Source organism: Plecotus auritus, assembly GCF_963455305.1.
Source record: "Plecotus auritus genome assembly, chromosome: 4".
Lineage (NCBI taxonomy): Eukaryota > Metazoa > Chordata > Mammalia > Chiroptera > Vespertilionidae > Plecotus > Plecotus auritus.
In genome coordinates, this window is record NC_137775.1 from 23,007,047 (window position 1) to 23,151,225 (window position 144,179).

At 40.3% G+C, this 144,179-nt stretch overlaps 4 protein-coding genes across 10 annotated transcripts in view; 1 reads left to right on the forward strand and 3 right to left on the reverse strand.

The window, feature by feature from the left end:
* Positions 1–21,274, reverse strand: part of VNN1 (vanin 1) — a 21,765-nt gene extending 491 nt beyond the window's left edge. The window contains exons 1-8 of the mRNA XM_080663331.1: positions 21,175–21,274; positions 20,777–21,004; positions 18,376–18,506; positions 12,911–13,103; positions 8,555–8,846; positions 7,752–8,113; positions 2,625–2,795; positions 1–1,377 (exon numbers count right to left, since the gene is read on the reverse strand). The exon at positions 1–1,377 is cut by the window's left edge and continues 491 nt beyond it. Coding sequence (XP_080519457.1) covers positions 1,195–1,377; positions 2,625–2,795; positions 7,752–8,113; positions 8,555–8,846; positions 12,911–13,103; positions 18,376–18,506; positions 20,777–20,989 — 1,545 coding nt within the window. The 5' untranslated portion in view covers positions 20,990–21,004; positions 21,175–21,274 and the 3' untranslated portion in view covers positions 1–1,194. The remainder of the gene's footprint in view (positions 1,378–2,624; positions 2,796–7,751; positions 8,114–8,554; positions 8,847–12,910; positions 13,104–18,375; positions 18,507–20,776; positions 21,005–21,174) is intronic.
* A 7,282-nt stretch (positions 21,275–28,556) lies between these two features.
* VNN2 (vanin 2) lies at positions 28,557–69,521 on the reverse strand. Of its 3 annotated transcripts, XM_080663330.1 has the most exons (13): positions 69,373–69,481; positions 62,016–62,196; positions 61,789–61,843; positions 61,270–61,501; positions 61,015–61,145; positions 57,948–58,140; positions 56,058–56,346; positions 54,004–54,377; positions 52,936–53,106; positions 48,451–48,556; positions 31,946–32,319; positions 29,833–30,006; positions 28,557–29,035 (listed from the first exon to the last, which is right to left on the reverse strand). In XM_080663330.1, exons 4-13 carry the CDS (start codon positions 61,480–61,482, stop codon positions 28,907–28,909), a joined length of 2,154 nt encoding a protein of 717 aa, XP_080519456.1. In that variant the 5' UTR covers positions 61,483–61,501; positions 61,789–61,843; positions 62,016–62,196; positions 69,373–69,481; the 3' UTR covers positions 28,557–28,906. The 3 variants fall into 3 exon arrangements, with proteins under 3 accessions (XP_080519456.1, XP_080519455.1, XP_080519454.1); XM_080663328.1 differs by lacking the exons at positions 28,557–29,035; positions 29,833–30,006; positions 31,946–32,319; positions 61,789–61,843 and having other exon boundaries at positions 47,728–48,556; positions 69,373–69,521; XM_080663329.1 differs by lacking the exons at positions 48,451–48,556; positions 52,936–53,106; positions 54,004–54,377; ... (5 more) ...; positions 62,016–62,196; positions 69,373–69,481 and adding exons at positions 34,368–34,659; positions 35,987–36,179; positions 39,248–39,378; positions 39,490–39,822.
* Positions 69,522–71,008: 1,487 nt separating this feature from the next.
* SLC18B1 (solute carrier family 18 member B1) lies at positions 71,009–110,016 on the reverse strand. Of its 5 annotated transcripts, none has more exons than XM_080666665.1 (15): positions 109,374–110,016; positions 97,943–98,230; positions 96,648–96,787; positions 89,748–89,843; positions 89,340–89,413; positions 87,314–87,461; positions 84,306–84,462; positions 79,872–80,011; positions 77,864–77,965; positions 76,349–76,440; positions 75,482–75,577; positions 73,603–73,677; positions 72,812–72,905; positions 72,670–72,719; positions 71,009–72,048 (listed from the first exon to the last, which is right to left on the reverse strand). In XM_080666665.1, the coding sequence occupies exons 2-15, from the start codon at positions 97,983–97,985 to the stop codon at positions 71,976–71,978; spliced, it is 1,380 nt and encodes a 459-aa protein (XP_080522791.1). In that variant the 5' UTR covers positions 97,986–98,230; positions 109,374–110,016; the 3' UTR covers positions 71,009–71,975. The 5 variants fall into 5 exon arrangements, with proteins under 5 accessions (XP_080522791.1, XP_080522794.1, XP_080522792.1 ...); XM_080666668.1 differs by lacking the exon at positions 109,374–110,016 and having other exon boundaries at positions 71,010–72,048; positions 87,314–87,343; positions 87,434–87,461; positions 97,943–98,147; XM_080666666.1 differs by lacking the exon at positions 109,374–110,016 and having other exon boundaries at positions 71,010–72,048; positions 79,872–80,008; positions 97,943–98,147.
* A 323-nt stretch (positions 110,017–110,339) lies between these two features.
* Positions 110,340–114,014, forward strand: RPS12 (ribosomal protein S12). Its single transcript, XM_080664151.1, has 6 exons — positions 110,340–110,588; positions 110,736–110,786; positions 110,956–111,072; positions 112,940–113,042; positions 113,483–113,584; positions 113,923–114,014. The coding sequence occupies exons 2-6, from the start codon at positions 110,773–110,775 to the stop codon at positions 113,983–113,985; spliced, it is 399 nt and encodes a 132-aa protein (XP_080520277.1). The 5' UTR covers positions 110,340–110,588; positions 110,736–110,772; the 3' UTR covers positions 113,986–114,014.
* Positions 114,015–144,179: the final 30,165 nt, after the last annotated feature.

A 144,179-nucleotide genomic window follows, 5' to 3' on the forward strand; every position in this document is an offset into this window, starting at 1 on the left:
AAGTATATACCAATTATGCTTATAAAAATTATGTGCACTTGTTTGGGGTATTAGTTTATTTAGCATATTTGTTCATATGTTGATCAAGGTAATTTTTGTGATGATGGTTTAATACAAAGCAAATAAAAATATTTTAGTTCTCCTTGTGTGAAAGAATTGTAAGAAAGACGCTCGAGGGCAATTTCCCACTGACTTGTATTACAGGTTTTCAATACTAAAATCCATTGTTATTTAATGCTTTAGAGCAGGAGGCAGCAAACTTATTCTGTAAAGAACCAGGCAACAAATATTTTCAGTTTTTCTGGCTCTATGGCCTTTGTCACAACTATTCAACTCCACCATTGTAGCATGAAAACAACCATCAACAACACCTAAACAAATGAACAAGACTGTCTATAATAATAAAAACGTAATATGCTAATTAGACCAGACAGATGAACAGCCTTCCAGACGAAGCCCGGGGCTGCGGCTTCGAGGGCAGAGGCAAGGCACCGCAGCTGGGAGGGCTGAGCCGCTTGCACGAATTTCATGCATTGGGGCCTCTAGTGTTCAATAAAAGTTTAGCTATGGAAAATAAAATTAGAATTTTACATAATTATCACGTGTCACAAAATAGTCTTCTTCTTTTGATTTTCTTTTTCAACCAATTAGAAACATAAAAACCTTTCATAGCTTACAGGCCACACAAAAACAGGTAGCAGGTCAGATTTGGTAAATGTCTGTTTTGGTGCCACCCTATTAACATGCTTATGGGCTGACGAGATAAGCAGGGCACTAAATAGGCAGTAAGGCACCAATGAAAAACAAAAACATGAAGGCCCACTAGATGTAAGCTCAGCTGCCTTCTGGGATACTTCAGTGCTAGATACCAGGTCAAAGACTATTAGCTGATGTTGAATTCATTAATTTTTAATTGAAATATGCCGGGTGGCTGAACCATTGAAAAATATATGCACTTGGAACAATCTCACCAAAAAAAAACTAAAAGGTTGGTATAACTGTTATCCTCATTTTATATAATTTACCTTTCTAAAATGCTGTCATTATATATCTGATCTATATGGTCTGGAATGGATTTGGGGAGTATATAAATATATATATTTAGGTATACCAGACCCATCTTTCTTTTCTCATCCATCCATCCATCCATCATTTTTAAATTATTCAAGATAAAATAAAGAAAATGTAAAAATGCTACCAACTTAATGAGTATAGTATAGGTGTTATAACTATGAGCATTACTGTTAGTGTGTATGCCATGAAGTCTGATGAAGCACTGGATGTGTGGTCCTTCTCATACACCCTCCCAAACAGAGTTACTGTCAAGACAGGTCCAGATGGTGGCTTCAGGCTCAGCAAGCGTCCATCACTCAACACCTAATTAAAACACAAAGAAGTTGACTGGGTCTAACTTTAAGTTATACAATCCACAACACACTTTCAAAATTCAGTACAACTGGACAAGGAAACAATAAATATAATGGCCAGATTCTGTTCTATCAGAAATATTTGAAATGATACCGAAGGAAAATATAGCCATGGAATTGGCACTGATTCATTTATTATTGAAATGCTTGTAATCAATAGCTTATCATTTACTTACCTGAGGAAGCATCCCATAAGTTAGTAGACATAAAACAGTGCGTTTGGGAGTATATAAGAGAAATCTAGTCCTCTCAGACAAGATAAAGACTCCTTGAAGAATTAGAAGGGACTGAGTAAGGGATTTCAGCTGAATCTCTGTCAAGCCTGTCAATCACTCACCACAGCTCCCTAACCTGCCCATTTTCCCCAACTCCCCACAGTAGCTGTTTCTACCAGGAGAAAGGAGTGAGAACAAAACCTGCAAGAAAAGCCAGTAGAAAAATGGGGCTGGGCAGAGTGCTTTGGCAATATGGATTATTCCTAGCCTCTAAAAACACTTATAAAAAACACAACTCTTTACTTTCTTACCAACATCAGCCACTGAAATTCTCTCTCCTTGGCTTTTCATTCTCTCCTTTTCTCCTATGGTCACATGGAACCTTCACCCACATCATGAGAGGGATTCCTTTTAACTACCCTAGGCCATCGCTGCTCAGTGATGCCAAGGGGCTTTTTCTGGTGAGACTAGTCCTGAAACTCTTCAAATCTTCTTTCTACCTTAAACCGCCCAGCCTTGTCCCTACAGTTCCCACAACAGTATTTGTCTTTATTCTTAAGAACACACTAATTATTATATTAAGGCTTTCCAGATTAAAAAATGCAGCCTGGCCACTGTGGCTCAGTGGTTGAGCATCGACCTATGAACCAGGAGGTCACGGTTCAATTCCCAGTCAGGGCACATGCTTGGGTTGCAGGCTCAATCCCCAGTGTGAGGCGTGCAGGGGGCAGCCGATCAATGAATCTCTCTCATCTTTGATGTTTCTATCTTTCTCTCCCTCTCCCTTCCTCTCTGAAATCAATAAAAAAATTTTTTTTTTTTAAAATACAGCTGCTCAGTGTCTTTCCTTAGCCCTAAGGACAATTTTACCCTTTTCAAATGGAGATTTTTATGATGTTTGTAAGCACCTGGATAGGTTTTGTACTCAAAAAGTGCTTGTCTTACATGAAATGAGTTGGCAATCTTAAGCAAAGATTGTTACCTGAAATTCTCCAGGTGCAAGCTGAACTTCACTCAGCAGCACCTCAGGAAAGACATACTGGGTTCCAAATGTGCCACTGAGGGAGAACATTTCAAACCTGGTGGAAGCAGTTTCAACTGAGTGACCACAAGTGTGTAAGCTCGTTGTTTTACACTTCAACAGAGTGCAAATCTAGAAAGTAAAGGCAAACCATTAATTTCTAGGCAAACCAATTAAAACACTCTCCTGACCCTGAAAAAAATGCCCAGGTTCCTTTGTTTGTAAAAATAATGTTTTTTTCCTCAATTGATTAATCCAGATCATTGCTGAATAGCTAATGCAACTAGCAATGAAAAAAAAAAAAAGGACGTCTTCTTTTGAAGTTAAACAGAAAGCATTTAGGGCAAGTGTGTTAAAATGGGATACAAATAACTTTCAGATAAAGGTAGAATACACGCTTCTTTTTGTTCCCTTGAAATCCTATTAAAACTAACATTAATGTTTTTAAGATATAAGTCTAGAAGGATAGGGGTCCAAGAGGGTAGATAATGCCAGGGGTCTTAATCCAGCATCTTGAAGTGTTTCAGGAATCTGGAGAAGGCGCTGCATGTAAATTAATCAAGAGACCAGAGATGAAACATAATTTTGGAAGGCATTTTGAGGGGCCAGAGAGATTTAGCTAAAGAAACCAAGTTCTCCTTGTCTCAGGACCCCTTGCTTTTTATTAACACAAATTGTCCTAAGGCAAAGGTAGATATACATATCAAAGGATAAGGTTTGGTATACAGAATCCATTGTCAGATTGGAGGAATTGCCTTCGGCTGTTCAGGTGTTTGGCCAGCAGGAGGCAATAACATGTAGATTGAAATGCCCTCAGCTGTCTGGCAGCAAGCAATCATTTATGCATTCTTTTCAGGTTTGGGGAAATGCCCTTAGCCATTTCCAACAGGCAGTAACATATGTGATTCAGCCCTTACTGAGTCCCCAAGTTCCATCAACCTTTTGATGAAACTCTTGCATTTATGACATGCTGGAATTAGCTTCTGGCAGGTAGATCATGGCACAATTTTAGAAGCAGGGATGTTAATGCAAAAGTCATAACTGAGTTACCTGATCTAAGAAAGCCAAGTCCTAAATTGGTAGTGAGGAAAGCCAAGAATCAACCCTAACTACACTGCAGAATACTCCAGAGATTCCACTCCTGCTGCCTCGGTACCTCAGGAGCTGTGAAAGATGTGGTGGCTGAAGTAAGGAAAATTGGTGGGAAGTTGTTAAAGATGCCTCAAATACTGAGTCCCCATCATGGATGGGCAACTGCCCCTCCCCTATTCCAGTAAAAGACAGGCATTTATTTCCAGAGAGGGTAAAGCAGATGATGTTTAGATGGAGGTTTTAAATGATATGGTTGAAGGGGATTGCATGAATTAATCATGTGAAATGTTGGGATCATCTGACTTTACCACAACCTCACCCTGTGAGGTCATTTATCCCACTTGACTCTCTAAGTGCTGCCAGCAAGGCATTTACCCTTCAGGAAGAGAGATGCTAGACAGGAGTTCCAGTTCAATTAAGTTCAGATAAGCTAAAAATAGTTTTTAATATGAGAATGTCCCAAGTATCACAAGGGACATACTTATATTTTAAAAAACAGATTCCTTGCTTACCTGAACTTTACATTTACTTGGTCATCCTGCTTTAGAAGGATTTTGAAGCTTGAAAAACCTGACCAATCCAAGAAGAAGTCTCTAAAGAAACTCACCTGAGGGATTCCCCTAACCCAGTGGTCTGCAAACTCATTAGTCAACAGAGGCAAATATCAACAGTACAATGATTGAAATTTCTTTTGAGAGCCAAATTTTTTAAACTTAAACTTCTTTTAACGCCACTTCTTCAAAATAGATTCGCCCAGGCTATGGTATTTTGTGGAAGACCACACTCAAGGGGCCAAAGAACCACATGTGGCTCGCGAGCCGCAGTTTGCCGACCACGGCCCTAACCAAAGGCCGAATTAAATCACCCTACTGTGCAGCTTGGAAAGGCAAGGATTACCCACATGCTCAGAACTTTCAGTCAGTTTTTGGTAATCCTAACGTGTCACCCTATATCTGAAAAAACTACTAAATTGAGAATTTTAAATTCCAAAACTTGTCTGGCACCAGTGGTTTTGTCAAGGGTACACTGCCCAGCAAAATAACGGAGGGCTTTTTTACTTGACAGTCCTCACACCGAGAAGGGACTTACCACTGCTCTCTCCAGTGGAGCCAAGACTCTGGTGGAGGCAGAAAGGCAGGACAAGATTGAGGGGGGAAAGGAAAAAAGAGAGAGAGGAGAAGCCAATGTATGGCTATCTTGTTTTATAACCAACTTAAAATCCTATCACAAAAAAGAAAAATTATATCTCATAAGTTTTGAAATTTAAAAATATGACAATGTAATATTATATATGTCCCATATACATAGTGCAATTAATGTCAAACTGTCACAGACCATATGGTAATATTTATATGGCAATAAGTTTTTCTACAAAATAACTTGCTTAATTTTCAATTGTTGGGCATTTTCTCAATACCATTTTCCCTCCTTTCTCCAGCACCTTGTAACACTGATGTCCTACATTTTCAACCTTTTTTGTTGCTCTTTCCCTTAGGCCTAACAATAATCAAGGTTCTCTCATCTTTTGGAGAAACAAAAACCAAAAACAGCGTTTGTGGCCAGAGTATCTGTCTAGTTCTTGTCTCATTTCTCTTCCTCCTGTCTCAGACAGGAGTTTTGAAAAGGGCCCTGCCAGCATGGCTCAGTGGTTGAGCATTGACCTATGAACCAGGAGGTCATGGCACATGCCTGGGTTGCAGGCTTGATCCCCAGTAGGGGGCATGTAGGAGGCAGCCGATCAAAGTTTCTATCTCTCTCTCCCTTCCTCTCTGAAATCAATAAAAATATACTAGCATATACTTTTAAAAAGAGTTTTGAAGAGGAAACAGTCACTCATTCTTGCAAAATTTTTACTTCCCTTCAACTTTTCAACCTACTGTAATCTGTCTTTCACTGTGTCATTATAAACCCAGGAAATTCTACCAAAATTGCACTTATTCATGCCAGTAATGTTAAACATATTGCATTAATACACTTCACAATTTTCTCCTTCTAGGTCTCTACTTCCTTCCTGTCCATGATTGTTCTCTTTTTAAGTTTTCCTTTATTTTTAAATCGTATTTGCAGGTCCTATTTCTCTGTCCATTTTCTGCTCAAACACTGGAGCTCTGAAGGTTCCACCTCTAGACCACGGTTCTTTAGTCTATATAGTCACTTTTTCACACCATTCACTCTTGTGGATTTAATCAAGACCTTTATCCTGCTGATTCTCAAGACAATATTTCTAAATACAGTGTCTCCCATAAGCATCAGACCCACATATTCAACAACCTATTGGATGGTCCCAGCTGTATGTACCTTAAATACTCCAAAACCAGCACAGCCCAAGCAGAACTGAGCAGCGCCCACTGCTACCCAATCTGTTCCTCCCCATGCATTCTGTTCTGTCAGAGCATCGCATTCACCCAGCCAGTCTTGCCAGAACCTGGCACATTCTAGATCCTTTCTTCTGCTTTTCTCTTCCATACCAAATTAGCTAAGTTCAATTTCCTAAATATTTGTTGACTCCATACCCTGCTTTTATTCCTACTAATATAATCTTGGTCTAGGTCCTAATAGGACTATTTTAATAATCTAACCAGTCTTTGTGTCCTTAGTCCCATCATCCATGGTGCAGCCAAAATGATCTACGTAAAAGTTCCCTTGCTGAACAACTTCAACAGAAGAACATCACTGGCAGAATAAAGTCCAGATCTTAGGAATGACAGGTAAGATCCTACAAGATATGACCCTGCCTCTAGGTTCTTCTTCCATTGGTCCTGACTTGTTAGGTTATGCCTTAGTAACTCCAAACTGCTTGCTCTTCCTTGCATACCTTGTTCTCTCACATATTCACACCCTTGATCATGCTCTCCACTCCACCTAGAGTTCCCTCCCACACTTGTTTACCCAGACATGAACAGATAACTTCAGTACAGATTGGTATGTGATAGAACATAGAATGCACATTTTGCTATAGAAATACTAAGGAGCTGTACTTAGCTTGATTTGGGGATCCAGGGAAGATTCCTCACGAGGAGGGTCTAGACTTATTCATCCTCTATAATAAAAGGCTAATATGCAAATTGTCCCCTTGGGAGTTCAACTACTCTCTATGATGTGTGCTGACCACCAGGGGGCAGCACAGAACAAAGAAAGGCCCAGGCCAGCAGCTGGGGGAAGGAAGGTCCCAATTGGCCCTGATCACCGGCCAGGCCTAGGGACCCTACCCATGCACAAATTTCATGCACCAGGCCTCTAGTTTTCATGTAATAAACACAGAATATATACCTGGTATGTAGTAGGCACTTGATAATTGTTTGTTAAAATGAACAAACATTGGTAGAGTGCCTATCACACAGCAAACCAAATGTTACACAGTGGGGGCAGTTCTATCACTCAAAGGGCTTTTAGTCTCAGGATATTGCAATAATCTGGGTGAAAATGGATTGGAGACCAGGTCACGAAAGATAAGACCAGAATGGGAAGAACAAGAAGTCTGATTTTTTTTTTTAGAGTCCCATCACATAAGACTATTACAGTTCCTGCTTTATAGCTGAATCTTTTCAGCAATAAACTATTTTACTATACAGCTCAGAGATCAACTCCATATATCTCCAGGACACACTTACTATTAAGCTGTACACAACAAAATAGGCATTAGTGAACATATTGGGAAAATGGTTAACTTCGTTCAGGTAGGAAATATCAGATATTAATTACCCATCAAAATAGTCTCTAATGTGATTATTATATCATTTCAAACATTGGTACTGCAAAATAAATGTTCTGACTTTTTTCCAACCAGTTTAATATTAGACTGACATTGACAATTGCAAGTTAGCAATGCCTAACTAAATTTGAATTTCAGACAAACAACAAAATTTTTAGTATACATATCCCCCAATGTTGGACATACTTATACCAAAAACAATTCATTGTTTGCCTGAAATTTAAATTGAACTGGCTATCTTATATTTTATCTGGTAACTCCACTGCCACCCAAATAATCATTACCTGTAAATGATAGCTCCCTTCAACAGTATGTAGTCCATCAAATGCCCCTAGGGCATACACTTCATCTGCTCTCTTCTCAGACATCTTGTAGCTTAGATGACAACAGAGCTTTCTCTGACAAACTGTATAATTTCCTGTAACTCCTTTGAGCTCCAAGAAGGTGTATTCATCAAAAAAGACAGGGCCCTTAAACTCCTTGTTGCTTGTTGAGAGTGCTTCTATTCCACTAGCATAAGAAGTCCAATTCACCATGACTGGGTGCTTTGGGTGGGAATCCAGTTGTGAGAGAAGGAGTTTTCCCTTCTCTGTCTTCATATCATAATGAAATGCTCTTGGAGAATCAGGTGCATAGATGCCACTTCCTGGAAGCGATAAGTTAGAAATGACATTTGAAACAGAAAAGTGAAAATAATAACATAGTTGTTACTATTTTAAACTCACATTAACATTTTACTTCCTCTCAGGTATATATTTTATTAACTTCAGTGAAATATGCTAAGGACAACAGATGATAAAAATCCAATAGAGTCTGACACCAAGAAGCCAAGAAGAGTTGTCACATAAGAAGTGGTAAATTTGGGGTGGGGGGGGAGGAAGAAAAAGGGTGTTATTCAACTTGAATAAAACTAAATAAATCTGGAAACAATTTATATGAAGATTAATTCTACAACCTGTCACCAGCTAAACACACAAAAACTAAGAGTTGAAAAACATTGTGTTAAGGAGTACATATTAGTTAGAAAATAATTTTTTTCTCTTTTTGGATTCCATCAAGCTTGTAAATCTTAACAATTATACATTACCTGTCATTTTCTTTGAGGGGTGATGTATATTTGATGCAAGGAAATTGACCTTCATGCCCATAGCCCAAGCTGAATGGAATTCAATAGCTGACAAATGTGGCAAAACATTCATCCACGCTGTGGGAAACAGAATGGTGTCCACATGGAAGTCTTTCACCAGGGTCACAGCAGGATCGTGGAAGAGTATATCGAAGCATGTGAAAATGCCAAACCTTCCAAAGGCGGTGTCGAAAGTCACAACCTCAGGCTCCTTGGGTACATTGAATTGATCTTCACCCAAGAAAAGGTTTTGCTGCAATGAACAGAAGATGAAGATGGGAGAAATCTCTTTTTAGAAGCTGGCCTGGATGTCACTGTGTCTGAAAAAGTACAAGTGCACATTGATTCGGCAGTGCTAATTTAATCTATGACCATCGGCTTCATAGGGAAAGAGTGCAGAACTTGAGATTACTATGGCTAATAGGAGACTTTGGTTCAATCTCCACATTTTTAGATATGTACAAGGGAATCCTTATCTCTTAAGACCTTGTATCTTACAAGAGGTAGTAGTGAAATAGATAATGCATATTTGCCAAGAACACATCTATTTTCTGAGGATAAAGGATTTTCTTTGCTTCTTTCTCATTAAAACCAAGTCTACCTGGTAAGTGCTTTTTCATTCTAGCCTTGAGCCATTGCTAGAATATGTCTTTAAAAGGAGAAAGTACAAAAGGTGACATATAGTTCAATGCAGGTAGGTCCTAATGATTCTCATACACTCCCAACAACATACTCCTGTGTTCCTAAATGCACAGGAAACCTTTTGAGCCTTTTTATAGGAGCTTCCCACACCTAATCATCACTTTCTCTGCTTTGTCTCTACTCATCTTCTAAAGTATGCATTTCCTATCTAATAATCCTATCTAATAAAGAGGGAATATGCTACAACAGACCCCACCGAAATACAAAGGATTGTTAAAAAATACTATGAACAACTCTATTCCAACAAACTGGACAACCTGGAGGAAATGGACATATTCCTAGAAAAATATAACCTTCCAAAACTCAATCAGGAAGAATCTAAACATCTCAATAGGCCAATAACTATGAAAATTGAAGCAGTCATCAAAAAGCTTCCAGCAAACAAAAGCCTGGGGCCAGACAGCTTCACAGGGGAGTTTTACCAAACATTCAAGGAAGAACTAAAACCTATCCTCCTCAGACTATTCCAAAAAATTCGAGAGGAGGGAACATTTCCAAGCTCCTTCTATGAAGCCAGCATCATCCTAATACCAAAACCAGATAAAGACAACACAATGAAAGAGAATTACAGGCCAATATCCCTCATGAACATAGATGCCAAAATCCTCAACAAAATTCTAGCAAATCGGATCCAGCACTACATCAGAAAGATCATACACCATGACCAAGTAGGATTTATCCCAGGAATGCAAGGATGGTACAATATCCGCAAATCAATAAATGTGATACATCACATAAACAAATTGAGAGAGAAAACCCACATAGTCATATCAATTGATGCAGAAAAAGCATTTGACAAAATCCAACACCCTTTCTTGATAAAAACTCTCAACAAGGTGGAAATAGAAGGATCATACCTCAACATAATAAAAGCTATATATGATAAACCCACAGCTAACATCATACTCAATGGGCAAAAACTAAAACTATTTCCCCTAAGAACAGGAACAAGACAAGGATGCCCACTCTCACCACTCCTGTTCAACACAGTACTGGAAGTATTAGCCATTGCAATTAGACAAGAAGAAGAAATAAAAGGCATCCAAATTGGAAAAGAAGAAGTAAAGCTGTCCTTATTTGCAGATGACATGATATTGTACATAAAAAACCCGAAAGACTCCATCAAAAAACTAATATACTTAATAAATTAATTCGGCAATGTAGCAGGATACAAAATTAATGCCAAGAAATTTATGGCATTTCTATACACCAATAGTGAACTTACAGAAAGAGAGACTAAAACAGCAATCCCATTTACCATCGCACCAAAAAAATTAAGATACCTAGGAATAAACTTAACTAAGGAGGTAAAAGACCTATACACGGAAAACTACAGGACACTGAAAAAAGAGATAGAGGAAGACGTAAACAGATGGAAGAACATTCCATGTTCATGGATTGGGAGAATCAACATCATTAAAATGTCCATACTACCCAAAGCAATCTATAGATTCAATGCACTCCCCATTAAAATACCAACAGCATGTTTCACAGACCTAGAAAGAACTCTCCCAAAATTCATCTGGAATAAAAAAAAGACCCCAAATAGCCACAGCAATCCTGAGAAAGAAGAACAAAGTAGGTGGGATCTCAATACCAGATTTCAAGCTGTACTACAAAGCCACTGTTCTCAAAACAGCCTGGTCCTGGCACAAGAACAAACAATGGAATAGAATAGAGAATCCAGAAATCGACCCAAACCACTATGCTCAATTAATATTTGACAAAGGAGGCATGAACATACAATGGAGTCAAGACAGTCTCTTCAATAAATGGTGTTGGGAAAATTGGACAGATACATGCAAAAAGTGAAACTAGACCACCAACTTACACCATACACAAAAAAAACTCAAAATGGATACAGGACTTAAACATAAGACGGGAAACCATAAAAATACTAGAGGAATCCACAGGCAGAGAAATCTCAGACATATGCCGAAGCAATTTCTTCACTGATACTGCTCCTAGGGCAATAGAAACTAAAGAGAAAATATACAAATGGGACTACATCAAAATAAAAAGCTTTTGCACAGCAAAAGAAACCATCAACAAAACAACAAGAAACCCCACTGTATGGGAGAACATATTTGCAAATGTTATCACTGATAAAGGTTTAATCTCCAACATCTACAGGCAACTTATACAACTTAATAAAAGGAAGACAAACGATCCAATAAAAAAATGGGCAACTGACCTAAATAGAATCTTTTCGAAAGAAGACAGAAGGAAGGCCAAGAGACACATGAAAACATGCTCAAAGTCACTAATTATCCAAGAGGTGCAAATCAAAATGACAATGCGGTATCATCTCACACCTATCAGAATGGCAATCATCAACAAATCAACAAACGACAAGTGCTGGTGTGGATGTGGAGAAAAAGGAACCCTCGTGCACTGCTGGTGGGAATGCAGACTGGTGCAGCCACTGTGGAGAACAGTATGGAGTTTCCTCAAAAAACTAAAAATGGAGCTCCCATTTGACCCAGTAATCCCACTTCTAGGAATATATCCCAAGAAACTAGAAACACCAATCAGAAAGGATATATGCACCCCTATGTTCATAGCAGCACAATTCACCATAGCTAAGATTTGGAAACAGACTAAACGCCCATCAGCAGATGAGTGGATTAGAAAACTATGGTACATCTACACAATGGAATACTATGCTGCTATAAAAAAAAGAAGGAATTCCTACCATTTGCAGCAGCATGGATGGACCTGGAGAGCATTATGTTAAGTGAAATAAGCTAGGCAATGAAAGAAAAATACCACATGATCTCACTCATTTATGGAAAATAAAGAACATTATAACCTGATGAATAAAAAGATAGATACAGAGGCAGTAAAGCACCGAACAGACTGTCAAATTACAGCGGGAAGGCTGGGGAGTGTTGGGGAGGGAGGTTGGGGAGGGAGGAAAATAGATCAACCAGAGGACTTGTATGCATGCATATAAGCACACCAATGGACACAAGACACTGGGGGGTGGGATGAGGGCATGCGGCAGTGGGTAGGGGAGGCTGGGGGAAGGTCAATAGGGAAAAAAAAGGAGATATATGTACTAATATATGTAATACTTTAAACAATAAAAAAATTATTAAACAATAAGTACAATTTAAAAAATGCAAAAATAAGAAAAAGAAGAAAAAGGGGGGGATATGCTAATTGACTGCCATACCCTCAAAGATGGTGGCACCCACAGCCACAAGATGGCAGCGCCCAGTCCCCTCAGCCCTGCCAGGGCGGCAGGAGTGCGGCAAGGCCAGGCCCACTCTGCACACCTGCCTCCGGAGTCCCCCAGTCCCCTCAGCCCCTCCCGACACCCCATCACACCTCAGCTGCCCAGGGCTGGCCCAAGGCTCAGGTAACCAGGGCCAGCCGAGGCTTGCGCTGCCAGCAGCAGAGGTGTGATGGGGCGTCGCCTTCCCCTGATCGCCAGGTCACCTCCCACCCCTAGGGTTCCCGGACTGTGAGAGGGGCAGATCGGGCTGAGGGCCCCCCCCACTCCAGTGCATGAATTTTCATGCACCGGGCCTCTAGTTATCAATAAGGATTTCCCCCTCTTGTCCACTTTATTTTGTTATGCATTTAGTAATGATTTGCATTTAATTCTACCTTATGGTAGCGTGCCACCAGTTTTCCTTGAGAGTCAAACACCACATCAGTGTTGTATTGGTAACGGCCATCGGAAGGACACTGGGGGTCACTGGCATTGCATGGCTTCTTGTCCCCAATATTTGCCACGACGTAGATAGAGTTTTCCTTGGCCAGGCAGCTGAGCCTTTCTTGCACTGGGGTGTGGCCAAATCTGGAATGTGTTATTGGAAGAGGAAAACAAAAATCCACTTAGCTTTTAATAAAACTCAGGATGATAGCGGCCTGAACCTACCATGCAATATGCACATTAAAAAATAAATTCCAAGTAACATAGTAGAAGGGAAAGATTAAAACAAAATGAGACTTCAGAGGAAGTACCGCTCCTTTACTTTGAATTTATATTAGTTCACACAAACACTCCATCCATGCTTTTGTTCCGGCCCTCCGGTCCAGTTTAAGAACCCATTGTGGCCCTCGAGTCAAAAAGTTTGCCCACCCCTGTTCTAGAGTAACACTCCAGGCCATGTATTTTTTTCTTCATAGCATTTATCATCATCCATAATCATATATTCATTTATGTGTTGATCATATATTGTATGGTACATCTTATAGATGTTATGGGCCAAATACACACACATCTCCTATTCACTGAACCCATGCCTGACAGAAAACAGGCATTAAAAAAATATTTTGAATGAAAGAAGGTCAACTTAGAATGAGGATTCTAGGAAGATGGCAAAGTTGGAAGCACCAGGAATCTATTCCTCCACTTAGATAACAATTGCACTGGCAGAATCGGTCTGATATAATACTTCGGAACTCTGCAGTTTATTTGAAGGCTTGAAACTTCCAGGGGAGGGCTTGGAGGGTAAATGGAGTTAATTTCAGTCTATTTTAACACTTAGTTCAGCAGTGACTACCCATGACCCATCTTTGCCCCAGCCCCCAGGGCAGGCAGCCATGCAGGTGTTCCTGGAGCACCTTGCGGGCAGCTTGTGGGAGCAGGGTGAACAATAAGGCCCCATTTCCTCCAAATATTGGGAATCTGTGTTCTGAGCATGGATAACTGCTTCTGATCTCGGAGATGCAGACTCAGGGGTAGGCAACCTTTGTTGCACCCCTCACACACTGTTGCAAGTGACTTCTAGGGGATTTATAAGGTCTTTATTTTTTGTCCCCTTTTGGGTGCCAGACATCTAAGGACTAGGACATAAAAAAGCAATCGCATGTATAGAAGAATTTAGAAAGTCACCGCACATGCGCAGGGAAAGGCACAGGCTAACAAAAGACCTCAGAAGACCTTAAGTTACGCCTCAAGCTTATGCCCAGCACAGAAACAGCCTGTAACAATCAAAACAAACACACACACAAGAGATACAAAACCCCGCAGAAGGCAGAAGTTTTGATTTCCAGTTACCACATTGTAAGATTCAAATGTCCATTTATAAAAAAAAATCATAAGGCATACAAATAACCAGGAACCAATAAACCACCAGGTACCATCCTGGAGAAAGACCAAATGCCATACTTACTGGACATAAATTCTTCAGTTTGAGGTGTAGCAACAAAACTAGCACGTACTTCTGTTTCCCTGTTCACAGTTTCAGGGCTAGAAGTTTGGTTTTGCCGTATATCTCAGCAACCTTAGCATATGATTTTTCTTTATTAAGATGAGACCTTTCACTTTTTAACTTAAAGGATGTACTTCATAGCTTCTTTTTATCATGTCCAAATTGCCAGCATCACTACTCTTGTGCTTTGGGGCCATTATTAAGTAAAATAAGGGTGACCAGCACACAAGCACTGCGATACCGCATCAGTTGATCTGATAACAGATGGCTACTAAATGACTAATGGGTGGGTGTCCTGTACAGTGTGGATACACTGGACTCAGGGATGAATCACGTCCAGGATGGGAGAGTGGGACAGTGATAGATTTTATTATGTTACTCAGAATGGCGCACAATTTAAAGCTTATGAATTGTTTATTTCTGCGATTTTCCACTCAATATTTTTGGGCCACAGTTGACCACAGGTAGGTAACTGAAACCAGGAAATCAAAACCACAGATAAGGGAGGACTACTCTGTATACTACATTTTCTTAATCCATTTATTTGTTAATAGACACTTAAATTGCTTCCATGTCTTAGCTGTTGTAAATAATGCTGCAATGAACATGGGAGTGCAGATATCTTTTCAAGATATCTTGGAAACTTCCTTTGGAAACACCCAGAAGTGATATTGCTGGATCACATGGTAGTCCTATTTTTTAAGTTTTTGAGGAACTGTCATGTTGCTTTCCATAGTGGCTGCACCAATTTACATTCCCACGAGGGTTTTTTTCCTCCATGTTCCCTCCGGCATTTGTTATCTCATCTTTTTTATAATAGCCATTTTACGAGATGTGAAGTGATATCTCAGTGTGGTATTGATTTACATTTCCCTAATGATCAGTGATGTTGAGCATCTTTTCACATACCTCTTGGCCATTTGTATGTTTTCTTTGGAAAAGTGTCTGTTCAGCAGACTGATGAACCTTAGAGGGAAGGCAGGGTGGGTGGGTGGGAAGAGATCAACCAAAGAACTTATATGCATATATGCATAACCCATTGACATAGACAATAGTCTGGTAAAGGCCTGGCATTGGGGGAAGGAGTGAGTTAGAAGTGATGAATGGGGGCAAAAAGGGTATATCTGTATAACTTTCATTAATAAAGATAATTTCTTTTTTAAAAAAAAACTGTCTGTTTAGACCCTTTGCCTATTTGGAGTCATAAGGGCTAGAACTCTGCACAAGAGGCTAAGAAACTTGTTCCAAATTTAATAGACAAGGAGGTACCATTAAATGCTTTGAGGACAGAGGTAAGAGTATCTGAATTTTCTTTAATAGGACATCACAGTATAAAATGTACTAGAATGGTTAGAGACTAAGTGTAGGGAAACCATTAGGAAGTCATTTCAATAGTTGAGATTAGAGACAACACGAGTTGGGCTAGAATGGTGCCGCCAGCCAGTATGGAAAGATGGGAATACAAAAACATTTGTTAATGCTTAATTTCTTTACTTTTATCATATTACCAGTTGTCCCAGAAAAGGAATTAAAATGCAATTTTGAAAAGTGAGATCTCAGAATATGTAATATCTATCCATATTTTATTTTGTATTGGCACCACACAAAAATAATTTAAAAATGGTTACTACTAGGTTATTGAAGGATAGCTAAGAAGGAGAGCTGTTGAATGAATGAAAATGTGGTGCCATCTGCTGGCAATAGTAATGAAAGCTTTCTTTGAGTATCAAATCTAGACCATTAATTCTATAAATTGGTACAAAACTATAGCAATCACCTAAAAATATATCCTTGTAAAAGACCACAGGTAGAAGAACACATTTAAAAATTTATTATAATGCATTTATTTAAGTGACCATTTGATAGTTTTTCCCATCATTTGCTTCAATTCTATAGGAAATGCACAGAAGTAAATATAACACATTGAGCCACTTGAAAAATATTTATCAAGTCTTTCCAGGTCAATATTTTTAATCTATTTTGGTCACCCCATTTTCCAGAATAGTACCTGTACATCAAGCATGTCAAACTCAAGAACTAACACACGCCAAATAAACAAGGTTTAAGTTTATGTGGGCTGCAAAAAAACAAAAGCTTCAATTTTCATAGAAACGTAGCTTTATTTCAATAAAGACATGCTGAAAACAAAGGGCTGAAATAAATGAGTAATCGTTAACATAAAATAATAGAACATTTTAATAAAAATTAATATTTTTTCTTGAACATTAACTTACCAGACATTGAATAAACTGCACAAATTAATAAACATAATGCAAATAAATCTATTTTTCTTGTTCTCCAAAAGTGAAATATTTCCTGTTGCACACACCAAACAAGTCAGTACAAGACTAATGACGTGGCAATCGGCTGCTGAAATATTCACTGTTAGTATTAGTGGAGAGAAATGGTGCACCTGCGTGTAAGGTGTGTAAGGGAAATGGATGCAACACGATTATAATAATCAATCATTAGTGAATGTTGTAGTTCGTTATTAAAAATGATGTATAACAGGATATTGTAAAAATTAAGTTACAAAATTTTTATTAAAACGTTTCTTACATACCGTTATATTGGCTGGGCCACAAAAACATTTGTTGTGGGCCACATGTAGCCCGCAGGCCGTGTGTTTGACATGCTTGCTGTAAATAATAGGTTCTCAAAAAATTTGTTCAATAACTGAATGAAGGAAAGGAATGGAGATATAATTGGTGAAAAATATAAACAGAAAACAAGGCTCTTTGAAATGGGGATTTTCTGGAGGCTCTTGGAAATTTAGTTCTAGTGAAGAGCCATTAAAAACCAAGTGAAGCCCTCGCTGGTTTGGCTCAGTGGAGAGAGCATCTGCCTGAGGACCAAAGGGTCCCGGGTTCAATTCTGGTCAACGGCACATATCTCACTTGCAGTCTCCTCCCCGGCCTGAGCCCTGGTCAGGGCTCATGCAGAAGGCAACCAATCGATGTGTTTCTCTCACATCGATGTTTCTGTCTTTCCCTCTCTCTTCCACTCTCTCTAAAAATCAATGGAAAAAAATATCCTGGGGTGAGAATTTTTAAAAAGAACCAAATAATGTCACTTTATAATGGAAGTGATAACAGGCTTTTAGAAACTGAATTTCTACCATGAGAAATGGAAAAATAAGAAAGAGTTATGATACAATGAAATATGAGTAGATAATTACGATAAATAATATTAAACTTTGTCAAAATCAAGGTGGCTCTATAAGCAGTTACAGTAGTTTGTGTAGTTTTGAGAGCAATTCCAAAAGAGAAATTTCTAGAATTTTAGCCTTTGGAAATAAGTGAGTTAACTGACAGGAATCTCTTAGGTGTATCAGATATTGTTTTGCTTATATTAAAAGTAAGAGTGCTACTTTCATCATACTTCATATTTCTTTGGACTAGACTTGATTTAAACCACTTACACAGTTCTGCTATGTCACCTCCTAGATTAGCTTAGGATTTAAGGATTCTGTATACATTAACCTCATCAACTAACTATCTTATGGATGAGAAAGAAAAATTTGAAATTCTAAACTGACACATGACTATTTTGCTATTTACTCACACATTTTTCGAATTATAGACACAATAGGGGAAAAAATTTTCTGTTCGCTAGTAAGAAATCAGAAGACTAGAGTTTGGATCTGGTTCTCCCACTAACTAGCTACCCCAAGACCAGATTCAGCCCCTCAGTGGATTTGATGGTTTCTATGTTGCCTTCCAGCACTGATATCTGTGATTTTATAATACATATTTACTTTTCTATTAAATATTTCCAAATGAGATGAAAAATAATAAAGCTGTCTTGAAACTTAGAGTTGATAGTGGAACTTATGCAATGATCTTCTGCAAAATTTTCCCAAGTGAAGTAAGCTCATGTTCATGATTGAACTTGTTAAGTCTGTCTGTTTACCTGTTGGGATGATTACAAGGGATCCAGTTCACTTGAGGGTCTGGGATATCTTCCAGGTATGGGTAGATAGATTCCCTATTGAAGTTCCAGCCATAAAGACCATCTTCTGGAGTCACAATAATATGTGCACCCTGTTAAACATGTAGCTTAATTAAAATATTTCTCAAATAAGCAAACAACCAAAGAGGGGCCTGCCTGCAAGAGGACCTGAGGAATTGAATGGCTGACGAACAACCTTCAGGTGTATTTTTTTCCCTTTTGATCTTATTCCTTTGTTTTCTATACTCTTATAATTTATTTTCTTTGCCCAACCATTTGCATTTTCCAATCCTGACATCATCCTTTATTTATAACTAGAGGCCCAATGCACGAAATTCATGCAAGAGTAGGCCTTCCTTCCCCCAGCTGCTGGCACCGGCTTCTTTCCCTCTGGCACCCGGGGCCCAGCCTCCCTCCCAGCCCTGGCTTCTTCCAGAAGGACATCGGTCTAAAGCATATTATGCTTTTATCATTATAGATGTTTTCTTTTTTTTTTTTCTAAGCAGGAATAGCTTTCCAGGCTACTGACAAGTTGACACCCATTGCAGTTGTTAACTATAACATAGCTCTTCCCCAAATCACCCCCTCCCTGAACTTAGACCAACTCTTGTACCTGAGTGTGTGGAGTTGATTTATAACTCAAATTCTGTTTCACTTTACCTCTGCTCCAGCCTTCCCTGCTGTATACCCTGCAAACATGATTCCTTCTTCTCAGGAGGGGGCCTAGAGATACAACCTGGGCACCTTTGGGTGGGAGAGTCACCCCACCCTGGAAGCTGATTTTTGTATGTATAAGAATGTGTATTGATAGATATGTTATATGTATATACCCTTGACTTTCATGACATTTCACATATCGTCTATACCTGAGTTATGAATATCTTATTTAAACCACATACTTAACCTTAAACCTTTCATTTAACTCAAGGACTTACTTTTACTATGTAAAAGCATATATACTTTTTACAAATTGGTAGTTACAGAATAGTCTCAAAGATGTAAATTATAGCATGAGAATATAGTCAATGATATCTAATAACTATGTATGGGAACTTGAAATATTGGGGGGACCACTCTGTAAAGTACATGATTTCCTAACAACTATGCTGTACACCTGAAACTAATACAGAATAAAAAATAAAATAATAAAAAACACATATACTTTTATCTAATTAAAATGAAGTATGAAGTATATAATAGATAGCTTTATATGGATTGTATACATATATAAAACATACATTAGCATGTATTAATATTATGAAGTATCTTGTAATTAGAATGAAGTTTGAAGTATATAATACATACAGTTAAGAATTTTGCAACGTAAGCTTGTTTTGGTGTTATAAACTAACCTAAAACCCTGCACACTCTTAAGAGAACAAAGTGCACCAAGGCCACTAATACTCTAAAAATAGCACGTGGCCCTGACCCATTTATCCTCCACCCTCCATCTGCAGCAGAAAAGAGCAACAAAGTCGTTGAACTTACAGCAAGTTTCTCAAAGGAGTGCTGACCCTGAATGATAACCAAGCCGTTCTTTTCTTAAGTTTGTCTCACTATTAGGGAAGTAACAATGACCTTTTTCTAATAATTTGGGGAAAACAAAAGTTCTTGGCTACCCTGACGTATATGTCTTCACCTACCTTAATGTTAGGGGCAGAAATATTAATCATGCTCTGTTATCTGTGATTGTTCTGTTGGGATTAGAGAGAGCACATTCTAACCAGGCTGAGAGTAGTAAACCCTGGACATGGGAGTTAATTTAGGAATGCAGCCCATTTTCCTTTTACTAAGAACTGCCTGTCATCATGGGAAGATGAACAACCTTGTTGTAGAAACAATGGAATCCCAGAGGTATCTCACCCCCTAGTACACATTGCCAGTAATCTGTTACCATTTTACCCATTTTTATTCCATTTGCCTACTCCCCCATGCCTGTAATACCCAATTTCACTCCTTTTGCATACCCATTCTTATTCCTTTTGCCCACTTCCCCATGTAATCTTTGTCCTTCTACCCCATAAGCTGCTGGTTTATGGAAGGGTGCCAAGCAGGTTTTTGTGGATGACCTGCTGCTCTCCCATACTGCCGGCAGTATTGGAATAAACAGTCCTTTTCCGAACCTCTGAGTGCGTATGGTTTGTCGCTTCCCGCCCACCTGATTTCTGCCGTAACAAACCCTGTGTCTGCTTAATTGGCTCGAGTAGTGACAGGCAGCCGGGACCCATTAGTTGTCCGGTTTCATTAACACATATGCAAATACACACTCGGACACATATTTAATTGACCCTGGTAATTGACTCTGTCTCTTGGGACCCCACTCTCTCTCTACATAGAAGCCAGCACACTCAAGAGGAGGTACCTGTTTTGCTGCTGATGTGATTGCTCCCTCCAAAAGGTCCAGATTTCTGTTCATTAACCCCAATGCCAATTCACGGGGCACTGGTGTGAGGGTGGCATTCGGCAAAATCACTGCATGCTCATAAACAGCTGCAATAAAGGTGTCCAGGGAGCTGGCTTTTAAGACACAGAAAACTGAAATTGCCACACAAGCCAGCAGCTGAGAAGTAATCATGCTGAAGTCCAAGGACTGTTGAAAAACAGAGCAAGCCCTGGTGTTTATAGAGAGCAATTACAATGAAGCACGTGGTTCTCAGAACTTAGTGCTTTAAAGACAAATCACAACATCTAGCATTTAAAACACATGATGGCTTCACATCATAGCCACAATGTAAACACACTCTATATAACACTCCTTACTGCACTTCTGAGGGCTGCGAGGACAGGATTACTCAGGCTTCTCGCTGTGTAGACAGCTATCTTCTCCCCACGTGTGTGTGCACCGGAGTCCAAGTTTTCTGTTTGTAAAAACTCCGGTCATCGGATTTAGTGCCCAGCCTACTACAGAATGACTTCATCTTAACTAATTTCATCTAAAACTATCCTATTTCCAAATAAGGTCACATTCTAAAGTACAGGTGGTTAGGACTGCCACATAGGAATTCTTAGAATTCATGATTTAGAACTTTATAGGTGTAAATAATTTGAAGACTAAATAGCTTTGCAATTTTGATAGCAGTATCACTATCAGAATATGAATATCTAAATGCTATACTTTATTCACTTTAGTTTCCTCAAAATAGGGAAGCCAGGACAAAGAGGAATACAAAAGGGTCATTGCTATATAAAAACTGCCTTAAGATTTAGTGGCTTTGGACAGCAAACGTGTGATCTCCTGTTTCCTGTGGGTCCAGAATCTGGGGCGGGGTAGCTGGGTGCCTTTCACAAGACTGCCATCAGGCTGGTGCCTGGGCTGCAGTTATCTCAAAGCTTGGCTGGGAAGGATTCACTTCCAAGCTCCAGGCTCATATACAAGGCTGATGGCAAGCCGCAGGTCCCCATTGACTGTTGCCCAGAGATGTGAGTTCCTTGCTTCAGGTCTTGCTCACACTATTGTTTCTGGCTGCCCTAAGAGCCAGAGAGCAAGAGAATCCTCCCAGGATAGAAGCCGAAGTCTCTTAGTTAATCTAATGTGGGGTGTCACCTCATCACTTCAGTTGTATTCTATTCATTAAAAGCAAAAACAGATCTAGAGACAGAGAAGCATCAATCAGATGCTCAAACCTCAGAGGGAAGGTAGGGGAGGGTGGGGATAAGGGGGAGAGATCAACCAAAAGACTTGTATGCATGCATATAAGCCTAACCAGTGGACAGAGACAGCAGGGGGGTGAGGGCATGTACGGGAGTGGGGTGGGGGGGCAATGGGGGGATATGGACACATATGTAATACCTTAACCAATAAAACATTAAAAATTAAAAATTAAAAAAATTTTAAAAAGCAAGTCAGTAGGTCCAGCCCACACTTGACCCAAGGTCATGCATGAATGAGGCAGAGATCATTGGGGACCATCTTAGAGGCTGCTGACCATAGGGTTACTAGGGAAGGAGAAACAATGACAAGGAAAATAAGAGTAAGGACTAAAGAGAGAAATAGAAGTAGTTGGAAGAGAGCATAATAGAAAATGGGGGGGGGGGGGAGCTTAAAGATTTTGATATAGAATAAGTAGGCAAATTTTGTTTCAGTTGCAAATTAAGTATAATATTTTTATATTTACAGAACTATTTATGCTTATCCATTTTATTTTTATATTTTATTTTTGGATGGTGTTATTATAGTTCAATTTGCAGATGGATATGTCTGAGTTTTTTGCTTCCGTACTATAATAAATTTATTCTGTGACTACCAAGGTAACCAAGAGGCTGAGACTGCTCCGCCCTCCTCAGTCTATAGCAAACCCTAGCTCCCTCTACTTGCTGACCTCCTTTTGGTTGACCATTCCCAGGTGGTTGGGGATCCACATACTTCACAGTGAGATGTAATGTGTACATAACAATTTATAAAGGAAGTTCTGAAATAAAAGTTGAAACTGCAATGAGCTATAAAGAGGTTTAAAAAAGTACTTGTTTGATTTTATTAAGTTAAAAATTATAGTTAGAAGCTCCCATTGGTATCCAGTCTGACATATAAAGAGCTTGAAAGTTGCCTCTTCTATCTTCACAAGAAAAAAAGCTGAACTGAAAAATCAATCATTTTTCTTAGATCCAGCAGAAAACTGAGGTCACAAGACAAACTCTGCCCCAAAATTAGAGAGAGAGAGGCTTACCTGGAGCAGAAGTCCACTGTTGGAGCCGGCACTGATGTTGACATAAAAATGTCCAAACCTGTAGGGAATTTTTCTGGGTTTATTTAAGCCAAACCTGATGACAATTGCCAGGAAGCAAGATCTCAAATGCTTCAATGAATGACAGCTTTGTAGTATTCCTTTCATGCATTTAGAATTAAGGAGGGACTAAAAGGAAGATTATGTGAAGGCAGAAGAATGCAAGGCAGGGATTGGATTACAGGATAGTTAATAAAATCATGTACTCTCTGGAGGGTGGTTTTGCTTATGGCCTTCTGGGCACGTACTAGCCAAGTCTGAAAGGAGGCATTTCAAAGATGTGTTAACCTAGATTCACCAAAACAGTGGGCAGGTCTTGCTTAAGGTCAGGCATGACTACTCACCATGACCTGCCCAATTAGGAATTTAAGATCGTCCTGGGAGGTTACTTTCCATAGAACTCCTTTTTCATCCACACTGGTATGACCATTTCTGCTGTCCTTGATGAATTGCTAGAGGCTCAGTGTGGATAAACTTCAGAGTTAAAAAACAAGGGGAGTTTAGTGTTAGGAAAATGCTCACACTTTTGTGAGTTTTACCTCCAAGAACCCCAACAGATTCTCTGGGCAAACAATTGAGGGAAACAAAACAAAACACCTCTGGCCTCCTGCTTCCTAAAGAAGGAAGAGAAATAAACCCACTTTGAATTAAGCCCTGCGCATTTTGTTCTCCTTATCAAAAGCCTGCCCTCAAGGGAAACTATTTACTGAGCCTAATCTCGGGAAAAGAAATACCTTAAAATTTGAAACTTCCTAGCCTTCGGGTCTCAAAGGGGAAAGGGACTTGTGAAGGTCACAGCCAGGGGCACTGGCTCACTACAAAACAGCCTTAATCATTGGTCTATGTCCCCCCTCCCCCTTCCTCTCATCAGGAGGGGGATTAGGTGAGAAAATGGGTCTAAGCTGGGCTGCTTTGGCTCACTAAATCAGAGAAAGGGGAGCCTTGGGGACAGAATCAGGGGGTTTGCTTGGGATGAAATGCCACTGTCCATTGCTGCCCTGGTTGCAAGCCTCATGGGGTCCCTTAGAGTTTAGGAGATGCATGTCTGTGGGGGAAGGTGAGAGGGAGGGGTAAAATGCAGGTGCACTCATGGGAGGGATAGCAAACGCTGGGACCTTCATTTTGGGAGGTTTTAAAGGCTGGATGTTTAACCCAGCCGGCCTGGTTCAGTGGTTGAGCTTCAACCTATGAATTGAACCAGGTCACAGTTCGATTCCCAATCAGGGCACATGCCCCAGTTTCAGGCTCGACCCCCAGTGTGGGGTATGCAGGAGGCAGCCGGTCAGTGATTCTCTCTCATCATTGATGTTTCTATCTCTCTCTCTCTCTCCCTTCCTCTCTGAAATCAATAAAAATATATTTTTAAAAATAATTTTAAAAAGCTGGATGTTTAGGAGAGGATCTCAATAGAATATTCATCAGCTTTATGCTGATGTACCAAAATTAGCTTTATTCTCTTAACTTCATCTGTCCTTGGGTGTGGCTGGTAAAAGGCACTAACTGGATTTCTGCTCTCTCCCTTGAGTAGGGTGATTTAAGCTACTTACCTTCTGGTTGGGGAGTGCAAACCATTTACTCTTAAGTGTCTTTGGTTTAGGGGAGGTAGGATTTACTGGATGGGTGCAAACTGCTGCTTAACTGTCTGTCTCCATTTCCCTATTCCCCTTGTCCGGGTTTACTAGCCTATCTGGAAAGCAGCTGCTGCCTGGGAGACACAGACTCAGGGAGCAACCTAAATTGCATTCCCCAAGATGTAGGGGAGGACTCCTTTTACACATTCCAGCCCATGTTGCAATTACTTCTGTTTTATGTAAATGAGATATTCAAATTGTGCAGTTTTTATTGGACAGGGCAGGTCTTAACCTGTTGACAGAAAGATAAAACCAGGGTTTCCCTGCTGCAGTGGTTGACTCAGACAGTGTAAACAAGTGGGGATAGTGAGGGAAGCTGAGAGTTCAGTCTGAGGTTCTTCTGGGTATACAGAGTATGTGAGGTGCTCCTGTCAGCAAATCACTGGCTCTTTTTTTTTTTTTTAATTAAATCTTTATTGTTGAAAGTATTACATATATTCCCCCTTTTCCCCCCATTGACCTCTTCTATGTGCCCTCCCCCACCAAGTGCCCACCCCCACCCCAGGTCTTCATCACCCTATTGTCTGTGTCCATGGGTTATGCATATATGCATACAAGTTCTTTGGTTGATCACTTTCCACCCACTCTCCCCTGTCTTCCCTCTGGCTCTTATTATTTATAAAATTTGGGCCCTTGGCCTGGTCGGTGTTGCTCAGTGATTGAGGAACCAGGAGGTCATGGTTGGATTCCTTGTCAGGGCACATGCCTGGGTTTCCGGCTCAATTCCTAATAGGGGGCATTCATTAGGCAGCCAATCAATTATTGATGTCTCTATCTCTCTGTCCCTCTCCCTTCCTCTCTCTCTAAAAATCAATAAAGACATATTTTTTTAAAAATTGGGGCCCTCAGTTGACCAAGGGAAGTCCATCTCAGCAAATAAATTGCTTTCCAGGGTTCACATCAAACGAATGATAATTCTCTGGGTCCACAATGTTAATATTTAATGGCTAGAACAGTGTCAATTTTTTATTGAGATTAATCTACTTGATAGAGCTGTTTACATTATAACTGTATGGGTTCAGAATGAGTCACCCCAAGATGTGCCACTCTGGCACACAGATTATTTCAAGCTGAAAACTATTAAAACCCAGACAGCTCAGGAAAAGCTTTTGATCTTCCTGCTGTAGGCAATTAGACAGATAGGAGCAGAGCAAGGACGCTGGGCCAGGTACAGAAGGTCACGGGGTGGAAAGCCCCCTGTGCCTAGCAATGGACAGTCAATTGTACAGTGGGACCTTGCCCCCAGGGTGACCTTTCCTCCCCTAGCAGATCTCTGGTCATGTGGTTTGGACCCCCTGACCTTTCCTCTCTAGAGATAACATCTATGCCTCTGTATTTCTACTCCAGGCCAAGATAAGCAACAAAACCAGCCAAGGCTGACATTCGACCGGCTGCATTGAATAATGACCCCCTGCCCTGGTGCAGGCCAATCAGTCATTGTGATAAGCAGAACGGTGAGCCAAGGTGTTTTCCCTGGGTGGCGATGCTGAAGAATGACCTACGAGGACCGGAAAATTTATTACAAGCAGATTCAGACTTCCCGCAAGGGGAGGGCGAACCAATAATGGGCTTCCCATTAAAGCCTTGTAGTCCAGGGGTATATATTTGCCAAGTCTGCTCTATGTCTACCTGTGTTGTCACCTGATTGATTCCCTCAATTGTTCTTGCCCAGCAATTGACCTAAACTTTCTGTATGTGTTCTTTCTTTGTTCCTATGCTGAACTTTTTCTGTTTCTATGTGTTTGTACATCTTGTTTACTGCAGGCCCTCCCTTGGTTTCCCATGCCTCCCGCTTTGAGTCCATAAACATTTCATTATTTCTGCTTGGTTGGTTCCTGTGGTTAGGCTGGCTCAAACTGCCATGTCTGCCCCTGCCTATGTTCCACTGGACCCCTGCCCTATCTGCCTGCGTTTCAAGCTAACTCCTTTCCATTGGAGTCCACAATCCTGAAAGGACACACCTGGGAAACTGCTGAATAGCCCATTAAGATCTTTCCCTAGGATCTCCCCTAAAATCTCTGCCCTTAAAACCTTACAGTTTGGGCTGGACTTTGAAATCTTCCTAGCCAAGCCCAAGTACTAAGGTTGCTGAATCTAGTTTGATCTGACCCCATTTGTCAGACACATGGTGCCTTTCCTGCCACTTACAACACTCCTCCTTATTTCCTAAAATAATTTAGACCAAGGACTTGCTCCAGGAAGGGAGCTATCATCATAGATGACTATATCTATACTAATAATAGAGGAATATGCAAATTGTCCATGACACTGTCACAGTAACGGCTGAACAGCAGGTTGTGTGGGGTGATCAGGCCAGCAGGGGGGCAGTTGGGGGTGACCAGGCTGATGGGGGGACAGTTAGGGGCAACCAGACCAATGGGGGGATGTCAGTTGGGGGTGAACAGGCCAGCAGGGGGGGCAGTTAGGGGTGATCAGGCCGGCAGGCAGAGGTGGTTAGGGATGATCAGGCAGGCAGGCAGGTGAGCAGTTAGGAGCCAACAGTCCTGGATTGTGAGAAGGTTGTCCAACTGCTGGTTTAGGCCCCATCCCTGGGATCGGGCCTAAACCAGCAGTTGGACATCCCCTGAGGGGTCCCGGATTGGAGAGGATGCGGGCTGGGCTGAGCAAATTTCGTGTACTGGGCCTCTAGTTTTAATATAAACTAGATAGAATTGACTGGAGGAACCTAGCAAAGTCCATCTGCTCAATGTCCTCTTTGTGACCCACTGTTTCAAGATGGCTTAATAGTGTAAACAATAACTCTTTTCATATCCCTGTGAATTGCCTTACCTCTCCCTCCTTAGTTCTAAGTGGCATATATATCTCATTTTGCTTTATGTCTTTGGAGTTTTCATGCTTATGTAAATTTCCTATGTGCATTTATTAAAACTTGATTCTTGTCCGGCCCACATGGCTCAGTGGTTGAGTGTCAAACTATGAATCAGGAGGTCCTGGTTCGATTCCCAGTCAGGGCAAATGCCTGGGTTGTGGGCTCGATCCCTAGTGTAGGGTGTTCAGGAGGCATCTGATCAATGAATCTCTCTCATCATTGATGTTTCTATCTCTCCCTCTTCCTTCCTCTCTAAAGTCAATAAAAATAAATAAATAAATAAATACTTGATTCTCTCCTATTAATCTACTGTCTGTCTTAAATTATTTGAACAGTGTGAGGGCTCAGAAACCTCATTTCTTTAACATGATCCTTTCTCCTTTCTGTCCACATCCACTCCTTTCCTTACTCATTAAGCCCTTAGGACATCAGATTGTGGTCAGCATCAAACTATCTTAAGAACAAATCTGTAGGTCTGTTGACCACAGAAACAGTGTTGTCAAGCTAAAGATAACATCTTGACTTCAATTGTGTTTCAGCCACAGGCCTATGAAAGCTAACCAACCCTGCTGATCACATATTCACAAACCAGACAGAACCAGCCCTGGTTGACATGTACAGTCATCAACTACGCCCTACCCTGGCCCCAACCAATCAGTAGAGACTACACTCCAACTCCTTTAGCCACCATGATGAATGATTTCCCCCTATATAACCCATCCCCTGGAAGCCATCGGGAAGCCAGGCTTTTGAGCACTATTTTACTTGTGACTCCGGGCTTGGTGCCATTTCCTCAACTAATAAGCCCTTACTTCCTTGGCTGCAAACTCCTGTCCCTCTTTGATTGGACTTTGATACGTGTAGGCAAACAGAATCCTTTGGTCTGGTAACACCGGCCAGAAAAGCTAAGGGAGAAAGAGAAAAGTTTCCCTATCCCCAACATAAATAATACATACTTTTGGCATGGGACTCAATACAACTATTTTTATTTTGTTCTCTTTGGTTTTTAATATACAGTCTCTAATTATTATGGTGCAGCCTGAACTGTTTCTCATGAAAAAAAAATTATTTTGCACACCAATAAAATATACTCTATTGCCACAGAAATACTAGTTGAAGCTATAAAAATGAATGGCTTCACTTTTCAAAGAAAGATCTTTGTTCACACATCTATTGTTTTTTTAAAATTCCTTTGTTGTTTCAGCAAATTTATGACATCTCTTATAAACAGACACTAAGGGGTCCCCCCTTTTTTTTTCTTTTCCCTTTCTTTGCCAGGCTAATCCTGAAAGGGAGCCGGTAAAGGGGGGTCATTGTAATTTCCCTCGTCCCTGCCCTAAGCGTGGAGGGTCCTTCTCGAACACTCTTCCATACAGGGCCATGACTAAGATAGGCAAAGGGGCTCCACTTCTGCTCTGCAGACGTCCATCTCTTGAAACCTGATCAGAGAAAGCAAAGGATTAATCCCCAGGCAGAGCCTGGTTTCCAGCCCACATGTCTTTCTGACAATGCCACTCTAAAAGCAGCATAAAACAGCAAAATCACGCAGGATTCGGTGTCAGAAGACCCACGTTTCAGATCCAGAGGTCTAATAGCAAAGGAACCTTGGGTGAAAATGTAGCAAATAAATCTATTGTACAGGAGTTAAATAAGATAATGTATTAAAAAAAAGTTCTTTTAACTCATTAAACACTATAGAAAGTATTAATTATTACTATCATTATTACAACTTCTCAAAAGAACACACCCATGAGGTAAGTTGTGAAATTGGATGCAAAGAAATGTAGACTTGGAAAAGTCTGGGGCTAATTCCCACCCTGCAGGCTCAAGATCAACCATCTTACATAGGAAAAAAAGAAAAAAGAAAAAAGAAAGAAGTTATGGGTACCTTTTTTAATGTATTTATCTTGGACTTTCTACACCATGCAAATAAGGAGGACATTAGTTGCCAGCCATCATCCATAATCAATATTTTTATTTCTCCATAACCTTATGGTTGCCTTGAATCTCAAAATCATTTTTATGTAGAAAAATGAATGCCAAATTCTCCATCATAGCTTATAGACAATCTAGAACCACACTTGTCTTCCATATCATAGCGTCCACATGTTTTTAAAGCGTTGCTTGTATAATGGGAATGGCAATATTACAATAATGACCCATTATTTTAAAGATTTTCATTATGCCAGTCTACCCCATCTGTTCAAAGAAATTTATCATCCTGAAAACCTCCTACCTCATAATGTCTTTCAGGGGCAAGCTGACTCCCACTTAAAATGAGTTGTGGGAAAACATAACTCGTTCCAAATGTGCCACTTAGAGCGAATTCCTCAAACTTGGTAAAAGCTGAGCCCACGGGCTCCCCGCAAGTTCTCGGGTCAGTGGTTTGACACTTCAGTAATGTGCATATCTATGTAGGCAAAGAAAAAAGAAGTGGTTAGAAATCTTGGAAGTATTTTCTCATCAAAAAAGCACAATTTCAAGGGACAGAGGAATATATGTTAGGTTGTTTGCCTCTTATGCAATTTTTCAAATTACAGGTCATAATCTATTAGTGAATCCTAAAATCAAGGATTTAGTGGGTCAGAATTAGCTCTTTTTTTTTCAACGAAGCTGAATGAAATAGATTAGAATTTTAAAATTCAGAGTATTTAAAATTGCACATAAGTATAGCTTTTCTAATTTGAATTATTTCATAAATCTTTGTTTCAATTAAATATTTCATAGTTAGTAACAATTCCCATGTAGTTGCACATCTTGATTGCACTAGGTCAGGATGTGAAATGAACTTCTTACTCTGGGCTCTAGTTAAAGACAGTTTTAAAAATACTGCTTTAAAGTGGCCTGACAAAAAAAGAAAATGCATAAAATTTGCACCTTTAAAATTTGAACCTGGCCTGCTGAGAACTAATTCTTCTGCTCTTGAATGCAATGAAGGCCTAGAACAGTGGTCGGCAAACTGCGGCTTGAGAGACACATGTGGCTTGCGAGCCGCGGTTTGCCACTCTGTTGACTAATGAGTTTGCCATCCACTAGCCTAGAAGAAAAATGAATAAAGAAGCCATCCTATCTAATAAAAGAGTAATATGCAAACTGACTGTACCTCCAATACGCCCACAAGCCATGCCCACCAGCCAATCAGGAGGGAATATGTAAATAAACCCAACCAAAATGGCTGCAGCCACAGAGAGCAGGAGGGAGGCTTGGGTTTCCCTGGCAATGGAGGAAGTCAAGCTTTCCGCCTGCCCTTGTCAGCCCATGCCTCCACTCAATGCTACAAAGTTTCAGTTATAGAAGATAAATAAAGCCCAACAGAAATGGCGGCAGCCACGGAGCTGGAGAGAGCAGGAGGCTAGGGTTGCCCCCGGTGATGGAGGAAGCCAAGCTTCTGCAGCCCTGGCCTGCTTTGGCCTCTGCTTAAGGCTACAAAGTTTCAATTATAGAAGATACATAAATCCCCCCAAAAATGGCTGCCACCACAGAGCAAGCAGAAGGCTTGGCTCCACTCCAGGCTACAAAGTTTCAGTTGTAGAAGATAAGTAAATCCCAGATCCCAGAGCCTCTGCTTGGGTCGCCGGGGGGTGTGGCTGGCCTGCAAACCACCACAGGCCCCTCACCCAGGCCGCCCACACCCCAAGGGAACCCCCACCCTGATCTGGGACACCCTTTAGGGCAAACTAGCTGGCCCCCAACTGTGCACCAGGCCTCTATCTTATCTAATAAAAAAGTAATATGCAGATTGACCATCATTCCAACACACAAGATGGCTGCCCCCATGTGGTCAAAGATCCTGCCCCCATGTGGACACAAGATGACCAACACAAGATGGCCAGCAGGGGAGGGCAGTTGGGAGGGACCAGGCCTGCAAAGGAGGGCAGTTGGGGGCGATCAAGCCTACTGGGGAGGGCAGTTAGAGGTGACCCGGCCAGCAGAGGAGGGAAGTTGGGGGTACCAGGCCTGCAGGGGAGGGCAGTTAGGGGTGACCAGGCCTGCAGGGGAAGGCAGTTAGGGGCAAACAGGCTGGCAGGAGAGCAGTTAGGCATCAATCAGGCTGTCAGGGGAGTGGTTAGAGGGTGATCAGGCTGGCAGGCAGAAGCGGTTAGGGGCAATCAGGAAGGCAAGCAGGCAAGCAGTTGGGAGCCAGCAGTCCTGGATTGTGAGAGGGATGTCCGACTGCCCGTTTAGGCCCGATCCTACTGGGATCGGGCCTAAATGGGCAGTCGGACATCCCTCAAGGGGTCCCAGATTGGAGAGGGTGCAGGCTGGGCTGAGGAACAACCCCCCCCCTGCCCCGGGGCATGAATTTCATGCACCGGGCCTCTAGTTCTAACATATTTAAGCATCTCTACCTGTAAATAATATTTGCCTTCTACTGTGTGCAGTCCATCAAAAACTCCTAGTGCATACATCTCATCTGTTCGCTTCTCAGACATCTTGTAAGTTAAGTGACAACACAAGTCTTTCTGGCACACTGTGTAATTTCCTGCATTTCTCTTAAGCTCAGTGAAGGTGAACTCATCAAAATAAATCATCCCTGGAAAATCCAACTGCTCAGACAAGAATGGCTTGATGCCTTTGGCATAAGCACTCCAGTCAACAGGTGCAGGGTAGGTGGGTTCACTTCGAGGCCTGGACTTCAATTCTGAGAGCATCAGCTGGCCACTCTCTGTTTCCATGTCATAGTGATACACCTTGACTGCTTCCGGTGCATAGATTCCACTCCCTATGGGTGACATAAAGATACACAAATATTGTGTTCAAATTTTGCATTGTGACAAACTAATAGAATCATTCCCTTAGGAAATTAAATACAAACTTATGAAAGCAAAGGATTGTCAAGATAGGCAAGGAGATAGCTGTTGCATTGACATAATTTGACTCTGTGACTGCTTACACTGAAATTGTCATTTGACTTGTATGGATTCTGTTGTTTTTTTTTTAACTTAAGCTACTTTTTTTTTTTTAGCCAATTTAAAAATAAACTAGAAAATTCCCCAAACATGAAGAATAAGTTCAGCTTTCCACTGACCTATCTAATTTATTTGTTTGAAATTCTTTAGCTGGATCTAAGAGTAACAAACCTGCCTTACCTTAAACACAGATACTACAGGGTGGGGCAAAAGTAAGTTTACAATTGTGAGTATGTGAAACATTTTATTCTTGTGCTAGAGGCCAGATGCACGAAATTCGTACAAGAGTAGGCCTTCCTTCCCCTGGCTGCCGGCACCTACTTCCCTCTGGCACCTGGGACCTGGGCTTCCCTCACAGCCCAGGCTTTGTCCGGAAGGACATCTGGTCTAATTAGCATATTATGCTTTTATTATTATAGATTATCATTTATTAATTACTAGGGACCCAGTGCACAAATCTGTGCACCTTGAAAGCAACTGTGGACCTCAAGGCAGCAGGGGCGGGTCTCAGCCCATCCTCCATGCCCCCGCCCAGACACTCCCACTGCAGCCCTGGGTCCCTGTCTGCTGGCAGCCCCGCTCCTGCCGTTGCTGCTCCCACACACTGACGGTGCCAGCCCCACTCACACCCGCTGACAGCGTGGAGCAATTGGGGCCAGTGCCAGCAGCAGGTGTGAGTGGGGCTGGCACCGTCAGCGGGTGTGGGTGTGAGTGGCGGCTGCTACCCCAATCACCCCTCAGGAGCAGGGGGAGGTAGAGAAGCCCTCAGGGGTGATCAGGGTCGGCAGCCGCTGCTCACACCCACTGACAGCGCCAAGCAATCAGGACCAGCACCGGGCGCCAGCAGTGGGTGCGAGTGGCGGCTTTGGTGCTGGCAGTGGGCGCCAGTGGGGCCAGCACTGACAGCAGGTGCAAGCGGCAGCTCTGGTGCCTGCAGCAGGTGCGAGCGGGCCCAGCACTGGCAGCGGGTGTGAGCGGTGGCTGCCAGCCCGATCGCCCCTCAGGAGCAGGAAGAGGTGGAGAAGCCCTAAGGGGCAATCGGAGCCAGCAGCTGCCACTCACACCCGCTGACAGCGCTAAGAGATCAGGGCCAGCGCTGGGCACTGACAGTGGGTGCGAGCAGCGGCCCTGGCGCTGGCAGTGGGCATAAGCACCAGCTGGGACTGCGGTGTGCGGCAACAAAGAATTTTTAGTAACCACCAGAGACTCGCCCTGATGACAGCAACTGGCACCCCGCCTTGGTCTGGCGCCCCTGCTCACCTCCTCCACCATCCCACCATGGCTGATGCTCGCCATGTTCCGCACTCTGCCGCCTGCTGCCGACGCCTGCCATGTACCGCGTGCGTCCCCTGATGGTCAGCGCACATCATAGTGACCAGTTGTTCGGTTGTTCCACTGTTCAGTCTATTTGCATATTAGCCTTTTATTATATAGGACTGTATTATTTTCCATAGGAACAATTATAAACCTGTTTTTGCCCTGCCCCGTATAAAGGATAAACTCTAAAAGCCTGATCAAGTCTACAGTGAATTTTTTCACCTGAACAAGATTTATTTCAATATCACTAATGGACCCTGGCTGCAAAGTTCTTTAGATCTGGCTTTGATTTTTTTATGTGACTTGACTTCTCTGTAATTCCAATTTCCCCTCATGTGAAATTGAGATAATAATGTTTTCATCCTTCTTTACTCACAGAGATAATGTTCCATTTAAGGAATGTTGGTATAGAAAACCTGTGCAATTATGAATTTTATGACATTAGAGTTAATAAAACAACCATTAAAGAAAAGTGTGTCTTGAAAATCAATGAAGACCTCCTAAGACTGTCACTGCCACTTGGTGCATGACAGGTGTGAGTTACCTGTCATGTGCATGCTGGTGTTGTGGGTGTTTGCTGCAAGCAGGTTGACTCCCATGGCTCTGGCCCACGCTGAATGGAACGGAACAGCCGAGAGGAGGGGCAGAGTGTTGTACCACGCCGTGGGGTAGAGAATGCTGTCAACTTGAAATTCATTTACCACCACCACCGCTGGATCATGGGAAAAAATGTCAAAGCAAGTGAAAATGCCAAACTTCCCAAAAGGAGTGTCAAAGGTCACAAATTCGGAATCCTTCGGAAAATCAAATTGAATTTCAGGTGCAAAAAGATTGTACTATTATCAATAAAGAAACAAGGAGAAAATTAGTCAGAAAATTGCCAAATAGAGTTGATCAATATTCATAAAATCTTTCTCCCATGTATGCTGATGTACATATTTAAAACTATGACACATAAATATGTGTAAATCATAACAAGTACACCATGTCTATGAGTTTTCTCACTGTGGCATTAATAAAAAGCCCATTTTCCTACAACCAACAAATCAACCAATGAAAGTATAACAATGGTATTTAAAAGGTGAATATTTCTGTCTTAAAATCATAGGCTGGATTTTAAAATCTGACAAATTCCAGACTGTTGTTTTCCACTGTACGTACTCCTTGAATACCAACAGCACTGCCCATGCAAAGTCTGACACATGCCTCCCTGTGATACTGCTGGGTTTATGTAAGTGAGTAGGTTTAAAATTAATTTAGACCGTGTAATATTTAACCCTCCTTAGTTAGTAAGCCATTCATAATTTTTTCAGCCTGATTATTGCTCCAAAACTCCACCTCGCCTGGGCTCAGGAGCGCAGCACATGTTTTGCTCAGGTTTTGATGTGGCCTGATTGTGCACATGTGTGTTCTCTCGTTGAGGATCCTGTGCTCCGCCACCCTCCCTGCTGTGGCAGCCCGCCTTCTGTCTCGCAGGAAGGCACGTGGCCTAATTGGAGCCAAGGCATGATGGGGTTTTTGCAGGGTTTCTTAGTGAGAGAAATACATTCTCCTCTGGATGTTGTTGCTATAAGGATGAGAGCCTCACATTGAGCAGCTATGAAGCTTCTAAAAGACTGAAAAAATAAAACTGTAGCAAAGGACTAAGAGTGCTGGAGAGATGGATGACATCTTCTGTGCCTTTGCAGACAGTCTGCATCTGAAACGAGGTCTACCCTTCCCATGATTTCTGTTTTTTCAGGTACATAGCAAGGAAATTCTGTTTGTTTTTGTTTGTTTGTTTGTTTAAGAGGAATTAAGCCAATTTCAGTTGGGATTTTCTAGTATTGCAATAAAAAAAAAAGTTATAATGGAATGAATGGCTAAAGCTTAGTACTTAATGTTAACAAATTGGGCCAAAAAGCTAACTCTAGTAGTAAATCATGCATAAAACAGAGCATTTCTCCTTCTTTCTCACAGAATATTAAAAACTTTGTGAAGCTAATTTAAACACTGATCCCATATATAAAACCAAAGTAAATTAAACCTTTTTTCAACTAAAATGTAATAATTAAGAAATGTATTCATAGTAGTTCTCTCACCTACATTCAAAAGACAAGTATACATGCATGCCACAAACAAAAGAAGTGAATCAAGTTTTGCCGAGACACAAATAGTTCTCACCTTATGGTAGCGTGCCACCAGTTTTCCTTGCGAGTCAAACACCACATCAGTGTTGTATTGGTATCGCCCATCAGGGGGACACTTAGGGTCGCTGGCATTGCATGGCTTCTTGTCCCCGATATTTGCCACGACGTAGATAGAGTTGTCCTTGGCCAGGCAGCTGAGCCTTTCTTGCACTGGGGCATAGCCAAACCTAATTCAATAGATATCGCTTTAAACTTTCTATTATTTTAGCAATTTCTGAACTTTGAAAGTGATACTTTAGTTGCCTGTAACATATAACACAACAGCTCTAGGTTAAGAATCAACAGAAAAGATTAAGAAACTCACATGCAATATAAATTTCATCTTTATCAAAGCTAACCTATTTCATTGTGCCAAACTCCAGATTGCAGTGAGAGAGGGAAGCACAGAAAAGATGGTGGAGGAAAAAGAGAAGCACACTTTCTCTTATAACGTACTCCCAGGAAGGCAAACGAAGGGCTTGAAATTTAACACTCTTCTAATGGGGAGGACCTTTTCTATCATCTAAGCCATAGTCTTACTAGGAGGCTGTAAATAGCTGGCCCTATATAAATCATCTTCCGCAGACAAAAAGCACTTCACTATTCTGACTCAGTTTCTTCAATCTGTCAATGCAACACAAACCCTAAGATAAATAGACTGTAAAATTGCTTTTCAAAGTAATGTCAAAGCCATTCACATTGGCATTAAATATCTAGGATATTAATTCTAGAAATGAGAAGGAATTGAGATGATGAAATAGGTGGAGTGACAGCTGGCCTCATGTACTTGGAAGGCTCTAATTTGGAGATGAGTCATAGACATTAACATACTATAGAGGCGATACAAAGACCCAAAAAAGTTGTAGAGAGATTTCAGCAGAAAATAAAATACAAAATATTTAGCAATCAGAACACCCTGTCAAAGAGGTGGGTTCAGGCCTTCAGAGGACATTCAGTTAGCATGGACAATGGAAGTGACTGCGCTGAGTTCCAGCTATGCTAATTACCAGTTGTGAGATTGTAAGCCCCCCTTTATCCTCGTATTTTAAATGGGAATAGTTATTCCTGCTACCTAAATTGAATGAAATAATGTGCGTAGTGTACCAGGTACAGTTCCTGGGATCAAGTAGTTGCTCAATAAATGAGTAATGGCCATTACAGATTTTGTAACTACAAGAGACAGCCCAGGAAACTGAGACCTGATTCCTTTAGAGGCCGTTCAGCTTTCTCCATGATCTCTCAGTCCTTATGCATTAATGTTAAGCTAATCTTTTAATCAAAAGAACAGCTTTATGACTATTGTTTTAGACCATTTATTTTATTTTCAAAAAATAGGGCATATTGTCAACATTCATATTCATTAAGGCCTTTAATAAAATTATTATACAACTTGTTTAATTTTTATTTTCTTGGCTAAATAATTAGGGTACTTTAATATTTCCTATTAGCTCCTCATGAGAAAAGCCCAAGGAAGCATGGGACATATCAGTATTCTAATTGACAGTATTTCAACATGGAAAAAATGACAACATGTTCCCTTTATTATCTCTTTTAAGGATAAATATTACTAGGGAAGAAACAATATTTTTTTTACCAACATTACCATTTTATTAAGTACTAGATTTCTCCTTTTTACAACTAAGAACTGCAAACTTGTCATATGAATAAGTGTCTGCAAGACTCAATAATGTTAAAGCCTCATCAGTCACTTACCTTCTCAACTGAAAAATAATTTGTTAGATATTAATTAGGCTTCCAGACATCTTTCCCCTGGGAAAGTCCGTTAAATCAGTTCAGGCAAATAGGGTGTATTTTAGTATAAGCCTCTTGAATGACTGCAAATTATGAGTCCTTCCTGCTCTTGGAAAAGCCCCCTAATCAAGTAAACATTGAGTCATGGTTACTGGTTCCTGTAAACACAGACTGTGACATTCAGAGAACATTTTGCCAAAGGTAGAAATCCGAGGGCGAGATTTGGCTCACATAGTAGAGTTCCCACGTTGCAGCATTGGAGCATTCTAATCAATTTCCAATAGTCAAAATTATTTAAGTTCCTCTTTTTGTGCAATAGATATAGTTCTGAACAGATGCATGTAAATTTAAAATTAGCAAGTTAAATAACTTTAATGCATTGGTTTTGCCATTTAAAGGAATTATATATGAACTATTTTAAAAAATAAATACACCTAACATGATCTATTTCATACATCTTTCTTATGCTTTATATGGTTTTTAAAAAGATAGTTAAGTCTAAACTACCACTATAAATAATTACTAGAATTTCTCAAAGGACAAGAAAACAAAGACGTTTAGATTCTGTTCCTTCTGTTGGCAAGAGTAATAGTGATAGCTAAGTGGACTGGGCATGAGAGTGTACAGGTTCCATGTGTATTTCTTCACTTGACACTCTTGTCTACTCTTAAGGGAAGTAGGAGAAGAAATGTTATTATCCCTGTTTTATAGATAAAGAAACAGAGATGTCTAGCACTTAGGTGATTCGCCCCACATCACTCAGCTAGAAGGTGGTCGAATGTGGTCTCAGAAAAAGCACTTCCTTTTTCGAGACTGCAGTTTCCACTCACCATACATCTCAAATGATAACAATACCAGAGCTCTTCGAGCCCGGCCAGTGTGACTCAGTGACTGAGTGGCAACCTACTAGTATGAACCAGGAGGTCATGGTTCGATTCCTGGTCAGGGCACATGCCCGGGTTGCAGGCTCAATCCCCAGTATGGGGTGTGCAGGAGGCAGCTGATCAATGACTCTCTCTCATCATTGATGTTTCATCTCTCTCTCCCTCTCTCTTCCTCTCTGAAATCAATAAAAATATGTTTTTAAAAAGCTCTTTGAAAACATAGCCCATTCATCTTTTATACCACTCTTACAAAGGAGGCATGTGTTCATGGGTGAACCTATGTACTTAAATTTGGAACATAAATCCCACATGTCACAATTTCCCCACTTTGTTGAAACCCAGTTAAGCTCATCTATTGTAAAACCATGCATATACATACTATACTACTCATCAAAGGAAACTGCAATAAATAACCAACCAATCATCATCATCTCAAGTCATTTACCAAACGGGAAGCATGTGCCAAAAGGCTCATCTTATGAAGCATTAGAGGCATCTAAGTCCAATGTCATAGATTGATTATTTGTCAGCAAGAACACTAGGCAAGCTTACTGAATTTGCTATTAGTATTTTACAATATCACAATGTTTTGTTCAAAAATCAAAGAGTAATGACATTACCTCTGAGGGTCTATACATGGAATCCAGTTTACTTCTGGGTGTGGGATATCCTCCAGATAGGGATAAATGGTCTCCCTTGTGAAGACCCAGCCATAAATTCCATCTTCTGGGGTCACAATGATATGAGCACCCTACCCAAACCAGAGGGAACAAAGAACTTTCTCATCAATTCTGAACACTCACACTTCTTCAAGTTTCAAATTTCCTTTGCAATATCCCAGGCAGTATAAAAAGGGCAATACCTGTGTGGCTGCTAGTTTAACTGCTTTCTCCAAAACATCTATATTCTTGTTCATCAGGAGCAAAGCTTCTTCTTTTGAAGCAGGTGTTTCTGTTCTGTTTGGTAATATAACCGCATGCTCATACACTGCAGCAATAAACGTGTCCAGCGCACCAACACTCAGGACAAAGAGGGCAAAAATTGCCACATATTTTGGGAAATATGATGTAATCATAGCTACAATTTAGTGCTCTTTGATAAACTCAGATTCTTATATTGCGTATCACTGGAAAGAAATTTATGTTAAAGTCCTGCCTGCTACCAGCTATTTATATTTCCCACGAATGCATTACACAATTGCACAGAATACATTGCACAGCCTTGAGAAAGGATGTTGCGCAAGAAAACTGACTGCCAGGATTACACAATTGGATTGACTCAAGAGTGCAGCGCTGTTGTTGACAATGTTCAGAGGGCGATCCAGCGCTAAAGGAGGAGGAATTAAGGTGCCAATCAGATGAGTCCACCTCAGTCTAAAACTCTTTTCTTTTAGTAAAATATATTTTCCTGGTAGTTCAGTGTTTCCATTAATAGGGCTAATATTAGGACCATTGTAGTAGGCAAGCATCATAATAACAATATGTTGAAAACTTATGTTCATAACTGTGACAGACACTGAACAGAGTACAAAGCAAGTCCCAGTTTTAAAGAGCCCACAAAATGGCAAAAGGAATAAGAGTTCTATACATGCTAATGTCTGGGCTCACTTGTTCTTTTTGTAAAATATGTTTTTACTGATTTTAGAGAAGAAGGAGAGGGAGAGAGAGATAGAAACATCAATGATGAGAGAGAATCATTGATGGGCTGCTTCCTGCAAGCCCCACAATGGGGAATGAGCCGCAACCCAGGCATATGCCCTGACTGGGAATTGAACCGTGACCTCCTGGATCATGAGTGGATGCTCAACCACTGAGCCACACCGGCTGGGCTGGGCTCACTTGTTCTTGATCAATGGTCCTGAGATTTTGCATCATAAGAAGATATCAGCAGAAACCAGAGTTGCCAGTTTCTCTTGAAAAGACTGCCTAATAGTCTAGAATACTGGAATTTTATCGGAACAGTGTAAAATATAGATTATCACATGGTCAATGGTGGTGAGTGATCCCTGGGTTGATCTGATACTTAGATGGCTTTTAAGTGACTAGTGTGTGGGGAGTGTATACAGCATGGATACGCTAGTTAAAGGGAAGATTAATGTCTCCAGGGGGACACAGCGTGACATTTCCTCATGTTAGTCAGAACGGCACATAACTTAAAACTTATGAATTGCTGCCCTGGCCCATGTGGTTCAGTTGTTAGGAGTATTGTCCTGTGCACCAAAGGGTCACAGGTTCCATTCTTGGTCAGGGCACATACCCAGGTTGTGGATTTGATCCCTGGTCAGGGCTTGTGAAGGAGGCAACTGATTAATGTTTCTCACATCGATGTTTCTTTCTCCCTCTCCCTTCCTCTTTCTCTAAAAAGAAAAAAAATGTTTTTAAACTTATGAATTGTTTATTTTGGGAGTTTTTCATTTAATATTTTTGGATTGCAGTTAATTGTGTGCAACTGAAACCCCAGAAAACAAAACTGTGGGTACGGGGGGGACAACTGTATTCAAAATGCTAATTCTGAGATGTGGTCCCTGCTCCATGAGGGGTAAACAAGTTGACTTTGCAATATACAGATAAATACTTGTGTTTTTAAAAAATATTTTTATTGATTTCAGAGAGGAAAGGAGAGGGAGAGAGAAAGAAACATCCCTGATGAGAATCATGGATTAGCTGCCTCCTGCACACCCCCTACTGGGGATCAAGCCCGCAACCCAGGCATGTGCCCTGACATGGAATCGAACCCGGGACCCTTCAGTCTGCAGGCTGACACTCTATCCACTGAACAACACCAGCCAGGGCAATACTTGTTATTTTAACAGTTACAGATTAACACTCATGTTTACTAGAAAATGTATAACTCATCAAATCCAAATCATTCTTGATTTATTTCCACAATTTGCCCATTGGACATCTTTATTCAGTGATGTTGAATTATTCCCTGACCTCTGAACATTTCATGTAACTGCTCTACCTAGATGATTATATGCTCATTTTCCCCTGAAATGTCCTTTTCTCCATCTGCCTAAATTCCAGTTCCTTGTAGAGCTTTCTCAAATCTATTCCAATCCTAAGTGAGATTTCTGAAAGCTCTTAGCACTTTTTTCTTGTCCTGGTGAATGTCTCTCACTGCTTGCTGTTATCTTGACCCTTAATTTAAATCTTATACTCATATTTAGTTTTGCAGATGTATGTTATGTCTTCTTAAAGAGATTAAAAGAAATCTTGATGTATCATTCTGGAACATCCATGTAAAATAATCTTTGAGGAATGACACATCCTAGGGTGTGACCCCTGGAGGACAAGGAAGTGTCTTACTTATTTCTAAACCTCATCACCCCAGCACATGTGTGACAGGTTGTGAGCCCAATACATGAATAAATGTTGAATGAAGGATCCAGCTACCTGAAAGTCCCATCTATTCCATGTTTGAATGTTGCAAATTTTTAGAACTTTTTCTCTTTCACTGAGACGCAGTTTATTTTGTGTATCTTCTACAGTGTAAACCGATAGCTCCAACACTGCTTTCTGCTTCTGTTAGATAATTCAAAGAGAGTTATAAATTCTCTCTTAATTCTAATAAATTTCATCCTTATGAATTCCTTAAGTACAAAGGCCACATTATGATTCTCTGTTGCTCTTGTGGAATTTTGTACCATGCTAAGATCTGATGATGTCTTCTGATATGTCAAACTCAATTTTTTGCCTAGTTTTGGAATGAATCCCTTTGTTTGAATGTGAGTTCATTTAAAATGTAAAGCATTTCTTTCAAAATTTAAAATCCTGATTCTAAAGTCATTATTCCTCTCTCTCTCTCTCTCTCTCTCTCTCTCTCTCTCTCTCTCTCTCTCTCTATCTCTGTCTTTCATTCTCTCTCCTTTCTAATCCTCTTCTGATGTAGGGAAACTGTTAGGTTTTGGAGATTTTTGTCTTTGTTTGTCTGGTTTGGGTCAATAATTGAAAACCCTTAGATTCCAATAATCTTTTCCCACTAACTAAATGTTGCTTCCTTCTCCCAGGCCTGCCGGTGAGTTTCCATGTGTCCTTATATACTGCAATGATACCCATCAGAGGCAAATTCATTTTAGAAAAAATATCTAAGAACAAGATGGAAACTGTGTAAAACAGATGGATTGCTTTTAATAGTTCAGGTTGAAATTCTCACTCTTGTCTTAATCACCTGCCTTTCTGAATAGAATCAAAAGGAAACATATGGGAATTTCCCTTATTCTCCCAGTCCCCAATTCCAGGAAATGTAGCAACTTCTTACTATTTTGAAATCAATAGAAACTTGGATTAACTATTTTATTACCAGTGTGGCTACTAATGCCTTTGCTTCATATGTGTATCAGGAATAGGGATTGTGCACATTATTTAAATTAGGTATTTGTACATAACTTGAATGACAGTTTGAAATTATTGTGGGATTAAGAAGTTCAGAATCTAGCCCTGACTGGTTTGGCTCAGTGGATCCCAGGTTCGATTCTAGTCAAGGGCATGTACCTTGGTTGTGGGCACATCCCCAGTAGGGGGTATGAAGGAGGCAGCTGATCGATGTTTCTCTCTCATCCATCTTTCTAACTCTCTATTCCTCTCCCTTCCTCTCTGTAAAAAATCAATAAAATATATTAAACAAATAAAAAAAAAGAAGTTCAGAATCTAAAGTTTTACATTAAAATAAATACAATTCTACTTTAAAATGTTCAAGGCACACATTTTCAGGATAAGTGTTATAGCAGCAATATTCAGATGGCACCAGAGAACGAACACTCCAGTACTCAGAGGAATCAGAAAAAAAAAAACTTTTTTTTTTCAAATTTTATTATTTTTATTTTTTTAAATATATTTTATTGATTTCAGAAAGAAGGGAGATGGAGAGAGAGATTGAAACATCAATGATGGGAATCATTGATCGGCTGCCTCCTGTACACCCCCACTGGGGATCATTGGGCATCATAGCTACTGGGCAAACGGTCGAATGGTCGGATGGTTGCTAAGGCTTTTATATATATAAACTAGGGGCCCAGTGCATGAATTTATGCCCCTTGAAAGGAACTGTGGGCTGTGAGGCTGCGGTGGGCACAGGGGCAGGTCTCAGCCCATCCTTCACGCACCACCCAGCCCATCCCACCATGGCCTCCGGTCCCCTGTCTGCCCGCAGCCCTGCTCTCGCCGCCACCGCTCCCATGCGCTGATGGTGCAGAGCAATTGGGGCCAGTGCCAGCAGCAGGTGTGAGCTGCGGCTGCTGCCCCAAGCTCCTTCAGGAGCAGGGGGAGGTGGAGAAGCCCTCAGGGCTATCGGGGCCAGCAGCCTCCACTTGCACCGACAGCGCCATGTGATTGGGATCTACGCTGGGCGCCCGCCGGCAGCGGGTGTGAGTGGGGCCAGTGACGGCAGCAGGTGCGATTGCTGGGTGGGACCACAGCGCGCAGGAGCAAAGAATTTTCAGTAACCACCAGAGGCTTGCCCCGATGACAGTGACCATCACCCCGCCTTGGTCTGATGCCCCCGCTCACCTGTTCCACCATCCCACCGTGGCCAACATCTGCCATGTTTTGTGCTCTACCGCATACTGCTGACACCCGCCATGTTCCGCACGTGCCCCCTGGTGGTCAGCACACGTCATAGCGACTGGTTGTTCAGTTGTTCTGCCATTCGATCTATTTGCATATTAGCCTTTTATTATATAGGATATGCTTAGTACTGCTCTGATCCTGGAATGATTCCTCAATAACTCCTGACCCTCCAACTCAAATCCCCCATCTCTCCAATCCTTTTTGCTGCTCTCTTCTCTGAACTCTTTAAGCACTTGTGGTCAGTAGCCACATTGTTGTTCATTGGTTTTTGTTTCTTTTTCTACTGTCTCTCCTACATAAGGGATCCTTTTCTACTTCATACCTTCAACTACCTTCTATGAACTAAAAACTACTGTGTCTCTATCTTTAGCTCTAACTTCTCTCTTGAAATCCAAGCCTGTTTCTCCAACCAGATGGCTCCCACGAAGCATCAGCCTACCTGCTAGCATCTGTACCTATCAACTCTGCCGCCCCTCCTCTCATTATAATGACTGTACATGACCCTCTAAGTTCATCATCTGTCCTTATACACTGGATTCCCAAAGACATTATTCTCTCCTAATCTTTACCAGCAATTTATTTTTGTCTATTAGGTTATTATCATTAGCATACAAATATCTTGTTCTATCTTCTACCTTAAAAAATAAACAACTCTCTTGATCTGGCATCCCCTTCCATTTCCTGTACGATTTCTCTGCTCCATTTTATGCCAAAACTCCATTACAGGATTGTGTATACTCTCTGTCTTAATTCCTTTCCTCCCATCAGGATTTTGACACCATGATTTCACCACCCTGTAATGGTCACCAATGATTTCCACATTACTATATCCATTGTTCAATTTTCAGTCTCATCTTACTTAACATGTTGACAGCATTTGACATAGCCACTGCTGTCTCATTCTTGGGGTGCTTTCCTCCTTCACAGTCTCTTAGTATTCATCTTTCCTGCTTGGTTTTAGTAGTTGTGTGTGTGTGTGTGTGTGTGTGTGTGTCTGTGTGTGTGTGTGTGTCTGTGTGTGTGTGGGCTTTTATCCCCTGGTTTCTTCTTATCACCCATAACCTCTTAACATTGTTACACCCTGGAGCCCGATTCTTTGAAATATTTTCCTATCTACCTCGCTCCCTAGGTGATTTCATCCATTTCATGGCTTTAAATACCATCTACATAATAATGACTCACAGATTTGTACCTCTAGGTCAGACTCTCCTCCTGAACTTCAGACTATTTCCAACAACAGTCTGTTCAAAATCCCCACTTGGATATATAAAGGCAGAACAAATCAATATAAACAAAACTGAACTTTTGACCTTGCCCTCCCAGCACTCCCAGTCTTCCAGATCTAAGTTAATGGCTTATTTACTCTTCTAGCTTTTTATGTGAAAGCCCTTGGTAGTATCCTTACTTCTATCTTTGCCTTTCACTCTACATACAGTTAAGTCAGGTGATCTTTTGCCTGCAGCTCTTTGTGGCCTGCATTATTTCAATACCTTCTTGCTAGTTTTTGAATCACTACTTCTACTTTTGCTCAACAGCAGTCAGAGTGATCCTATTAAAATGTAAAATTAATTGTGTCACTGCTCAAAACTTTTCAATGGCATCCTACTTAGAATAAAAAGCCAAGTTCTTGCAATGCCTATAAGACTCACTATGATCCAGCCCCTGTTACTTCTAACATGAACCCTTGAGATTGAGGATATAAGTGGCCACAAAGCCCATGTTCTCACAGAGGTGCACCCAAAGATTGTGTTTTCAGCTGCCCTCATGGAGTGAAGAATGTGGCAGGTCAGAGAAAGCCAGACAATGGGACTGCTGCTTTTTTACTGATGACTGGGTGAGAGGTCATGACAACGTGCCTGGGACCGTCACTATTCAACAATGCTTCCACCTTTTGTTTATTAATTACATCATCAGGTTCACTCAAGATGATTTCAGTGCAGCAGGCTGGGCCATGTTCACCATATTCATCAATAAAAGAAAGGACAGATAAATATTGTTTTATCCATTGTATCAGGCAATGTGCAACCGGAAAAATAGAATTCACACTGGTTATTTTAAGAGAATTTAATATTGGGTTTTGGTTACACAGGTATTTGATGAATTAAGGAAAAAATAAAAGGAACACTGGGATAACACAGCAACACCAGAAAGCAGCTACCATTTCTGTTACTTGTAAACAAAAAGAAGAGGAGGGTGTTAGGAGCTAGCTTTCCAGAGGACCCTGGGGAGCTAAGGCTCAGTCCCCTGAGGAGAGGGCCCTCTCCAGCTGGGGCTGATGAACAAAGTCCTCAGAAGGGGCCCCATGTAGCTGGGACTCAAAATCTCTTGAGGAGGCACTTGCTGGTGCTGGTATGTTTGAAGGAGGGCAATGACTTTGGGCCTGAGAGTATGGGAAAAACAGAAAACTAGAACCAAGTGCTACTGGAATAAACTAGTGCTATCAGGTACAATAACTGTTGAGGAGACAACACTGATAGGTGAGCAGACAGAAAGGTGTAAGCCTCTTCTCTCTACTTCCAACCTTACATATTCCTCTAACACTCCCCTATTGGAGAACCTATCAGGGAGTCATCTGGCAAAGGAGAAGTATGTTTGCCTAAATCCAACCCCAGAATCACAAAGAATATAGAAGGGTAGGTTGGCTTCTTAATAGCTTAATAACTGATACATTCATATAATTGTATATCATATAGCAGTGAAAATGCATATGAAATAGAACAATGCTTATTTACATGGATTAAGCTTGCAATGACGAATATAAAAATAAAAACTATGCAGAATGTTATGTATAATTTGATACCATATATACACAAAAAAAAGCAAAATAGTAATAAGTAGGGCTATATACATATGTAATAAACTACCAAGGTATCCTGGGAATGATCTAGAAAATTATTAGGATGTTGATTTCCTCTGGTGGAAGAAAACAGGGAAAGGAGGAGAATGTGATCAGAGGACGATACAAAAGATGCCACTCTATTCATAAACTGTTATTGCATAACTGAGCAGTGGGTACATAGGTGACTAATATGCAATCCTTTACACATATCTGTGTGTGGGAAACATTTTCATAATAATTTAAATAATAATTTTGAACATGCATTTGTTTTTTAATAAGTGCTGTTTCATAAGGAAACTCCATAGGGCTTTGCAATTTCTAAGCCCCAGGCAGGCTCTCTCTTTGAGCCCAGCGTGGCTTGCCTCCTCTCTTTTTCTTCCACTTGGCATTGTCTTCGATGGAGCAACTGCCACCCACTGATTTTTAGGTTCATTGCCTACTTCATTTTAATAGAAGGTTCAAGTTTAATCTATAAGGAGTATATAGTATACAATATATAAAAACAAAACATAAATGCCTCAATTGTGATATTTTAATGTGAAAGTATTAGACTTAAATAATTTTGGAGATATGAAATCTAAAAAATTCTGAAAATTTATTTCCTTAATTTTAAGAATACTTGTATTAAATGATCCATAACAAATACACTGTATTTGGAATATATATATATATATATATATATATATAATTTTTTAAGCAGACTACCCAATGTTGAAAACAGTGTTACTATTAACAGTCATGACCTTTGTCTTATGGGATTTGGGGCCTATTAAATTATACCACAACCTTCAGGTGAGATAGTTCAAGGCTATGAATGCCCTGAGTCAGGTCTCCTTTGATATGAATCTGGACTAACTCTCATTGCTTCTAGAACATCTCAAAACAACTTTCATTGTGAAGATAAACTTCAACATTACCATCTGATTGGGAAGTAAATTTCCCCCTAATCATTAGCACAGAAAAGTAGGTGAATTCAAATTGTCTTTAATGTTAAATGGAATTCAGTCACAAGACTCTCAGTCTTCAAAGGCCACAACTATGCTTACAATGACCCTATAGCTCTCACTCTGCCCCTTATGCACACCAGCACACACAAGATCACAGCAAATAAGGTTAGAGCTAAGATTTGATCCTCATTTATCTGACCTAAGTACCAGGGGGCAAAATTACCATAATACTTAAAAATAATTCAAGATGAGAAATATACATATTTGGAAATCATTGGTCTATACCACTGAGATTGCCCTTCAAAGTTTCTTAGTAAACCTAGAAAGCCGATAAACACATTTAGCAAAATATATGCTGCAAAAATAAATGTGATAAAGTGATGTCCTATACCATCATAATATTTGCAAAACTATGATCATTAAAATAGTGGCTATTAGCAGATTAGTTGTTTCCAAATTGCTGATCCCTCCTGAGATGGAAGGTGAGTCCTTAGTGTACCATCTCCCAAAGAGTGACACTGTTAGAATAGGTTCAGATGGTCCATTCTTGTTTACCAAACGCCCATCTTTTAGTACCTACAGAAACAGTGGGAAAAGGATAGTCAGCTTCATTAAAATATGCATTACAAGCAGAATAATATTTTTTAAATAGTCTTATTTTGATTAAGTAGTTCTAGCTTTTCTATTGGTTTCTTATTAGACATTTTTCCTAAAATATGCTACACAATTCACTAGCCACTTAAGCACTATATATTAAATATATTTGATTAGTCCCTTAAACTGGTAGTTCTTACCCATCAAAATCACCTGTGGGAATCTGAAAAAGTACAGGTCCCACCTTCACAAGATTCTGAAAAGCATCCTGGCCTCCAGCCCATTGGCACATTGATCTATTCTTCCAATCCTGAGGCCTATTTCTGGCAAGCTTTTCCTCCCAGTGGTTAATGAACTTGGTTAACCAGATAAACCTTTAGTACTAAGGACTTAAAAATACACCCTGATATTTGTATAATGCTTCACTGTTCACTAAATGATTTCACATGAATTATCACATTTGAACTTCACCAAATCAGTGAGAAAGATATTCTATGCCTTTAATGGATAGGAAACTCAGAGATTAAATTTAACTGACTTGCATAAGGTTATATACTAGTAACTAGTCAGTTGCAGAGATCAAATTTCTGATAATATAAAAAAATTTTCTGATAATATACCAAAGTTGCCTAAAACATTACAGCAAGATATTTCCCACATTTGTGGTTATGGTCAATGACACTTCATGTTTTTAGCATAAAATTAGGGGTGGGGAAAGACACACAGCAAATGTGTTGAAATCCCTGCAGAAGTGATCCTGTAAGATAATGTGTAAATATTTTCTGAGGAGAGTTCATCAGGAAACGGTAGTACTCCAGCAGACATGGCCGGCGTGACTCATATAAAAAACGTGTCTTCTGCCTGGGCAGCATGGCTCAGTGCTTGAGCGTCAACCTATGAACCAGGAGGTCACAGTTTGATTCTCAGTCAGGGCATATGCCTGGGTTGTGGGCTCACTCCCCAGTGTGGGGCATGCAGGAGGCAGCTGATCAATGATTCTCTCTCATCATTGATGTTTCTATCTCTCTGTCCCTTTCTCTTCCTCTCTGAAATATATATATATGCAAACCTATCTTCTGATCACTCTAAAAACAATGTTAACAGAAGGGCCATGACTTGAAAGGTCTCTAGGAAAATATATATATTTTTGAATCAAGATTTGGTTTTGGTTTAGTTGGCCCTTTTTGAAGAAAGTAAGCAACCAGATTCAATGTGGTCTTAGATTACCAGCCGTAGAGAGGAGAAGCACATTATCTTAGGCTTTCATAGCTTTATGATAATCTGTTCCATGAATACCCAATCCCTTTTGTTTTAATCCTGTGCGCGCGCACACACACACACACACACACACACACACACACACACAAACACAAAAAACTTCTGATCCATAGCTTCAGTGTTTGAGAGGGCTTGCTAATGGATAGCCTTCTTGAGGAAAAAGTTATTTTTCTCCAGGTAAGTGAATCTATTTTTAAAAATAATAAATGGGTCCTCTCTGTTGTCATCTTGTGAGTTTGGCTAGTGTCTGCTCATTAGAATGTGATGAACTTCAGGGACAGTAATGCCACAGGGCATCTATACTTGAGAAATGAAGACCAGTACTCTGGCCATGGAGCTCCCTCCAAGCATTGTTACACCAAAACCCTGCTGGCAAGTGCATCTTTTATATCTTTTTAATGTAAACAATATCTTATTTCTTCTTTCAATAAATAAGCTGGAGAAGATGAGACATGATCCAAATGATAAATGTACCATAAAGTACCCAACTTAAAGGATAGGTGCAACCCTTTCCTTCCTTTCTTCCTTCCTCCCTTCCTCCCTTCCTTCCTTCCTTCCTTCCTTCCTTCCTTCCTTCCTTCCTTCCTTCCTTCCTCCCTCCCTCCCTCCCTTCCTCCCTCCCTCCCTTCTTTCCTTCCTTCCTTCCTTCCTTCCTTCCTTCCTTCCTTCCTTCCTCCCTCCCTCCCTCCCTCCCTCCCTCCCTTCCTTCCTTCCTTCCTTTCTTCCTTCCTTCCTTCCTTCCTTCCATGCAAGAATGAAGGGCCAGTGCCCAGGCATGGGAGATAGCGACAAGTTCTGAGAATTGTTGAGTTGAGAGACCTACAAATACTATACTGTTAAGCATTTAACTATTTGCTCTTTTGTATAATTCTCTAATTGTTGTTCCCAGCTACCTAAAACCATTTGGGATTTTAAAAAAAATGGTAAAACAAACAAAGGAAATAACTATGTCCTGGTTTCTTCATGCTCTCCAACTCCTCATCAACTATCATCATCCAACTTCTTCAAACACCAATGTGGTTCAGAGTGAGAGTAAAATGGCATTTCTGGCTCAGGACTTCTTTTAAAAATGATTTTTAGAGATAGGAAGGGAGGGAGGGAGGGATGTGAGAGAGAAACATCAATTGGTTGCCTCCCACACATGCTCTGACTGGGGATCGAACTCACAACCTGGGTATCAAATCCACCTACCACCTTTTGGTATACAAGACAATGCTCCAACCAATTGGACCACTGGCCAGGGCTCTGGCTCTGGACTTTTAATCTGGTCTGGAAAACTCCACACGTTTTTTGTCTTTCTCCATAAATGAGATGCTTTGTGACATAAGTGCTCAGTCTCACTCTAGGATAATTTCTTAATGAGACAGATACATTTCTATGAGTACATGACAAGAGGGGGAGGGGGATAATATCAAAGTACTACCCAGAAGATTAGAGATTAGATTGTGTGTTCAGTTTACATGGCAGGGATTATGAGAATACAGGGCACCAATACTACCTGACCCTTGATCTGTATGAACCCTGCTGTCCTTTCTCTCACTTACTTGAAGTGGCCTCACATATTTTCAATTCATCTATACTTATTTGTGCCAGCCTGGCCACCTTTGAACTACTAGATTATAGTTCCAGAGCCCTCACTTCATATCTGATTACGATTTTCTGTACTTGGCATTTAAGCTTTTATTCCAGCTTCAATTTGCTCATGAGATTCTACCTAATTAGGTTGTATGGCAGCCGAGGATTCCTGTTCTCTGGGTTTCTCAGCTTTAAGGCTGCACTACATGTTAAACTGCTGGTTTCACAGAATTAAATATTTTTATAAATATGATATATCCCAATCTGATAATACAGGCAGGCATGACTATCAGCAAGCTGCAATTTTAAAGACTTTCTTGCTTAATGCTTTAGGCAAATTAATGTAGATCCTGTTTTTCTTATAAAAAATGCGACTGTACCCTAGTTACTGCAATCCTGCCTCTGTTTGTCACAATTCAGAGAAGACATTAAGGTTCAAACTGTTTGAGTGCGTGTGGACTAGCAGATAAAAACCTACAGTCTTAATTCTAATTTGAGACCAGCTTAATTTATAAATTAACTTGGTTATAGCCACTATAATTTGTAAAATAAATATCTGATTTTCCATTTGTGTCTACATGTGACAAAAGGACATTGAAAATCTGTAAACAAATACTTTTCCACAAATGGGGCTTGAGCTCATAGGTTCTAGGTATCTTATCATGTCATTCCAACAAAGTGTCATCACTTTAGAATTACTTGCTATAAATGTAAAAATGGCCCAAATATTTCCTCCTCCTTTATTCATGCCCTTCTGCAATGTGATTTGACAGCTCTATCCATTGAGAGATCTGTATCATTTATTTCTCTAACCTTTGAAACTACTTTGGGCATGTGACTTGCTTTGGCTAATGAGACATTCACAAACATGGTGTAAGCAGAGACTTGAGAAAAACTTGCCCATTGTGGCTTTCCCTCTTGATACTCTTAGACTCCTTCAAGTCCAAGCTTGCTGGAAGAGGAGAGAGCACAGGGAGATAGTGGCCCCAACCATTCCAGCTGTCTAAGACAAGGCCATCACAAACCAGCCCAATCACCAGCTCGTGGCAGATGCATGAATGAGCCCAGCCAAGATCAGCTAAGCCTGTTCCAAACCAGAACAGCCTAGCTCCACTCAGTTCACAGTGTCAGTCACAAAGTACCAGCTAAAAAAATGGTTATTGTCTAAAGCAGTGATTGGCAAACTGCGGCTCGCGAGCCACATGCGGCTCTTTGGCCCCTTGAGTGTGGCTCTTCCACAAAATACCACGGCCTGGGTGAGTCTATTTTGAAGAAGTGGCATTAGAAGAAGTTTAAGTTTAAAAAATTTGGCTCTCAAAAGAAATTTCAATCATTGTACTGTTGATATTTGGCTCTGTTGACCAATGAGTTTGCCGACCACTGGTCTAAAGCCATTAAGGTATAGGAAGTTGGCTACACAGTAAAATTTAAGTAATACAGTTGCCATAACCTATTTTGCTTGGCTTCAGAGAACAGATAAAATAAAAATACTCTTAAAGTCCTCCTACCTCAAATTTTCCAGGTGACAGGTGAACTTTAGTAAGTAGCACTTCAGGAAAAACATACTCTGTTCCGAATGTACCACTTAGGGAGAATATGTCAAATCTTGTCAAAGCTGTTTCTACCGGTTGTCCACAAGTTGTCAAATTAGTCGTTTTGCATTTCAGCATGGTGCATACCTATGTAGAACAGATGTAGATAAAATGCAATTCCTTACATCTAAGTTACTTGTACTAGAATGGTTGACTCAGAACTATAGCAAAGTAACTATTTCCTCATTTGATAAAGGGATTTGGATCATGTCCCTTATCATTAACAGCTTTATTGGAAATGGCCAATGATTTGAGAACCAAGCCCACCTCCAGGGTAACAAATGGGTTGAAAGAAAAAAGTCAGCTTAGAATTAGACCTAAACCATTAGTTTGGCGCATCAGATTATTAGTTGGCCCAAGAGAGCAGAGGTTTCTCTGTAACAGTAGTACTGAAGCTAATATTATGATTAAAATTTTGGCCATCCCTTTTCTCCCATATCCTTTGTATAAGAGAGGGCGGTGGGACACAGAGTATAATAAGAAGATACAAATGCATAGGCAACACTATACGAAAGTTTGAGTTTTAAATATTTGTCATTGGAAGGAAATAAAATGAACAAAACACCTGATGACAAGAGAGACTAAGATCCAAGTGGTATCCCTACTCAGTGTTGACTTTAAAAGTTAAAACGAAACTGTTTATATTCAGATACATTGGAAAACTATGTAAGAAAGCTTTATTGAGGTTCACTATAATATGTAAACTAGTTCATTAGTTAAATAGAAAATCATCATGGTCAGGTTAATAAATATTCTCTTAAATGTGCTCAAAGCAAGCAATCTGATTATAGCTAACTCCTATTGCAAATATCATTATTACTCCGTGTGTGTGTGTGTGTGTGTGTGTGTGTGTGTGTGATATTGTATTGGCAATGCGTGGAGTCATGCAGGGAAAAAGCACTTGGCTCCCTGGGGCAAACATGGAAAGTTAACCCTATAACTTACTGATACCTAAGCAATCCCTTTCATCTGAGCTGAGATTACCTGCCAATACTCTCTTCTCCTTCGGCCGTGAAGTCCTGTGAAAGCTCCTAGAACATACACTTCATTCTCTTCTTTTCTTAACATTCTGTAGCTTAAATGACAGCAGAGATCTTTGTGACAGACTGTAAGATTGCCTGCATTTTCAAAAAGTTCTGTGAAGTTGAACGCATCTCGGGAAATAAACCCGCTGAAAGTATTTTTCCGGACTGGGAATGGTTTGATGGTTGTGGCATAGGCACTCCAGTCCACGGCTGTGGGGTAGGCAGGAGAGGTTCGAGGATGCGAATCCACTTCCGAAAGAAGGAGCTTTCCCAAGTCTGTTTCCATATCATAATGGTACACTCTGGGCGAATGCGGTGCATAAATACCACTGCCTGCGAAGGGAAAAGGAGTCTTCTTAACACAAAAACAACACTGCCAGTTTCCCCATCAGAACTGAGCACCTGGTCACGTCAGTCACCACGTTGGTCCCACGAGACAGCACACAGCTTCTAGTTACAGGGAACACCCAAGCGCTTCTCCTGCTCTCTCTTGAAGGAGCATCATAGACTTCGATGTCTGGTGTCAAATAAACTTTGACTATAACAGGAATGTTTATGAGCATTATGGAAAATTGAAACAAATATAAAAATCTTTGTATTTGGGAGTACATGAAAGGTAGGGAGCGGTAATATAAAATTCTCTTCTGTTCTCCACTACGTTGGTGTTTCCATATCGCTCCCAAGTTTTTCAACACTCTTCTCTCCAATGGGGAGGTCTAATTCCTTTCCCTTTGAGTGCAGGCTGGACTTTGCAACTCACTTCTAACCGATGGAACACGGTAGAAGTGACGGTGTGTGATTAATAAAAAAAAAGCAGTGCAGCTCTTTCTCTCTCCATCTATCTATTATCTATCTATCTATCTATCTATCTATCTATCTATCTATCTATCATCTATCTAAAGAAAGTCAGCTGCCATGTCATGAGGATACATCACACAGCCTATGGAGAGGCCCAAGTGGCAAGAAATGAAGGTCTCCTGCCCATAGCCCCTGCGGAACTAAGGGATCCTGCCCATACAGCCATGGAGGAAGCCCTCCAGGAAACAGGCCTGCCGGCCCCAGTCAAGGCTTCAGATGACTACTAGCCCAGCTAAGGGCTTGACGGAACCCGAGGAGACAGTCTGAGCCAGGATCACCCGCCAAGCTAGTCCCAAGTAGTGACAGAGAGAAAAAGTGAGATAATAAATGTTTGTTGTTTTAAGCTACTTTTTACTTTGAAGGTAAATTGTTCCAAATAACATATCAATTAATACGCTCCTTCTGTTCTTTGGCAATGTTTGAGCAAAGCATGTTTACTTCCATGCTTTGCCACTTACTAGCTGGTAGCCTTTGGCAAGTTACTTGCATGCTGTGCGTCTCAGGTTTCTAATCTGTAAAAATGGATGATAGTACTCATCTCTCAAAGTTGTTGTGAGGATAAATGAAATAATGCACAGAAAGGTCTTAATGCAACCATAGCTGCTCAAATCAGTCACTAGGGCCCTAGCTTAGTGGATAGAGCATCAGCCTGTGGACTGAAGGGTCCCGTGTTCGATTCTAGTCAAGCACACATGCCTGGGTTGTAAGGCTTGATCCCCAGTTGGAGGTGTTGGGGGTATTCAGGAGGCAGCCAATCAGTGATTCTCTCTCATCATTGATGTTTCTATATCTCTCTCTCCCTTCCCCTCTGAAATAAATTTAAAAAATATTCTTTTCTTCATTGGTTAAGGTATTACATATGTGTCCTTATCCCCCCATTACCCCCCAACCCCCCACTCATGCCTTCACCCCCCTGGTGTCTGTGTCCATTGGGTAGGCTTATATGCATGCATACAAGTCCTTTGAAGATGATCTCTCCCAAAAATATATTTTTTAAAAATCAGTCACTAGGCTTTGAGTGTGTGTGGGAATAGTTGAAAAATATAGTGGTTAGTCCCTATAAAGAAGCAAAAAGTTATGACAGCTCACATCTAAGGCATTAGCTTCTCTGCATTTACAAGTACTATCTGCAAACCTCATGTGGTCATAAATTACCGGTCATATTTTGTTGCACATGGTGTATATTTGCCGCAAGAAGATTAACTCTCATGCCCATAGCCCAAGCTGAGTGGAATTCAATAGCTGTCAGTAGGGGCAAAACATTCATCCACGCTGTGGGAAACAGAATGGTGTCCACATGGAAGTCTTTCACCAGGGTCACAGCAGGATCGTGGAAGAGTATATCGAAGCACGTGAAAATGCCAAACCTTCCAAAGGTGGTGTCGAAAGTCACCAGCTCCGGCTTTTCAGGGACATCAAACTGAGGCTCAGAGTAGAGGTGGTACTGTAACAAATGCATAAGACAAAACCAGGAAAAGCTTCTTTACCGAAGAGATGACTTATAAAAAATAAATAAAATACAAAACACCTCCAAAATTAGTACTGCTAGTAGATTTGGTTATGGTCAACAACAGAGACTCTACAGGCAGTGAATGAGACTGGTTATTGGAAGTAAAAGTCCAAGGAAAAGGAATACAGTATCTCTCTCTCCCGACTCCCCCACCCAGCCTGCCCAAATTAGAAGACAAATAACTTCCCATAAATTCTAGGTTAGGACTTTCTTAAAAGCTGAAGAAGCTTTTTTTAATGTTTCTAGGTGTCAGGGATGCAAATAAGAATGCTGTTATCAAATCCCTGACCCCTAGAAACATAATAGATGCACAATAAACATGTTAAGTGGATGAGGAATGCTACCTCCCTCTTTACAGTGTCCCATCCAAAATAATTTCACAGTTTTTAAAATCGCTGAAATTATAGATGAAAAGAAGTTGTCAAAACCTACAAAATCATGAAGGAAACTGTAAGGAAGCTGTTTGAAAGTTATGTGATTGTTTTATTTGTTTGTTTGTTTTTTAATCCTCACCCAAGGACATTTTTCCATTGATTTTTGGGGCTTATGGAAGAGAGTGGGAAAGAAAGAGTGAAATATCGATGTCAGACAAACACATCAATTGGTTGCCTCCTGCAGGAGCCCCCACCAGGGCCTGGGCCAGGGAGGATCCTGCAACCGAGGTACATGCCCTTGACCAGAATCGAACCTGGGACCCTTTGGTCTGCGGGCCAATGCTATCCACTGAGCCAAACCACTAGGACTGTGTTTTATTTAGAAATACAAAAATAAATATACAAAATTTTTTCTGTAGCAGTATGTGATCAAAAGCATTGAAAAAACAATTGGGTTAATATCACTCCTCTTGACTAATATTTACATTTCAACTGGGACTTCCAGCAGATTATTTCTCCACTCAAAAGATTCTGAGTGGAGAAATTGTTAAAAGATGCAATTTAAGATGCTTAGAAAGTGTGGGTGTGGAAGAGGACATATACACTGACATGCATATCACATATCCACTTAAAAGGCTGGCTCTCTCCCTGCCCAGTTTGGTATAAAATTATGGCTAAAGGTTATCTTGCTCTTTTAATTCAGAGTTTAAAGTAAAAATTTTCTGATCTAACCTTAAATTCATAAGAGGGTAATTCAGTTAACTGGTATGAAAAATAAAGGGAAAGATTGTAATTTGATAGAAAACAGGGAAATTAACTTCTGTAAAACTCATTCATACAATTTGGAAACATCCTTATATCATTTCAGTATTAAATGGTATCCAGACTACAGTCACCTTGGTATCCTTTGAATTAATATTAAAATTATGTTTTTATATACGGAATGATTTATCTCAATCATGGACTATTGCAACATCTTTCTAATAGCTCTTGACCTACATTTTTTCCCAGATTAGTTTTTTCTAAAATGTGATTTTCTTTAGTGTTTGCCTTAACAACAAATCTCTAATAACATCATATATAGGGAATAAAGCTCAAAATACTCAACACAGCATTCATCACTCATAACAGCCATCATTTTACATACCCACCCTCTCTTACCTTGTGGTAACGTGCCACCAATTGTCCCTTTGCATCATATACCACATTGGTATTGTATTGATAATAGCCATTAGGAGGACATGTGGAGTCATGAGAATTACAAGGCTTTTTGTCCCCAATATTTGCCAAGACATAGATAGAGTTGTTCTTGGCCAGGCAGCTGAGTCTTGCTTGTACTGGTGTGTGACCAAATCTAAATCAAATTTTAATGAAGACATTTCAATAAGTCAGAGAGAGAAAGACAAATACTGCATGATATCACTTATTTGTGGAATCTAAAAAGACTGAACTCACAGAAACAGAGTAGAATAGTGGTTAGCAGGGGCCAGAAGGTAGGGGAATTGAGAATATGTGGTTTAAGGGTACGAACTTGCAACTAGTAGGTAAATAAGTCTTGAAGGTCTAATGTACAGCATAAATATTATAGTAAACAATACTGTATTGTAGACTTCAAAGTTGCTTAGAGACTAGATCTTAATTGTCCTCACCACAACAAGAAATGATAGTTATATGACATGATAGAGGGATTAACTGGAGCTATGGTGGTAATCATATTGCAATATATAAATGTATCAATTTAACACATTATACACCTTATATTTGCACATGTTATATGCCAATTATCTATAATAATAAAAGCATAATATGCTAATTAGACCAGACGTCCTTCCAGACAAAGCCGGGGCTGGGAGGGAAACCTGGGTCCCGGGTGCCTGCCAGTGGCCAGAGGGAAGCAGGTGCCAGCAGCCAGGGAAAAAAGCCCTACTCTTGCATGAATTTCGTGCTTTGGGCCTCTAGTATCTCAACAATAAAAGAAATTTCAACTTTAAAAGGTATTTAGTTACTTTATATATAAACAATAATAACAATAGGACAGATAGATGGTCAATAGATACATTAAAAAATGTTCAAAATTGCCAAAACCGGTTTGGCTCAGTGGATAGAGCGTCGGCCTGTGGACTGAAAGGTCCCGGGTTCGATTCCGGTCAAGGGCATGTACCTTGGTTGCGGGCACATCCTCAGTGGGAGGTGTGCAGGAGGCAGCTGATCGATGTTACTCTCTCATCGATGTTTCTAACTCTCTGTCCCTCTCCCTTCCTCTCTGTGAAATATCAATAAAATATATTTTAAAAAAAATGTTCAACATCACTAATCACCAGAGAGATGCAAATTAAAACCACAATGAGATTCACCTCACCCCTGCCAGAATGGCTACCATCAATAAGTCAATAAACAATAAGTGCTGGCGAGCATATGGAGAAAGGGGAACCCTTGTACGCTGCTGGTGGGAATGCAGACTGGGGTAGCCAATGTGGGCAACAGTATGGAGTTTTCTCAAAAAATTAAAAATAAAACTGCCTTTTGACCCAGTGATCTCACTTCTGGGAATATATCCTAAAAATCCCAAAACATCAATTCTAAAGAATATGTGCACTCCTCTGTTTATAGCAGCATTGTTTATAATTGCCAAGATCCCATCAGTGGATGAGTGGATAAAAAAGCTAGGGTACATTTACACAATGGAATAGTACATGGCTGTAAAAAGAAGGAAATCTACCCTAGCTAGTTTGGCGCAGTAAATAGAGTGCAGGCCTGCAGACCCAAAGGGTCCTGTGTTCGATTCCGGGGGTTAAATTTCTGGATTTGATTCTGGTCAAGGGCACGTGCCCAGGTTGTGGGCTCAATCCCCGGAGGGAGATGGGCAGAAGGCAGCCAATGATCAATGATTCTCTCTCATCGTTGATGTTTCCATCTCTCTCTCCCTCTCCCTTCCTCTCTGAAGTCAATCAAAACTATTTTTAAAAAATGGTTGAATGAATGAAAAGATGAATTATTTAAATTTGACTATATTTTCTGTAAAAATGTTTTTCTTCTACTGTAGGGCTATGAAAGAGGCACTTACTAACCATATGGAAGAACCTGTCCCCCAAACTTTACTAGTTCCCATAGTTACTGTGACCTTTGACTCATCCATACATTTGCATCATATGTTGTTTTTAACAGGAAATCCAGAACTCAATCCTACTGTGAGATTAAAAACAAATGGGCCATCCCAATTCCCAAAACTTCTGTGCAGGAAGACTGTCCAGCTATTGGCCTCTTTTTTTTACACGAAATAAAATTTCTTACCAACACCATAGAGAAATCAGCTCAGGACAGGAAGGATGCGAAGAGGGAATTGCCCAAGGTCATGTAACCCAATATTCTCTTTTTTGTGTGCAGTTAATGTCTCTAAAGCCAAGAAGAGCCCTTTCCTGAAAGCCCTTATATAAATGTCAGAATAACCAGGAGTGCCTGAAGAAGTGTGGTCGCTATAATCCTCCAGCAAAAATACGGCAGAGGAATGTTAAATAAACTTCATTTGAGGTAAGAGAATGAGAGAGTATGAGAGGGTAACAGAGTGGGAGGATCTGAGCGGTGAGTAAGAATAAGTGTGACAGAGTGAGAGACCTTTCACTGAAAGGTTTGAAGTGTACGATCTGTACCTCAATAACCTCCGAGTCTTATTAGGAAGTAGGATTTATATATTAAACATACATTCATGCCTACTAAATATGTTACATTAGAACATTCCTAGATTACTTTTCTCTGGAAAATTACCTTTATGAGCCTAGGAGCATGCAAAGTTCCAAAGCATAAGTCTGATGATTCACTAGAGAGTACACAGTGAGGTCTTTCTGCCTGAGAAGCAGATTCCAATAAAATTGCAACATGGTACCTTTAAATAGAGACATGGAAATATTTTCCAAACACAATGCACTGTCTACTTCAGAAATTAATTTACTGCTTGTATCCATGAGATCCTCCTCCCCTTCATCACTAGTCCTACTTATAAATGTCCTGTTTACATATTTTCTCAAAATTGAATGAAGATATTAAATCATAAATGATTGTTCAATGGTATCTAATTGCAATTTTTTTAAATCTAACAAATGCCAAGATAAATATAACAATAACCTGCCACCAGGTACATGCTAATTCAGGATTTATCATTTTGCTGTGGTGAACATGCACATTTTAGAGAATTGCCATACTTTTGCACAAACAACTAGGACAGAGACAATACCTGTGGGGGTCTTGACATGGAATCCAGTCCACCTGAGGGTCTGGGATATCCTCCAGATAAGGGAAAATGGTTTCCCTGGTAAATTTCCATCCATAAAGTGCATCTTCTGGAGTCACGATAATTTGAGCACCCTATTCAAAACAAGTCCAATCAAAATTTTTTCTCCATGTGTAGCATAGACATTGCAACACTGCAACCTTCCACCAGATTTCATGTCCCTGCCATGAATTAAGATTAGTAGAAATAAAAGAATACCTGCTCAGCTGCCCGCTTTATCGCTTTCTCCAGAATATCTATATTCTTGTTCATAAGGAGCAAGGCATCGTCCTGAGAAACAGGTGTGTCTGTGGCCTTTGGCCGTAGGACAGCATGTTCATATACGGCAGCTATAAATGTATCCAGGGCACTGACATGCAGGATAACCAGGGCAAAAACTGCCACAGAGGCTTGAAAGGAGGAAGTGATCATGGCCAAGATCTAGAGATTTCTGAAAGTACAAGTAATATTCATGTAGCATTTATAAAGGGTGGTGCATGAGTTCTTATTTTATAATCTTATGAATATTATACCCAACCACTTTTGAGGGGAAAATACTGCCATTAAATGAATACAATAAAAAAGCATTACAAAGATTGTACAACACCTACTATGGATAAAATTTGATATCAAATTTCAATAAAAAACAAAATTCAAATGTAGTACAATTGCACCCTTTAATAGAGAGAAAACAGTAACTAAAGTAACTCTGATGTGAAAAATAATAATACAACATACCTGCTCTATCTCTTTCGCAAAGTTAGTCTGAGAGTCAAAGATACATGAAGGTTCTCTGTAAGATTAGGGTGGGACGACAATTATTAACTCAAACAGGTGACAATTTAGTCATGTAATGATCCCGACTGTTTCATGTGCTTTAGTTGTTAGGCCCACAGAACAACTCTTATTCGAGTAAACAAATCCAGTCTATTTGGGGTCCTGGGGATGAAATGGGGGCAGAGTACCTGAGATCAACTCCTGGATCTTGCCAAGCAGGACATGGCAGGTGCCCATCAACCACGAGGTGGAGATACAACAAAAACACCAAGGAACTCAAGATAGTGAGGAGCCGCTTCGAGCCCTGCCTCAGCCTGAAGGACGTCCTCGTCTGGCCTCTCTCCCAGGAATGAAATGACATTAAGTGAGCTGAGAAGTAAAGAGTTGGAAATAGCATGTACAATCACTAATAGCATTTCCTCATTGCAGCAAGGATGACACATCAGAATAAGAAGCAAGAAAAACAGTTTCTTCTTTACAAACTACTCTCTTGATAATTGTATTTAAAACAAAGGAAGAAAGAAAAGGAAGGAAGGAAGGAAGGAAGGAAGGAAGGAAGGAAGGAAGGAAGGAAGGAAGGAGAGAGAAAGAAGAAAGAAAGAAAGAAAGAAAGAAAGAAAGAAAGAAAGAAAGAAAGAAAGAAAGAAAGAAAGAAAGAAAGAGAAAGAGAAAAAGAAAAAAAGGAAGGAAGGAAGAAAGAGGATGATACTATATCTCCAAAAAGGGCATAGTGGTAAGAAACAATGTTTTTGTCCCTGTCCCCTGTGGAGGCTTTCCTATGTCTTCAAAAGATTGTTTGAATCTGCCTTTTTGGAAGGAAATGTCTGCTTGAGCAGAACCAGCCTGAACTTTATCTTTTGGTGTCAGGTCTCATGCAAGTGAGACTTGGATGGGCGTTCAGCTGCTCGGACAGCTAATGCAACTAAAACCAAGAGGAAATCTGAGAGTTATGAAATGCCATGCCCTACTGAATGGAAAGGGTTGTGACACAGGAAGTAGCCAACTGTTTTTGACCTATGGCCTCTGTAATTTCACGTGGTTCAAACTACCCTCTGCTTTCAGCTCTCAGAAGTTGAGGAGCTGCAAAAGTCCCTTTGAACTGGTAGCATGCTCCCGGTTCTTCAAAAGGAAAACAGTAACCAACTCTCTTGATGACTTTGCTTGCAAATCATTAACTTTAGTTCCCATCCAACTATGCCCAAAGTTCATTGCATTCACCGAAAGGAACTTCTAAAAATTGTTTTAGTCGGTGCTACAGACTGAATGTTTGTGTGCCCCTCCATCCCCCAAACTCATATGTCCAAACCTAATTCTTAGTGTGATGTATCAGGAAGTGGGGCCTTTGCCAAATGTTTACGTCATGAGGGAGGAGCCCTCAAGAATGGGACTCCTTCCGGGCAGGGGCGGCTCAGTGGTTGAGCATTAACCAATGAACCAGGAGGTCACGGTTCAATTCCTGGTCAGGCAGGGCACATGCCTGGGTTGCAGGCTTGATCCCCAGTAGGGGGCATGCAGGAGACAGCTAACCAATGATTTTCTCTCATCATTGATATTTCTATTTCTCTCCCCGTCACCCTTCCTCTCTGAAATCAATACAAAAATATATTTAAAATAAAAAATATATTTTAAAAAAAAGAATGGGATTCCTGCCCTTATAAAAGAGTCTGTGTGGAACTCCTTTGCCCCTTCTTCTGTGTGAGAACACAATGTGAACTAGGAATCTGGTTCTCAACAGATACTGAATCTGAACCTTGATCTTGGACTTCCCAGTCTCCAGAACTGTGAGAAATAAATGTCCATTGTTTATAAGATGTCCAGTTTTTAGTATTCCTTTATAGCAGCCCACATGGATTAAGACAGCTAGATTCAAAGATTTTGGCAAAGTAAGGATGACTGCCTTATTTTCAGGACAACAGGAATAAATCCAAAGGAGCGGATCAAAGCCCCTTGTTTGTTTGTGTTGGCAGTTATAGAAACAAGCATTTGAAAGGATAAAACAATGAAGCTGAAATCTCAGGTACTACAGAAGGAGAAAAATTAAAAGATAGTTTAAAAGTAGAAAAGTGTCAAGCTGTGGGACATTTATTGTTTTATCAAACAATATGAGGATGTTCAAATGTAAAGAAAAGTTCAAAGAGTTTGAGTCAAAACTGAGGGCCAGACCTGCAATCAAAAATCTCTAAGGATTGAGAAAATGCTCCAAGGAGTAACAGTTTTGTGGTTTAGTTTATATATTAAAATCAAAAGGCTATATGGAAGGAAGGTTATGAAATCCATTGGTGGTAGATAAGGAGGTGGGAGACCGCAAAGCAGGGAAATCTTTAAGATTGACTGAAAAATAAAAATGGAGAGATGCATACTTCTTTTACATTGGTGGGTGCTGGATAGTTAACACTTAACATATATGTCACTGTATAGAGGTATGCAGGTCAATGATAACAAAAAGGCATGGGGTGGTCTGGCCCCGGTACCAGGTGTTTATCTCTGGAGGTCTAGAGAAGAATTATTCTGGCATTCTAAGCTTATTTTCCTAGAACCACTAAAACAATGGAAAGGGCTTGTTCAATGTAAAGATTAATCTATCACATAGGCCTTAGGACATGACTTCCCACTATAACCTATGCAGTTAGGAATGTTTATGAACAGAATATCACGTGTGGTTACGTTGAGTGGGTTAGGTCTTCCGGGTAGCCCTGTTTTCATTCATCAGAGCATCACAGTAATTCACCAGTTATTCACCTTGTTCATTTTCAGTGGGCAAGGATGTCAAAAAGCATGCTTCATGCCTAAGGTAGGTAACTACTTACAGGTCTGTCTAGGTGAGGCCTGACATCCCTGGATCCTACCTGCTTTCTTCTTTCCAAGGCCTGTGGCTCCTCCAATCACCCCTGACTTCCTGTTTTAGTTTACTTTCTGGGTGGACAGCAGCTGGCCAGAGGGTTCTGCTCCCTTAGGCACCAGGAGAGGGAGCATTTGTTTTATCCTAGCCTGGCAACTCTGATTGCTGGGCTTTTCTTTCAAGCAGTCGTAGAGGCTGCTAACACAGGCCAGGTGGAATTACATGATTGCTACTGAGCAATGTCCAAATGGCCAGGGGAAGTAACAGAGCCAAAGAAGCTAGCCATTTTCTAGCCCTAAGACCTAAGTTGACTCTTACATTCACATTATATCCTTTCTCTTTAGCCCATTATTCTTTTATTGTAATGCAAATCCACTCTAGAACTTTTCTCCATGTGGACATAACTAAATTCCTGTGTGGCCCTGCATCTAATTACTGATAACTCACATGACAGGAATTTTTCTCACTTTAGTTATATGAGTCAGGATGGGCCCTAGTTGGTTTGGCTCAGTGGATAGAGCATCGACCTGCGGACTGAAGGGTTCCAGGCTTGATTCCAGTCAAGGGCACATGCCCAGGTTGGGGGCTCAATCCCCAGTGTGGGGCGTGCAGGAGGCAGCCAATCAATGATTCTCTCTCATCATTGATCATTGATGTTTCTATCTCTCTCTCCCTATCCCTTCCTCTCTGAAATCAATACAAAAAAAATACATTTAAAAAAAAAAAAGAGTCATGATGGTATTGAGTGATGGTTAATGGCATGGACACCGAAGACAGAATGTCTAGGTTTGAATCACTTCCCAGCTGGCTGAGTATGAGTAAGTAATGTGACCTCTCAGTATCACAGTTTCCCTCATCTGCCAAAGACGGTAGTATGTGCTGAATAATTTTTGCTGTTATTACTGCCTCATGCCCAGAAGATGGTGGTTCTATTGGAGGGCAATGCCCAGGGCAGCTTTGACCCAGGGCTTTAATTCTCTCTGCTCCTGTACCCACCTGTTCTTGGCTACTAATTTGTTAAAAGAACTTCAACCAGTCCATTGTCTCTGTTTTCTGATTGTTCTCTCTCTTTCTACAAAGCCTTCTGTGTCAATCTGCCCTGAATGGTTTATCCTGAAATTATTAAAAGAAAGTACATTTCCACCAGCTAATTTTGAATGTTTTCTCTCCAACTGTACCACAGATTTTCTCTCGGATCAATAATTCTAACTCCTTAATTCATTCATCACAGGATTTTTTAAACAGATACACACACAACACACACGTGCACACAACCGAGAAACTCTATTATTCATTCATTACTGTTGGGAATGCGGAATGGCACAGCCAGCCACCCTGGAAAATAAGTGTGGCAGTTTCTGAAAAAGCTACTCATGGCCCCTCCCCGTCCTGGGTGGAACAGTAAACAGGGAGATAGGGCAGAATCCCAGTGCCTCCTACATCTTGTTCCCTGTTCTTGAAGAGGACAGGGCAGTGTTGGTGGAGAGTTGAGAGGCCCCAGTGCAGGAAGAATTTCTTTTATGAGCTGTTACTTCTGATAGGCTGAGCCATTAACCAAAGTGACCACATGCAAAGACAGAGGAGAAAAGCCGACATCTTGCATTTGTCTGCTTTGAACACCCAGAATCAGAGTCATAGGCCATAGTGCTGCTAAATGGAATTTGTTTCTATGGAAGATCAATGATCAATTAATGCACAGTATATATGTGGGAGTGCTCACTCTTCTAAATTAACTCACCAAGGTCCTGAGAGCTGTGTTAGGACAAATTCCCCCGCAACAAAAATGAAGAAGTCGTGGACAGGTCTTCCTTTCCTATGCATTTCCCCCCCAATATTGCTGCTTTTCCTTAAGATATATTTTTTTTTTCTTTCAGAAGATGACAGGCATGTATGTAGTCCAATGCTGCTGCTTTGTTACTATAAGATGATAGTGCCACTTCCTAATGCATAGCCCTGTCCTCCCACTATTCGTGTTCCACATCTAGAGACAGGACCTGGCTCTTGGGAATGGACTCACCAACAACCAAGTGACTGATCTTCATCAGCTGAGTAAATAAGAGGTAAAAGGACCCAGTAATAGTGATAAAACAGAAAGCAATACAGGAAATGAATATAGCCCAAAGTGCTGAAAGTATATGAAAAAAAGACATTAATATTATGTTCAAATATTTATGTACACTGGTTTTAATTTTTTAAAGGAAAACAACTCTATAAGAATTCATACAACAATTGATTTCATGGTGGACATTTTCAAAATCTATATATATAAAAGGCTAATATGCAAAGTGTCCCCTCAGGAGTTTGACTGGGAGACCAGAAGTTGGATCGCTCTCTATGATGTGCACTGACCACCAGGGGGGGGAACAGAACATGGTGGGTGGCAGCAGCGGCACTGAGGAAGTGAGGGAAGGAGAAGGTGGGGAGGTGGGGAGGTGGGAGGCAGAGATCCTGATAGGCCCTGATCACTGGCCAGGCCTAGGGACCCTACCTATGCATGAATTTTTGCACTGGGCCTCTAATATATAATAATGTGACAACTGATTTGGTATTCAAATTTGTCTTGAATGACAAAAACTTAAAAATGAAATAATAATGTACTACTTTTTGTATTTGTCATGCTTTTTGTCAACAAGAAACAGACTTTGAATTATTTTAGTACTGATGACAAAATTGCACTAAACTCAGAAGTTGTGCTGAACCCCAAACCTTCCTAGATTGTCACCCATAACTCTCAACTAGAAACGGGCTGAAAATAGAAGAGACTGTGGATTTTCTGAGAAAACTAGTGCAAATATTTAAGATTTGCAAGTTGTTCTTAATAAAGGCTGAATAAGCAGGCTTTACTTAGTTTCCTTTGTTAATACTTTAGATGTGTTTTTCTTTCTGTCTGAATATGCTATATCTGAGTCTTACACTCCTGTGAGTTTTTCATAAATAGAGGACATATGATATTGATACCAAAGGAAAGATAACTATCATAGGACTAATCTTTGGATCATTCCTTTTTTATAAGATTGTATATAAACAGAGATATGTGTTTCTTTACTTTCACTTACTAGTAATTGTACTTAGTGAAAATTAGTTTGAAAATTATGTCAGTACTTATTATCCACCTCTTTTACCAGCTAGATTTGAGAAGGTATATTTAACATATTTAAATCCTCACAACTTAATAAGTAAATAGACTATTTCATTAATGTATGATATTTAATAGCCTATGTAAAATAATGGGTTATTTGAGGGGAAAACTAATCATGCAACTACCATACTATCCAACAGTTGCATCATTCCCAGGCAGTTATCCCAAATTATGAAGACATGTTCACACAAAAATCTGAACATTAATGTTCATAGTAGCTTTATTTGTACTAAACATAAACTGGAAATAATCCAGGTGTCCTTCAATGAATGATAAAGCAAGCTGTAGACCAGTATCATGGAATATTCCTCAGCAATATAAAGAAATGAACGATAGATACATGAAACAATGCAAATGAGTCTTAAGAGCACTGTGCTGAATGAAAAAAGGCCAATCCCCAAAGTTAACAACATAAATATGTGATTCCAACATCCTTGAAATGACAAAACTATAGAAATAAAGAACAAATTAGTGGTTGCCAGAGATTAAGGAAGGTGTGAGTGTGAGAGGGAACTGGATATTCTATAAAGGGGCAACATGAAGGATGGAGAATGTTCTGTATCTTTTAAAATATATATATATATTGATTTCAGAGAGGAAGGGGGAGAGAAAATATCAGTGATGAGAGAGAATCATCTATCAGCTGCCTCCTGCTCGCCCCTTACTGGGGATCGAGTCTACAACCCGGGCTGTGCCCTGACCAGGAATTGAACAGAGACCTCCTGGTTCATAGGTCGAGGCTCAACCACTGAGCCACACCGATTCCATCAATATATCCTGGCTATGATTTTGTACTATAGTGTTGCAAGATGTTTCCAATGAGGGAAACTGGGTAAAGAATATACACGACCTCTGTATATTAATTCATTTTTAAAATAAAAATGCTTTGTTTGATTTTTGAAGAGGGAGAAAGAGAAACATCTATCGCATGCCCCCTCCTGGCATGTACTTGCGTATGCCCCAACCGGGGATCCAACCTTTCACTTTTTGGTGCACGAGACAACACTCAACCAGCTGCTCAACCAATTAAGCCACACTGGCCAGGGCTTTGTATTAATTCTTACAACTGTATGTGAATAAAAAAATGATCCCCAAACTTATAAAGTTTAATTAAAAAAAATTTGTGATTTATTTGTCCTTTTTATTTTTCCTTTGATTAATTTGTATATCACATATGCATAGGTTGCAACATGGTCTTAACATAAAAGATACATTTTCTTTATTATTATTACATGCTACATTCACCCACATAAAACAGTCTCCTTTTGTTAAAGGATTCTTTTAAGCTGAGCACCTTTGTTACATTTAGAGGAATATAAACATATTAAAATATAAATAAATACAACGATTTCCTTTGATAGTTTTACCCTGTCTTTTGGTTTCAATGCTCAAAGTTCCTCTATTTTTTAACGTTTTTTTGGCCACTTATTTCAATATGACTTGCAAAATCATAAAATGAGGAAGGGACAAGGTTAGTTTCATACAACGTGTCTTTAAATACACTGGTCTCCGCGGCAGCATGTATTGACAACAACCTGTTGGGAATGGAAACAAAAAGTTCTCTCACCAGAAAGCTTGGAATCTTTGTGTTGACTTTGAACTCTCAACAGTCAATAGCGCTGGTAACGGTAATAGACGGTCGGTCCTGGGTCCTGAGCGGCACCCGGACGCCCCCCGGGTGGAGGAGGTGGGAGCCCAGCCGCTGCCCCGCAGGAAGCTGCTGGCAGATCGCCGGGTGCAATAGCGGCCTCGCGCGGCAGCGTCGGAAACTGCAGGCGCTGCGCATATCCTACCCTGGGAGGAGGAGGGGCGACCTTGCCAGAGCCTGTGCTCTGCCAAGAAAAGCACTGAAGTGGGACCAGGGCGATTTCAGCATTGAAGCTGGGCTAGGGTGACCGAGGCCTGGACCTGTTCTGCACCCCATACGAATGCAGCGGGCCGGGGTCACACTCCTTCCTGGTGTCGTTCTGGGAAACGGGGGATCTGTGACATCCCCACCCCATGCACTCCGAGCACTGGACTACCCTCTGGGGGTCTCATGTTGAAGGGAATTTGGGGGAGAGGGAGAATGAAGAGTTCATGGAATTTGTGGATATTCGATTTTGGCAATTAATGTCCAAAAGTATTCCATAACTGTCGTACTTCAAGTCGCTCTCCATCATCCTCAATCTTGGTTTTGCCATCCTTTACTTTTTTTTCTTTTCGTTTTGGTGGTGTGGAAGGGCATCACATTATGGTTTATTTGACCCTTCAGGATCTGTTTTTCTACTATCCTTCCCCACCTCACTAAGATGTACCACCGTCCACCCTCACCCTCCTGCCAAAACCTGGGGGTCATCCTAAATCCCTCTTCCCTTTCCCTCCACACATCCTTTCCTCTCCTTTTCCACCACCACATCCCTGATCCAAACCATTAACGTTTCTCTCAAAGCTTCCAAAGATCTCCCTCCAACTCTGCTAAATCACATCCCACTCACATCCACATGCCCAGACAATAACCTTCCTGAAACATGAATCAAATCTAGCATCCCCACCTAAAAGCTGGCCCCTCCACACTTCTCCAACCTCCTACTAGACTTCAGGTGTGCAGGCCACGGTCTCATCTCTGACCACCTCCAGGCCCTTTGCACATGCTGTGGTCTGCTTTCCTCTCATTCTCACACTTCAGATCTCAGTTCAAAAGCCCCACCTCCACAGAGAAGCCTTGTCTACTAGTAAATTAGGATCCCATACCCAATCAACCCATCAGTTCCTCTCTCATATGACCATGTAGTTTTCCTTCCAAGCCTCTCTGTAAAATAGAGATTCTGGTATTTATCTATTATCTTCCTCTGAAATATAAGTTAGATACAGGCAGAGACTGTGTTTATCTTGATCACAGTGAAATCTCTAGCACATTATCACAGGATCGGTTCAGAAAAGGCATTCAATAAATATGTTTGCACAGCTAAGTAGATAAAGCCATTTCTTCTATTTAAAAAAGGTAAATGTGGCTGTTACACCATGGAGATGGATCAGGAGGTGTGAGAGTTGCACAATAGAGACTCTCTCTCTCTTCAAACAACAGCATGGATTTTACATGAAGTCGGAGGAATCCCTTCACTAACATACAAGCATTCCTGTGGAATCACCTGCTCTAGGAATGGATATATCTACTAGAAATATGTGTGTTTTTAAAACATGGCAGAATTGAAACAGAGATTATGGGAAATGAATTTTATATCAAGCTCTGCTTATAAATTCAGATAATAATTGAAAATATGTTGCACAAATGGAAATCTTAAGTAATGCTATTCTTCTACCTTCCACATATATTTTTTAAAAGAACTGAGGGCCAGGAAATGTTACAGTTTTTGCATAATAGGCAGGAAATTTGCCTTTGAACAAAAACAGAAATCTCAGGACAAAGATCAAGCATATCTTTTCAAAACTGATTTCATAGTATTGAGTCATTTATATTAACTTTAAGCATATCAATTCTTTCCCTTAAACCCATCAATAATCCCTTTAACACAATCAAAGTTACTAGTTAATGTCAATTCACACTTTCTTTCCTTGTTAATATACAAAGGTGCATTCACAGAATCAGTGCATTTTGAATAAAAAGTAAACAGAGGAGACAGGAGACCTAGAGTCAATAACACCTTCAAGCCCAAGTTTGATCATCTAGAAACACAAAGTTTTGTTGATTTTCAACTACTCTTCTCAGACGTAATGCTTTCAATATGGCTGGCTCAGCAGGTCAGCTTTTTTTTTTTTAATATATCTTTATTGATTTCAGAGAGGAAGGGAGAGGGAGAGAGACACAGAAACATCAATGATGAGAGAGAATCACTGATCAGCTGCCTCCCGCACACCCCCCCTCCCACTGGGGATCGAGCCCGCAACCCAGGCATGTGCCCTTGACCAGACTCGAACACGGGACCCCTCAGTCCACAGGCCGACACTCCATCCACTGAGCCAAACTGTCCAGGGCCCAGCAGGCCAGCTTGGCAGGAAACAGTATGTGCAGCCCATCATGGATCATCCAAAACTATATGGACACTTCCAGGATGCTGGTGTGGGTTCACGGAGTTGTGTGTGTAAAATTAAGAACACTTTTCAAACTTTCCGCCTTTAATGTTCAAGGCCAAGAACATCCATCTCCCAACCCTGTATCTCCCAAGGTTCTCAAGGCTGGTTTTCTTCAGGCAAGAGAGCACTTTGTTCTTCCTCTGTACCAAGGATATTTTGAAGTTCTGATCTACATTGAAGGAAAGAAAAGAAGAATCGTAATACTATCCTAAAAAATCTCAGTACCTACATCTCTACCCAACTACCTCCTCAAAGGTATCTACCAAGTCCTGAGGCTTAGAGTACCCAGCAATCGGCCGATTGTCAGAATGGAGGAAAAATGGGATTTCTTTTTCATTTCTACAAGCCAACTTTTACTTCTTATTTTTTCCCCTTAATAATCCTTTATTGTTGAAAGCATTACATATGTCCTTTTTTCACCCCATTGACCCCCTCCAACCTTCACCACCAGATTGTCTGTGTCCATGGGTTATGCATATATGCATACATGGTCTCCACAAGCCAGCTTTTTATTATTATTATTATTATTATTATTATTATTATTATTGATTTCAGAAAGGAAGGGAGAGGGAGAGAGAGGTAGAAACATCAATGAGGAGAGAAAATCATTGATCGGCTGCCTCCTGCATGCCCCATACTGGGGATCAAGCCTGCAACCTGGGCATGTGCCCTTGATGAATTGAACCTAGAACCCTTCAGTCTGCAGGCCGATGCTCTACCCACTGAGCCAAACCAGGTTGGGGCGCAAGCCAACTTTAAAGGGAGAAAGAAGTTCAAGAGTTGACCATACCTTCTTCTCCTTGAGTACTCCAATAGATAAAACAAGCCCATCGATAGTCCCTTTAAAACAATCCAAGTTACTAGTTAATTTCAATTCTCCAAGTCACGTTTCTCCACACAAAGAAAGTGAAAATAAAAGACTGATTACTCACACTTGTCAGAGCCCACAGACCTTGTACAGCTGCTGCCCATTCAAAACCAATTCTCTCATACAGAAATCCACCCAGTGTTGGTCCCATAAAAGCACTAACAATGAAAAGAAGGAAGGGGGTAAAGTAAGAGAGGGGGGGGGGGGGTGGAGGGAGTGAGATCCTTCCTAAAGGTTGCATGATCCTTTAGTTATAGGTTTTCATTAAATTAGAACTATAAGTACTAAAGAAAAAAGGTGATTCCTGGACATAGCATTGGGTGTAAGAAAATAATTCTACCTGAAAAATGATGATGCTTAAATCTTTTAAACATTTATAACTGCTTCTGAAAAGTTAATGCCTTACACAAAAATAAAATAAAATAAAGACAGGCATTCAAAATAATTTTTATATTATTCTCTCTACTCTTCTCAGTGTTTGTATTAAAGATAATTTAATTCAGTACATATTTATGGATGATATCTACATTGCCAGCATACAGTTATCCCTCTCGAATAGAGAGTAAAAAATAAATAAGTAAATAAATTTTAAAAATGGAGATATGGTTTTGATAAGTGAACTTAAAAATATCATTTTTATAAGACAATATGCATGGGACCATTTTGACTAGGTGTATAAAACTGCTGGCATAACCAATGATCCTAGAGTCAGAGGGCACAGGTAAAACTCGGGTTCTGCCCTAAATAAATTGTGTGCCTTTGGCCAACTCATCTGGTATCTCCATTTCTTCTTCTGTAACTGAGGGGCACTATTTTCCATCTTGCCAGCATGAATGGAATTCAATGGCTACTCACCCAACGGACCACATTGCACTGAAGAGACCTGACACGAGTGCCAGTGTACTTAATCCTTCTTCAAAGCCATTTTCACTGCAAAGAGAGACACGAGTGTATCAGTGATTGCAAGGGAAGCTGTGTGATAGAAGATAACTGTGTGTGATAGGTAAGTAAACCAGGAGTAATCTGAACAAAACCAACAGCAAGATTACTCCATTTCTAAGATGAAAAGCTAATCTAAGTTGAAGGAATTTTCATACTAATGTCTACTTCCTGCTTTTCTAAAAAATAATTTTGTTGCATATATAAGATACAACATTAAGAATCACAACCCGTTTGCACTAAATGCTCAGAAAAACATAATGAAGAAATTCTGAAACTGAGATGAGCGTGTAAAGGGAACAATGAGCAACTTTTAGAAAATGCAGAGGCAGCTCCTTCTTCCTGTGGGAGATGTTGCTTGACACAGCCTGAAGGCCAGTATTCTCCCTGAAGGGATAAATCCCCCACGTTCACTCTGTGTCCACATCATCAGGCCTGCTAAATGGGAGACTGCTGGCCAAGTGACAAACGCCTGGTGTGACACTGTGATTTATTATAAGAAATACATGTTTGGTCTTAGGTCATTTCTGGCACACACAGCTCCTAAAGTCCATGAAATGTCCTAACTGATTGAAAGCAATAGAAGTCTTTGTGATATTAATGAGGTGACTTTTGGAAAACACCTAAGGATGGTGGCCGGTTGCCAGGAGAGCCGTTCCTGTGATTAGAGGGTGGAAACCTGCAGTCCCCCCACTCTCACCCCTCCACTCCATTCACCTCTGGGCTGGAGGTGGAATCAATTGCCAGTGGTCGACGATTTAATCAACCATGCCGGAGTAATAAAACTTCCATAAAAACCCAAAAGGACGGGTTCAGAGAACTTCCTGGTTGGTGAACCGGAACGCTTACACCTGCCAACGTGCAGGGCCCAGACTCCATGAGTACAGGAACTCCTTTGTTTAGGAGCCCGCCATGTGTATCTCTTCATCTGGCTGCTGATTCCCACCCTTTATTATCCTTCGTTAATAAACAGAATCTAGGAAGTAAATTGGTTTCTGGAGTTCGGTGAGCTGCTCTAGCAAATGAATCAAATCCGAGGGGATCATGGGAACATCTGATTGACAGCCAGTCAGTCAGGAGTACAGGTGATAACCTGAGCTGGTGACTGGCATCTGAAGTGGGGACAGTCTTGTGGGACTGAGCCCGAAGCCTGTGAAATCTGATGCTGTCTCTGGGTGGTCAGTGTCAGAACTGAGTTGAATTGTAGGCCACCCAGCTGGTATGAGAGAATGGCTTGGAAAACCCCTCACGCATTGGATTTGGTACTGGAATCATTTTACCTGGTCACTCTATGCTCTTGGATGGAACTCCTCCACAAGAGAGGAATAATGCCGAGGCTTTTGTATTTTGCTTTGGTTGTTTAAATGTGTATCTGTACATAAACCAAGCTAAGCCTCTATCTACAACCCAGTTTAGCTACTACTGTATACATTATCATTTATACTATTGCATTATTGCACATACTATTTATATCACAATAGTGTGTGACATGATATCATAAAGATATAGTATTGTGAAGAAAAAAAAAACAAAAAACACACATCCAAAATCTCACAAAATTGAGAAATTCACGAAAGCCTGTTTAAAATACAGCTCTTGCCTGGCCAGCATGAACCAGGAGGTCACGGTTCGTGGGCTTGATCCCCAGTGTGGGGTGTGCAGGAGGCAGCCGATCAATGACTCCCTCTCTCATCATTGATGTTTCTATCTCTCTCTCCCTCTCCCTTCCTCCCTGAAATCAATAAAAATATATATTTTTAAAAATACAGCTCTTCACAGAATGAAAGTAACTTACTGGGCGCAACAGATAATCTCCGGGAAAGTTGGGATTATACTCATTCCAGAGGAAATGCCAATGACGACTAACATCAGCACCAGCAGCCACAGTTGACTGCAAAAGAGTTTGGGAGAAAAACAAAAATTAGTCTTTGAAGAGACACAAAGCTTCATGATAAAGAGGGCAGGCGGGATCCTGGAGAAGTTCCTTTCACAGATTCCAGGCCTGGTCTTGTCCTTATTCCCATCTGGTCACATTTCATTCAGTGACCGCATCCTTTTGCTCCTTATACTTGGGGGTGGGGGTCAATTCATCCTGATATCTCAATGTCTTCTGTCACATATATCACATGTCTAGAGTCAACTTGCCTTATGTCACCTGCAAAATCCTTTCAAAATTGGTGAAAACACCATCAATTGCAGAGAGATGTTTCTATCTCTCTCTCTCTCCCTCCCCCTTCTTCTCTGAAATCAATAAGAATATTAAAAAACAAGCTTTACTGAGCAGCTACTACATACTAAGGATGATACAAACAAACAAACAAAAAATTTGGTCCCTGCCATCCTTAAAACAAATAAACAAAAAAAACATTTTAAGTATCAACTAAAGACAAGTGTTAACAAAAAGGTGTGATATTGAAACACAAAGGAAGAATAAGCATATTTCTCATTTGATACAGATTTTATGCATTCCTGTTTGCTTGTACCACTGCCAGCTTCTAGTAAGATAAATACTGTCCGTCTAACAAACAATTCAACATTGTCATAAACCAAGGTAATTATTTCAATAAGGCTTGAAGTACTAAGAGATACCAATATCACACCAAATTTTTTTTAAAAAATTCTTAATGCTATTTGACCAAAATTATAGAAAAGAAAAAATTACCTTTGAATGTGCAAGACTGGGACTGGTCCTAACAGCATGTAGCACCCTGCTGTGATTATGTTTCCAAAAACCAGAAACCATTTCCTTAGATGCTGATAAAGAAAGGGACCAAAGAAACTCTTAAAACCCTCTATGATCAAGGGATATTAAAAAAAATCACTGATGAGCATAAGTCATGGTATTAAAAAATCCAAATATATTGAAGAAAATAAAATTCTACATTTAAGAGAAAATAGGTAGGCAGTAAACACAAAAGCAAGGACAACAGACCCAAACACAGGGAGTATGCAAAAACAAGGATTCCTGGCAAAGGGAATGGATGGCAGATTTTGTACATGATAAAATAGTTCAAATCTAACAATTTAAAAAGTGTCATTACAAGGAACAAGCAGGTAAAACATCTGGAAATTTTACATTATTAAAAAAGTACCCACTAAAATTATTCCTTATACACTACTTGAATGCAGGCCAAAAATTATAGGGATATAATAGCTGATCAGTTATATGTAAGACTATGTCTTAAAACCAAGCTTAAAACACTGTTTAAGATACTTGCTTTTCTTAGTAATCTCCATGTAATTTAGATCTTGACAAATAAGCACTAATGCCATAGAAGCTTAAAAGTTGGCTAACAGCACTAGTTCGGTATATTAGTTATCTGGACTGAACGGTTTAGACCTAGTTAAAGGAGAATAGAAGTGACTTTCTGTCAGGGGGATAACCAATGCATACTGCTGTGGCCAAGCTCTTCACTCCCACAGGAAAACTATCTCCTCTCTGTTGGATCAACACCCAACACCTCTGGAATTCTGGCCTAATTATTAAAGTCAATCCATTTTTTTTTTGTATTAAAGTAGCTTTTTATCTTTAGAAAGTCTAATGCAAAGTGAACCTGCTCAGGTTGTAAGTCAGTGGAACCTCACACTGGAACCTCTCCATCAGTTCAAAAAATTGAATATATTAGAATTTAAATGTTCTCACCTCCCCCCAAAAAGATAAATAGGTGAGGTGATGGATGTGCTAATTAATTCGATGGAGGAACTTCTTTCACAATATATATATATATATATATATATATATATATATATATAACAATTCACCATGATGTACACTTTAAATATCTTATCATTTTGTCAATTACACCTTAATGAAGTAGAAATCCTATATAATAAAAGGCTAATATGCAAATTGACCGAATAGCAGAACGACTGGTTGCTATGATGTGCACTGACCACCAGGAGACAGATGCTCAATGCAGGAGCTGCCCCCTGGTGGTCAGTGTGCTCCCATGGGGGGGGGGGAGGGGGCGGCGCCGCTCAGCCAGAAACCAGGTTCACGGCTTGCGAGCGCACTGGTGGTGGCGGGAGGCTCTCCTGTACACAGGGCCTCTAATTTAAAAATAAAAGAATATATCAATTCTAATCAATGGACCTCTAGAGCTCTAGAGGTACAGCTGGAAAACTACTGGTCTAAAGATACAAAAGCAATTCTTAAACATAAATTAAGTGTACTTACTGGCATTTTATCGCTTAGTAGACCACAGAGTGGTGAAGAAATGGTGTAGGATAGTGCCAAACCCAGGAATACCAGTCCTACGTGTCCAGCTGGTAAGTTAAACTATAAAAGAAATCTTGTATTAAAGGTACATGATTAAGCCATTTTTAAAATAAACGTTTATTTTTCTGTTTACCATTTCTTCAGCTCTTGTTATCTACCATCAGTCTATTAATAACACTCAGAATCCTTCCTAATTTTTGTCTTCACTTTGTCAACTGGTCAATGGATTACTTTTTCTCCATGAGGGGAAAAAAACAAACACTTAACCAGAGGTCAGATGTCCTAGATTTTTGCTTTGTAACACTTGACAATAAACATATAATTTTGCTTCTATGAATCATAGGTTTTTACATGTAAATGAATACTTTGCAAACTTTAAGTGCATAAAATTTGCCTGGAGAATTTATTAAGAGAGGTTCTTGGGCCCTAAGCCTAGAATGTTTTAGTCAAAAAGTCTAGGAATTTGCATTTCTAACAAGCAATCAGGTGATGCTGACTGTCTACAGACTGAGTGCACAGATGTGAAAATCACTGATGATATTATCTATTCTACCCATCTCAAAGGGATAGCAATATCTAAATAAATACTTCAATGGTATGACACATTTTAAAAGGCTTTGAAACAGTAAGCTACCACATAACTCTGATACTGTTACTATTACCAATATGATACAAATGCCTTTTTTCCCCCCTCATTCTCCTCAATATCTTTAACTAATTTTCTAAATTAAGCCCAGGAGATTTAATGACAAGCCAGGCTACATTTTAACAATGTTTATGAGAAATATTAACTCATGCTAAAAATTAGTGTTTTAAAGATAAAAGCAAGTTACAAAAGTCAGATATGCCCTCTTCTGATATTACAACTGGGAGGAGACAAGGTGGGGCTCTCCTCCCCGAAAGGCTGGGAAACCAGGACTGGCAGCAAACCACCAACTCAAACAACTGATAGGAAGTCAGAAGAAAGGTAAAAAAAATCATAGAAAAATACATTTCTAAAGATTTCTTATAAGATAGATAATAGTGACTTATGTTTACCAAAGAATGGTTACAAACTTTTAGACACAACGTCCTGGGGCAGGAAAATGACTCTTAAAGAACACATTATTGATGTGAATGGGATGTGTCACCACAAACATAGAACAGTTTTCTTATGTGTTACCTCCTGGATGCTCACTGCTTAAGCATGGTATTCTATTCTCTAAACCTTGGGCCATGCATTACAATTATAGCCCCAAGTTTATCTTTCTGGGTAGTTTACACACCCAAAACAGGCTTTAGTGACTTCACGGGGTGGTGTTTCCGGTAACTGTGCTTTTTTAATTCTAGGGCTTCACATAAAGTTATTGTTGACACGTTAATTCTCTAGTATCACTAACTACCAGGCTTGGTAATATACTTTATTGCATTATTAATAATCTTGTTCAAAAATATCTAAAAACAAATTTCTATGGTAAGAAACTTTCAGAATTCAGTATTTATTTCTCAGCACTAAAAAGATGGAGAGGCTCTGGGGTCCTCCCTCCTATCCTACATATAATATAGCCTATAGACATTCAATTCTATGCGATAGCCTAAAAAGTCAGTGGATTCAGGGAGGACACCTCACATGAAATGAGCCAGTGGGTACCCAGTTCCCCACTGAAATTCAAACAGGCAGAGAAAAGGTGTCCTTATTAAGCAGCCAGGATGATACACAAGCCAGACCTATGATGACTCGAGCTTGGCCTTGGAAAGAACGAGAAAAATGTTCCAGCCACTTAGTGAAAGGCTTCCTTCATTTACACAGAATCAGACCCTTAGTTATAGGGACATCAAACGAAGGTACAGGCTACCTCGATGTGCAGTTCTCATTCTGCCTGCTTCTGGCCGCCACTCAGAGAACTTCCCACCCAGCAGGGCCCCAGGGCCAGCAACTGTGTCTACTTCCTACAACGTGGAGCTCTTCAGCAATCAGGCTGCGTACCTTCTTCAAAACAAAGAGAGACAGAGTCGGGTCCAGGAAGCCGAAGCAGGCACTGAGCGAGGTGATGATGAAGGTTAGGAGCGCGACCTTGGGTAAACTGATGAGTTTCCAGAATGAGTGTTGACCTGGATTAGACTCTTCTGAGTAAAATGAAAAAAGAAATTGGAGTAATTAAAATTACTTAACTATCATTTAACCTCTTATGAAAACTAACATTGGCAAGGCCATCATCATCTGGTCATCAAAATAACTGCACCTCTGAGTTTGCCTAAAGTTGCTTATGACCTACGTTTGCAGAAGTTATTCAAACCTAGAGGCCACATTCAGTTTTCCTAAAAATAATGTCTCAGGTTCAAAAGGAATCAGAGTGTGAGGAGAAGAAGGGGTCATAGGTTATAGGTTATAACCTAGAGGCAAGCATGGCCTTTCCCAGATGGAATAAAGAATCTGTAAGGTTTAACTCTGTGCATGGGAAAATGCAGATCCTTCATCAAGGAACAATGTGTGTGTGCTGAGGAGGAACTGAAGTTCATCAAAGAACGCAACCATTTATTTTCTGCTGGCAAAGAAAACCCTGGACTGAATGCAGTGCTCCTGAATCATGTGTAAAGTACATTTGACTTTTAAGGTCAGTTGACTGCCAGCCTTCCTTTTCCCACCAATACCTACACTACTTCCCGGTTCCCAGTACCAGGCACGGTTGTTTCCAAGCCTCCATTCATATTCTATGACTCCTTTCTTTGTGCCCCTAATAATTTTTCAAATCTATTCACTTTGTAAGGTCTGGGTATGGCCTGATTATTCACAAATTTTACCTTTCTGTAGTTTCCTGCTGCACTTCAAGTCTATGCCATATTTTTTTAACACTTAAGCTATAATTCATTTTCATCATTGTTTGGTATTGTGTGATGGCTTTCCTATCTTCCAATTAATTTACTAAAGAAAATGTTTGCTGAGCCAGGTTCCATGCAAAATGCTGGGCAAAGGCAGGGGACAAACTCTATCCTGAGAGAAAAGTGAAGAAAGGTAGGATGGAGTTAAGAGGGTATCTATTGGTGTATATGCGAGCATTTCCTTAAAACACACACACACACACACACACACACAATCTCACACACTCTCTCTCACACACACACTCATACACACACACTCAGACACACACACACTCAGACACACACACTCACACACACACACACTCTCACACACACACTCACACACACACTCAGACACACACACTCAGACACACACACACACTCAGACACACACACACTCACACACACACACTCACACACTCTCACACACACACACACACTCATACACACACACTCAGACACACACTCACACACACACACTCACACACACACACACACACACACACACACAGCACCAGGAAACAATATATAGACAAGGATTTCCAAAAGTAATATCTAAGTTGGTGCCTAAAGGATAAGTTTGAGATGAGCAAGCAAAGAGGACCAAAGACTAATCCGAGCATACTGGAGTCAGGGATACCTATGCAATGGCGAGAGATCATACTGCAGCAGAATGTGGAGATAAGATTATGCAGAACTTTGTAAAATATGCTAAGAAACCTAAGAAATCTCTATGGATTTCAAACAAGGACGAGACTCAGATCTGTGGTTGAGAGAGGCCTCTCTATGGCCTCGTGGAGAAGGGAGACAGGGACATCAGTTAGAGCCTTTTGCAGTGATCCGGGCCACAGGTGATCCTGGCTGAGGTTGGATGAGCATGGTCTTTGAGAGCCAGGATCAGCACTTATATATCCTCATTTCTCCAATAGCACCCACCATGGATCATTACTCAATACATTCTTGTTGAATAATGATCCAGTATGGAGCGAAGTAGGAAAAAAGCAGAGAGCAGCTCAGCTATTTTAAGTGCTACATTTAGACTTTGTCAGAATATGAGAGATAAAGTTAAACCGTGGTGTTAGTATCTTAATTATTAGCCAAATATTCACCATAAACCAAATCTGAGAACATCCCAGGCCACTCAGCTAAGGGAGCCTGCAGTCAGTCTAGAAAGAGGTCGAGCACCACCATGTGGCTCCGTGCGGTAGTGCCGGCAAGGCAGACTACTTGGTGTGGACTTTGAATTGTTTATTAAAGGTATTTACTAGTCATATTTAATATATAAATGATAAAATACCATCTTTAACCAGTTAAATTTATGGTGCATATAAAAGGTATTATAAAGTTATGGTATGAGACAAACTGTTATGGCATAAATGGTCCCTTCTCTAAATCCAAAGTGTGAAACGGGGTTACCAAAATGCTAAGAATGTCTGTGAAAACAAACATATAATGAATTTAATGAAGCTGTTGAAGAAGCTCAAATAATGAAAACTTAGAGTGACAATTGCTTCAAGAGGCACATGGTAGAATTACCTGGGGCGCTCTGTCAGGCTGCTCAGGCACTCTCTCTGCTCTCCCCAATTCTGATATATTCTTCTTAGAGGGATGTGATTCCCTGCTTGGCAACACCTGCCACTGCAAGCTACCTGTAGAGATGGGGAGGTGGGGTACCCCTCAGGTGTGAGGGAGCAGAAAAAATACTGAGCACTGTGGCAGTACTTACTCAGCATTTAGTCCAATAATTGAGAAGGTTCAGAAAAACTTGCCAAAAGAGGTAACAAACTGAGTTTGGAAGGATAAATAAGGGTAGGTAGCATGGGAGGGAGAGATACTCCAGCGCACGTGACTCCCCTGCTGAAATCTAACAACAGCTCTTAATGGCTTTCAGGATAAAGCTCACATTTTATAGATTTATGAATGTTTAATAGGAAGACTGACATGTCCATGACTGTGTTAGAAATATTTCTTTAGAGCAGTACAGAAGAGAGGACTTGATGAACAGATATAAAGGATGAGGGAGAGGTTGGGACCATAGCTGACTCCTAGCCACCCAAAGCTAAAGCCACATTGTCCGGGCATCTAGAAGGAGATAAATGAGTGGAGTAGAACACAAAAGTCTGCCAATGTCAACAAAATAAAAAAAGTTAATTTTCTAGCTTCTATCTTTAAGCTCTCCTAAAGCAATAATTTTAAAAATCACTCAATGGCCATACTGACAGCCTTAAGACTATCAGTCTTAGAAATTTTTAAACCATTTTCCCCTATTCAATCTAACTAAAAGGTCCTTCTGTAGATAAAGAGAAAGTTTGTCAAACCAATTTTTGTTCATAAAAATACAGCTAGCTGGGGCTTTGTTAAGTTCAATGAAGATGCAGGAAAATTTTAATTGAGGAATGACAAAAATGAGAGAAACAAGTACCAAGCAACTAGGCTGGTGGCAGTTAGAGGGGGCTGCAAAGGATACCAAGATTGGGCATGAGGGGAGGAAATGAGGAGAGCAGGCTGGGACTCAAGGAGTAACAGATGTTGGGACCAGTCCAGCACCTAATCACAGAAGTTCTCAATGCCATGTCCTACCTTTAACTAGTAAGCAAGGTCTTTTTTCCTTATACAGTGTGATGAAGGGTCAATAAAACTCTTTCCCTGCTGCCTGAGAATCTGACTTGGTGTCATTTGCTTAGTTATCAGTTGAGTGTTCATCTGACACCCAAGGGGGAGCACAACCTAGGCGCTGGTCTACAGAAACCACCCTGGCTGCTGTGTTACTGGTGTTAGAAAGAGGACACGCCCGCCCTATGTTTCAGGGTGAATGATGGTGCCTCTCTAGCTCTGTTTGCCCAGCTCCCATGTGAGCTCTTGCTCTGTTCCCCTAGTAATCTGACAAGGGTAAAAGGCCAACTGTGTTACGAGGCAATGTTGCTCACAATACAAAGTACCCTGGCCTGGCAAATTTCATTGAACTGAAGGAACTATAAACAAACTCCAAGTACCTGGTGAGGTATTTGTGCCTCCCTGAGTGTGACTGTGGAGACCCTGGAAGCAGTGCCATGGAGTTGTTACAGGATATGCTAACTCCTTTGGGCATGAAGCTCTGAAGCCAGGATGACTCCCATGAATGCCTGCTGTGGCCTGGTGTCCTCGCACCTGGCTGTGTCGCACAGATAGCTGCAAGGACCACTGGGAAGGAAGGTGTGACCTTGCCTTCCTATCTTATGTGGCCTTCTAAGAAGATGGTGCCATGTGTGGTGCATGTAACTTGTCATTCTGAATCTTTAATTAAGTCCAAGATGACCTTTGGTTGGCACTGCATATGGCTATGTTTTATGATCAGAAATTAAATATTTGCTAGTTTTAAAGGTCAGAAAAATTTCTGATGTATAGACATTTATATCAACTGATTGCCTACAGGATTTTTCTGAAAAACAGAATCAGTTATTTCAGGGTGCTCTAAAAATCTACCATTGATTACATAAAATAAAAGTGAGTATACATTAAATTGATATACAAAGGCATGCAAATACTAAAAGATTCTTAAAGTGAGTAACAAATATAGTCTTACCATAACTAGGTAAAATGTACATGGTGAGTGGTACCATCAGCAAAATTATGCATCCAAGCAAAATAAAAGGCACCTCATAGCCAAAGGATTGATACAAGAAGCCACCTAAAGGAGGCCCTAGCACTAATCCCAGTCCAGAAAAAATCTCAAGACTTCCCTAAAATTGAGGAAAAAAAATGAATTAATATATTTTTATTGAAAACTTAACAAATAAAGGTTTAGTGGGCACTATCTGAAAAAATTCTATCCACTTCACAATTTACACACACAAACTCAAGATGGACCCCAAATTTAAACATATATTTTGAAATCATAAAAGCACTAAAAAATAAAATATGGGAGTTTTTGTTCTTTAGTCCTTATGGTAAGGAAGGTTTTCTAATTATGGTACAAAAACTCAGAAGACAAGAAAAGATTGATAAATCTGATTATATGAAAACAGGAAAAACACAACAAAAGACAAAGAATAGAGAAAAAATACTGACAAAGGACTAATTCCCCAAATATATCAAGAGAGTTACTTCAATTCAAAGAGGGAAAAGAAAGAGAAAAACCTAATAGGAAAATGGGAAAAGGCTATAAAGAGACTGTTGACACATAAATGATATGCAAAGCTCTTAGGCATGTAAAAAGAAGCTCACCTTCGCTTTTCAAAGACATGAACATTTAAAGATACCAATGTTTCCCTATCGCCTGTCTAGCTCTTCACACTTCCAAGAATTTGAGAAAAGAGCACATTTGGACATTGCTGGTGAGTGTACACTGCAGGGGCAACTTGGCAAATCAACCATTACAAATACACACATTCTCTGAGCAAGAATGCCACTTCTGGGAATCAAACTTACAGATATAGCCATAAAGATGTGATATGGTATATGTACAAGCTTATATTTGTAGCACTGTTTACAACAGCAAAAGATGTAAACAATGTAAATATTCATCAATTTAAATAAACTAGGTTATACATACAGGGAAGTACTACACAGTCATTAAAGAGAAGCAAAGAATGAGGAACTTTTCACATATAGATATAGAAAGATCTCCAAGCTAATTTCTATTTTTTTTTAATTTATTGATTTCAGAGAGGAAGGGAGAGGGAGAGAGAGACAGAAACATCAATGATGAGAGAGAATCACTGATCGGCTGCCTCCTGCACACCACCACACTGGGGATCAAGCCCGCAACCTGGACTTGTGCCCTGACCGGGAATCTAGCCTGTGACCTCCTAGGTGGATGCTCAACCTCTGAGCCATGCCAGCCAGGCTCCAAGCTAATTTCAATGTTCGTGTAATAAGTAAGACAGAGTATGCTACCATAGTGTAAAGAAAATGGAGGAAAACATGCTCTCTCAGTGTGTGTATGAATACATGAAATTACTTGGGAAGAAATCTGTAATATCTGTTGCCTTCTAGGGGAGCGATGTTAGTCTGGGTGCCTGGACAACAGGAATGTCTATGGGGACTGAGGAATAGTAATATATAGAATATATTCACTATATCCTATATTTCCCTTTGTAACTTGTGAATTTTGTACCATGCAAAATTGTTTTGTTAAACAAAACAGTGCTATGGGAAAAATAGTTTGTTATCGCAGAACTCTTACAGAAATTGCACCATTTTAAATCAATCTAGCTTAGGGGCTTTAAACAGAGACCTGTGGCTTGCAACCTAAAATCCTCAGATCTCACAGAAGACACAAAAGTAGTCCACTAATAACTTTCAACGTTTCATAACAAATACAGAAATCCTACATTTTCTCGCAATAATGTTATCCAGGTCAACTTCCATGTTAGGCCGTTACCTTTTGGCTGCAGTTTTACATAGAAACTTGGCATGCCCTGCTGATCAAAATGTCCAAAGGACTGTTGCATCATAGGAATTTCTTGGGCAACACTTTCCAGAGTGTTCCACAAAGCACCAGTTCTTTAAGAGTCAAAAGTGGTTCCATAGTCAAATTGAGTTGTGGAACATTAAATAAACTACCTCTACTATAGAGCTTCTCAGTCTTAACACACTAATGTGAACTGGACAGCATATGCACACTCCAAACGGGTTTAGCCACAAAATCTTGTTTTGCAGATCATGTCAACAGACTAGACTTCTGAATCCTTTCTGAGAAATATATTCCTGGGAAATGTAAACCGTATACCTGCCACAATGGCCGGCACTGTGTGGCAATGACTATAGAATGAGCCTATCCTAAAATAAGCCTATCCAGATATATTATTTATATGGGTAAATGAAGGAGTCCTTGGTATTAAACTGATCAGACCCGCGCTCCAGAGGACAATTATAGGCTCTGTGGTGACTTTGGTCTCTGTGCACATCAGGTCCTTCAGAGATGCATGGGTCCAAGGAGAGAGCTATGGGAAAGCCTGCCTGGGGTCAGGGAGGCAGCAGCCAAGAGCTGGGACAGGAATCTGGTGTGTCACTAATACCTGATGTCTAGGTACCTAGGCAGTATATGAGACATACATCAACACGATGCTACCAGGGTCTGGGTTTTTACGGCAAAATAGGAGGGTACTCCACAGACAGCACAGAGCACTTACAAACTTCAAGACAATTGCTAACATCTCTCCCATGAATCTTGGAAAAGTGGAGAAAGAACTCTACAAATTGAGTCTTTTCTAACCCAGAGGAATGCTTCAGGCAGCCGAGCCCCAATCTCAGCTATGGAGAGAGAGCAAAATACTACTAGGAAGGTCTTTAAAAATAAAAGTGGCAAAAAGAATATTTGGCTTGGACCACATTTACCTGTCAAACTGCCCATTCAGAGGATTCTAAGCCCAGGAAGAGACCTAAGTAAGACTGATACATTTAATGACAGCCTGCTCCTGGAAGTACAAACTAAGGTAAAAGGTAACAAACACAGATTATTTAAAAAAAAAAAAAAAAAAAAAAAAAAGCATGTCTAGTAGAATGGACCCCAGCTTTAACTTGGAAGGTGAAACAAATATTTTAGCCTACACTAAAGGTAAAATAGGAAAAAATATATAAAATACATACCAATACTGTAGCCACATGATTTGGGAAAGCCTTTGCGAGGATAGAAAAAGATGCAGTTATTGCTGCAGAAAAGCTTATTGCATCTGTTATTCTCACTAGAAAACACATAGCAATAAATACCGGTCCGTCTGGAACTTGGTCCAATAAACTAAAAGAGAATAAAACAAGTCTCAAATGCCAAGCTGGTTTCTTTTTTAAAAAGTATATTTTTATTGATTTCAGAGAGGAAGGGAGAGGGGAGAGACATAGAAACATCAATGATGTGAAAGAATCATTGATCAGCTGCCTCCTGCACACCCACTAATGGGGGTCGAGCCTGCAACCCGGGAATGTGTCCTTGACCGGAATAGAACCTGGGACCCTTCAGTCTACAGACTGATGCTCTATCTAATGAGCCAAACCAGCTAGGGCCAAGCTGGTTTGTATTCATTTTCTTCTTAACTGTACTCACTGAAAAGAGCAGTAGCTCACCTAGAGTTATTAGAATATAAATAATATTCTCTTTAGAATATAAATTTTTTTAAAGTTGCTATGTTATACTTTGAGTAGAAGAATTACCTTCTTTTGGGGGTACCAATATGAAGCATAATCAGAATTTAATTGCCTTTTTCTGCTGACATAACTGGCGCCCTAAATAATAATAAATACGGTAGGCCTTTTGAAATATAAAGCATCACTCTGACAAGAACCAATATAGAAGATTCTTAGTTTCAGGTGTGAGCCATAGTTGGCCTCAAACCATCAAATACAGTAAATACAAAAAATAGAAGACCACCCCACACAAAAAGAACAATTTAAAAAACACTTAATTTAATATGGTTTTCCTTAGCTATTTCATCACAATCTCACCAAACTCTTATCACTCATCTATGTTCCCCAAGAACTTGTTTAAACTCCTCCATATGATTTGCCACTACGGTTGTACAAGCTTAAGAACTTTCAAAGTTTTGCCTCTGGATTTATTTTCCCTTTTCTCCAAATAGCAATAGGGGAAACCGTTCTGCTTCCATATGCAGAAGTGAGCACAGGACTAGGCCTGGCTAGTCAGTGCATTCTCCTCCCTGGCTACAGTGACCTTGATGCAGTGATGGGTCATCAACATGAAACAGGCCAGTGGAACTCCACTCTGTAACTCTACTAAAAGCTATTAGGAAAGTGGCTGCTGGGGGCCATCTTGCCATCACAAGGGTAGAGTCTATCCAACAACAAAGCACAAGAAGAGGAAAGCAAAACCAGGAATTTAAGAAAGATGCTTGATAAAATTATTTTAGTATATGTATTCTGATTTTCTTTAGCTGATTTTCTAGGTAAGAAACTCATTCTCTTGCTGGAGCCAAAAATTTTCTGTGACTCAGAAAAGTGAGTTAAGTTTCTGTCACTCACAGTCACAGGAGCCTAATGAATAGATTCAATAGTCAGTTTATGGGTGATCCATCCCCTAGAGCAGTGGTTCTCAACCTTTCTAATGCCGTGACCCTTTAATACAGTTCCTCATGTTGTGGTGACCCCAACCATAAATTATTTTCGTTGCTACTTCATAACTGTAATTTTGCTACTGTTATGAATCATAATGTAAATATCTGTGTTTTCTGATGGTCTTAGGCTCTACAGCAGCGGTTCTCAACCCATTCCTGTCGCGACCCACAGGTTGAGAACCAGTAGCAGGGTCGCCTAAGACCATCGGAAAACACAGATATTTACATTACGATTCATAACAGTAGCAAAATTACAGTTATGAAGTAGCAATGAAAATAATTTATGGTTGGGGTCACCACCACATGAGGAACTGTATTAAAGGGTCACGGCATTAGAAAGGTTGAGAACCACTGCCCTAGAGGATTCTTTTCTTAAGACCAATGTCACTCATTCTGTTTTCTACATCACCCAACTCCCTTCACCATTAGTCACATGCAGGGCACTCAGCAATCATTGGTACTGACTGTTGTAAAGGATCCATTAACATTTTAAACTGAAGATAGATTATGAAACATGTTCAAGCTCCCAAACATATCAAAATATGACTTACCCAAAGAGAATTGTGACTCCTCCTGAAACAAACATTCCTGATACAAACATGAATTTTGCTCCAATCTGTACAAGCTATAATAAATGTCAAAGAAACTTGTAAATTGATGACTACTATAAGTCTGTATATTGACATAAACAAATATACTTTATCAGGAAATATGCCATTTGGGAAAGATATGCGTAGTTACTATAGTAATTCTTTAATAGAATAAAAACATAAATTTCTTAAACCATGAAAGAAGTTAAAAATCAATCAACTCTAAGAATGGAACCGTCAACAGTGGAACAATTCATAAAGTATAATGGTGGTTATTTCTGCATCAATGCAAATTCTAGACTGATAAATTAGAATAACTCATTGTACAATTTTTAAAATTGAAATGTTCATATGAACTTTAATACTTACATATTTTCCAAAGAACAAAGAGGCCAGCAGTTCAAACAAAGCATAGCATCCAAAGATCATCCCGATAACTGTATTGCTAGCTCCTTTCTTTTCAGCCTTTGGAAAAAAAATTGAAAAGGAAACACGTTTGAAAGATAAATTCGCATCAGTGTAAAAAAAAATGGAGCTATTAGATATGAGCATCATCTTGTAACCTTTATCTGTGCAGCAATTTAAAAAATTATTATTATAAAATAAACATGTTGGAGAAGTAAGGAAAACTATACTAAAACCTAGTCTGACATGAAAATAATTCACTCATCATGCTCAAACATTAAAAATAGAACTATCATATAATTCAGCAATCTGTCTTCTGAGTATATAGCAAAATAATTGAAAATGGTGTCTGAAAGAGATATTTATAGCATTTTTCACAAACAACCCAAAAGCCTATCAACAAATGAATGGATAAAAAAATGTGGTATATACATTAAGTGGAATATTATTCAGCCTTAAACAATGAGGAAATTCTGGCATTTGCAACAACATGGATAAACGTTGAGGAAATTATACTAAATGAAAAAAGCCAGACACAGGAGAACAAATACTGCATAATTCCACTTATCTGAGAAATCTAAAATAGTCAGAAGCGAAAATAAAATGGTTGTTGGGGGGGGGAGTGAGAAATTATTATTCATTGGGTATAAAGTTTCTGTTAAGCAAGATACTAGTAAGCTCACGTTGTGTTGCTATCACATCAAAAAAACACAAAAAACAAAAAGGGAAAATAAACATAAAAAAACTCACAAAAGAACACAAGGGAATATTTGTAGGTGATAAATATATTCAGTAACTTGATTGTGGTGATGACATCACAGATATATGCATATGTCCAAACTCATCAAGATAGATATATTAAATGTGTGCAATTTTTTGTATATTGATTATACCTCAATAAAGCCCCCCCCCCTTGAAAAAAAAAGATTTGTTTGCTTCAGCTGACAAAAAAAATCAGAATTAGAAAGGATAAAAAATATAAACAAAAGCAAAACATCTTGGCTGAAGAAATGTGGGCTCTACTTCATCCATGGAACTGAGTGAACAGTTAATCTTGACATACTTCTTTTATGATATCTGTGGAAAAAAAAAAAAAAAATATATATATATATATATATATATATATATATATATATATATATATATATATATATATTGGCCTTTGCCCCTGTTTCTGGTACAGAACTTCTAAAACCCTTGTAGTTTTCTAAGTGATAAAAGCACTAGAGGCAAGATCTTTTAAGTTAGGGGAGAAACCAAGATGGCGGCATAGGTAAGCACCTAAACTGCTGCCCCGCACAACAATTTCAAAACTACAACTAAAAGACAGAACGGACACCATCCAGAACCACAGGAAAGCTGGCTGAGTGGCAATTCTACAACTAGAAGGAAAGAGGAAAGCTCACGGAGAAGGAGCGGCAAAGAGCTGAGGTACGGAGACAGGTGCGCGCAGAGAGGAAGGGCGGCAGAGTGCCTGGCTGGCTTTCTCTGGCGGGAGGGGGAAGGAAGACCCCGACTGCACTGAACCCCAGTTCCAAATGCACTGAACCCCAGTTCCGACTGCTCTGAACCCCAGTTCCAGGCGAAACCCTGTGGACCCAGGCTCATACAGGGGGAGTTTGGACTGTCAGGTAGAGAGAAAGGCACTTGGAGACTCAGGGGAGCTGTGGTGGCAGGGGTCTGGAGGCGCGAGTGCGCACAAAGACTGACTACAGAGGTTACCACAGGCTATCCCTAGCAGAAGGGAGTCAGAAGCTCCTGACTGCACTGAACCGCAGTTCCAGGCAAGCCCCTGGGGACCCACACTCTTACGGGGGAAATCTGGACTGTAAGGCGGAAACTCGGGAACTGTGGAAGGCAGAGGTCTAGAGACTCTCGCGCAAGGGCAGGGCTGACGGGAAGCCACAACTGTCTGCTCCACCCTGAGACTCCACCCCTTCCAAGCTGAGCACAGAGGCTTTTGCAATCTGGCAAGGCTAATCCTATAAGGCTGTCTTCAGCACCGAAAATCTCCCAGTGTAGACACAGCTGATCCTCACAGCCAACTGGCCTGCAGGTCAATTCCTCCCAGTGATACCAACAACAATCAAGACTTAACTACAACAAGGCTGTACACACAGTCCACAAAGGAGTGCACCAAGAGTGTCCACCTCAGGTTAACTGGGGAGGCCGACCCACTGGGCCATAAAGGAAACCTAGCACACAAATCTACCCTACCAACTCAGGGAAGCAGTGAAAAATGGGGAGACAAAGAAACAGATCACAAACGAAAGAAATGGAGGAAAACAAACGACTGAATATAGAATTCAAAACCACGGTTATAAGGCTTTTCAAGAATATCCTAAAAAAGGCTGATAAATATAACGAGACCCTTGAAGATATGAAAAAGGAGCAACTAGAAATTAAACATACACTGACTGAAATAAAAAAAAATTATACAGAGACCCAACAGCAGACTAGAGGAACGCAAGAATCAAGTCAAAGAATTGAAATACAAAGAAGCAAAAAACACTCAACCGAAAAAGCAAAAAGCAAAAAAAAAAATCCAAAAAGTTGAAGATAGTGTAAGAAGCCTCTGGGACAACTTCAAGCGTACCAACGTCAGAATTATGGGGGTGCCAGAAGAAGAGAGAGAGCAAGATACTGAAAACCTATTTGAAGAAATAATGACCGAAAACTTCCCCCACCTGGTGAAAGAAATACTTACAAGTCTAGGAAGCGCACAGAACCCCAAACAAAAGGAATCCAAAGAGGACCACACCAAGACACATCATAATTAAAATGCCAAGAGCAAAAAACAAAGAGAGAATATTAAAAGCAGCAAGAGAAAAACAGTTAGTTACCTACAAGGGAGCACCCATACGACTGTCAGCTGATTTCTCAACAGAAACTATGCAGGCCAGACGGGAGTGGCAAGAAATATTCAAAGTGATGAATAGCAAGAACCTACAACCAAGACTACTCTACCCAGCAAAGCTATTATTCAGAATTGAAGGTCAGATAAAGAGCTTCACAGATAAGAAAAAGCTAAAGGAGTTCATCACCACCAAACCAGTATTATATGAAATGCTGAAAGGTATTCTTAAAGAAGAGGAAGAAGAAAAAAGTAAGGAGAAAAATTATGAACAACAAATACATATCTATCAACAAGTGAACCTAAAAATCAAGTGAATTAAAAACCTGAGGAACAGAATAAACTGGTGAATATAATAGAATCAGGGGCATAGAAAGGGAGTGGACTGATAATTTTCAGGGGGAAAGAGGTATAGGGGGTGCAGGAAGAGACTGGACAAAAATCGTACACCTATGGATGAGGACAGTGTGGGGGGAAGTAAGGGCAAAGGGTGGGGTGGGAACCGGGTGGAGGGGAGCTATGGGGGGAAAAAGGAGAAACAATTGTAATAATCTGAACAATAAAGATTTATTAAATTAAAAAAAAAAGCACTAGAGGAATATTTTGTTCTAATATTTGTTTTTTTCACCCTGGTCCCTATTACCTGGTGGCAGGAAAAAGTGGAGGGGTTGAATCTAAAGCACTCAGAATCAGCCATTCCTCTTCCATTACTAATTACCACATGAGATAACGGTGTGGAGACAAGCGAGATATCATTGTAAAAGACACCACTGATGACATCCTAGCAAAAGGTTGTGCTCTATGTAGACTGGAACATGAAGTCGACATGTCTATTACACAAAGGTCAGATAGTATATGAGTTGAATTGTATTCCTCAAACTTCATATATTTTGAAGTCCAAACTCCCAGTACCTCAGAACGTGACCTTATTTGGAGATAGAGCCTTTACAGAGGTAATCAAGTTAAAACTAGGTCATCAGGTTGGCTCTAATACAAAATAACTTGTATCCTTATAAAAAGGGGGAATTTGGGCACAGAAATACCCATAGAGGGAAGACCATGTGAAGAGACATAGCCAAGGAGACAGACCTGGAATAGACCCTTCCCTCACAGCCATCAGAAGGAACCAATCCTGCCAACCCCTTGATCCTGGACTCCTAGTCTCTAGAACTGTGAGACAATAAATTTCTGATGTTTAAGTTACCCACTTAGTGGTTCTTCATTATGACAACGCTGGCGAACTAAAACAGGTATCTCAAAAGGAAGGTGTTCAATGAAGATGTAGAAAGAACATTCATGGGCCAAGTTACATTATCACGTTTTTTTGCTTAATAGTTCTAAGTATTTAGTTTTGGAGTCTGGAAGAAAATATGTAATGGTTTTAGCAACTAAAATTTATTGGACCCTTACTATGAGCCAGAATCCTATCAGGGCTGTTTTACATGGTATCTAAGAACAATTAAATAAGGGATGTATTTTTAGCCCCATTTACTAGATGAGGACACAGACTTGCAGTTTCTGGTCACTGCAGTCATGACAGTTTCCACCGTGTGCATGTTCCCACATTCTCTGTGGAAACAGGATGGTGGTAACAGGATGTCCTAGAACCATCGTAGCAGCAGCTGAGTACCACTTTTAGAGCATGGATCCTGCTTCACATTAGCAAAGCGAGAACAGCTATGCAAAGCAATTTTTGGTTCACATGTAGTCCTCAGACAAAGGAGGAGGGTGCCAGAAAAAGGGGTAGAAACAGGAATCCTGTGCCAGAATTTAAGAAGGACCCTGTTTTCCCTTTGCCTAATCAACTCTGGCTAATAGGAAAGATGACAGACCCTACAGGAGGAAGGGTAAGTTTGGGCAGGGCATAAGGCTTCAATATGAAACGAAAAGGAAGAGCTCACTCCTCATATCTACGCCTTTTTAAGTTATAATGCTCTCTCTCCTACCTCTGTCTTTTCTTCAGCCTTCCCTTCTGCAAGCAAGAAACTAAATAAAAAACGTAACACATGCCTTAACCAGTTTGGCTTAGTGGATAGAGTGTCGCCTGCGGACTGAAGGGTCCCAGGTTCGATCCCAGTCAAGGGCATGTACCTTGGTTGTGGGCACATCCCCAGTAGGGCGCGTGCAGGAGGCAGCTGATCGATGTTTCTAACTCTCTATCCCTCTCCCTTCCTCTCTGTAAAAAAAAAAAAAAAATCAATAAACTATATTTAAAAAAAAAGTAACCCAGAGAGAGAGAGAGAGAGAGAGAGAGAGAGAGAGAGAGAGAGAGAGAGAGAGAGAGAGGGAACTCCTGGTTTTCCTTTGTCTGTATTCCATTAAGAAGATATTAACATTAATTTCACTGAGTTCCACCTGATCCAGGAAATGGCCTTCTAATTTGTTGGTCCGCTTACTCCAGTCCTTCTGCATCTTAATTCCACAGGCTCTGGTCATCATTATTTTTTTTCCCAAAACCCAAATTTGGCCAGGCTACTTTGTGTTGCTCAGACACCTCTGATGACATCTCACTGACTAAATCTTTGGAGTGCATGTGAGGGCCCTTGCACTCTAATTCCAACCTGCCTCCTCAGGTCCTCGGCCTCCAATCAGACCTCGCTCTGCTCCCAGCCCCAGCTACATCAGGTTGTCTGCTGTTCCCCAAGAACATGCGATTTACTTTGCGAATTCTGTGACTCTCTCAAGCTATTTCCTAGGACACCACGCCTGTTTTCACCTGGGGAACTAACATTTCTCAAGACCCGTCTTAGATTTATCCTGTGAAGTCACTTTCAGTACCACCCTTCTTGCCCTTCCCTCTCCAGCCCCCACCCTCATCCCTGGTAAAATTAACCAATTCTTCCTCTAAAGTCTCGTAACATTTTGTACACCCTTTTCTTAAAGGATGTCCAAATACCCTGCAATTTTTTAAAAAACAAACAAACATGTTTTCACTCCCAATGGACAGACAAGAGAGGGACGTTTTTCTGATCTTTTTCCTGCCCTCGCATCCAAAGCCTCGCACACCCGGGAGTGGGAAGTTGTGAAGCCGTCCACTCCCATTCAGTGAACAGAACCAGACTGGGTCAGACACTGAACTTCTGAGTCTGTTTCTTCGTTTACAACATGATGAGAGTCTCATTCCTCTGCCGATATATCTCACGGAGTAGCTGTCGAGAGCAACTGAGCTAAATGTGTGGGAAAGTATACTGGAAATGAAACAGCACTGGCTGGGTACAAAGTGTTGTTGTTCTTTAGCAGAGAAGCCATTTTTATCCTCTCTTGTGGTACACAGAAGGAAGTTATCATTCCACATGTTATCAAGGCAGTTGGAGGGCTGAGCGAGGCCAGAGCACTGAGGCTTGGGCGAAGAACACCAAGTAAAACACGTGGGCATGTTATCTCCACTCAGCCAAGCCAGGACCACTCTTTTCACACTCTGTCCAATCAAACCTCCAGACTCCAGGTTTTGAGTCTGTGCCATTATCTATGCAGCAGCCGCCAACCGGTGGTCTGTGAGGTCCGAAAGGTTGGCGACCGCTGATCTATAGCTCTAACACCATGTAAAAGGCTATGATTAGAAGGACCTAGTCAAGATTAATCAGAACTTTCCCATGGCACAAACATTGCCTCTAGATTCCACAAGAAATTCAAGTCAGAAAAGGGAATTTAAATGGACCACAGTTTCCTTTACTGTCTTAACCAGGACCTTTTGCAGTAACATTAAATTCTCAGTTATACAGCATAGCCCTTTTTTTTTCAACTGCAGAAACCAAATAAAGGTTAATCAAACTACATAGTAAGCAAAGAAGGTCAATTATATTTAGGTGAGTTACCTCCCAAGATGATGTTCTTTTTGACTGGATCTTCTTTTTCTGGCATCAAATATTCTATAATAAGTCTTCTGTTGGCTAAAGTTCTCTACATCATCTTTGCTATATGCAAATCTTTACATTTTACATATTGTAAAATTAAGTCATTCAAAAGGCGTTTTAAAATGAAGAATTCATAAGGATATGAAAATGTCTCACCTCCTTGGGGAAAAAGGGGCCAAGGATGGAATAGGACATCATAGAGCCCAAGTTCATGGAAGCTGCCGATATCAGGACAAAAAGCTGTTCTCTCGAAAGCCGGCTGGGTGTCTCTCTTGCACTTGCTGCAGGGTCATCACCTTAAATGCAAACACACTGCAATTACAGGCATGCACTACTGATTAGAGTACACAAATGCCACTTCCGTGCACAGTCTATGTGCTCTGAAGATAACATTTACTGAACTAAGGGCTATTTTCAATATAGCACCTGTGACCACATGTAACACAATCCTTGTACATTACTGCAATTTTGAAAACATACCTCTTTCATTGACACAGTATTCTCTCTTAGAATTTCAGTACAGATTTATCAAACCATCTGCTGTTTTGCCTTCACCACAAGGCCTATTTCTTTCACCTCAAATACATTCAAGAAGGATCAGGGAACAAGGTACCCTCCAAAGGGTACAGCTCTCAAGTATAATGTGATTTCTCCAGCTCCTCGCTTCACTTGTTACATGAACTCAGTGTTTCAGGCCTGTCAGGTTAGCTGTTTATTAAGCATTGTAGGGCAGTACTGACGTTAAGTGAAGAATAAGGAGAAAACAAACTAAAAAAATCAAGTGGCAAATTACAATGGGACACACCTGGAAAGCCAAATCCCACAGATCTGTAAATCATTACTGGTTTTTCACACCAATTACTGACCTTTCACAGTGATTAATTTAATACTTACTCCAAGGACTAAATTTTCATTTAACTTAAAGACACCTGGTCAGTTACTCAATTTCAAGCACCCACCCAGCCAATCTATCAGGCATTTTTTAAATTAAATGGTTTGGAGGAAAAAAGGAAAAAGGAGTTTAAGTAAGAAAAACATGTTTGGTTTGCTCAATTTTTCAGTTTGTCTTTGCGGTGCAGGTGGACAGAATCCGTGCCACATGAGGAAGTCTTAAGAATCTTTGTAAAATGCAGTGCATGAGAAAGGGAACTGAGAGAAAGTTAAAAAGTTGGGAACAACAGTGGGGCCTCCACACGTAATGCTTTCTTCCTTAGCAGAATGCATTCGTAAACACGGCCGGTAAAAGCAGAGCCGGAGAGAAGACAGTGGAGACCCTACCAACTCCAGTCCCCGAACTTGAACCCCTTCCAAGAGGGGTAAAGTTCGCTGTCCCAACCCCACAGCCGGGTCCCAGCTTCCCCGTTGTCTCAGCGACAAACCAAGCTAGTTCAAGTGACAGAGACAAGACCCGAGCCTCCAAGGCGCGTCCCGGTCGCGCTGCTCTCCGTCACCTCCTGGGGGTGGTGGGCCCTCCGGGTCCCCCGGCGCGTCCATGCGCGGTGCGCGGACTCCGGCGCCGCCGCTCCCGGGTCCAAGCGCCGCGACACCGACTCCCACGAGAGGAGCAGCGGAAGCCCAGGCGGGCGGAGACTGCTCGGCGGTGCCCGGTATCCCAATCGCCCGCAGGCAGCCTCTCCCGGAGCTCCTCGCAGCCTCTCCGGAGGCGGGGCAGGGCCTTTCTTTTTATTTAAAGACACAGGCTATCATCATACTCCACCATCTGGCTGCCCTCTTTCGTTCTGTGTAAAAAAAAAATACAAATAAAAATAAGACAAGAAGGACGAGTCTATATTCCATAGAGCTGAACCCCCTACTTTACAATCGGTAAAATGTATTCCTACTAAAAGTAAGAAAGGACGCTTATGTGGACACAGAGATAGAGTACCTCCACTGAAAGACACAAATGTGAATTAGAAAATTGGGCTCATGCGGACTCTTTTTATTTATTTATCATTTAAAAAAATATATTTGTACTGATTTCAGAGAGGAAGGGAGAGAGAGAGAGAAGCGTCAATGATGAGAGAGAATCATTGATGGCTGGCTGCCTCCTGCAGTCCCCCTATTGGGGATCAGAGTCCGCAACCCAGGCATGTGCCCTGACCAGGAATCCAACGGTGACCTCCTGGTTCATAGGTACACCTTCAACCACTGAACCATGCCGGCCATGCCAGGCTCTTTTTTATTAAAAGTGGGTTATTTTTCACAATGGGTAAATGATGTAGTGATATAATCATGGAAGCCAGAGATTAGTAAACTGGATATGAATAAACTGATGTGCAGTACACGGAGTGGAAAAAATGTTTGCAAAAGCTATAATGAATGTTGAGGAATCAGGGTGGAGTGGCTGGGAATAAGAACTTGGAGCCAAATGCCATTTCAATCCAGGGCACTTACTAGCTGTTTGTGACTTTGGGTGGCAAGGTCAGTTTCTCCACCTGTATAGTTGGGATTATAATGCTTATCTTGTAGGGCGGTTGTGAGCACTGGTGATAAGGTGTGGAGTGTTTGCTGCATGGATGTGATGGTTGTTATCTTATACTCACCTTCAACTTTCTGGCACAAAATTAGAGGTGTCAAATATTTTCACCTTACCCACTGTTCCAAGATAAAACAAAAGACTATTGAGTTACCACCATTGTGACTTTATTGATTTTTTACAGAGAGGAAGGGAGAGGGATAGAGAGTTAGAAACATTGATGAGAGAGAAACATTGATCAGCTGCCTCCTGCACACCCCATACTGGGGATGTACCGCAACCAAGGTACATCCCCTTGACTGGAATCTAACCCGGGACCCTTCAGTCCACAGGCCGATGCTCTATCCACTGAGCCAAACCAGTCAGGGCATCACCACCATTGTGACTTTAAAGATGAATGAGCCCATCTGGCTTCTGCCCTCAAATAGCATATCTCCTTCTAGGAGATAAAACGGACACTGATTAATAACTTATTCTAATGCAATGAGTTCTATGATGTATATTATAAGAACTGTTTACTTTGGCTAAATGAGTCCAGGATGGCTTCCTGAGGCAGTGATGATACCTTGGGTCTTGAAGATTATGTAAAAACTAGAGGCCTGGTGCACAAAATTCATGCATTCGGGGAAGCGGGGGGTCCCTCAGCCCAGATTGTGAGAGGGCGCAGGCCAGGTCAAGGGACCCCACCAGTGCACATTCGGGGCTGGGGAGGGATGCAGGATGTTGGCCAGCAGGGGAGGGACTGCAGGAGGGCTCCAGAGCATGTCTGAGCCATCTCACTCTGTCCCGACTGGCCAATCCTCAGCAGCAAACTAACCTACTGGTCATAGTATCTGCCCCCTGGTGGTCAGTGCATGTCATAGCGAGTGGTTGAGCAGCCTTAGCATATCATTAGCATATTACACTTTGATTGGTTGAATGGATAATGGGATGACTAGACACTTAGCATATTAGCCTTTTATTATATAGGAATTCCTGGGTAGGTCAAAAGAGCCGTTACAGTCATTCTAAACAGAAGGATTAGCTCTAGCAAATATGACCTTCCAGAATCTTTATGACCTAACCCTGTAAAGTTCTCCACTTTCATTTTACTCTACCTTCTCTCTCCAATGTAACATCAAACTGTACAGGAAAATTTTCGTGAATAATTTCTTTGATGTCTAGATTCCCTTTTTTGTTCTCTTGTTCTGGACTGTTTTTTATGCAGATTTATTACTCTTTTTCTAGTCTACTTTTCATCTCTTTCTCATTTAGCTCTATCTTATAGGAAGTTTTGCCAACTTTATCGTTCAAATTTTCAACTGAATTTTTCATTTCTGTTGTCATCTCTTCCCCTCTATCTCCATTCCCATCATCAATCATTCCTGCATGTTTAATACAAATCTTTTTGTTTGTATATATTTTCATAAAATTTACATTCTTGTTTTGTGTCCATTTATTTTTAATTTATATAAAGGATATTGACATATTCATATCCCTATCTTTCTCCCCATTTCTAATCTCTACTTCTGCCCCTCCCTCCAGATGATGAGGGTTATAGTTGAATATATTATTGCATTAGTTTTCTGTGGCTGCTATAATAATTTACCACAAACTTGGTAGATTAAAACAACACAGAACTGAAGACTAGAAGTTCAATATTAATTTTACTGAGCCAAAATCCAAAATGAAGTTCTCATCTCAATATCTCTAACTTAATCACGTTTGCATGGATCCTTTTTCTAAAAAAGCTAACATTTGCATGTTCCAGAGATTGGGATGTGGAGGTATCTTTGGGAGCTATGATCATCCTGCCATGATGATCTATTCACATTGCTCTATGATCATCTAGAGTCTAGACCAGGGGTGGGCAAACTTTTTGACTCGAGGGCCACAATGGGTTCTTAAACTGGACCGGAGGGCCGGAACAAAAGCATGGATGGAGTGTTTGTGTGAACTAATATAAATTCAAAGTAAACATCATTACATAAAAGGGTACGGTCTTTTTTTTATTATTTCAATAGTTTTATTCATTTCAAACATTTTAACAAGAAGAATGTAAACACTAATTATTATAATTTGAAACTTCAAAAAATGGAGGAATCATAGCACAATAACATACCTTATATTGAAGATGGCAAAGGCAAAATAAAATTGCCTAACAAAGGAAAGGTACAAAAGCCTTTTAAATTAAACTTAAATATAATAAAATAATTTAAAACTAAAACAAATAGAAAAGAACAAAATGTGTAAACAGTAAATTAAACATTTACTTTAGTGCAACTTCCAAATTATGCCCGGGATGTAGATGTAGATGGCAATGTAGACTGGGTTGAAAGGTTTTTGGTCTTTAAAACATCAACTTCAGTGGGAACAGTGTTGTTGGTCTCCTTTTTAGCTAATGCTCTGATACTGTGCTCTCCAGGGGCTTGTCTCCCTACATCACCACGATAACGTGTCTCCGCATTCTCAGGGTGATGTCGGGGGACACGTCCGCGGGCATTACAAGGAGCCTCTGGAAGATTGAGAGGTTCTTCCTTCTACTGAATGGGCGGATATAAATCCGCCCACTCAGAAGAAGGAGCTGCGGCCGTGTTTCCCGACGTTGCCATGTTAACCCTGCTGCTGGTGAAGGAGCGGAGGGGAGAGCAAGAGAACCCTCTGCTCTTTCGGCTCCGCGGGCCGGATAGAACAGCCGAACGGGCCGGATCCGGCCTGCGGGCCATAGTTTGCCCACGGCTGGTCTAGACCTATATACATATATGGAACACTTTTTCCACCAAAACTAAAGTGCAATAATATGGTCTCTGTTTAAATGCCACTTCCTCAGAGAAGTTCATTCTTTTCCCTTTATCCAAAATATAGCCTCAATCACCCTTTGTCCCTTCATCCTTCCTTATTTTTCTTCCTAGTATTTGTATCAGCCTGTTGCTAATAAAATTCCTGTTGCTAATAAAAGAAACAACTTTTGTCAATTTCAGCAGAAAATAAATTTATCCTAGATTATCAGGTAGCACATAGAATCATCAGGAGGACTATACACACCACAAAGAGGCTACATGCCTAAAATCACACCACAGAAGTGGTCCAGGACACATACCTAGGCCCCACCACTGGACACCCATCTGCAGCCTGTGAGGCCAGTGGAGTTAAGCACAAGACATTGTAGTTAGAACCTTGTCCCCATTTCACTGGAATGCTGCCACCCTCACCAGAGGGATTTTAGTTAGTACCAGCTTCTTCCATTCACTTGCATTCATCACATAAGTCAGGTAGCGAACATTCTCCAACTTTGTTCTTTTTTCAGAAGCAGTCTGAATATTCTGGGCCCTTTGAATTTCTGTAGAAATGCTGGAATCATCTCTCAATTTCTCCAAGATACCTGGTGGGATTCTTACTGTGATTTTTGTTGACTCTATAGATCAATTGAGGTAGAACTGATATCCAGTCAATACTGAGTTTTTAAATCAATGAACATGATCTATCTCTCCATTTATGTAGATATTCTTTAATTTCTTTCAGAAATGTTTTACAGTTTTCTTATAGAGGTATTACATGCTTCATGTCAAATTTATTCCTAAATATCTTGGTTTTAGAATCCATTAAAATGGAATTTTGACATTTAAATTTTTAAATCATTTGCTGATCCTTTATAATAAAAGGCTAATATGCAAATCGACTGATTGGTGGAATGACCGGTCGCCATGATGCACACTGACCACCACGGGGCAGCTGCTGCATTGAGCATCTGCCCCCTGGTGGTCAGTGTGCTCCCACAGGGGGAGCACTGCTCAGGCAGAAGCCCTGAGCGGGGCTTATGGCTGGCAAGCGCAGTGGTGGTGGCGGGAGCCTCTCCTTGCCTCTGCGACAGCACTAAGGATGTCTGGGAGCGGGCCTAAACTGGCAGTCGGACATCCCCCGAGGGCTCCTGGACTGCGAGAGGGCATAGACCAGGCTGAGCCATCCCCCCACAAGTGCACGAATTTTGTGCATCGGCCTCTAGTTTATATACAGTAAACTAATTTTATATTCATCTTGTATCCTGAAAACATTTAAATTCCCCCATTAGCTATAGTATTTGTTTTATAGATCCTTTTATATTTTCTACACGAACAATCATGCCATCTATGAATTTTACTACTTCCTTTCTGCAGTATATGCTTTAAATTCTTTCACTTTGTGGTACTGACTAGGATGAGCAATAAAATGTTGAATAGAAGTGATGAAAATACTTTGTTCTCAGTTTTAGGGAGAAAACATTTGGTCCTCCCCCATTAAGTATGAGTTTAGCTACAGGTTTTTCATATGTGCATTTTTATCAAATTCAGGAAGTTCCCTTCTATTCCTAATGTGTTGAGAGATTTTAATACAATTTAATAATGAATTTTATCAATATTTCTTCTGCATTTATTGAAAATAGGTTTTCTTCTTTGTTAATATGATGAATGATACTGATCAATTCTCTAATGTTAACACAGCCTTGCATTCTTGGGATAAACCCAACTTGGTCAGGACATATTATCTTTTTTATATAATGTGAATTCAATTTGCTAATATTTTGTTATGGATTTTTCTATCTATGATTCTGAGTAATGTTGACCTGTACTTCTCTTTTCTTTTGTCAAGTTTTGGTGCAGGATAATCTTGGACTCACAAAGTAAGTTAGAAGTTTTCCCTCTTCCTGTATTTTCTGGGTTAGTTTACATAAAATTAGTATTATTTTTTCCCTTAAATGTCTGGGAGAATTCACCAGTAAAACTATCTTCATTCTACTTTCTTTTCATTTACTTTGTTCTTATTTTTCATGCTTTGGAAGCTAATATAATTGATTTTAGCCCTTTCCTCTTTTCTAATGTTAGCATTTAAGGCTTTAAATTTCCCTCTAAACTGTTCTCACTATATCCCACAAATTATCATTCAGTTTGAAATACTTTCTAACTAACCCCCACCCCCCGCCACCTTTTAAAATTCTTTTACCTATAAGAAGTAGTTCTAATTTCCAATTATCTGGGGATTCTCCAGATATATTTATATTACTGATTTCTAATTTAATTCTATTGTGGAATATTTCTATTCTGAAAGATTTTAATCTTTTAAGACTTACTGAAACTTGTTTTATGGTCCAGTATATGTCTTTGTGAACAGTACTATGTGCACTTGAAAATAATAATATTCTATAGTTGTTTGAAGTAGTATTCTCTAAAATTCAATTAGGTTAAAGTGACAGTTTTGTTTATATCTTCTGTGACCTACCTTATTTTGTCTCACTGTTCTGTTAATTTCTGAGAGAAGGATGTTCAAATTTCCAACAATTTTTTTGGATTTTGTTTAATATATCCTTAAATTTTGGAAGCTTTTGGATATTATTTCTTCAAATGTTTTTTCTATATTATTTTCTGTCTTCTTCTGGCATTTCAGTTGCAATTATGTTAGAAGTATATATTTAATTACATATATGTTAGACCTTTTAATTTTGTCCCACAGATCATTGAAACTCTATTCATTATTTACAATTGTTTTTTTTCTTTCTGCTTCAAGTTGGATAATTTCAGATTTATCTAGCTTAAAGTATACTCTTTTATTATTTCCAATCTGCTGCTAGCCCTTTCAGTGAATTTTTAATTCTCATATTTTACATTTTCTTTCTCAAATTTCTATTTCATCCTCTTTTATAGTTTCTATTTTTCCTATTCATTCACTGAGAATTTTTAAAAATATTCTTGAGTAATTCTGCTGACCCCTTAATGATAGGTTTCTTGCCTTCAGAATCGAGCAACAATACATCTCTATTGTTTAATCCACCCAATTTTTGATCCTTATGGCAAGCCCAGCAACTAATACAAGGTATACTTAGATGAGAAACCCAAATTTCAACTGTTCCCTCTTTTTCTGCTTAACACTGCAATATTCCCTTTCTCCACCTATGCAACTTTTTTTTTTGTAGCGCAATAAAGGTAGAGCCAGATGTATTGACCAACATGAGATGTCAAGTTTTCCTTGAATTCTCAGTGCTCTCTTTTCAACATGTGGATAATTACCTATATATATAAAAGGCTAATATGCAAAGTGTTCCCTCGGGAGTTCGACCAGGAGCCCGGGAGTTCAATCACTCACTATGATGTGTACTGACCACCAGGAGGCGGTGTGGAACGAAGGAAAGCCCCGGCTGGCAGCTGGCAGCAGGCAGCCAGCAGCTGGGGAAGGAAGGACCTGGCCTGCAGCTGGAAGGCCCCGATTGGCCCTGATCGCTGGCCAGGCCTAGGGACCCTACCTGTGCACGAATTTCTTGCAGTAGGCCTCTAGTCCAAATATATGAAGGGTTAGAAGCATGATCTTTGATGGCCACTGGGCTCACATACCAGCTTTCACATTTACTGGCTATGAGACTTTGGGCAATTCTCTATGCCTTGGTTTCTTTACTTGTTAAAGGGGCCTAATACCAACACTACCACATAAGGTTTCAAAGATGATCAAGGAAGAAAAGCTATGACAATAATTTAGCACATTAACTGGAGCATAGAAAGTGCTAAACAAAGTTATTTACTATGACTTATTCTTCCTAAAACAAACTTTGGAATTTATTTTTCATATGTATTTCAGATGCACATTTGTGCACATTATGTAAGTACCGTGTTTCCCCGAAAATAAGACATCCTCCGAAAATAAGACCTACTTACAGGTTTCCTTCTGAGTGAAATATAAAGCATCCCCCGAAAATAAGGCTCCCAGGCTCTGTCTCAGAATGAAAATTAATTTACCGTAAACTGGTCGCTAGGGCCACCCCGACTGGCGTCTAGCAACCAGTGACGTTACGCGGAGTCCTGACGTCACTGCTGTGTGGAGGCAGAGCGGAGGTCGGAGTGAGCGGTGAGCACGGGGCAGGAGAGAGGAGGAGACTTTCTCAGATGCGTGTAGAAGAACAGGAGGATTAGAGCGGACGGGACGCGGCGAAGGTGGTGAGTGCTGGTCTGTCTCTGGTGACACTACCTGATGCTTGCGGCCGCCTTCATGATGACTGAAGGTTCTCAGTCAGTGGCAGACCCTGCTCCAGCCCAGATCCAGGTCCCAGCAAGCCCAGTGACAGTCCCCAGGCAGGCCCCAGGGGGTAAATGTCTGATAAAGAGGCAGCGGGGATGTCTGGTGAAGGTGTTCAGTGGCACAGGGGTGGGGGGAGGGGGATCACTTAAAATGACACAGGAGGATCAGAGGGGGCAATCAAAATGACACAGGAGGATCAAAAGGGGTTACTAAAATGGTAATCCCCCCTCTGATTCTCCTGTGCCATTTTGATTCCCCCCTCTGATCCCCCCTGTGTCATTTTGAGTGATCCCCCTCCCCCCACCTTGATACCCCAATTCCTTTTTTTTTTACCCCTAGAAATGAGCGCAAAAAGAAAAAGCTACTCCGTGGAGTACAAGAAAGGAATCATGGAAGACTCTTGGGGCCAAAATCTTACTGCTTTCTGTAAAGAGAAGATGTTGAGTATCCGATTGGTCCGAAAATGGTGAGCAGAGTATGGTAACCTCATTGAACAAGTGGACAAGGGAAATGCTAAAAAGCGCAAGTGTGGATCAGGTCGGCAACCATTATTTTCCGAGCTGGAAGACCTGATCTGTGAATGGGTTGTTGACAGGAGAGCAAAGGCTTTGGTTGTGAATAGGGCTCAGATTCAAGAATTTGCCCTTGCAATGGCACCGCAGTTTGACATAGCCCCCGAAGACTTCAAAGCATCACAACACTGGCAGGATAATTTCCTTCAGCAAAGTGAACTGTCTTTAAGAAGATCTACAACATTGTTTAGGTTGGAAGATACTCAAGTTATTAAGCGAGCACTTGCATTCAAGTCCTTTATTGATGATGCTGACTTCTCTAAATACAATCTTTCCACATGATTGCTATGGATGAAACTGCAGTGTTTATGGGCCAATCATCTCAAACAACAATTGAACAGCGGGGTGCCTCCTTAGCGTACATTCCCTCCACTGCTTACGAAAGTGCACGTGTTTCCTGTATTTTGGCAATTCGTCTGGATGGCACTAAAATCCCACCTTTAATCATTTCTAAGGGCAAGAAGGAAAAGATTGAACGTGTTTTGGGCGTTTTTATTCTTGAAACTGAAAAAGCCTGGGCCACACAAGCAGTTATAAGGAAGTGGGTTGATTTAATGCTGCCGCTTGTTATGCGAGGGAGCCAAAGAGGTCTGCTAGTCTGGGATGCAGCCAGCACTCACCGCGCTAAAGACATGAAGACATTTCTTCACGAAAGAAAAATAGATCAGATAATGATTCCAGCAGGAATGACGGCCTATCTCCAGACTCTTGATATTGCAATAAACAAGCCATTCAAAGACAATTTGCGCATGGAAATTAATGACTACATTGAAAATAGAATGGAGAGAAATCTGCGTGGAAACTTTGTGAAACCTAAACTGCAAGAAGTTGTGACTTGGGTGAAGAATTCATGGGAGAAAATCACTGACAGTTGCATTGCAAATGCACTGCGAGCAGGCTACCTTGACAAGAAGTACTCATTTAAAGACAGTGCTGTTGCTAAACATGAGAGGTTTGGTCCACTGATTCTGAAAGAAATGGAGTCACCAGAAATTCACCAGGAAATTCAGGAATTGGATTGTTATGATGATGTTCCAGAAGATGATGACATGATTGTCATTGAATAAATGAGTAAATTCTTGATACTGTAGGATTCACAGTTTGTCTGGTTTGTGTTGACAACTACCATACTACTGTACCGTATACAGGTAATAAATTTCCTTTATTTTCATTTAACAATAAATGTGTACCGTATTCTTCTTCATGGAAAAATAAGACATCCCCTGAAAATAAGACCTAGCGTGTCTTTGGGGGCAAAAATTAATATAAGACACTGTCTTATTTTTGGGGAAACACGGGTATTACAATCTGCTGGTATAAGACTGCCTCTAGCCATTAGCTTCTATTTAGTAGTGTTCCACCTTTGGCTATATCTAAAATTGAGAAGAGGTAACCTTAAAAATGAACTAGGAGAATCTATATTGAAGATGCCTTAAACCACCAGAGTGCCCTTTAACTTCATTTCTGGGAATAGAACCCGTTTCATAACTAGGATTTAAAAAAGAAAGAGAGAGAGAGAGAGAGAGAGAGGGAGAGAGAGAGAGAGAGAAGAAAAGTGTAGCTCCAGTTCTAAGAAGGGAGGTTTCAACGGACAGAAAAGATATTTATCAGGTGAAATGTCAAGGCATAGGCCTATGATACTCGAGTCTCAATAGATTACGAGCTGCCAGAAGATAGAAACCGACACAGAACACGCTGAAAGGTCCTTATTCATTTCCCCCATATAAATATGTTCTTTGGCAATGATTGCTTTCCTCATTTATGTTTCCTGAGTCTTTACCGAATTCCCTGCCTCCTCCATAATATTTTTTAGGTGCAGGGTAATGGTGCGGGGGGGGGAGAAGTCTACGAATATGTTTAGCATATTAACTTGCATGAACTTTAGATAATGGGAAACTTGTTGACACTATTTACCACATTCACTTTCAAAAACACAAATGTGTTAGGATAACGTACAAAGAGCCAAGGAGGCATCAGTGCTTTTGCCCTGTCTTTCCTCCACTTGGAATACCTGTCCTTTTCTCTCATCCTCCCGTCGGAATCCTTTCGGGTTTCTGTTTTCTGAGCCTATTTCAAACGTTGCCACAAGTCAAAAGTCTTTCTTTCCCTTACCCTTCCACATCATCCCCTCTGCTCCCATGCTCCTTTGTGCCGCCCCCGTGGCCTTTAGATATACTAATATTTGGCTCAAATCTTAATCCTACCACAAGCATGACAGTGGCAGAAACAAATCTTACCATTTTTATAAACTCTGCAGCTTTAAAAAAAAAAATGAACAATCGAACAACTAATTAAGTGGACACCTTTTTAGGATGAGTTATGAATGGGAAGCAGATTCAATACTTTTTTTGTTGTTGTTAATCCTCACCCGAGGATATTTTTCCCATCGATTTTTTTTAGAGAGAATGGAAGGGAGGGGGAGAGAGAGAGAGAGAGAGAGAGAGAGAGAGAGAGAGAGAGAGAGAGAAACGTGAATGGGAAACACGTGGACTGGTTGCCTCCAGCATGCGCCCTGGACCCGCCAGGATGAAGGCGGAGCCTGAAACCAAGGTCAGCGCCCTTGCCTGAATCAAACCGCCACCCTGGAGTCCGAAGGCAGAGGCTCTGACCACTGCGCCACCGGCTGGAGCAGATTCAACACTTAGAACTGGGAGATGCGAGAACCGTGGACCCACCGGCTGCCTCCTGCACGCCCCCTCCTGGGGATCGAGCCCCCCACCCAGGCCACGCCGGCTGGGCAACACTTTTCAAAGTGAACATTTGAAAGCTTTTAAAAAGCTAGAAATGAATTATAACAACTTATTAAAATTCCAGTACCTCTCTCTTCTGGTTACCTCGACCTGGCACTCTTATCCTGTTACCCATTTTTCCTGCAGGGCACGCAGTCTGACGCGAACGGTTCGCTTTTCCCTGTAAGCAGTGCTGGCACCCATCAAACGCGGAACAATTGCTGACTGGCTTGGCGACGTGTCAGGAGAGGAAGTTAAAACAAAAGGAAAAAAAAGAAAAAGACTGTACTGACTAAATTAGCCTGTATTTCATTGAAAATGTGGGTGGGGAAATGGCCTGACTCTGCCAAATTCCAGCGGTTGCTTCCGGGGAAAGGCAGCGTTGAGGGGTCTCGGACTCCACTCGTCACTGCGCCGGTCCGGCCGGGAGAGGAAGGCCGGGTTCTCAGACTCCGCTTTCCTCGCCGTAATTACAGACCCTCTCCCCGCCTGCTGCACTGTAGATGTTTGAAAGGCACCTATTGAATCCCTATTTGCGCGGGATAACGGGTTCAGGGTACAATTTAGCGTAAAAAAAAATAAAAAATAAAAGAACTTCATGTAGGACCAACTAGATTGAGAAACCTTCCCTTTTCTCTCATCCTCCCGAGTAACCTTCAGCCAGAAGCAACCTCCTGGCTGAAGGTTACACTTTACAACGACCGCGGGGAACGCGGAATTTGCAATGTGCTTAGTAGTCGCGAAAACGTGTTGGCTCGTGTCATGAACACGCACACACACGGATGACGATCACCCACGGAACGACACATTCACGGACGTTCAGAGTGACTTCTAGGCGAACAGAGAGTGTTCCCACTAAGGAAGGCACAGCTACGCGGGCGGGCAGCAGTTACAATATGACGTGGTACGGGTTAAAACTGGTGTTCTGAGCGAGCCAGGGAATCAGGGGTCTTGGTCTTACAAGACCGAGCCCACATGCGCGCTTGGCCCTCCTCGCGCTCCGTAGAATGTGCTCTCTGGGCCTCCGCAGGCCACGCCCCGGCAGGGGAAGATCGATGTGAGGCTGCCCGCGTTGCTGCCTGTCTCGCGTCCCAGTGATGGACCCAGTAGTAGCATCCTAGTCTCAGATCTCATCAATATGGAAACTGAAATTCTCGAGGCCCGGCACCACCAGAGACACCTCTGCCAAGGAAAGCATTGCGCACGCGCACAGGGGTCCTGGGCAGCCCTTAAATACCGTCAAGCGGGAGCGTACAGTCTCTTTCCCTGCCGCCGCGGAGTTGCGCGGAGGCGGAGGCTTGGGGTGAGTTGAACGAGGCGAGGATGGTGATTATGGTGCACAATTAGGCATCTTTTTTTTTTTTTTGCTGGGTTTGGCGACAAGTACCAGGGCCTAAACTTAATCCTTTAGTTAATCGCTGCCCTTTTCCTTTTCTATCTTGTGTTACAGTGCGTTCAAGATTCGGCTCTACCCATAACCCACCGCCATGGCCGAGGAAGGGTGAGCCCGGGCCGGGAACGTGGTGTGGGAAGGCGCAGGGCGCGGGCCCGCAGCGCGGGCTCTGAGTCCGTCCTGGCGCCTTAAGCGTGCCTGGCCGATGACTGCTGAGTCCAAGGCGTTAGGCGGTGTGCGGGGAATTTACTAGTCGCTTTGATCTGTTGCATTTCAGCATTGCTGCTGGAGGTGTAATGGACGTTAATACTGCTTTGCAAGAGGTGCTGAAGACCGCCCTCATCCACGATGGCCTCGCGCGCGGAATTCGCGAAGCTGCCAAAGCCTTAGACAAGTACGTGTATCAGTCTCAATACTGTGGGTTGGAACTGGAACAAAACGGCAGCCGAGGGAAGAAAGCGTGGAGTTCACGGTGTTAGCACAAAAGTTCTGAATGGCATCCGTTCTACAGGAAACCTAGGAAAAGGTATCAACTCAGATTTACATGGCCCACTTAGTTTGTGGGTTTCTGTTTGGAATGGGGATGAACACTTGGTTCGTAAAGTAAAACTACAGTTTTGAATGATGACTTAAATTGTCGGATACCCCTTCACTCCTTTTATGAGTGAAACGTAACAGTCTGACAAATCTGTAGTTGTGGGGCTCATTTCACGTTATAGGACAGACAGAAACTTGCACTTGGTGGCTTGCAAAGTTAACCCACCTTAATGAGATTGCAAATTTGTTGCAGAAGCATCTGGACTTGTACATGAAAGTAGTAAGTGAAGTAGCTGTTTCAGAAACGTGAATATAGAATTGTACATATATTCAGTTTAGTTTCAGGGCTGGTTACACTGGCAAAACTGCATGTGTTAACTATTGGAGAATATAAGGGTCTGTAAGACAGGAATATTTAAATCGGTCAAATAACAAGTGGGAACACTTGTTGGAAGTACTTCTCTGGTCTTGGTGTGAATCCCTGGCAATGTTTGTGTCTTGGCGGTGCTGCAGGATATTAATGTCTGGGTCAGTAACAGCAGGCAACAACTCTGATCTAGTAGTTTGTTATGTGTAACAGTCTTTGTGTATTTGTTTTAATTTTATTGAATTTATTGGGGTGACACTGGTTAATAAAATCATAGATTTCAGGTGTACAATACTATACAGTATCTGTATATTGTATGTACTGTATTGTGTCCCGTTGTTACCTCCCCCCAATCCCCCAAGTCTCCTTCCATCGCCATTTATCCCCCCTTTATCCTTTTCTACCTCCCTCCTTCCCTCTGGTAATCACCATACTGTTTTCTGGATTATTTTTTTTTTGTGTGTTTTTTTGTTTGTGTTTTTGCTTAATTCCTTCATCCTTGCTCCCCCAGCCCCCTCTCTCCTGACAGTTTTCAGTCTGTTCCATGTATCCATGCTGGTTTCTTCTTTATTCTATTCATTAGATTTCACATATGTATGGTATTTGTCTTTGACTGGCTTGTGCGGTCATGATGGGTAAGATTTCTTTTTACGGCCAAGTAGTACTGTGTAAATGTACCAGCTTTTTTATTAACTCAATCTACTGGTGGGCACTTGGGCAGCTTCCAAAGCTTGGCTATTGTGAATAACTCCCCAATGAACATGGGGGTGCATACAATCTTTGGAATTAGTGTTTTGAATCTTTTCAGGTATATCCCCACAAGTGGAAACCTTGGGTCATAAGGTTCCATTTTTAATTTTTGAGGTAACTCCATACTGTTTTCTACGGTGCCTACACCAGTCTGCATTCCCACCAAAAGTGCAGGAGAGTTCCCGTTTCTCCACATCCTTGTCAGCACTTGCTTGTTGATTTATTGCTGACAGCCCTTCTGACAGGTGTAAGGTGATAACCTCATTGTGGTTTTAATTTGCATCTCTGATGGTTACTGACTTTGAGCATCTTTTCATGTCTATTGGCCATCTGTATGTTTCTGTTTTCACCACAGATTAGTAAACAGTTCCCCCACATAAATTTGTTAGTTTTCGGGATTACTGAACACTAGAGGTTTCTATAGATGAATTGAGTGAATATGTGTGACCTGTAACAGGCTCATCAAGCTAAAGCAGTTATCACCAATGCATGTGCTGCTGTTGTTCTGCCATGGTAGCCAGTGCAAAGACACAACTCCCTTTTAAAGTGCAATGGTAGTGGATGTAGATCTGAATTTTAGCTTTAATTGTTGGATTTTGCATTTCAGGCGCCAAGCCCACCTTTGTGTACTTGCATCCAACTGTGATGAGCCTATGTATGTCAAGTTGGTGGAGGCTCTTTGTGCTGAACACCAAATCAACCTAATTAAGGTACGTCACCTATCTAATTGGATTTATCTCAACTGTTAAGAGATACTTTTGCTCAAAGAAAATTGGGCCAACATGTTAGGAATAATGCTATCTGTAGTGGTTTGTCACACCAGAGCAAATTTTGTGGTGTCCAGCTTAATGCTTCCTGCTGGTATGAAAATCATCACATACACTTGATGTTGACTATGTCAAAGGTGGTTATAAAGCAACTAGTATTCCTGCAGTACTAAATGCTAATTTTGATGTTGGTATGGAACAAACCAATGCCTGTAGGTGATCTTGGTGCTGTACATGATGACAACTGGCTCCCTCTACTGAACTGGTGTGAGGAAACTGCCTGTCACCCTATCTGACTACAGTACCTTTTGGGTTTGATTTATTGTCAGTACAGCAGCATTAATGCCTACTAATATGGTGATATTTAAAATTCCCCCAAATAGGTTGACGACAACAAGAAACTAGGGGAATGGGTAGGCCTCTGTAAAATCGACAGAGAGGGAAAACCCCGTAAAGTGGTTGGCTGCAGTTGCGTGGTGGTTAAGGTAAGTCAGTATCTATCTGTGGGATGAAGGTTGTACTGGGTTAACAGTATGTTTTCTGCCTTTTACAAAAAATAAAAATAAACCATAATGCAAGCCAGCCAATAAGTCTGCTTTCCTGAATGTGTTCTGCAGAAATTTAGAGAAAGCTGGCAATAGTAAAGCCATGTTACGAGCCTTAAAGACATTGAAGTCATTAAGGTCCCTGAAAATGGCTATAAGAAGTTTTAATAAATTTCATAAGACACAAGCTAATTTTAAAGTGTTACTGTAACTAGTATTGTTGGCTTGCTGGAATTTCTAAGTGTTATTAAAATGAAAATCCTATATGACTTTTTTAGGACTATGGCAAAGAGTCTCAGGCAAAGGATGTCATCGAGGAGTACTTCAAATGCAAGAAATGAACAAATAAACTTGGCTTTTGTTTATCATGTCTGGTTTTTGTGTGTGTGTGTGTGGAGTGGGGGAGGCAGTAAAATAAGGTCCCTGTTAGTGAAGGACAAAAGATAAAGGTAATTGTTGCAGAATAACTGGAAGCTTGCTATTTGTTTCCTCGGGTTTCTAAATGAAAGCCTACTTTCCTAAGTAAGTAACTTCAACGTTGGCAGTTGAAGGGGAACAGTCTAAGCAAAGATTGTTGTATTGGTTATCACCAGGGTACCTTGGTGGGCGCGGGGGTCATTTATCATGACTGAGTTGACAGCCTGGAGAAATGGTGTGAAGCCAGTCAAATGTGATTGTTAGTAAATTAGAATCTTGCAGCTGGACAGTGAGTGTATTAAAACGAGGTGGGCAGGGTTGGATTTAGGCCATGAGACACCAGAAAGTATATTGTGTCCAGAGGTGCTATAGACATTCCCATTAGGTAGGAAAGGTCAGATTGTCCATTGTTTTTATTGACTTAAATGATAATGCTTCAATGGACTCCAGTCCCTAAGAATGGTATGTGATCTATATATTTCAAAATCAAGTTGGGTGGGTTGATAAAGACTGTAAACCGTTGAACCAAGTAAGACTAGTTGACATCGGGTTAATTGGAATTTACCCTGGTTGGCTAATTTTGCTAGACTGCACATTATGAAGCTGAACTTGAGCCAGGCTTGGTTTTGAATGCACATCTTGGGAATTTGCAGGTTTAACCCTTTCCCAAAATCTGCTTTTACATACATAGTGACCTGTAATCACTAATGGCTGGTTGTCCTGGCATGATACCCACTGGTGGAGAGGCCTCATGTAAACTCTAGAGCTAATGTTTATAAAACATGGATAGGTCCTTTAGATGGCATAGTTGGGGTTTAGGTGCCACCATTAAATGTCTATAGAAAATGATAAATTTCTAGTTTATCATCTGTTCAAACATTGAGTCTGTATCTGGGACTGAGCTGTTGATTTAATAGCAAAAGAACCACATACGTTGTAAAACAGTTTTTACCTTTTATAGGACATAATTTAGGCTGTGTAGGGAAAAAGCTATTTTTCCTTTTTTTTTTTTGCTTACTGGGTCTTTTTTGAGATTGGGACAAGAGGCTGAGTAGTAGTACTCTTTCAGTTACTCTTCCAGTTACACATTTTTGGCATGTCAAAGGGATTTTCCACCTTTGACTCCCTAAGGCAGGGGTGGGCAAACTTTGACTCGAGGGCCACAATGGGTTCTTAAATTGGACCGGAGGGCCGGAACAAAAGCATGGATGGAGCGGAGGGGAGAGCAAGAGAACCGGATAGAACAGCCGGATCCGGCCCGTGGGCCGTAGTTTGCCCACGGCTGCCCTAAGGGCTACTTGTTAGGTTCAGCCTCAGTCAGTCTGCATGAGCCCAGTCACCTTTGCTCAGTGATGGAGCGTCTACCCAGGAACCAGGAGGTCAGGGTTGGATTTCTGGTCAGGGCACATGCCGGGTTTTGTGCTCAATTCCCAGTGGGGCGTGCAGGAGGCAGCCAATCAATGGTTTTCATCATGGATGTTTCTATTCCTCTATCTGAAGTCAGTCAAATATATTTAAAAATCAGCCTGCCATATAGTCTTCCTCTCACTTTTAATTTGTCTTTTATCCTCTGCTAAAATATGGTCATCAAGATCTTAATGGTCAAATGCAATAGATAGTAAACAGCCTTTTCCTTTTGATCTCTTCATCAGCATTAAAATTTTTTTCTTCACACTGGTCTCTGCTACGTTCATCTTCATTCCCCTGTCCTTTTCCATTGTAATAGTTAAGAGTTCAGGTTGTTCTGCAGCCTTCCTGGGACATTGTCCTGTAGCTTCCACTCTAGATTCCTGCGATGTCGACATCTGTGGTCCTTTGTTTTGGCTTTGATCAGCACTAACGGTGTGCACTAGGCAGCTCTAAACATCCACTTGCACCTCCAAGTCCAGCTAAAATATATAGTCAGGATCTATAGTTTAGGTAGGATTCACAAGGAAGTCCATCCAAGCTGAAGCGCCAGGGCAGAAGCAAATGTTTTCATTTTTATTGGGGAAAATAGTTTTATGAAACCAATTGCTGTGTGCACTTAGAATCTTGTTGAGGGCATCCCCATGTGCCAAAAACTTGATAATGCTTTTCTTACTCCCATGGATAATGAGACTTGTGCTCCAAGCCAAATACTCCTTTTTCTATTGGTTAAATTTTTATTTTTAATTTAATTTTGTTTTATTTATTTTTTGCCTTGTCTTGTGATTTCTATTATATGTATTCTTGGTAAACCACTTTAATGCTTTACAGTGGGCACCCATAGAAAAAAATTACAAAACAGCTTTTAATAGTGGTGTCTTAAAACGAGTTGTCTGTCTTCAACTAGGTTGTTGAGGCAGCTGAACCATTAAGAGTTCAGAGGTTATAATCGAGAAGAGTGTAGAAATATGTATTAGTCTGACTAATCTAACCTTTTAAATGGAGCTTGATTTCTCCCCTTACTCCCTTTTGGATGAATACATAGAGTTGGGCTCAAGGAATATGTTGAGCACTAGCAAGCTTGTAATGCCTCTTGATCCTCAGGAGGGAAGGATATTTAGCCAAAGAGGAGAAATAAGATCACAACTTTCACTGCTTCTGGGCTGAGGATGGGGCAGGCTGATGGCTGAGAGGGGTAGGCATTGTCTTCCCAGCCAGATTTTCTGCTCAATCACAAGCCAGAAGACCAGAACTTTGCAGTAATAACTTCCTGCAAGAACAATGGAGGCATGGCTGGTCTAAGGAGGTACCCAAGAGAAAGGCTTCTAGGCTTTCCCGTTCTTCCATGGAGAACCTGTTGGGTGAAGTCTGACTTGGTGGTGGCCAAGTGCTAGGGGCAGAAGAGTCATTGAAGTCAAAGCTAAAGATTAATCTTACAGAGGGTGATCGCTGTATAGGACTTGCACCATGTAGATACAGGTGTATCTCAGACATACAGCAATTTGGTTCAAGACCACCGCAGAAAAGCAAATCACATGAATATTTGGTTTCCTAGTGCATATAGTAGTTATGTTTACACAATACTGTAGTCTATTAAGTGTGCAGTAAGTACCATTGTCTTTAAAAAAAAAAGCTATTATACATACCTTAATTAAAAATAATTTATAGCTTTGGGGGGCTGGGTGAGAAAGGTGAGGGATTAAGTACAAATTGATAGTCACAAAATAGTCACGGAGAAGTACAGCATAGGGAACATAGTCAATAATATTGTAGTAACTATGGTACCAGGTGAGTACTTGAAATATCAGGGTACCACTTTGTAAACCTGAAACTAATAAAAAATAATATTGAATGTAAACTAATTGATAAAAATACTGCTAAAAAATGTCATCTGAGCCTGTTGCAAAAATGGCTCCTTTAGACTTGCCTGTATTGACACATCAGAAGGACCAGGACTTGAGCTCTGCATGCAAAATTAATCATTAATACTTAATAAAAACATGGGTTACACTTCAAATAGCATAAGCACACCTAAAATGAAACTTCTTTATTGCGAGCTAGATAGGTTTTTTTTAAATGTTTTTATTTTTTAGAGAGAGAGGAAGAAGGGAAAGAGAAACATCGATGACAGAGAAACATTGGTCAGCTGCTTCCTGCACGCATCTACTGGGGATTGAGCTGGCAACCCAGGCATGTGCCCTGACTCTTGGTGCATGGGCCAACACTCAGTCACACCAGCTGTGCACAAGCCAGATATTTTGATCAGCTTTTTATCTAAAACCGTAGAGCCTAATCACAATCTGACTGGTTCAAATTGCATTACAATTTGGCTTTTGTTTTGTAAGGCTTGGAAACCAGGGAGGAGAGTGACCCTAAGGATTCATTCTACACTAAAGGGGCAATTTTCCAAATTCTGACCTAGTTAGCATGAAGCATCCTTAAGAGTATTCCTCTAGCCGTAACCGGTTTGGCTCAGTGGATAGAGCGTTGGCCTGCAGACTGAAAGGTCCCAGGTTTGATTCCGGTCAAGGGCATGTACCTTGGTTGTGGGCACATCCCCAGTAGGAGGTGTGCAGGAGGCAGTTTATTGAGGTTTCTAACTCTATCCTTCTCCCTTCCTCTCTGTAAAAAATCAATAAAATATATTTAATAAAAAAAAGAGTATTCCTCTACCTTTTTCTTTTGCTCCACATTCGCTGACCATCTTCATCACCCCATTTGCACTCCTATTTTGGTTTCTGCAGCAAATTGGCTTTGGGAAGAGAATGTGCCAGAGAAGTGCTTTTATGGGAAGAAACTCAGTTTCTTGCAAGTTTCATCTTTCTGTATGGACTAAACTGAGTTGTGAAACATAAAGATGGAGTCCCCGGTGACCATTCTGTCCTGCCAACCCAACAGGTTCTGTTACCTTGCATTTTTTGGTAAAAGGAGAGGAAAATTGTAAAGCATCGATTCAGAATGCCTTTACTTAACACATTTATTACTAATTACAGGTGAAAGACTGCTTATAGCTGTAAGTGTATTACCACAGAGCTGTTAGTGAAACTTTTGTTGGTTAAAGGAGAATATGTAAAATGTGGTACAGGTACATAATGGGATATTATGGCACCATAAAAATGGACAGTGTACAAGGACATTTGTTAATATAAATCTTTTTAAAGCAATATTCATAACATGTACAATAAGACCATATTTTATGTAAAAAATAAAGGAATATAAAGGTGCATGCTGGCAGAGAAGAGAATAGTTGGAAGGATACGTATCGGGTTTTTTTTTTTTTTAATATTTTTATTGGTTTTTAGAGGAAGGGAGAGGGAGAGAAACATTGATGTGAGAGCTTACTTCAATCGCTGCCTCCTGCCTGCCTCCTACAGGAGATCAAGCCGCAACCCGCGCATGTGCCCTGACTAGGAATCAAACCAGTAACCTTTTGGTGCACAGGACAATACCCAACTAACTGAGCCACACTGGCCAGGCCACATCAGGTTTTAAGGTTGTTTCTGGAAAGGTGGGTATTTTGGTTTACCTTTTTCTTGTTTTTCTCCTTTAATCAACATGTATTGCTTTTGTCATAAGAAAACATTTTAAATTAAAGAAATGAAATTATGCTATAGGATATCATTGAAGTTCATTTTTTAGTACCATTAATGTAAAAGTTTTTTAAAATTTTATGTTGTGTGAACAAGTGAATTTTCTTGTCTAGTAAAATTAAATTGTAAAAAACAGAACAGCTGAATTCAGACCTAACCAGCAGAGGGCAGTAAGAAGCTGGTCCCTGTGAGGGACCTATCAGTGGAAAACGAGCTGAGATAAGAAGCAGTGGAGGTAGTAAAAAAATCTCACAGATCTACACGATTTTTCTGACATTTCTTAGCTCCATTTATGCCCTAAAGAACAAAAAAATGCTTTTAACCTTTAAAAAAGATATAATCAGATAACAAAATAGGTTGTACAACATGATTTGATTTTGAAAGAACACGTATAGAGTGGTGTACACCAAGGTAATAATGGTATGTATTACTCAGTGACAGTTATATATTTTAATTTTTTCTTTTCTTTGATTATCAGTATTTTCGAATTTTCTATGTTATGCATGTATTGCTTTTAATAATGAAACACAATATTCTGAATTCTGCTTCTTTCTCTGTCTCACATTCTTACATTTTCTCTTCCTGAAAAATAATTCAGAACACTGCGCTTCTACTCTTTTAATGGATAAAAGGAGAAAACCCATTCTAATTCTCTAGCATGTCTTCCAGGCAGAACATTGTTTTTCTTTTTATTTATTTACTTTAAATTATTTATCGTTTAAAATATTACGCATGTCTCCTTTTTTCCTCATTGACCTCTCCCCAGCCACTCCTCTCCCCGCAACCCACCTCCCAGCACATGCCCTCACTCCCGGTGTTCAATGCTTCTGTGTCACTGGATCTATTTTTAGAACATTGTTTTTCCATCAAACTATTCCCAGTTTAAAAACTTCCTTATTGCCCTAGCTGGTTTGGCTCAGCGGGTGGAACATCGGCCTGCGGACCAAAGGGTCCTGGGTTCAATTCTAGTCAAGGGCAGGTACCTTGATTGCAGGCTCCTCCCCAACCCGGGCCCTGGTCAGGTTCATGCAGGAGGCAACCAATTGATGTATTTCTCTCACATCAATGTTTCTCTCTGTCTTTTCCTCTCCCTTCCACTCTCCCTAAAAATCAATGAAAAAATATCCTGGGGTGAGAGTTAACAACAAAAAATAAATAAAATAAATCTGACCATATCAATAATCATAAAAAAATTAAAAAACTCCCTTATTGAGATGTCCTAAGGTCACTGTCCTTGATTGTGACTGTTTCTCATAAAAAAGCAAGATAGAGTCAGCCTGTCATTAAAAAAAGTTGAAAAAAAAGAAGAGGAAGAGGCTACAGCAGGCTGCCCTTAGGAAAAGATTCTTCTCCCACGCTTTAAGGATAGTTGGGCTTTAGTTTACTATTGCAGGTTGCGTTTGCTTTATGCCTTGATACTGCAGAATCCACTATCCCTCGCGGGTGAGGTCCTTTCATTTTGTGCTTTGGGAGGTTGTCAGCTGAGATAATGCAGGTACTGTATATACAACTAGGGAACGGAGACTGACATATTCCTAGAAGATAGGTTTTGATATGTAACAGTGGATGTATGTTTTTGTTGGGCCTCTTTCTCTTCCACTGTGTTGAAAATTTGTCTGGAGCTACCTGAGGACCAAAAGGTGTCAGAGCAGGCCTATTCTGGAAAAGGGGCGTAATTGGGAGAATATCAGGGCAACAGCTGTGCTTTGTAGATTATCATGTCCACGGGTAGCTCCATGATGTATCTCTGGTGCCTAGCTTGGTGTGGTAGGCACTCGAATATTTGGTTGGATGAATAAATTTGACCTTCCTATCTATCTATCTATCTATCTATCTATCTATCTATCTATCTATCTATCTATCATCTATCTTATCTATCTATCTATCTATCTATCTATCTAATCTATCTCTATCTGGTTAATTTGCAGGCTTTCTTCTCTGGCATAAACTCCCCAGCCTCTTTTGACACTTTAATTTCTCATATTCCTTTTTTTCTGGCAACAAAAGTGAACTTCTCAAGTTGGGCCTCTTTCAGACTAGAATGGTGCCAAGCTGTCTTAACTTCCCTGCACTCCATCACCACTCTGGGGAGAAGGGCAGAGAAACATATCCTATCACAATATGGGGTACATAGCTCTAAGAGTCTGAAAAAATAATGTTAAAAGCCACTTTGAGACCTGGGAATAGTAAAAAGCACGTGAGTTCAGGGAAACTATTTTTACACTGCAATAATTTCTTTTTGAAGCCTATTTATCGAGACCCATGCCAACAGCACAGCATTGTACGAGTGATGTGAATTAAAGCTTACACAAATGTAGTTTTTGTCTTTTTATTTTTCCTTCTTTCAACTGCCCTCAACAAAAATTTACAAACGAATATAAAAATCCTGTTTGTACCTGGTTGGCTTGTTAGAGAAAAATACTGAGTAAAAGGCCTGTGATATTTCACAGTGCTGCCACCAGGTTAAAAGGAGCAAAATGCACATAAAAAAATAAATATGAGATCCATGAGGGGAAAATAAAATATTAACATAAAAATGCTACAAATTTAAAACCCTGTCTTTTAGATTTGATGCTGGATATACTTGTTGGCTTTCAGGGGTCAGCAGATGTTTTGCTAAATGGGTGCATGTTGTGTCTTACTGGGAGATATTTACCCACATGTGGATCATAAAGTGATTCAGTTATGCCATTATTTCAGAACGGAGTACATGTATAACTTTAAAGAAGAAATTAAACACTTTTCTATCCACACCCATAACCTGCATTTCAAAATAAAATCATCCAGTTCAGAAATTTATGTTCCAAATTTCAGTCACATAAAAAGTCTAGAAATTTTATTCTAAAATAAACATGAGAATGATAATGATGCTAAAGTGCAGAAGTGGAATTCAGAGCCTTATGTGGAAAGAAAATGATATTAAATCGTAGATTTTTAACTAACTGTGATCAAGGCATGAAAAGCATACTCCTTATTACCTTTATTTTTGCCTAATGTTGTCACATGAAGTGAGTCTTATTCAAAGCATTCCGGGTTGCATTGCTGCCATCTGGAGTGCTAGGTAATAGAATGCAGGACAGATGTAAGTTTAGCTAACATTCAGTTACACTTTGAAACTATCCTGTTGGGTGGCAGTAAAAATAAAAAAAGGGAATGAGCTGGTCTTCAAAGAAACTTCTATGTTGCAGTCAGAGCAGTGGCCAACAACAGGACCTTTGATGAAGCAGAAACCTGCCTGGCCAGTGGTCCCCGTGCCCTCTAGCATAATGACAATTTGAAAGTAAGTTATTTGTGGCAAGTGGAGGTAACATTTTAAAAGCAAGCTGTATTTCTGGGGAGAAGGGGAGAGAGAAGAAGAGGGAAAGGAGACAGAAAAAGGGAGAGAGAGGGAGAGACATGAGGAAAAAGGGAACGAGAAAGAAGAAAGGGAGAGAAATGTGTGTTCCGGTTATTGTAAATGAGCATAAAGGATTTTTTGTTTGTTTATTCCATATTGATTATTTTCTTCAATCAAAGAAAAAAGAAAATATCAGCATTCACCTTTAATTTTGGAAGGTCAGCAATCATGTAACATTATAAATTCTTAGTTGAAGATAAGTATAAATGAGCCGAATATTGGCTGACTGGTTCTACCTTTACTGCATTGGATAGAACTCCAGGAGTTGTTTTCCTAGGTGATCACAGACAGCAGTCTCAACTGAAATAGTATTTATTGAAGTGAAAGTGTTCATAATCATTGCCAGTCCTCATACTTGTACTTATGTGATGAAAAATTTTCTCAGCAGCAAAATAAATTTCAATCTACCTGTACTGTTTAACAGTGTCTTCCTGGTAAGGCACTCAAATTTGGAAATGAACAGCCAGTTTGGATGATAGATGCAAACTCTTATTTAAGAAAAAAAAAACAAAAAAACATTTAATAACACTTATAGTGCTTTATCTAAATTGGAAAACAAACAACCAAATACAAATTCTCCAAAATATAGTAACATATAAACAAAAACAAATCCCCCAGGTAATGTTGAGTGGAAGAGCATGTGAAATTTTCCTTTTAGCATTGTTCAATTCTATGATTTCTTGATTTCTGCCCTATACCTTGAAAATGAGAGTTAAACCAGTGTGCAAAAGAATAATAGATGTTTCCTGTATCCTAACATTTTACCATCTTAAGCAAATTCCGTATTACTTCATGTTTGATTTTAGTCCTTTCTTTGAAGAAGATCCACCAAGAAGGGGCTCTCATGTAAATCTAGGCTCTATTTGTGACTATTGTCCTTGCCAGTGTGGCTCAGTTGGTTGGGTGTTGTCTTGTGCACCGAAAGGTTGCCAATTCAATTCCTGGTCAGGCCACATGCCTAGGGTGTGGGCAGGAAGCAGCTGTTTTTCTCTCTCTTCCTCTGTCTCCAAAAATCTTAAAAAAAAATAAAGACTATTTAGTGTATAAAAAGGAGTATCCTCCTATATAATAAAAGCCTTAATATGCAAATTGTCCCCTCAACTGGGAGTTCAACTGCTTGCTATGACATGCGCTGACCACCAGGGGGTGGCGCGGGAACATGGCACTGCTGGCCCTGATGGGCCCCAGTGAGAACCGGACCACAGAGAGATGGTGAAGCTGGTGAGCAGGCGGCGCCAGGCCAAGGCGGTGTGAACGGGGCCTGATCACCCTGCCGATCGCCCCGCAGATGGTGACCGTTGGCGGCGGGGGGTGGGCCCAATGATTCAGGCGGAGGGAGGGTCTGGGGGTGCCCGGGGGGGCCCAAGTGCTGCCTAGGGCCCAGAGGTCAGCTGGGACCTGCTCTTCCACAGCAGACACTCATCCTTCGATTGCTGGCCAGGCCTAGAGACCCCACCCATGCATGAATTTCGTGCACTGGGCCTCTAGTCTTTCTATAATAGTTATCACGAGCAACTCCCAAAATTATCTTATTGCTAAATGACACAAAATTTAGGGAACTAAAACTTTTATAGTATTCTACATAATGATACAGGTATATTCTTTAATACTGTCACCCAAAGTAATCATTAATGGCAATTGTGGTAAATTATTTTCAGAGACTCAGTGCCTGACCTCTGTTATCATTACTGGTTGTATCATTTTCTAGAAGTAACCATGTGGGCTGGCCAAAATGTGATTTTCCTGCTCTCTTCTTATATTTCTGGAGAAGATGCTCTACTCTAGATAGAATTTGGCTAGGAGTTTATGCCAAGATTTTCCCATTGCAGACTCTGCCTGCAGTTAAAATTTGAATTTTTCAGATGAAAGGACCTGAGAAATTATCTCATTTGATTCCCACATTTTCTAATTGGAAGACAGTCCCAAATCCCAGGACATGCTCAAGAAGCCTTTGCACATGTGGGTAAACTAAGTGATTATATGATTTTGATGAAGATTAAAATATTCCGCACTTCATACATGCAAAAGGAGTATATTTTATAAAATGATGTTGGCATATTGGTGAAGATGCTCCATTAGATGAAGACCATATAGATATTATGAATCTCTAAACACTTCTTCGTGCCTGAACAACAAGCTAACAATGGCAGTTTAGTTGGCTTCCACAAGAGGCGTGTACAGATATGGAAAGATGTTTACACAAAATTAAAATTGTATGAGCATAATTTTCCATGGGCCATCCTTTGCAATGCTGTGCACTTAGAGTTTGTGCAATTTTTTCCTGATCTGAACTTATTTCATCCTAGAGACCCGATGCACGAAAATTGTGCAAGAGTAGGCCTTCCTTCCCCTGGCTGCTGGCAATGGCTTCCCTCTGGCACCCGGAACCCGGGCTTCCCTTGCAGCCCTGGCTTCGTCGGGAAGGTTGTCCGGTTTAATTAGCATGTTATGCTTTTATTATTTAGGATTATCCAGGCCAACCACAATGATGCAGTGTGGTGAAGTTTTCAGAACTAGGGACCTATAACAGAGACCCTTGTTAGGCCCTCAGTACACAGGTGAACAATCAGGTCCAAGGATGTCTGTCATTAAAGAAAAGGGAAGACAGGGGAGCTGCTAGTCCAGAAAGGAATAATTTGAAGAAAACCTGTCTTGAAGTATATAATGAGGGTGTATTTTACAAAAGATTGCAACTAGCTGCTTTGCCTTGCCATTAAATAAAGTAAATAACCCTAGCTGGTTTGGCTCAGTAGATTGGCCCGAGGACTGAAGGGTCCCAGGTTTGATTCTAGTCAAGGGCACATGCCTGGGTTGTGGGTTCGATCCCCAGTAGGGGGTGTGCAGGAGGCAGCTAATCTATGATTCTCATCATTGATGTTTCTATCTCTCCCTCTCTCTTCCTCTCTGAAATCAATTTTAAAAAATGGTGCAATAGTTCTGCATGTTTTCTTTTTTTAAAATATATAATTCTTTATTATTGAAGGTACTGCATATGTCCCTTTCCCCTTATTGGCCCCTTCCAGCCCTCCCACATCCTCTGTCCCAGGCCTTCAGCACCCTATTGTCTGTGTCAATAAAAATATATTTAAAAAATTAAAAAATGAAGTAAATAAATTAGTTGTAATTTTCAGAAGTAGTTATAAATAACTTTGAGGGAGGAGTGTATAGTGCCATCTATAATCGATTGATAGGATAATTGGGTTTGTCTTCTTAAAAATAATCCTGGATTAGCTACTCATTCTTCCGGGATACAGTTGACAGAATGTTGCTAATGTTTGCAGAGAAAAGCCTGCCTCCTAAAATCTCTTTAAGGCTAATGAGCATAAGACTTGGATTCTCATCCTAGATGAGAATGCAATTCCTATCCAAAAAAATCTGGGGGATAATTGCAGTAGCACACCAGTGTTATTGATTTATAGCAATAACAAGAGCAAAGGAAAAACTATTTTTTGAAGATACAGAACTTTCTGGTTTTTGTATTCTGAAATTTAGAGTTAAAAGATACTTTAAAAATGTTTCTTCTTTATTTTTCTGTACCTGTACTTCGGTAAAATTCCAAAGGAAGACTAATTTCTGTTTTTGTTTCTCATGTATACTCTTCTCTGTGTTTCTAAATTTGGAATTGTTGGAAGGAGATCAATTTCCAGAGAACACTTTAGCTAATATTAAAATTCAATTTTTAAATTTTTGTTATGTTTAATATTTTAAAATGTTTTATTTATATTTACACTGTACAAAATAGATGTTGAAATTTAAGTCATATGAAAACAATCATTCTAAATAGCATAACTATCAATTTAATGTTTAGTTAAAGACTCCAAAACTTCTCTAACTGCTTTCTAAAACACCTCAAATTTAAAACAAAATTATTATGGCATTGCCAATTTGGATAAAATTGGTTTTAATCTACTGGCTAAAACATTTTATAAAAGCCAGTAGTCTGTAGCTTGTAGTTTTATCCAATTCCACTTCTTTGCATTCCTTCAGAGGGTGATTTCATTACCATCTATGCAGTGGGCAGGAGATGGCAGCATTACTTCAGCTGTTCCAAAGAAGCTTCCACTAATCCCTTCTAAAAAGAGAGGTTGGGAGCTGATGGAGAGTAGAGTTATAGCAGCAGGTGCTACAGTGTGTGTCTATCAAGCAGGATACATAGGAAACAAATGTGAAATAAAACTGTTTAATGCCTCTGAATGCTGCAGATTTCTACGCATATTTTCCAGTGTAATAGTCCCTTCCCTTGTAAAAATGAAATGGGTCAGATGTTGAGATTTTTATGGGATTTAGAAAGCTGTACATGCCTAACAAAAAACTTGACTCTACAGCTGTAGGGTTTTTAATCTCTCTCTCTCTCTCTCTCTCTCTCTCTCTCTCTCTCTCTCTCGATGGAGTAGTGCTTTTCTAAGAACACTAGTCATCATCTTCCTTATTTATTCTCTAATTTCTTTTTTAAAAATATATTTTTATTGATTTCAGAGAGGAAAGGAGAGGAAGAGAGAGATAGAAACACTAAAGAAGAGAATCATTGATCGGCTGCTTCCTGCAAGCCCCCTACTGGGGAATGAGCCTGCAACCCAGGCATGTGCCCTTGACCGGAATCGAACCTGGGACCCTTCAGTCCGCAGGCCGAAGCTCTATCCATTGAGCCACACCAGCTAGGGCTCTTCTCTAATTTCTAAGCAGATTTTAATAATGATGAATAAGAAAGCTGGATCTCAGGTCAATAAAAAAAAAACAACATATAATATGCACCTGAACTACTACTATTTGTTTTGTTGTAAGGTTAGTTCAGAAGAAAAAAGGTTAGACTGGTAAACACCTGGGCCTCAAGGTCTCAAGGACTCCGCTTCTTTGTAGTATCCAATTTTGATACTAAAAATACCAACCATCCATAATGCATAACCTAGATATATCTGGCTGCAATGCTTTAAAAATATATATCTGCAAATAAATTTATGTATGTTATTTGTGTAAAGAACTTATTCTTTTTTAGCTCTTTAGGAAATTTAGCCAGCTATTGGAAGAGTACCTGGAGAATCAAAATGTATTGGCTTTAAGAAAAAAGAGGAGAAAATGAAGGCCTACATAGAAAGTTTTCTTGTTACCTATGTTTAGGTATTTACCCTCATTAAGAAAGAAAAGATTCAAAGGTTTATTTTGAGTTTGAAAGTTGTATTTCAGCATTTCCCTTCATTTCAAAATTTTGTATTCTTAGAAGTATTGTTTAGGAGATATTTCCCCAAATCCTACATTTACAGTATGAATTTCTGTTGTTCATTTTCAATAAACTTTTAGCTTTAATTTCTTTTTAAAAATATATTTTTATTAATTTCAGAGAGGAAGGGAGAGGGAGAAAGAGATAGAAACAATGATAAGAGAGAATCATTGATCGGCTGCTCCTGCACTTCCCACACTGGGGATCGAGCTCACAACCTGGGCATGTGCCCTGACTGGGAAACAAACTATGAGCTCCTGGTTCATAGGTTGATGCTCAGCCGCTGAGACACATTGGCCGTGCTTTAATTTCTTTATGTCTGCATATAATCTGCTTTGGACAATGTTTGCTTTTTTCTCTCCTTTTTCCTCCTATTTTGAGAAAGCAATCTTCCATAATGACATAAATTTGACTTGTGTATGCTAAACAGAACATTTTATAAATATTCAAACTTTTTTTCTCATTAAAATCCTGGGTTAACAAATACATAAATATAGCTTTTAAGGGTTCACCAGACACCCAAAGGTGAACCTGAAATTTAGTCTACCAGTTGGCAGCTTATATCACTGGCAGGGTTACTATATCAGAAATAATGACTTGAGTGTGAGTTTGAATAAATGAAAACCATAGTCGTATAATCATAATGTAGTCAAAGGCTTATCCTGGCCTCCATAAACAGTAGGAAGAGAATATCTGATCTTAAAACCCATTTCAGCTTTTGTTTTTAATATGCTGGGTCTCCTCATTAAATAATTGTGAACACAGACACCAGAACTAATTTTCATCCTTTTTGACATACTAAGGACTTTGTAAAGGGATGTGACAGATCTTTGGTATGTTTGTAGGACCAAACACTGGGTATCAGATTGGTTAGTAGAGGTTGTGATAATATTCATACTATTAAATATGTATGTATATCTGTATGTGCAATGACTTAAATATATATATGTGTGTGTGTGTGTGTGTGTGTGTGTGTGTGAGAGAGAGAGAGAGAGAGAGAGAGAGAGAGAGAGAGAGAGAGAGATAGAGAGAAAGAGAGAGAGAGAGAGATTGTTCAACCCGCACAGGCTTTATTGTCAGAGGGACTTGGACATGAATCCTGGCTTTGCCAGTTACAGTTAGTGACGGTGAGATGCTAGAGAAGTAATTTAGCTTATATAACCCCCAATTAGTTTTCTCCAAAATAGGAATATTAATACTGTTTTATCATCTTTTGTGAATATTAACTGATACAGTATGTGTAAAGTGCTTAGCCCAGTGTCCAGAACATAAATGGTGGTGGTTATTATTATGATGACACAGAATGATCACTACTGAATTTTATATATATACTAGAGGCCTGATGCATGCAATTTGTGCAAGGGGCTTGGCCCTCACAGCCCCAGCTTTGTCCGGAAGGTCGTCTGGAAGGACGTCCAGAAGGTCATTTGGCTGTCCTGTCTAATTAGCATACTATGCTTTTAATATATGTATATATATATATATACACACACACATATATATGCTTTTATTATATATATATATATATTCCTATCTAATAAAAGAGTAATATGCAAATTGACCATACCTCTGCTACACCCACCAGCCACGCCCACCAGCCACGCCCACCAGCCAATCAGGAGGGAATATGCAAATAAACCCAACTAAGTTGGCTGCAGCCACAGAGAGCAGGAGGGAGGCTTGGGTTTCCATGGCAATGGAGGAAGCCAAGCTTTCCACCTGCCCTTGCCCGCCCAGGCCTCCACTCAATGCTACAAAGTTTCAATTATAGAAGATAAAATAAATCCCAACAGAAATGGTGGCAGCCACGGAGCTGGAGAGAGCAGGAGGCTAGGGTTGCCTGCGGTGATGGAGGAAGCCAAGCTTCTGCAGCCCTGGCCTGCTTTGGCCTCCGCTTAAGGCTACAAAGTTTCAATTATAGAATATACATAAATCCCAGATCCCAGGGCCTCTGCTTGGGTCGCCGGGGTGTGGGGGGGCATGGCCGGCCTGCAAACCATCACAGGCCCCTCGCCCAGGCCGCCCCACACCCCAAGGGAACCCCCACCCTGATCCGGGACACCCTTCAGGGCAAACCAGCTGGCCCCCACCCATGCACCAGGACTCTATCCTACCTAATAAAAGAGTAATATGCAGATTGACCATCACTCCAACACACAAGATGGCTGCCCCCATGTGATCAAAGATCCTGCCCCCATGTGGACACAAGATGGCCACCACAAGATGGCCAGCAGGGGAGGGCAGTTGGGAGGGACCAGGCCTGCAAGGGAGGGCAGTTGGGGGCGATCAAGCCTGCTGGGGAGGGCAGTTAGGGGTGACCCGGCTGGCAGAGGAGGGAAGTTGGGGGTGACTGGGTCTGTAGGGAAGGGCAGTTGGGAGGGACCCAGGCCTGCAGGGGAGAGCAGTTGGGGGTAACCAGGCCTGCAGGGGAGGGCAGATAGGGGTGACCAAGCCTGCAGGGGAAGGCAGTTAGGGGCAAACAGGCTGGCAGGGAGCAGTTAGGCATCAATCAGGGTGGCAGGGGAATGGTTAGGGGGTGATCAGGCTGGCAGGCAGAAGCGGTTAGGGGCAATCAGGAAGGCAAGCAGGCGAGCAGTTGGGAGCCAGCAGTCCTGGATCCCAGTGGGATCGGGCCTAAACTGGCAGGCAGACTTCCCTCGAGGGGTCCCAGATTGGAGAGGGTGCAGGCTGGGCTGAGGGACAACCCCCCCCCCCCCAGTGCATGAATTGCATGCACCGGGCCTCTAGTCTTACCTAATAAAAGAGAAACATGCAAATTAACCATCACTCTGCTACATCCACAGCCAATCAGAGTGAGTATGCAAATTAACCCAACAAAGATGGAGATTAATTTGCATATGCAGGCGCAGAGTGGTGTGAAGCCTGCTATGAGGGAAAGCGGGGTGGTGGAGGGAGCTACTGGAGTGGTGCTCCAGACAGAAGCGAGGACTTGCCGGCTCCGGGTGGCCTGGAAGCGGGGACATTCTGGCTCCTGGTTGGAGCAGGGACGTGCCGGTTCAAGGCAGCCCGGGAGCGGGGATGTACCAGCTCCCGGGCCAGCTCCCAGCGAGAGCAGGGACTTGCCGGCTCCTGGGCGGCCGGGGAGCGGGGACTTGCCGGCTCCCGGCAGGAGAGGGGACGTGCTGGCTCCCGGGCGGCTGGGGTGGGGAGTGGGAACTTGCTGGGTCCTAGACGGCTGGGAGTGAAGCCAGGGGCCTATTCTTGCACGAATATCGTGCAACAGGCCTCTAGTATATATATAACACTAGTGATTCTCTTCATTAGTGTTTTATATACATATATAACCTCCAATTATTTTGGAGAAAACTAATTGGGGGTTATATAAGCTAAATTACTTCTCTAGCATCTCACCATCACTAAGATGATAAAACAGTATTAATATTCCTATTTTGGAGAAAACTAATTGGGGGTTATATAAAACTAATTGGGGGTCATATTTGCAAGGCCCTAACCTTCATAAAGATAGTTTTTTAAAATCTATGAAAAAAACCTAGGATATCCTCTAAGGAATAGGTTATAACTTTTAGTTACATTGTACTTGAGACAATATATTTATGTAGCCTTTTCAGAAAAGTTTTATAAATAGCTTTCACAGCCATGAACTTTATTAGTGTCTCAGTCCTAAGAGTTTCATAGAAGCTGGTCTAAAGATTATTTAGAAAGATCATAGAAAACTGTTCTGCCCGATGAGAGTATATGTCTGTCGAGACTCCTGCTCTTGGCTTCAGCTCTCACCTGTGGCTTTGTGCCTCCATAGGTAGCTGCCTATTATGAGCATTGGTTGTGACCATTTAGAGCTGTGTCTCTGAACGTTTCCCAACAGGACATTCATTTTTGCTTACTAATCACATACTAGATGTTTAACACGCCGTTTTACTATTTATTTCTGTGGAATAGTTTTTGTTGCCTAAGAAACAAAATATTTCTAAAATCCAGGCCTTTTGCCTTGAAAGCTCTTTGATATTGGGTCCTTTGTGTTTTCTTTCAGTTACAATTTAGGTCTTTGAGCAATGAGGTCAGAAAATTTTGTCCCTTATTCTGCATTCTCCTCCCCCTGTCCTTTCTTTTCTTCTCTTTTTTCATCACCATTTATTTCCCTATACTCTCTTCAACTCCCCCAACCCCCCTACCCCCCGCAATCACACACTGTTGTTGGTGCCCTGTCCTTTCTTATGTCCTCTGGCTCCTTATATCCATAACCCATATTAGCTTATAGATTGCATACTTGATTGAGAATTTCTTCAAGATAGAGAAGTTTCTTTTTATATGCTTTCCTCAGTGTTTGATACGTTTTCTTCAAAAAATGCTTAAAAACTAAAGACACAAATGTGATCTACAGTCACGTATTGTGTATTGGGCAGACAAGCACTGCCAGATATGATGAGGCTGAAAAAGAGGCTTTTTATCCTGGAAAAATGACAACTGAAATTTATGACAGGAATCATATATGCTGCAGATTGAACAAACGCAGTATTTCCCCCCATTATAATTTAGGCTATACTATGGAAAAAATGAAACAAAGTTATTTCACTTATTGAGTAGATAGCATGTTACTCCAATAGGCTGAAAAGAGAAAGTTTGGATTCATGTAGAGGAAAAATGTACAATGAATGAATAGTTAAGGGAAGCTGCAGTATATCTCTGAACCTTAGAACTAATATGAGTTGCCACCATCTTGGAATCTTTGCCAAAACTGAGCCATTCTATTGGACTGCCAGGACCCAGGCTTTGACAATAGGGGAGTTCTTGTGCTGTCAGGAGTCAGAACAAATGGAATGTGTCACAGTTTAATTTTATAATTTTTTTGTCCTTATTCTCAGAATCTTTTATCATTCTCACCTAGCAAACTCCCAACCCTAGTTAATATAATATTTCCTCTGGCCCATTCCTGCACCCATACAGCCAAAACCATTTCAGAAAAGCCCATAACAAAACCACCTATTTCATGTTTAATATACAAGGGGGAAGATATGTGGTTAGAAGTCTTGGTGGCAACTTGGAGATTTCTTTTCTGATTGTCTCTATTTTCTTTCAGTGCAATAAGAAAGCAAGGTCACCAGCCAGAATCAGGATGAGGGAGGCGATAATGTTGAAATCTGAGGATAGAGGAGGCATCCAGGGGAGTAATAGAGTGAATGGGTAAAGCATGTGATCCCACATCCCATTTAGCTACTGTCCTCATTTCTCAATTTTTATTTATAGCAAAACTCCCCAAAAGAGTTCTTTATACTACCCATCTTAAATTCTGCTTTCAGCTCATCTCAAAACCACTCCAATCAGGTGTTCACACACAAAATTCCTCTGAAAGGTCTTTTGTCAAGGTTACTGGTGAATTACATGTTAAATATAATGGCCCATTCTCAATCCTTAACTTTATTGACTGCTCAGTACCATTTGACAATTGCTCACTCCCCCATCTGTGAAATACTTCCTTCACTGTCTTCTAGCACACTCTACCCTTCTGTTGTTTGACTGCTTCATTGACTCCTCCTTGGTGTACATTACTAATTTTTCATCCTGTCTCTCAATTAAATATTGGAGAACTCAGGTTTTATTCCTGGATCTCTTCTCCAGTCATACTTTCTTGGAGGTCTCATCCATATGTACTAGTATGTGGAGGGCTTCCAAATTTATCTCTCCATTACAGACCTTTCCCCTGACATCCAAGTGATTATACCCACCTGCTCTCTTGACATCTCTATTTGTATAACAGGCGTTTCTTACCAAAATTCTGATCTTTCCTCAAAAAACTTACTCCAGTCCTGATTCCTCCTGGTTGTAGTAAGTGACAACTCTATCCTCTTAATAGTTTAGGTCAGTGGTCGGCATACTCATTAGTCAACAGAGCGGCAAACCGCGGCTCACGAACCGCATGTGGCTCGCGAGCCGCAGTTTGCCGACCACTGGTTTAGGTAAAAAACTTGGGAGTCCTTGTATCCTGTCTTTTTCTTATACTCACATTTAACTCTGTCAGCAGATTCTTGTATTTCTACCTTCACAAAGAAATAGTCAACTTGTGGTGATTTCTTCCCACCTCCATTCTGGTTTGAGTCACTCTGTCCTCCCATTTAGAACACTGCAGTTGCTTTCTAACCAGTGTCCTTACCGTCACCATTGATTCCCATTAGTCTTTATCCCAAACAGCGGCCACAATGATCCTTTAAAATTTAAATTAGATCATTTAACTACTCTGCTCAAATTCCCTAGTGGATTACCATCTCAAAAGCCAGTCCTTCCAATCACATACAGGCCCTACATGATCTGATTCTGCTGCCTCCCCAGATGGAGAATCACTACCATCACCTTTATGAATTTGCATATTAAGGAATTCTGTTTTAAGTTGAATTACTAGAATTTTATCAATTTGTTATAGTTGTTTCAAAAGCTTATTTTGCCATCTGTGGCTATTACGTAAGAGGAAAATGAGAAAATATTTTTCATATGTTACAGTCATATGTAAATGTTAAGGCAGCTTTAGGCTTGAGATGAAACACTGGCCTCCTATAGAATTTTTTAAACACTGTATAATAAAAGTCTGCAATCTGATACGTCACACATCTCCATTAACCTCTGACATTGAATTTGTTCTATTCTGATGGTTTTTTCATTGATACAAGTGTTTGGTGAAGAATTAAGGGGCTTTCCTTCACAAATATTTTGTTTGATTTACAACATCTTGGGCTGTGATATTCCTGGTTAGAATATTTTACTGTTGAAATATTTAAAAAAAACATTCATTGAATTCCTGAAGGATAATGTGCATCAGTTCTATGTTAAGCTCTTTGTTCATACTTATTATTTCAGCCTTCAAAATGTGTTTTTGCTAACATAATAGTGTGATAAATGCAAAAAGTGTGGGCACAGCTTTAAGACATTTGGAAATGCTTCTACAGGTTGCCTTTATACTGGTTGGCTTACTTTTTCTATGATGGTATTTATATTCCATACTCTATGGTCCCACAGGCTTCTGAAAGGTAAGCATGACCCATTGACCCATGTGGGCATTCTAGTTGTGAACTTAAAAACTGCATTGCATGGCAGATAGTTTTACTCTTGTCTAATTAGTTCCTCAACTTCTCCCTTCTTGCGTATGTGGACATCCATTTCACTTGTCTTCCTTTGAATATTTATGTGTGTTTCCTTACCTTACCAGAACATAAACTTTCCAGTTAACCAAGAGTTAAGAAGGAGCTTAATGAATAAGGATATTTGCATAATGTTATAGAAACCTTTTTATCTGATTCAGCTGAGCCCAGCAATCCCATTTACTTTTTTAAAGAAGAACTTTTACATTAATTTTTAAAGAACAGTTTTAAGTTCACAGCAAAATTGAGAGGAAGAAACAGATTTCTCACATACCTTCTGCCCAGGAAATGCATAGCCTCCCCCAAATAGGTTGGCACATTTCTTATAATAGCTGAACCTACACTGACACAGCATCATCACCCACAGTCGATAGTTTATTTTAGGGTTCACTCTAGTTGTTGTAGTGTTTACTTTTTAAAACACCATTTGGGTCCCGCTGGTGTGGCTCAGTGGCTGAGCATCAATTTATGAACCAGGAGGTCATGGTTTGATTCCAAGTCTGGGCACATACCCAGGTTGTGGGCTTGATCCCTCATTGTGGGACTTGCAGGAGGCAGCTGATCAATGATTCTCTCTCATCATTGATGTTTCTATCTCTTTCTCCTTCTCCCTTCCTCTCAGAAATAAATAAAACATTTTAAGAAATAAAGCACCATTTGGGAGAGCATAATATATTTATATATCAAACATTTTATTTTAAGTTAAAAAATATGTACAGGCATTCCATTATCAATCTTTTAAAAAATATATTCTTATCGATTTCAGAGAGGAAGGGAGAGGGAGAGAGAGAGATAGAAACACCAATGATGAGAAAGAATCATTGATTGGCTGCCTTCTGCAGATCTCCTACCGGGGATGGAGCCTGCAACCCAGGCATGTGCCCTGACTGGGAATCAAACCACTCACTAAGCCATGCCAGCCGGGCCATTATCAATCTTTTGATGTAGGGCTAAAGTGTCCTCAAGACATACTGGCCTGCCGATTAGAGCTCTCTAGTACCTTTCTTCCATAAGAGACATCCAAAACACCTTTACAATTTCCACTTCCATTTCTTTAAAATGAAGAAAAATCTTAAATATACTTATGTATGCATACTTCTGTAGTTTTGTCACTTAATTTGACAGAAATCATTTTTTCTACTTATCTTTCCAAAGCATTTAGCTTAATTTCCACAAAGATAACAAATTTTTGTTTTTGCTCTTATGTTTCATAAGTTTACATAATATTTATTAAATTACAAAATTCCAGTAACAATTACAACCATCACAATCAGATTTGGGAATAAACTTATTTGACTTTTGTCAAGCATGAAACTCAACCAGCAGGGGCAGTATTGTCCAGGCCTTCTCAGATGTAGTCTGCTGTTGAGAGCATTTAGGATGTCATGGGCTTCAGTTTCTATGCTTAACGGAAGGAATGGAGAGCGTGGTGAATTAATCTGGCAAATCAGTTAATCGAAGGTCATTAAGAGAGACTCCATTATAAAAAATAATATAATAATAGCAGCAATATTAACTGATATTTAACACTTACTATGTGCTAGACCTAGACACTATCTATAATAGCTCACACTTGGCTCACAAACAGCCTTTGAGGCATGATATGTAATTGGCTTCATTTTACGCATGCAGAAGTCAAGGCTTCCAGAGGTTAAGTCACTTAAGGTCATACAACTTTAAATTTGCAGATAGAATTCAAACTCAGGTCAGTCTGATCCCAGAATCTGGGACCAACTTTTAGCCTCAGAAGCCTAACCCCGAGGAGCGGGTTCATGCTGTCCCATGTTGGAGACCTCACTTGGTCTGACATTGATCTATGGGACTGGGTCAAGGGCAGAGTCTCTGCAAAGCAAGCCATCACCATAACAAATAACTTGCATGTGTGTCCTAGATCAGAGAACAACTCTATAAACCTTTTTAGAATATGATGAAGCATCATGTCATTCATATATCTAAGTCTTAAACCAATGAACAGATTGGGTGTTTTGAAGCTAACTTTGCTGAGAATATTAGTTGAGCTAGAGCCCAGGCTTCAAGGAGATAAATAAATTCTTATCGTCATTTCTGGACACTCTATCCTGGGATCCTGAAACCAGGTATTTATCATGCTGTCTCCTTTGTGGTACTTTTCCTTGGTGTGATGAATGTGGCTTCCTGGAAAGGCTGCTTTCCGCCAGCCTTGAGGCAGTCCTTTTAGCTCAAAGAAAAATAAATTGGCTTCAGAAAAAATAAAAAATCACTGTCAAACTTTTAATCCTTTCTTTTCCATCTTCTTTTTCCTGACTATGTGCCATGCATATTTCAGTCTTCAGGGATCCATCATTCATTTCTAGAAGAGCACCAGGTGACTCAGCTGTGCACTTTTGAGTGTATTTATATGCTTTGTCACACCCATATTTGTATGTGATAATGAATCACCTTTGGATCAATCACCTAAACTACTGCCCCAGGCTACCTCTGCCCCCACTACCATTTTTTTTTTCCACATAGAAAACCTGGGTGGATCCCTTTGCCAAAGTGTCATTTGGTAATAAAATACTTTACCAAGAACTTTTTTCTTTTTTTGTGAGCTATGAAGCCCTTATGGCGATTTACACCCATTTTTTTTTGTCTTTGCAAATGAATAATGGCATTCAATTTCTTAAAGTATAATTGTACCCAAGGAAGTCATTCTATGTATTTGGTGGTTCTAGATTTGTTGAGAGTTTACTTTTGAAACTGCCACATGAAAAACATGTGTTTTTTTCCCCCTAATGATAATTTTGGTCTGAATGTTTTTAAAAAATCAAGCTGTTTAGTTTCTTTTTTTAACTGGTAAATGCAATCAAAATTATCCTGTGAAGTTTTCAGTTCATAAAACTTGCCGCCAGGGAAGTGAGCAACTTTGTTGGAGCCTTTAACGTGGTTGGCTGTGTGGTGTCACGGGAAATTAAAGAGCTCTGGCTGCAGGAAACAAGCAGCCGCCGTAAGTCCACGGGGAACAGGAATGCTGAAGTTTTTCTTTGTCAGGCTTGTGTCTGGGAGACAATATTAAACACGAGTTTTATTTCATTTCAACAGTTAGCTTCGTGGTGAGAAGAGATTCTATCATTTGCATTTCTGGGTTGGAAATAAATTTGAATATCGAGTAGATGGAAAGCTTGGACATGTCTTGAAAGATGGACAAACTCAAATAATTTACAGAGGCCACTGGAATTTGGATAATGGCTCACATGTGTCTTGTAAGAGAAATATTGCTGATGATGTAGTAAGTTGGTGGTTCTCAAACTGGTCCCCAGACCAACAGCATCAGTGTCACTTTCATCTTAGAAAGGCAAATTCTCAAGCACCATCCATGTTTTCTTAAATAAAAAACTCTGGGGGTGGGTGGGGTCCAGGGCTCTGAGCTTAAACACCTCCATGAGAGTCTGAATACTAATAATGTTTGGGGATCACCACCATACACAATTATTTTAGTGGGAAGGAGATTTTGGCATCATATCTTCAAATTCATCCTTTAATTTGTGACTATTTGAGGCGTAGAGAAGTCATATGGTTGATCTAAGGTGTTGTTTCAAGTTGCAAGGATCAAAGTCAAACAATAACCATTTAGGAAATTTATTGTAGGAATTTGTATGGTATCACTGATACCAAGTCTTAGGTTATCATTCTGTGGCCTCCAGCATCCCGCTTTCACTGCTTCTGTTATTTCTAATACCTCTAGTGACCTTTTTCTCACTCCTTTTACCTCATGGCTTCTTCTTACTTACATCTTTGGTTGCTTCATTGCTTTAGCTTAATGCTTTTTCTCTCAATTGGTATTTTTTGTTGTTCTTGTTTTTCAGTTTCTGCATTAGTCCACAGCCTGTATCCCACTCTTTCTATTACTTAAGTCCCTAGGGGAGAGATTCTGGTATAAATTGTAGTAGAGCTCTAGTGCCAGACCACCTCTCCCTCCCTTCCTCCCTCCCTCCCTTCCTCCCTCTTCCTTCCTTCCTTCCTTCCTTCCTTCCTTCCTTCCTTCCTTCCTTCCTTCCTTCCTTCCTTTCTTTCTTTCTTTCTTTCTTTCTTTCTTTCTTTCTTTCTTTCTTTCTTTCTTTCTTTCTACTATTTATACTATTTATTCAGATTTTGTGTCTTTCATTATTTTAGATTTTGGAGACAGTGAAAAAAGTAAACAAAATATTCAGGTCTCCACAGCTCTTAAATCCTAGTTAAGACAGAAAATAGACAAAGAGTAAATATTTACAGGTCCACGATCTTTTATCTGCAATTCTGAAATTCAAAAAGCTCTCTAAGCTGAAAGGTATTTCCTAACTGAGTTGGCAGCAACACCTGACCTGACTTGAACTTCTCTGGCAGCAGAACACGACCTGGAGAAAGGTGAAGCTATTTGTAGTCTTTGTTTATCACTCTCCTTATGAATCCCCATGCACTGCATTGAAGAAACACTAATGTTTGAGCACAAGGAGCTGTCACAGACGCTGATGGGAATATGTCATAAAGCCTTCATAAAATTATTTTAGAAAATTGGATTCTGAAACACAACTGGCTCCAAAGGTTTTGGCTAAGGGCTGCAGACTTGTAATATGGGTTGCTAAGTGCTATGAAGAAAAATTAATTCAGATAAGAAAATGGATAAAAAAGGGAAATGCTATATGTTTTATATATACATAACCTATTATATATTCTAAACATTTATGACTGTTATGGTTCTCAGCAAGTCTTCAACTCTAGGAGTAGTCACTAATGTGGGCATGAAAAATATAATCACTGGTAGAAGATAAAGGGGCTTTTGCAAACAAATCATTAAAAAAGAACTTAATTTTAAAACTTCTAATTAATTCCCACTAACTAATTCATTAAACACAATGGACGATATTATTAAAATTATGGGCTGATGTAGTAGGACATTAATGCTCCTGATGCATGTACAGTCCAAGGTAATGGATTTAAATTATATCCTACAATAAGGACATAAATAAATGTTTAGATAAATGATGGCTAAGTGGATTAATTAGTGACATGGAATAGAGAGTATGAGGAGCAAAGGAATCTGAATTATCCCTCTGTGTGTGGTCCAACATAAGCAAATTTGTGGTCTTCTTTTTACACGAAGAAATGGTATATGGCAATCTTCTATGCAATGTTAGTTGAGACATCAGTTTTGCCAACTTTAAATTTTGTGGCACTATTTATATGTAAGGCTTTTCTCATGTTATACTGCATTCAATACAGTTTTCACCTGCTAGGAAATATTATTACTAAACTGTTAGCAAGATATTTAAAAATATAAGTGGTGTCTGAATCCATTGACTTTCCTTTTTATTTTAAGTATATAATTTGTAACACCATTTAATGTATGTTGAATTGTGTCATAAGCCCAGGATAAATGTAGTGAATATCAAAGGATGAATATTTATCTTGTCATATGTTGGACTTCAGCTTTTAAGTGATTTCTGGCCTTTTTGTCTTTAAAATTTTTAAATGAAAATTATATCTGGCAAAGGATCATGCATAGGGATTTGAGAATGTTGAGTGAAAATCTTTATCTTCCCTTTTGGCATATGATCACACAATCTCTGCTTGGATGTTCAAAGGAATACTCAGCCACCTCTAGTTCTTTTTACCACTCCATGTTTGCTTCATATAGCGTAAAATATTACATGAGCAAAACTGCCTGGTTGTGTTTTTGAAGTTTCAGAGATTTGTCTATTCTTCCAGTCTTTGATTTATACTATTGTATGCTACCCTCATCTTTTCTTTTCCAAGTTGTCGCAAAAGTTAGTTTTTGCAATTTTTCTTCCCAGTTCAGGGTTTCTAAAGCAACTGATCTCCAGTAGACACTCTTATTTTGAGAACTTGTTTGGAGGTTCTAGTAGGGGAGCGCAGCTACTTGTATACCCTTGACCGAAGACTGGTCCTCTCCTCTGGGGGAAGGTCCTCTTTGACCCAGAGCGCCACTTCGCAGCTTCAGGAAGGAAACACGTGGACCCACGAGGGAGGAGGGGGACACCTGCCTAGCCAGCCAGATCAGCCGAATCAGATCAACCCTGGCCATCAATGGGGTGACAGATGTCGCAGCCAGATCGCCCTCACATCAGACACTCTTATTTTGTATTGTCCATTTAAAAATGTGACACCCAGATACAGTCACAACAACTAGCAGTGTTCTTATCAATCTAGAATGTAACGACACTAAAAGTTCCCTAAATCCAGGACCATACAGTTATTGTTCAACCTTTCATATGTTTCCTTATTTATTTATGTTTACTCAGTGCTGCTATCTTTGTCACTTTTCTGGCACCCCACGTTAGCTATTCTGGATCTTAAATTTTTTCATGCTGTCCTACAGATTCATGTTTGGTTCTATGAGTGCTATGCAGAAATCATATTATTATTATTTACTAGTAAGTTGGTAGGTTGATGAGAAGGTTACACACAAAAATAGTCCAAGATAATTGGAAAAACTCTGATTAAATAATTGGAATTTTAAAAGCAGAATTCTTATTGTTTTAAATTTTGAGGTGGTAACCCAATTGTTAATCCTACTGGTAACAAGAATCTCATTACTTTGTGCCCTACATTAATTGATTTTAGAAAATGTCACTCAGGATTCCTGTTTAAGATACTGAGCCCTGAATGAGCAAGTAATTATCTCAAGTAGTGTTGATGTACATAAACTTTTCTGAGAAAAAAATACAATGCCTTGGTATTTGTTTTCTAGAATAGACCATAAGGATGTTAGAGGTTCTTTAAAAAAGCAAGAACTGTGGCTAGAAGAGTGAGTTACAGTGTTTATTACAGATCTTCAATGCAGACCTTCAGCTTATGAGGTTAGGAGAGTGATTTATAATGTTGACTATAGGTCAGATTGTCTTTGAGAAAGCTGTGCTTTCAACACCACAGGATTAAAAGGAAAAACTGAAAGAAAAAACACTATATTAAAAACAAGCCCTCCTCCCAGCTCCTATTCTCAACCCCCGCTCTCCCCAATATCCTGCTTTATAAACCTGGGCAAAATTGATGCTGGTGACTGATCGTCTTTGCCTTCCTGTGTCGACTTCCTTCCCTACTGTTTTACTTTTCCCCAGCCTCTCTGTCTATGCTCATTACTTTTACTCACTCTGGTTCTATATAATTATTAAACTGGTTGGTTCTTGTTTTGTTGTCTTCTCGGAAGGAAATTCCTGGCAACAGCCAAAGACAATGGAGGGAATTTCATTTTCCATATTGCTAAGGGAGTTACACTGTCATGAAAAAATTGGTTGCTTATCAGGTTTCTAAGACTTCACCCATGGATGTAACCATTATGAAATATCAATAAAGGCAAGAATCCAAGAAACTTCCCAGAGGGAATGATGTTTTCGAGATAGTAAACTTTTAAATGTATTATGCATGATCCTTTTAAAATGTTGTAACTAATTTCCTGGTTATAGGGAGCAAAGTGGCCAAAAACACAAATAAAAAAATATAGAAAATAATAGTTTTGAAAAACTGCCATATCAGTATGCACACTAGATGTGGCAATATGTATACAGCATATTTGTCATAAATTAATTTGACATTTATTTTAGATTTACTAGTAAGTGGTCTTATTTTTTATTCCATCTTCTTCTCTCTAGAGTTTTCAAATTGGCAAAAACTTGCTTAATTGCACCTCTAACATAAATAACATAGAAAGTAGAAATTCTAATTCATCTGATATCTTAATAGAACCAAACTACCAACATAAATGTGTGATATTATTTTCCATAAAGATTGCTCTCTTGGGAAAAACCTACTGACAATGATAAACTGCCCCGATTTTACTTTTATAGTGGGAAATATAACCAGAAAGACTGTGGAGTCAAGCCCTTAATAAATGTAAGATATTTCTTTAGAGGAATCTAATTATTGACAAATTACAAGAGTCTTCAAATGTGCCCCAGTGCACATATAGACTGTAGTTCAGTGAACATGCCTAATGACTTTGTAAACTAAAAGAGCAAAAGGTGAGTGGTTTATCATTGTCAACAACTCTAGCTGAATGAACTTTGAGTCACCTTGAATGTATATATGTTTTTCATTATAATAATTTGCTTTTTAGAAAGCATATCTATGTACATGTGAAATAGACTGTCTTTTGCAAAGAGATAACCAAATATTTAAGTGTAGGCCAGTGAAAAATTGAAATGTGAACTCTGGATGGTAGAGGGCATTATAGGAAAGGCCAGTTACCAGAGAGTTGAAGTAGCATTTGGAATTATTGTTGAATGTCCCTCTAACAAGTTTTATAGTTTCTGTGGTTTCCCTGGGTAATAGACTAAAAGTTTTAAATTTAGACCAGGTACAGAAAATCTGTGGCAATTCAAACGTGGGCTAAATTTCACTTAATCTTTGCTTTACCTATGAGAAATTAACTCATTAAAAACACCGAATAGGATTAGAATGGAAATGTGTATTTTCCAATCAGACTAAAAAGGGTATAGCTAGGTGAATCTTTCCAATTAGTCACTATAAGTCTTCCCTAGCCTTTTAATCTAATGAAAATTATTCACTTGGAACTCTACGCATTCTCTCTTCCTAGTTCTAAAAACATCACACCTCTTTCTTAAAAGCAAAAACAAGCCTGGCTGGTGTGGCTCAGTGTTTGAGTGTCTACCCATGAATCAGGAAGTCACGGTTGGATTCCCGGTTAGGGCACATGCCCGGGCTGCGGGTTCCATCCCAGGTAGGGGGCATGCAGGAGGCAGCTGATCAATGTTTCTCTCTCATTGCTGTTTCTATCTCTCAATCCTCTCCCTTCTTCTCTGAAATCAATAAAAATACATTTTTTAAAAAAGCAACACACATTCACATGGACAGTATGGGAGGGTTAAGAAGTAGGACCTCCAGATCCTATCCCTATGGAGAAATGATCACTTAAAAAAAAGAAAGCAAACAAAAACAAATCTTCTATATTTTTGATATTTGCTTATGCCAGTTTATAGTACTAATTTCAGTTATTCCTAACAAATTCTCTATTTAGATTGGCTATGCTCCTTTCCATCGCTGACTTAGATCTCAGTTTGGGTGGCATGGCATTAAAGCTTGGTAAGAGCAAACAAATGGTGTGGGTTGGGGGTGGGCACTGGTGGTGGGGGCGGGAGATTCAGATGTGGGTTAGCCAGAAATTAATATGGTCAAAATAAATCCTTTAACTTTTCTTTCCTAAACCTCCCCTCTTCCTAGTTGTTTCCCCACCTTGGGAAAAGGTCAGTTGTGAGACCAAGTTCAAACAGGGACAAGACAATATAGTCCTGAAATGGAAAACAATGGAAGAGCTCACAGGCCTGGTATGGGAGCTGTCCAGGGTTACGGCGAGGAGGAGAATCAGCACGTCAGAGACAAGCTGGATCCTTCAAACATTTCTTTAGGAAACAGAGGAAAAAGAGGACAGGCC

Coding starts and splice junctions, on each gene's coding strand:
- VNN2 (XM_080663330.1), bottom strand. CDS start 61,482: ATGATCACTTCCTCCTTTCAAGCCTCTGTGGCAGTTTTTGCCCTGGTT. Junction 53,107..54,003: donor GGAGAAGAGAGTATTGGCAG/GTAATCTCAGCT, acceptor TGTTCTACATAG/GTATGCACCATGCTGAAATG. Junction 29,036..29,832: donor CCCCTGAAAGACATTATGAG/GTAGGAGGTTTT, acceptor TTCTCTGATCAG/GTTTCAAGAGATGGACGTCT.
- SLC18B1 (XM_080666665.1), bottom strand. CDS start 97,985: ATGGACGCGCCGGGGGACCCGGAGGGCCCACCACCCCCAGGAG. Junction 87,462..89,339: donor GGAGTCACAATTCTCTTTGG/GTAAGTCATATT, acceptor ATTCTCTTTTAG/TTTATTGGACCAAGTTCCAG. Junction 73,678..75,481: donor GAGATTATCTGTTGCGCCCA/GTAAGTTACTTT, acceptor CTCTCTTTGCAG/TGAAAATGGCTTTGAAGAAG.
- RPS12 (XM_080664151.1), top strand. Junction 111,073..112,939: donor GCTGCCAAAGCCTTAGACAA/GTACGTGTATCA, acceptor TTTGCATTTCAG/GCGCCAAGCCCACCTTTGTG. Junction 113,585..113,922: donor GCAGTTGCGTGGTGGTTAAG/GTAAGTCAGTAT, acceptor TGACTTTTTTAG/GACTATGGCAAAGAGTCTCA.